General features: G+C 34.5%; 10 protein-coding genes across 14 annotated transcripts; 4 read left to right on the forward strand and 6 right to left on the reverse strand.

The window, feature by feature from the left end:
- The first annotated feature begins 236 nt into the window (after positions 1 to 236).
- On the forward strand, positions 237 to 13,399 carry LOC123924603 (basic helix-loop-helix protein A-like). The gene is made up of 7 exons (XM_045977550.1): positions 237 to 372; positions 1,369 to 1,623; positions 8,952 to 9,048; positions 9,186 to 9,200; positions 9,302 to 9,358; positions 9,669 to 10,182; positions 12,063 to 13,399. Exons 1-7 carry the CDS (start codon positions 248 to 250, stop codon positions 12,983 to 12,985), a joined length of 1,986 nt encoding a protein of 661 aa, XP_045833506.1. The 5' UTR covers positions 237 to 247; the 3' UTR covers positions 12,986 to 13,399.
- Positions 13,400 to 13,441: 42 nt separating this feature from the next.
- LOC123896704 lies at positions 13,442 to 18,115 on the reverse strand. Of its 2 annotated transcripts, XM_045947070.1 has the most exons (7): positions 18,042 to 18,115; positions 17,709 to 17,827; positions 14,962 to 15,011; positions 14,668 to 14,757; positions 14,389 to 14,557; positions 14,118 to 14,207; positions 13,442 to 14,023 (listed from the first exon to the last, which is right to left on the reverse strand). In XM_045947070.1, exons 2-7 carry the CDS (start codon positions 17,824 to 17,826, stop codon positions 13,869 to 13,871), a joined length of 672 nt encoding a protein of 223 aa, XP_045803026.1. In that variant the 5' UTR covers position 17,827; positions 18,042 to 18,115; the 3' UTR covers positions 13,442 to 13,868. The 2 variants fall into 2 exon arrangements, with proteins under 2 accessions (XP_045803026.1, XP_045803020.1); XM_045947064.1 differs by having other exon boundaries at positions 17,709 to 18,072.
- Positions 18,116 to 18,736: 621 nt separating this feature from the next.
- LOC123896694 (pentatricopeptide repeat-containing protein At4g02820, mitochondrial-like) lies at positions 18,737 to 20,790 on the reverse strand. The gene is made up of 2 exons (XM_045947056.1): positions 20,394 to 20,790; positions 18,737 to 20,165 (listed from the first exon to the last, which is right to left on the reverse strand). The coding sequence occupies exons 1-2, from the start codon at positions 20,658 to 20,660 to the stop codon at positions 18,894 to 18,896; spliced, it is 1,539 nt and encodes a 512-aa protein (XP_045803012.1). The 5' UTR covers positions 20,661 to 20,790; the 3' UTR covers positions 18,737 to 18,893.
- Positions 20,791 to 24,693: 3,903 nt separating this feature from the next.
- LOC123901822 (mitochondrial Rho GTPase 2-like) lies at positions 24,694 to 31,436 on the forward strand. Of its 4 annotated transcripts, none has more exons than XM_045951704.1 (14): positions 24,694 to 24,948; positions 25,097 to 25,229; positions 25,456 to 25,605; positions 26,042 to 26,218; positions 26,307 to 26,558; positions 26,785 to 26,853; positions 26,998 to 27,053; positions 28,345 to 28,426; positions 28,775 to 28,986; positions 29,131 to 29,200; positions 29,608 to 29,720; positions 30,188 to 30,338; positions 30,463 to 30,643; positions 30,770 to 31,436. In XM_045951704.1, the coding sequence occupies exons 1-14, from the start codon at positions 24,758 to 24,760 to the stop codon at positions 30,838 to 30,840; spliced, it is 1,908 nt and encodes a 635-aa protein (XP_045807660.1). In that variant the 5' UTR covers positions 24,694 to 24,757; the 3' UTR covers positions 30,841 to 31,436. The 4 variants fall into 4 exon arrangements, 3 of the variants coding, with proteins under 3 accessions (XP_045807660.1, XP_045807661.1, XP_045807662.1); XM_045951705.1 differs by having other exon boundaries at positions 25,462 to 25,605; positions 30,770 to 31,169; XR_006807273.1 differs by lacking the exon at positions 30,770 to 31,436 and having other exon boundaries at positions 30,193 to 30,338; positions 30,463 to 30,603.
- A 1,936-nt stretch (positions 31,437 to 33,372) lies between these two features.
- LOC123903055 (probable transmembrane GTPase FZO-like, chloroplastic) lies at positions 33,373 to 40,489 on the reverse strand. The gene is made up of 11 exons (XM_045952918.1): positions 39,783 to 40,489; positions 38,508 to 39,064; positions 38,314 to 38,382; positions 37,570 to 37,764; positions 37,328 to 37,459; positions 37,140 to 37,226; positions 36,611 to 37,051; positions 36,356 to 36,520; positions 35,878 to 36,108; positions 34,876 to 34,991; positions 33,373 to 33,953 (listed from the first exon to the last, which is right to left on the reverse strand). The coding sequence occupies exons 1-11, from the start codon at positions 40,285 to 40,287 to the stop codon at positions 33,671 to 33,673; spliced, it is 2,781 nt and encodes a 926-aa protein (XP_045808874.1). The 5' UTR covers positions 40,288 to 40,489; the 3' UTR covers positions 33,373 to 33,670.
- A 2,268-nt stretch (positions 40,490 to 42,757) lies between these two features.
- LOC123903057 (chloroplast stem-loop binding protein of 41 kDa a, chloroplastic-like) lies at positions 42,758 to 45,463 on the forward strand. Its single transcript, XM_045952920.1, has 6 exons — positions 42,758 to 43,214; positions 43,729 to 43,850; positions 44,112 to 44,214; positions 44,309 to 44,447; positions 44,601 to 44,878; positions 45,179 to 45,463. The coding sequence occupies exons 1-6, from the start codon at positions 42,765 to 42,767 to the stop codon at positions 45,359 to 45,361; spliced, it is 1,275 nt and encodes a 424-aa protein (XP_045808876.1). The 5' UTR covers positions 42,758 to 42,764; the 3' UTR covers positions 45,362 to 45,463.
- Positions 45,464 to 46,237: 774 nt separating this feature from the next.
- LOC123903056 (RAN GTPase-activating protein 1-like) lies at positions 46,238 to 49,374 on the reverse strand. Its single transcript, XM_045952919.1, has 2 exons — positions 48,994 to 49,374; positions 46,238 to 48,163 (listed from the first exon to the last, which is right to left on the reverse strand). The coding sequence occupies exon 2, from the start codon at positions 48,150 to 48,152 to the stop codon at positions 46,554 to 46,556; it is 1,599 nt and encodes a 532-aa protein (XP_045808875.1). The 5' UTR covers positions 48,153 to 48,163; positions 48,994 to 49,374; the 3' UTR covers positions 46,238 to 46,553.
- A 14,859-nt stretch (positions 49,375 to 64,233) lies between these two features.
- Positions 64,234 to 65,923, reverse strand: LOC123884337 (probable inactive patatin-like protein 9). Its single transcript, XM_045933423.1, has 2 exons — positions 64,743 to 65,923; positions 64,234 to 64,596 (listed from the first exon to the last, which is right to left on the reverse strand). Exons 1-2 carry the CDS (start codon positions 65,664 to 65,666, stop codon positions 64,378 to 64,380), a joined length of 1,143 nt encoding a protein of 380 aa, XP_045789379.1. The 5' UTR covers positions 65,667 to 65,923; the 3' UTR covers positions 64,234 to 64,377.
- A 17,855-nt stretch (positions 65,924 to 83,778) lies between these two features.
- LOC123889969 lies at positions 83,779 to 87,309 on the reverse strand. The gene is made up of 3 exons (XM_045939506.1): positions 86,583 to 87,309; positions 84,632 to 86,339; positions 83,779 to 84,505 (listed from the first exon to the last, which is right to left on the reverse strand). Exons 1-3 carry the CDS (start codon positions 87,307 to 87,309, stop codon positions 83,779 to 83,781), a joined length of 3,162 nt encoding a protein of 1,053 aa, XP_045795462.1.
- Positions 87,310 to 107,089: 19,780 nt separating this feature from the next.
- LOC123901634 (ribosome-recycling factor, chloroplastic-like) lies at positions 107,090 to 114,228 on the forward strand. Its single transcript, XM_045951675.1, has 11 exons — positions 107,090 to 107,263; positions 107,340 to 107,439; positions 107,551 to 107,620; positions 108,007 to 108,102; positions 109,782 to 109,879; positions 110,220 to 110,331; positions 111,788 to 111,829; positions 112,047 to 112,103; positions 112,209 to 112,259; positions 112,685 to 112,741; positions 114,021 to 114,228. Exons 1-11 carry the CDS (start codon positions 107,173 to 107,175, stop codon positions 114,036 to 114,038), a joined length of 792 nt encoding a protein of 263 aa, XP_045807631.1. The 5' UTR covers positions 107,090 to 107,172; the 3' UTR covers positions 114,039 to 114,228.
- The last annotated feature ends 4,137 nt before the right edge of the window (positions 114,229 to 118,365 follow it).

The raw sequence follows: 118,365 nt of genomic DNA on the forward strand, positions 1-118,365 counted from the left end.
TCTTTCTCTTTCTCAATCTCTCAACTACAAGTCTACTATTTATTCTACTTCACTAGAACTTCATCTTTTCTCTCTTAGTTTGATTTTCAGCTCAGATTCATTTTCATTGTCTATTTACTTATCATCAAACAACATAATCCAATTTTTTCTGTTTCCAACTTTTTTCCTACTTTTGGAAGAAGGGTGTTTTGGATATGATTAATTAATTAATTAGAGAGAAATAAAAGAGAGTCTTGTTTGGGAATGAATGAACAATATGGCTTCTCATGAACCTCCAATAGGTAGTAGTAAGCTTCAAAATATGTTGCAAGCTGCAGTGCAATCTGTTCAATGGACTTATAGCCTCTTCTGGCAACTTTGTCCACAACAAATGTATGTTATAATTTGCTTTCATCATTTTAATTTCTTTCTTTTGAATTTTGATTAATCTAATCTACTTCTTCTATAATACTAATTCTTACTTTTTTACTTGATCTTGGCAACACACACACCCATTTTTTTTATCAATATAATCATCCGTCATGGTTCTAAATTGCGGTTTTGATCATGGTTGTGGTTACGCTCAAATCTTTATTGTTTCAAAATTTAAGCAAATTGATTGGCGCGGCTGCAATTGTGGTTGCGATGATGCTACAAATACATCTTAAACATTTTTATTTGCGGTCGTAATTGTAGTTGCACGTAGACGGCAATTTTAAGTGTGTATAAAATGTTTTAACTTATGGTTGTTGTTACGCTATGAATCTTTATATTTATCGAAAAAATGAACAAAACATGGCAAATGCACTTCAAATTGTGGTTATGATACTATTGCCTAAGTAGACTTGAAAATTCTTTATATTGCGTCTGCAATTTAAAACCATGTGGTGTATTGTCCAATAAACTATTTGTCTCGATTCCTCAATGTTTATATACTACCCTGTCTCTTATTATAAGACCCTCTCAAAGTTCAAGGGTGTTGAGAGAAATAAATTTATAAAAAATGTAGAATTTTGCAAAACATCTTATATTAAAGGGGTTTATACTTAAATGGTCTTGCTAACGAGTGCTCCCGGAGCACTCTTTAAGCATTACATTTAAAGAAATTTATTATTTAAAAATTTAAACACATATAATTTTCAATGCGTTGACTTTAAACACTCGTTAGCCTTTGCCATAATTAAATACGATGAAAGTATATTTTTTTAAAGTAACACTGATATCAATTTCACAATCAAGATTTGAACTTCATCTCTTGAAATTAAAATGTCAAACTCTTATCACCGAAAAATTGATCTCCGTCTCTTAAAGTTAAAAAGTCAAACTATTACCAATGAGCAGATACTTGTCGATATAAAATTTTCACCGACAATAATGACAATCATACAGGATTCTTGTATGGGGTGATGGATATTACAATGGAGCAATTAAGACAAGGAAGACAGTGCAACCAATGGAGGTAAGTGCAGAGGAAGCATCTCTACAAAGAAGCCAACAACTAAGAGAACTGTATGAATCATTATCTGCCGGAGAAACAAATCCGCCAACTCGTCGGCCTTGTGCTTCCTTGTCGCCAGAGGACCTAACAGAATCTGAATGGTTCTACTTGATGTGTGTCTCTTTCTCTTTTCCTCCTGGTGTCGGGTAATTCTTTCTTCCATTATTTTTCTTATAGCTACAGTTTAAATTTTCATATACTGCAGTATGAATTTTATTACGAAAACGAGGAAATCTTATTATATGGTCACTGACATTAATTGAGACACATTATTTGGGCGCGTACATATATATTATTTAATTATTTTAAAATATATATTATTGAATTTTTCTCTCTTTCTACTTCTTTCAATTGTGTGTATGATCGAATTGTCTGTTTAAATACTTATGAGAGTTAATTTATATTCGGTCTAAAATATAAGAAAAAAATTGATCAAATAAAATTTATGTAACTTTTACATAAATTTGAGACAAGTACTAAAGTAGTACTAATTCTCCTTTTTATTTTCCTTTTATTAAATCATGACATAACATGAGACTAATTTTTACATCTCTAGTAATCCAAAATAGTCTCTTTTCTTTTTTACAAATATAATATTACTCCATAAATAAACGAAAAATACAAGAAAAAGTTCAGAGAATATAAATGAGTATTAGAAGTACATATATAAAACCTAAAACTCAACACTTAAACAAGGTAAAAACAAAAGCAACCTAGGAAAAACACACCAAAAACTACACTAGCAAGAAAACAACCACGAGCACACATACACCGGTGAATAAAGGCCACCCAACATACCACAAGAAGAACCGACTCCGCACAAAGAGAACAAAGAGTCAACCACTGAGGTAAGACAGACATCAACGGGGGCTTCAATCAATCCAGACCACCGAGGTCCAGCTTTACACCCCCAACAAACTCTAATAGTTTAAGAACAAAATAGGAAGCATCATCCACTGATAGAAAGAACATGGGGTGTCAAAATTTTTACCCGAAAACCATTTTCAAGAAGTAAGTTTCATCTTATCTAGAGCTGTAAAAAGGGCCTTAAAGGGCCGGCCCTTTAAGGGGCGGACCCACTTATTCCTGATTATTAATTTTATTTAAATTTTAAACACAGTTTTTTTAGGGTGCCGATCGTGGACAGTGCTGATTGAAGAAAAAGAGAATAAGTTCACGACACTAGAAAAATTGTTTAAAATTTAAATAAAATTAATAATCAGGAATAAGTGGGTCCGCCCCTTAAAGGGCCGGCCCCTTAAGGCCCTTTTTACAGCTCTAATCTTATCCATTAGATACTTGCAAAAAAAAAAAAAAAAACTTCCCTCCAAAAAGATTACATCATTTCGGAAATTCCAAACAGTCCATCCAAAATAGTCCTTGTATATATATATAATCTCCATCTCCATGAAGCATAATAACATTGAAATAACTTTGGTACGATATGTACCAAAAAAAAAAATTTGGTACGATTGAGTTTTTAATCCATAACTTTATCTTGATCGTTTAATTAGTTGGATTAGTGTACTAATAGATACTATATATGTACTAAAGTTAGTAGAATAGAGAAATTATAGTCTTTTTTGGTGAGAGACTATAGCTATTGTGAGATGAATTATATGCAAAGAAAACATGCAGCTGGAAAAATTTAATAACATACCAATTATGTTAACTTAGCTTTTGAAATGAAAATCTTTTTTTTTCTTTTGTTAGAAAAAATTTGAAGATGTTAAATCATTTTCTCATAAAAGAGCTTTGGCTTTAAGTTATCAATGTTGTAGTACGTAGTAGTAGTATCGATGCAGTTGTTTCCACCGGTATGATACGCATTTTGGTGAAGCATGCAGAGTACTGTCACAGAGGCCCCTTGAGTATTGCTTCAATGCAATATCATATCTTCGAATTTATGAATATGTCAGCAATGATTTAATTATATACAAAAATGAACATCTTTTCATAAAAAAAATATATACAAAAATGAACATCTGTTATGTTATTTTATATCATGTTTTTTAAAATACAAAAAATAGTCTACAATGTGCATATTAATATTTTTAGTGAATAGTCAAATTTGTATATTAAACCGTTACAATCGATCAAATTAGTCCTTAATTTTTATAACTTAATTAGCAATTTGTATTTGATATTGTAACACGTTAATAAAAAATGTAATTCTATTAAGTTTAACCGTATAAGAAACATGGCATAACATGTTTGATGAAGACGTGGCAACTCATGGGAACTCCACGTCATTGCCACGTCTTCATGGATGAAATTTTTTATTATAATTTGTATGAAAAATATTATGAATTACTTTCCCAAATTTATTTTTCCCAACCAAAATCCAATGGAAAAATAACATAGATGCGTAATATTTTAGTGATATGAAATCCAATGTTATATACTTATTTAACATGTCAGGTCAAAGACGAGTTTACCAGAAACTTACACTCTTTTTCTCTGTTAAAAAGTCTCACTTTGATTTGCGAAATTATCTGAATTTGTGTTTATAAAGTAGAGACAATCATCATCTTTCAAGTCAGTTTTATAGGGATTAGTTGGGCCAAGTACGTATCAGAGCCTCCTCCATGATCAGCTGAGCCGCCTGCTATCAGGTTTCTGATCGGATCATCTTCCATGTATATTCCCGCTCCAAGCCCGTAGCGTTGGGCATGATAGAGTGTGTTAAGAAGTCTCGCATCGGTTGCGAGATGACATGAATATATGTTTATAAACTAAAGACAATTCTTACCTTACAAGTCAGTTTTGTAGGATTGAATTCGGTCCGATACTCCAAAATTTTCAAATTTATAATTTTGATTGGAAATTCTTGGCTCACGTAATAAATTGTCTATATGCAAATAAAAGGTAGCTAAAAAACTTTATGACACGATCCTATAGACTTAGATTGAATATGTTTCAGAAAGTATAGTAAATGAAGAGTACTTTGATCATATGTAAAGTTATGAATCTGACAAAGATTGATATTGAAAGTTTGTGTTAGAATGTATTGAGGAATTCTTTGGAGTAAGGCTTAGCTGGTCAATTTATTTAGTTGAGCATTATATGCTTGAAGAGGACGGCTATATAGTTCCATATTTCGAGAAATCAGACAAATTTCAATGCATTTTCAGAATGCAAAATAAATAACAACTTAGCTGCAACAAATAACTCACATTACTTACTATACTATCTGTATATAGAAATTTTCACTATCACATTTCACTCTCTATGTCACTATCAAACTTCAAATTTTTCATATATCATTAGCATTTGATGATTCCTATTTTTTTATATAGCTTCATAGTTTATTATATATTGCTAATACAAACATTTTGTAACAACCATCATCAAAAGGAACATAACATCAATTGGTCACGGTATATGATGATGTGTGCATATTCCTACCAAATAAGAGGTAGCTATAGATAGGCTATAAATAGTGTGAGCATGGTCTAGCTATAATAATATATGCATAAACAAAGCTACAAGTAATAAGAATAATTTTGTTGTATGTATTATTATGTAATATAGAGGTATCAATCAATACTATATAAGATTTGATGACAAATAAAAAGCATATATATAATAGAGTTTATGCATATATTATTATAGAGAAAGAAAAAAAAAAGCATAATAGAGTTGAGAGCAGAGTAGGATTCGATTAGGGTGTAGTACTAATAATAATGCACTAATAATTTAATGGAATTGTAACCTAAAGGAAGCAACTAGTATTTGTTGGCTCTATTTTTAGGTTCTATACTCTTTTTTTTTTTTCACCACCAGTTTAATCTGGTTCGGAGGTCAGTTCTGACATCAAGTGGTTATAGTCCCCTCCTGATTGCAGTTGCGGGGGATCGAACCGTAGTCCTTCCTACCAAGTTCAGCGCCGATCACCACTGAACCAACTAACGATTGGTTAGGTTGTATACTCTTATGTGTCGTTATGAGTGTTAACACATTAATTAATTTTTTACTATAGTTTTTGAATAAAAATAGTGTTTATATTTATTTGCTGATTTAGTATTGTTTTGTCATGCAGAAATATGAAGTGAAATGAGATAAATTAAGAATAGATAAGAATATTATACGTAAAAGTCTAAAACACAATTAATTTCATTAATTAAAAGTAATAAAATTTAGGTGAGACACTAATCTCTGTTGGGGAACTTGTGAGGCACACAAGGTGATTTTTCCCTTTCTAACTGAATTTTCTTCATATGTATGAGTCAGAAGTCGAACCCCTGACCACATTTTTAAAGAGACCAAAATTCTTACTATTTGAACCAATTCATTATTAGTAGGTAAGACTTACTCTATCCTTGATAATCTTACTAAACTCTTATATTTGTTCTCTATTATTCATTATTATAAAATAATTTTATGGGATCCTTAAACTATATAACAACAAAAGTTCAAGAGCATATATACAACAAGATATCTCTTGTACTAAATTAATGTTCCTCTTTCGCTTTTATTATCCTAATTTTGCTGTTTCAGAAGAAAAAAAAACATACAACAAGAGATGCCATGCAAGATGTAATAAACAACACTTAAATAATTTTTTCAAATTAAATTAACTTTATTAATCATTCATGTATTCATCATTATTATAAATATATATAAAATATATTTTTAAGAAATAAAATAAAGTGAGTGATAGTAATTATAAAAAAAAAAATCACTATAAAATTTGTACAAAAAAATATTAATTACAAGATGGCATGCTAGTACTAGAATAGTTAACCATTCATACAAAAGATAAAATACGGAGTAGTAACATTTATTCATGGTACTGAGTGAGTATTTTTATGATAAGCTTTTTTATGTTTGAGGAATTATTTTAAGATAAGCTACCACCGATAGGATTTCATTATTCTGATTCTTGTTAGTAGGATAAATTATTTAGCTAGTATTAAATACAAGGAGCATATGTAACAACCAACACCGATTTTGGTTCTATATAATTAATTTTGATGTCGGTTCGCAATACTAAGATTCATTCATTCAGAAACACTTTGAAATTTGATGAGTCATTTGTCAAACTGTTGTACTCCTATGAATGGTGTTTTTTCTTTGGTCAATTTATAATGATTTTTTTGTTGATGAAAAAATACTGTGATAATATTTTGACGAGTCGTTTGTCAAAAAACTGTATTGTCATTGATATTGTGTGAGGTGATATTTTGATGAGTCATTTGTCAAACTATAGTATTTTTACTAAAATTGTGCCGATGTTGCAATAGTGGCATTATTTGTTAGATTATTCGGTTAGATAGTTGGACATTGCATTTTTATTATTTAAAACTAGACAATTACCCGTGCGATGCACGGGTTTTATGCGTTGTTTTATACTATAACATAAAAAATTATCGCACGGGTTTTATGCGTTGTTTTATACTATAACATAAAAAAATTATTTGTATAGGTAGTAAATCTAAAATTGAAAAATAAGTATTATCAAAATAATAGTAACAATATAGAAGTTATCTAAATATGATATAGATATAAAATATGTGTTTATACATTTAAAAACAATTATTTATACACTACATTTGAAGTCATCTTGGTATATTCTTCATTAACATTGGTTAGCAATATTTTAATTCATTCTTTAAAATATCTCTAGAAATACCAACATATAATTGACCATTGAAAAACAATTGATGTTGGAACATAAAAAGTTTTTTTTTTTTTATTATAAATTTCATTGGAGGATTCTGAGTTGGATAAACTACTTCATTATCAAATCGGTCATTTATATTTATTTGAAACATATTGAGGCAAAGATAAACCAACTTAACCGCGTACTCAAAACTGAATATGATAAAAATCATGAACAGCATACAAACCATCAGTAAATTTTATTTTATCTATTTTTTTTATTAACACTTCAAATTGATTTTTATTTGGATCAATCAAAAGAATGTGACGATGAATTTGCGTACCAAAATCATCAGTAAATAGTCTTGACAATCGACCAACTAATTATATACACAAAGATTGAACAAAAGATTATTAGCAAAAGCATTACCTATTATGAACCAAAAATAATAAAATACACAAAATAATAAAATGAAGAAAAAAAATTAAAATGAATAGTAACCCAAAAGAATAATAATAATAATAATAATAATAATAAAATAAAATAAAATAAAATAATAACATTTAGTACCACACATTAAATGAATGTAAGTGGGTGATATGGCTAAATGAAAGGTTTTCATTGGTTTAAGTGGGTGATGTGGATTAGGGTTTAGATAGTCAATTGGACAACTATCTAGGATTTATATATATAGATTTAAAAGTATTAAATTTATAGGTATTTCATTGTGTTCAATTTTTTTCCTTTCTATTTCATGTGAAATTTAACTGATCTCCTTAGCCCTTTTCTATTCAATATGAGACTTAACTAATCTTACACTTGCACAATAACTTCACCATCATAAATCATCAATTCATTATATTCCCTTCAAGTAGAAGTTATATTTTGTATCCATGCATTTGTACAATCATCGTTGGCTATCTGACCACCATTTTCATAAAGACTTTCGACACAAGAATTCAGTCGAATCTTTCATCGAATTATCGGCTCTACCATTATTGGGTCATGATTGGAGCTAGAGAAGCATTCAAATTAGGTTAAGAGCAAAACTACATAAGTGATTTGAACACCACATCTCCGTCCAAAACATTATAATACATTCAGATTTATAGGTGTTCCTGCAAGGATTTTAGGTCGTATATATTTAGTGAGACCTAACCGGCGATGCGTTTAATAGAGCAGGGAGGGTCCTGGTCCTATGTATCCCTAAACGATTAGGGAATCAGAGTCACGTAGTTCTCTTGGTGACCGGCGGTATGAGTGTGTATTTTATGAGTATCAGGCTAGCAGGGTGTTAGGTATTGATATTGGTTTTTCTCTGTGTTTGGCGAAAAAAGGAACATGATCTTTTATGATGTTTATGATGTCTTACATACAGGCGTGTCATGGGAGATAACGGGGGGAGTAGTTGAGCGATTATAGAGAATAATAAGGTGGTGGTGGAGTAAACATAAGGAGTAGTGAGCGAGTTCAACTTCCACTCTCCTCAACCTCTTCATAGTTGGTTGCTATTCGGTCAGACGATAATTGTACCCCCATTATATGGGACGAGTTAGAACAGTTATGAATAAGGTCTAAAAGGGTCATGACGGTCCAGGCGCCTTGACCAAATAGTACCCGAAAATTTTGCCGGGAACAATAAATCTTCTAACTTATAAAATATTCAACTTTCACTTTTCTATTCAATGTAGAACTTAACTTATCTAACACTTATCACAATTTTATTATTACATTTTTATTTTATTACTGGATTATGATTTTTTTTATTGTTTTTTGACAAGTATGATTTTTTTTGGTAGAAGTATGATTTTTTATCTAAATTGTGTGTTTGACACATATTGTATGTCGCATTATTATAATTATAATAAGGTTGCCGGGAAAGGCATACACGAGAAGGCAGCATGTGTGGCTCACGGGTGCAAACGAAGTGGACAGCAAAACATTTTCAAGAGCTATTTTAGCCAAGGTAATCACCAATTAGCACATAATTAATATTTAATTTTTGTGCTTAGCTTGATTATCATGATTCATGAAAGTTGAATTTACTAACTAGCTTGTCTTCTCTATGGTGTCTCAATAATGACAATTTTTTTCACCTATTAGAGTGCTAATATACAGGTAAAAATTCTTCCAACTAGTTTTATTCAATTTAAATTTGTAATTTTGTACTCCGTTTAATTCTAATAGAAAGCATAAAAATGGTGCATTTTTTTTATCAGACTGTGGTATGCATTCCTGTATTAGACGGCGTTGTTGAGTTCGGCACTGTAGAAAAGGTAACATACTCACTTCATCTAATTGTCGCACTCTTTTTTGTCAAGCCAGTAGTAGTTAGAAATTTTATTTTGAAAGTGAATAAATAGTGTATCACAGGAACAATTGTCGCACTTTTTAAGCGGATTATTGAGTATACTAATTTCTATGATATTATTAAAAAATATAACTAATATTTTAAAATGGAAAAATAACATATAAAACAAACAAATATTTTAAATGGACACTTAATTTGAAACAAATGGAGAGTTGAACTTGAATAAATGCATATACACTCATTTCACTTTATATTTATGTTTGTTAATTTATTAGATTCAAGAAGACCTTAATTTCATCAAACACGTGAAGAGCTTCTTTGTAGACAATCATTCTATGCCGCCAAAGCCAGCATTATCAGAACACTCAACCTCTAACCCAACTTCTTCAACTGATCACATTCCCATCATCATGTACACCGTGGCAGACCCACCCATGACAAATCCTAACCAAGATGACATGGATGAAGACGAGGAAGAGGAAGAAGAAGATGATGAAGAAGAAGATGAAGTTGAATCAGGATCCGACAATGAAATAGGAGGTCGTAATCGACGTGCAACTTCAATGACACCGATTGTGGAGCCGAGTGAGCTTATGCAGATTGAAATGCCCGACGATATTCGAGTCGGATCACCAAACGATGGTTCGAATAATTTGGACTCAGATTTTCATTTGCTAGCAGTGAGTAACCAAGGAAACCCATCAGGTCAAGTTGACTCTTACAAAACTATGTCGACACGGAGGTGGGGTCCAATTGAAGACTCGGTACAAGTTCAACCGCCATCTTCAGGTAATTGGTAATTTATTAGTAATTAGTGAAATCAAACATGTACACATGCTTACATGACACAACATTATATAACAAGTGGCACTTCAATCTATCACAAAATAAAAACATCTAAAAAGTTTGATAGCAAAGTGATCGACTTCTTCAAATTTGGGGCCTCATCAAATCAAAAAATTAATTAAGCATATAATTGTATCATATTCATGGAGATATCCGCGTCTCTGTCGCAAGACTCATTTTTAGTTTTTGGTTTATTGTTGGATCTTTCGTATTACTATTCAATTAAGATCGAACGATTTACCGATATTTCAGTATAGTATGATCACAATTAGCATAGAATCCAATTTAGAATAAGATGTTGATGGAAGAGAATTGGACCACATAAAGAGAAGGTAGAGTTTGGGGGGCTAAGCTAGTCCTGGTCATTAGATTCAAACATAGAGATCTATCTATGTGGTCCATCCTAATTAATTCCATTGTCTACCACGTTACTAATTAACATGGGGTCCCTGCAAAATCAGAATCATCTTACTTGCTCACTGCTCAGCCACTAAAGATATTAACTCCCACGGTACATGTATTATTATACGTAATAATACAACATATCCATGCTTCCCCGTGCAATATATATAATTGTTTCTGGATAAAAGCACATAAATTATATAGAGCGATTTCTAGCTCATGCATATGGAGAAAATTCGATTAGTAAAAAAAAATTATCTTATGTATTTCACAAGTTTCCTGACGGAGTTCAATCATCACTAACGACAATGAAATCTTCATATCAATATCATGGTAACCAAAAATCATTGTAACAGGAAAAAAAAAATTATATAGGAGCACTATAAATTTATATTGCGGGTCTAGCCACTAAAATTGAACTATTCGAAAAGAAAAAAAAAGTTCACAAACTTATTTTACCAATTAGTTAAAAAAAAAAATACTTTATCAAAAATAAAAAATTGATATAGAAGCACATAGATTTATATAGGAGCACTATAGTCCGAGTTTGTTTATAGCGAGGCCTAATTAAAATTCGAGAAATGATAAATAATGTTTCGGAACATTAATTAAACATATTAATAAGAAAACTATATTTTAAAATTTGTGTATTTAACACCTCAAAAATGTAATCAGTGACTTTTATTTTATTTTCTACACTAATTTTGTCTGTGAATTTTTTTTTTCTTTTTTTTGTATATTTAATACTTAACGGGTGCTTCGGAGAGACCCTTAAAATTTACCATAGCTAGAGAATCTGACATTGGCAAGAGGTAGCCACAGCAAGATAATTGATTAAATTGAAATGAAAGCTATGGCTTATTATGGCATTTTCTTGTTTGCAACCAAATAGGAAAACAAGAACATTAATTGCATCGGAATTTGTTTGCAACTAGGCATGACAACCGGGCGGGGACGAATTTTGTCTTTTCCATCCTTAATCTAATCCGATGGGATTCCGATGGAGTGAAAAAATAATGTTATGTCATGAACTTGAAACATTTTAGTATTTGCTCAAAATAATCTCATCGACAATTTCATTTTTTAAACAGAAATTAGAGGATACGAATAGTTTAAATCTCAACTTAAAAATAAAAATTAACACACAAAGTACCTTAAAGATCCCTATAAGGATTTTTAATTTAATATAAATAAAAATATAATTTTGATACAAGTGAAGTGCATTTGGGGACGGATTCACGGTAAGCATCAGTGTTCCCATTACCGATCTCGTAGTTATCAATCTTGACATATTAGTTAACTATTCATTAAACAGCATAACATATGTTTGAACTGAATTAACTGTTTAAAAAGTTGTTAATTTAAATGTCACATTGATGTTGAAATAACATTGACATGTTCATGTGTTATATTTGTTGCAGTGCTTCATCATCCATTAGAAGACTTAACACAAGAAGACACACACTACTCTCAAACAGTATCAACCATTCTCCAAAACCAATCAACAAGATGGATCAATTCACCTTCTATCAACTACATTACTTACTCAACCCAATCATCTTTCACCAACTGGACCAATCACAACTTCCACGCGCTGCCGCCGGACTCCAACACCTCGCAATGGCTCCTCAAATACATCCTCTTCACAGTCCCATTCCTTCACACCAAAAACCACGACGAAACCTCCCCCCAAACCAATGACACTTCCGGAGGACTCAACAATGATCCCTCCGCTCGGCTACGCGGTAAAGGAGGACCGCAAGACGAGCTCAGCGCGAACCATGTTCTCGCTGAGCGAAGACGGAGAGAGAAACTCAATGAGAGGTTCATTATTTTACGATCATTGGTTCCCTTCGTTACGAAGATGGATAAAGCTTCTATATTAGGTGATACGATCGAGTACTTGAAACAGCTCCGGAGAAAGATTCAAGATCTCGAGACGCGTAACCGTCAGATAGAATCTGAGAGGAGTGGCGGAACCGTTTTGGTTGGTCCCACTGAGAAGAAAAAAGTGAGGATTGTGGAAGGGTGTAGTGGGGCTAATAGAGCGAAAGCGGTTGAGGTTGTTGAGAAGGAGGTTGTTGCGTCGGTTCAAGTTTCGATTATTGAGAGTGATGCTTTGTTGGAGATAGAATGTTTACACAGAGAAGGTTTGTTGTTGGATGTTATGCAGATGTTGAGGGAGTTGAGGATTGAGGTTATTGGGGTTCAGTCTTCGCTTAACAATGGTGTTTTTGTCGCGGAATTGAGGGCTAAGGTGAAGGAAAATGAAGCAAATGGGAAGAAAGTTAGTATTGTGGAAGTTAAGAGAGCACTTAACCAACTTATACCTCATAACATTTAGTATATGTTTGGAATTCACACGAGTTCGGCAAAATAATGATGGTACAATGTGATTCTGTCAAACTCGATGTCAATCCAAACATATACTTCATAGCTATGATTTTGGCATATGTTATACACTGGCTTAATTATATGTACATAAAAATCTCAACTCAAGCCAAATATGAAGTAAAGCCTAGTAATAAACAACATTTGGAGATTTGAACTTTCTACTGCTGCTGCACTGATTAGAAGATGATGATTAAGAGAAATTAGGAATATGTATTGTATTTAGAATCTTAATTAGTGAATTAAACTAGGTGGAGTTCTATTTAGTGCATGCTGCTTAATTTATGATGTTGAAGAATAATTTGAAATTGATTTAGAAAATGTTTGTACAATTACTTTCTGATTAGTATATATGAAGCTTACTTATGAAATAATTTCTAAATAAGTGTATGCTTAGGAGGGTCTTTTGATAAATTCATACATAAAATTATTTATACATATCATTAGATCGTGCTCCTTTGTGGGAGTTGAACTGCTATTATTATAAATATGAAGCATGGCACAGACACGGACATCGGACACTGACACGTTGACACCGATAATAATTTGAAAACATGACATAATTCAATGTAATCATCAGTGTCGATGTCGTGTTTGGTGTTCGACAGCAAGGCATGTCCGGACACCGGGACATGCCTAATCCGAGGAGTGTCTATGCTTCATTTACATGATCAAAGACTCTTTTATGGCACAACAAATCAGCAATTGAATAAAACTATGCATACTATATATGCATCAGAAATGATTGTTTTATTTATTTACATTTAGTTACATAATCTTTTAATTTGTGTCCCTCACAAATTTAATTGCTCTCTTATTTCCAAATGAAGAGATAGCTAGTAAGTCCATTCTTTAGGGAGAAATATCCCTTGAGAAGAACATTGTTTCTGAGATATAAAACTACATTGCTTAGATGCATCTTTCCCATCATTTTTCTTTTCTGTTGAATTATTATTGTACACTTCGCCGCATCTTGGTTTGTATTTTTGAGCTGCAACCAGATGAAAGGCCATGTTGAGGGCATTTGCTACCCACAAAAAAAATGCTAAATTTTATGATTCTAAATTAAAACTCTGCTTTGATACCTTTTGGGGGTGATATCTGCACACCTAATGCATGCACATTAATGTTTAGAGCTTGAACAACTCGAGCGGGAAGTAAGACCGGTGCACAAGCTGCAAAATAATTATAACCATAAATAACGTGCATATATAAATCAAAAATCAGCATATTATATTCGGTATATAACACCAATTGACGAGCTTTTAACAAAGACTTTGACATATATTTGGATAGATTGAGTACTCATAATAGATTGAGTACTCAACACACGTGCACATTGTATATATGACCAACCTGGCTTTTTTCTTGGCTGGAACTTTGTATCTGCTCTTTGAGGTAAGAATACGCCGGTACCACACGATCCATGACTTGGTTCTAAAAAAATAGCTCGCATTCCATTTCCAACGCCACAATTTGCAAGTTTCAGCCTTTGGTGCGACAATCTTGAGGTGGATTTTGAATACTGAAACAGACATTTTGATAAAATATTAACAAGAAGAAAAAACCATAAGGTATATGAAAATAAATTGTAGATAGAAGATAGTGAAATACGTTCATCCAATAAAACAGTACCTGTGACTGTGATTCTCCAAATGATTTGTGATCAACCAATTTTTGTTGGTTTAGGACCTTTTGATTTTGGTCTCGGTTACTCATACATACCTGAAGAAACGAAATTATGTATAGAAATTATTATAAGATAAAATAAAAAGCCGCAAACATTTAATCCAACAGTTCATTCTAGTATAACCCAGGTTCAAATCATGATTGAAAGTCTGAAACAATCTTTGATAAGAGGTTTAAAGACAAAAAAATAAAATAAATTAAGCGATAGATATCATAGAGTAGTAATCTAGAAAAGCTTGCCTCGTCGAGAACATAAGAGGGTAACCAAAGCATTCCTTCTTCAAAACCAACTTCACAATCATCATGAACAGTATTAGTTGTCATGGCTAAAAATAGATAAGACAACAGAACAGCTTAATGTTGTTTTGTTATTGTTTCAGATTTTGAAGACAATTGGTATCTTAATTTGTAACGGTAGAGATTATAGACAAGCTTTTAAAGCTCTAATAAAGTGTAAACTTAGGTACACTATTAGTGTTGTAGTTGTATAATAGAAAATAATACTAAAATAGAAAGTAACTTTGGTGGGTATGGTTGAAGGATATGAAGGAGTATGTGGGTTGGGTAAACCCCTATTTCTCTACTTCTTGGCTTGGCTTGTAATTATATAATAAGAAATTTTTTGAATTTTTAATTTGTTCCTAACCTTGTTATGTGTCTTTTTTGGTCTTACTACCTGTTGACTTTTTTTCTTTCATATATTTGTTTTTTGAAAGTCAACAGCTTGTTAGTTTGGTGATCAGTTTAAAAATATGTAGCTTATCATACTACCAACTTGTCAAAAGGAGAAAAGCAGAAAAGTAATTAATATTTAATGATTTAAGGGGAAAAATAGAAAAGGTGTTTGTTATCTAGGTCTTATGTTATGTACCAATAAGTGGAAGCTCAAAACTAAAATTTTCTAACCCACCACACCAAATCCTCCCATCATCTTTGAAATAATTGCATGAAACAATTATCTTCTAAACTTGAGGATTTAATTTGTTTAAAGGGAATACTAATACATCAATAAATCTACCATTATAATATATTAAATTCAAATTCCCATTCGTAAATTCTACTAAGTCATGCTCTAATTTTCATGAAATCACTTGTCATCATTACTCTACTACAACACATTTAAAATTTTATATCAAGTCAAATAAATATTAATGTCTTCTTACTTATTTATTTAACAATCAAAAATTTTGTTAATCATTCTCATAAATCACCGGTTATCAAACTAAGTGATCGAACTCAAGTGGTTACTTAGTTCCACCAAACAAACGAATTGTTCGAGAAAATTCAAATTTAATTTATGGATGAAATTTCCTTTTTTGAACAAACATTATGTTTGCTGCTATTAAAACCTTTAAATCTTGTTTCTTTTATTTACCAAATTATCCGTCCATTCATTAAACAAGTTACATGCTAATATAAAATACATTAACATATATGAACTGTAATCTGTGAATTTAGGGAATACCTCTAATCTTGGTCACCAACAGAAGACATATTAGAATCTTTCAGAAACATATTCACAAAACATATAAACTATTAGCCCTGTGAATATGTAGTGACCTTACATTTAAATTAAAAAACAATGATGTATTGGTCCAAATTTTTTCGAATTTTAATTCCATGAAATGTATTCAGTTTGTATTAGATTCACTACTTCAAAAAACTATATACTATTGATGACAATTCAAATGAATTGCTTGAAAAGTTCAAACACTGTTATATTTGTCAAAGTTGGCTGCAAGAGACCCAATGAAGAGTTACTTGAACCTGGATATAGGTGATTCAATCAAGTAATTTGAACCTGGATATGCAATGAGGAAGGTGCAAGGCCGGACAGGAATCGTAAACACAATGAATGACTAGGATCTCACTGCAGAAAAAATGTCACTGCAGAGGATCCCAACCCGTGCAAGGCCACATTTGGTTCACAGCAATCTTTTTAGATGTTGACATATATCAAGTTTTCTGTTCTGACTCTTTACTTTGGTGGGTATGAGTTATTGCTCTGTCTAGCTATTGCCTGAAGAAATCTTGCAAAGCTTAGAGTTCTTCATCTGGTGTACCCCTTATGCTCCATTTTATACATTTTATTTGTTGAGCAAAAGGAAGACGTAAATGGAACCAGAGACATATGTCAAGTAAAATAACCTTTGTTCAACAGCACTTGACTTTTCACATTACAATCCATCGAAAATTGATAAACTTGAAAGGATTTCACAAACCATGATCGTAAAAAATTACAGTGTATCATATATTTAACTAAACTAACAAGAAAAAACAAGCATGATAAGAATTAACACGACCCAACAAACAGCCAAGTACCTTCAGGTCTAAATCTATCAAATAAAACACAAAAAAGGTAAGTTTTATCAATTTTACCAATAGAAAACTAGCCTTTTCACTCACATAAACAACAAGTGGGTCACACCACATATCAAAATTATAAATGAGGGGAAAACTTTGATTACACAGATGGATCTTTTCATGTTGAGCAAAGGTATATGTATGTTATCCCACAAAATGCCAGCAGAACTGACTTACAGTCAAATCCTTGTCACAAAATGCAACATCATAACAAACTACTTCATGCACTGGATTTCAAGAACAAAATGAAAATAAATAAAAATGGTTTAACTACACATTTGGTCCCTTACGTTTATTTTAGGTTTCAATTTGGTCCCTTACGTTTAAAAAGTATCAATTTGGTCCCTTACGTTTATTTTAGGTTTCAAGTTAGTCCTTTCCGTCAATTTTGTCACATGTGGCAGTCAATTTGCATATGTGGACTGACACGTGGCACTTGGACACAGTGACACGTGTACTGTTCAAACGTTGAAAGTGACAAAACTAACGGAAAGGACTAACTTGAAACCTAAAATAAACGTAAGGGACCGAATTGATACTTTTTAAACGTAAGGGACCAAATTGAAACCTAAAATAAATGTAAGGGACCAAATATGTAGTTAAGCCAATAAAAATAAACTCACAAGGGTTCACGGTGGCAATGACTGTGAACTTGTATGTTGGGGAAGAACTTGGCGGAGGAAAAGGGTCTTCAAAAGAGTACCAACAATTATGTCCCAAATCGTCATTATCAATCATCATGCTACCAGAACAAATGAGAGAATTATTGTGACTGAAGTGAACAGAACTGCCAATCTAAATGTTTCAATTTTTCTCGGCAATTGTACTTCAACAGGTGAATCCAACCTCACTGATGAAATAATAATAATAATAATAATAATAATAGTAATAATAATAATAATAATGATTCTTCAACAATAATTGAAGAATTTTGTGGCTTTGGCAGAACTGCTTACCACACAGCTAGAAAAACCGATGTGCAACAGATCTTATCATTCTTCAATGTATTTCGTGATGACTAGGGTTCTTGATTGTGAATGTATACCATTCACAATCTGACTTTGATGTTTGAGTGAAATAAACTTCTTTGCAAATCTCTCATCACAAGAATTGGGTAAACTGCTTAGAATGTATAATTTATTATTATTATTATCATCTAATGGCTGTATATCGTAATTCACATGTGAGGGACTTCTATCCACTCTCACCCTAGATAGCACCACACATCCAGACTCGAGATTTACATCAACAGCACTCCCATCTTAGAGGGTTGGTCGGTCATTCCAGTACTTACAACACTACTGGTTCTCTAAACAAAAATCTACAGTTACAAAAGAAAATGAAATGGAAAATCAACGAAAATCGATTGGGAAATGCATTTCCTCCACTGTGTTTGAAAATTAACGAAAACTAGAAAATTAACAAAATTTCCATAAATATCTGAAACTCCCTGATTGATAGCAAGATTAGCAGTAGCTTGTCCGTAAGTAGATCAAACTAGGGCAGTAAAAGTGTGCATTGGTAGACCAATATTGTACTAAGTTGGGAAGAAACAAAATCATAACAAGCCAGCAACATGTCATCATGAATAGATTGAAGTATAAACCCAGAGAGTTCAACTGATTCTGCCTCTAATGTCCAGGTTTGGTACTTGATTTCAAAATTGGTATCATTGCAAATTTGTATTACATTCATAAATACTAACAATCCAATTATTATATTCAGAAATGGGATCGATACTGCAAAACAAGTGCAGCCAAACACATTTGAGCTTTCCTACTTTACCTTAAGACCCCTTCAATGTGTGCTTAGGACAGAATCCCCGAAACATCACTTACACACATTTTACTGGTTAGATCCAAGAGCCTATGTGTCTCTTCATCCAACTGAATGTTGTCCTTTTTCATCCTCTCAGCAACAATGAGAGGCATTTTACCAGCTGCAGCATAAGTTTTCAGAAACATGTTATATATATTTGTATTCACATGTTCAGCATCCCGAAGGATAACTAACAATTGTTCTGCTCCTTCAATATGAGCTTGCTCCTGGATGACTGTGAATGCTTCTTGGACTAACATGGGATCTGGAATCCATTTGTTCACACTAGAAATAGCTTTCATAAAATAATACAGAAATTTTTTTACATCCTTCTTTTTCAAATACCCCCGTGTAAGTAGCTCCCATGTAGGGTACAAAAGACAGACACCCTTTTCCACTAACTGATTAGAAAAACTTTCAGCCATTTCCATCTGGCCTTGGTCAACATATGAAGTAAGAAGTAAATTTGAAATTCTGACATCATTGGTACCAGAAACAGATTCCCACTCTCTATACAGATTCTCAACTCCGGCAAAGTCCCCAAGCTTCAGAAGTGACGATATCATGCAAAAATACTCATTATCACTCATTTTGCGAAAGCAACCCTGCATTTTCTTCCATACCCGATTAACTTCATCCACATTCCCCATGTTTGCATGCAAACTCAAGAGAGAGGAATATGCAACTCGAGTATCCCGTGAGGTTCTGTTCTCCATCTCTTTCAAAGTAGATGCTGCCTTTTCAAGGCAATCATCCTTTACGCTAGCATTGCGTATGTACAAATTGGTCAATGTACTAAACGTTACCCAATCTGGCTCTACTTTTGCCTTCTTTAACTGAAGCAATACTCTTTCTGCAGTTTCAATATCATTTTCCGAGGCACAAGCAGCTAACAATAAATTGAAGGTTGTTACATCCGGAGAAGTGTTCACCTTTAGCTCCTCGAAAATTTTAGGAACCTTATCCAACTTCCCCTTCGAAATGTAAAGAGACATCATCCGATTATAAGGCAGAGGACTTCGCAAAAAACCACATTCTGACATTTTCAACATTAGCGCCTCAGCTTTGTCAGCCAAATTATTTTGGACATAGGCATGAAGAAGGGCGGTGCACGTTGGTTGGCCTCTCATGTTATCAGGTAGATCCTCGAAGAATTTTTCCGCACTATTTAAACCGCGAACTTTGGTTATCAAATCCAACTGAACAGCATAGTCTCCTTCCACTAGCTTGATATCATTTTGTAATTTCATCCATTCGCAAACCTACATTTGCAATAACAAAATAATATATAAAAATTTATAATTCTCCCAGCAGCAACATTGTTTTCACAAAATATACCAAAATCTGAACCTTTTATAAAATGTTAAATTCAAATTAACAGATATAAGGAATAAAATTCAAATTAATCGATACTGCAAATTTGAATGAATAATCAAGACCTAATTTTATGCATAGATGAAGATGAGAAAACGCGCGTACACAGAACGAACCTCGAGCGCGTGTTTGTAACGTTTGTTCTTGCGGAGCTCGCGAATCATGCGATTGAGCTGGTACTTGCGAGGGAGAGTGTGACCCTCTTCCTTCCATTTGTTGATAGCAATGACGGCGCTGCGTTTTGGATACACAAGGCTCAGAAGCCTACGCCCTAGCGTGTCTCCGCCGCCGACGGAATTAGTGGCGGCGGTGCCTCTTCGTGCTGCTTCTGTAGAGAAGAGGCGAGCGACGGTGAGATGTTTTCCGACGGAACGAAGCAACATTTAGCTTTTAGTAAAGTGTCAAGTTAACTCTAGCAAAAAAAAAGTGTCAAGTAAACTGCGTGATAATCATTGGTGCGCCCTTTACATTTTGGGTTGAGTTCTTAAAACCCCATGTAAATAGGAAATGAGATGAAATGCCCCTAAACCCTAATTATTTTCATATCTGTGACAGTTTTTTTTTTTTTTTCCTAATGCTAAGTTTCGAACTAAATATCTCTAAGTTGTAAAGTGACTCCTCAACTAAGGAACTACTTGAAAAACAGACTCATATTAGTTTAGGGACTAAATTGAAGGATGTGAATATAGTTTAGGGACCTTTTAGTTGGTTTTAATAGTTTAGGGATTAAGTTGGTAAGAGAGTGATAATTTATGGACTAACTTGACTAATTACTCTTTTTTTTCCTAATGTCAAGTTTCGAACTAAATATCTCTAAGTTGTAAAGTGACTCCTCAACTAAGGGACTACTTGAAAAACAGACTCATATTAGTGACGGTGATTGTGTATGAGTATATGACAATGGGGCAGATGAGTAAACATCATTTCTAGTTTTTCTATTATTATCAAAGATTTTTAATATTTTGAAGGGCATAAAATAGATTTTAACTCATTTAATATCACATTTTTTCATTTATATTTTTAAAACTATATAATAATAGGAAAAAATGACATTTTATTAAGTTTTTACCGACAAATTTTCAATGGACTGATGATTTTTCTTTTTCTTTTTTATGAAAACTAAAATCAATGCATTTTATTTATCGAAATAGTAACAATATATGTAGAAATCAAAGAGGATGAACTTTGTAAAACTAAATTAAAGTGGTTTAGAGTAAGAGATACATGAACATCCAAATAAAGTCTTTTTGATTAAGTGGTGCTCGGGGCTTATTCAATGTGACATATCTTTACCAAAGGCACCTATCTAGGGAAGAATTTTAATCCAAAGTGTTTGAGAAAGATCGCAACTCACGAACAAGTGATTGGAAGTTTTAGCAACTCCACAACCACTTGTTCTGTGCACACTAATTGATCTAATAATAACAATTCATACTGAGCCAAATTCTCTTTTAATGGTAACTTATTATTTAGTAATCTCCAAACAGAAAGATAAACCTTCAGAGGGGCAATCTTGTTCCAAATAATCTCTACAGAGTTGTCATCACGTTTGGAACAACTTGAGAAAACATTTGATAAGCTCCTTTCATTGAATACTCAGAATCTAAATCATGTTGTCACGTCCATTTGTGTGACTTATTTATTTGTAATAAAAAGTTATCCATAGCAGCACAACATTCTCTCAACAATTCCTCCTCCAAGCTAAAAAATTTCTTCGCCACCTCCACCCATCCTCTCCAACACCCCACCCTCTCATATGCATATCAGTCACCGATATATATATATATATATATATATATATATATATATATATATATATATATATATATCAAATAACCTACTGATGTCAGTTTTATTTTATAGGCAAAATTACACAAGAGGTCCTTTATCTTATTTATTTGTAACACTTTAATATCACTATTTTTTTATTAATTTTCTTTACATAAACATTTTATATAAAAATTTAATTATTAAAAATAAAAAAAATAAAAACCTAAGAATGTTCATCTTCTATCTTGTTCATCTTCATTTTCAACAACCAGAAAAACTCACATCCACAACCCAAAAACCAAAAAAATTAAAAAACAGATCTGAGAAATCAAACAAAAATTAAACAATATGAAATTGACGTTGCCCTTGCCCTGTGTGAATTGCATTCTTTCCCCAAACAAATTTGTTTTCCATGATGAGTCTAGAAGTAACTTCTGAGCCTTACATTGGAATTGTTGTTTGGTGGTGTGTTGAACAACAAACCTTCAAACATGCCTCGTTCCCAATCCAATTTTGGATCTGCCAATCTCAATTGCCTTACCCAAAATCAGGACAAGTTTTGCAACTAGACTTGAACGATTTCTTCCTCGCTGTTAATTTCTCGGTGGTGGTGATACCAACTGCGTGTTAATTTCTGAAACTAGATTTCTCGGTGGTGTAGGTTTGGGGTTTTAATTTTTTTAGTTTAGATGGAGATTAAGGAGAACATAACATTGAGATTGATACTATTTGTATGTGTATTTTAGTAAAAATTAATTTTGGGTTAAGGATGAAGATGATGATGAATGTATGAAGATCATGATGAACACATCAATTTTTTGGGTTTTTTTTATAATTTTTATAAAAGAAAAATATTTTAAAATAAATATAATCCCATTTTAAAAATAAATTATTATTTAAAATCCTACATGGCCATGCCATCTCAGCATTTTAAATAAAATATGAAAATAAGGACATGATTGTGCATATTTTAAAAGATAAAGGACCTATATGTTACAAATAAAAGATAAAGGACTAAAGTGTTACAAATAAATAAGATAAAGAACCACCTATGTAATTTTGCCTATTTTATAATTTCATCTATAATCAAAATAAGTTAGTTTTTTCTTTTTATTTTTGTGAATAAAATTTTACTTTTAAAGTAAATAAGTGAAATGTTCGGAGTTTGAGCTCACAACTCTACATATATAATAATAATAGATGTTTCTGTCAACTAAGTTATATTTCCTCCCTCCGTGATACTTTATATAATATAGACCATATACATGAAATATAAAATGAACCTAAAAAATATAATTTTGATTATATAAAGTGCACTCGGTAGTAATTTTTTATTTTTTGACGGATAGAATAATGTTAGCTTACTTGTCTATGTTTCTAGAAAATAATAAAATCCACTGATTTTTGGTTGGTTCAGTGGTGATTGACGCTGAACTTTATATGGAGGACCACAATTCGATTCCCACAGCTATGATTGGACAAGAAGGTTGAAACCATTGAACTGATCCTTGAATGAGATTAAACAGATGATCAAAAAAATAATACTCCCTTCGGTCCTTTTTATAAGGAACACTTTGAAAAAATCACACAGGCCAATGAAGCACATTTAACATAGTTATTTTCATTTAATACTCTTATAAATTTAAATTTATTCCATGTATACCCTTATTTAATTACTCTTTATTCAACCAACTTACTTATTTTTAAATTCTCTATCATAATAAATAAGGCATAAGTGAAATTGAACATTTAAAACATTTGAAAATTGGTCAAAGTTTCTTATAAAAAGAACCAAATTGGCTTAAGTGTTCTTTATAAAAAGGATCGGAAGGAGTAATAATAAAATCTACACAAAATCCATGTCCCACAGGCATGTCCATTTTCTAGATACATATGAAACAACTTCGGTTCTGTTTGGTAACACAAATAAGCTAGCTTATAGCTTATTATATGAGCTTATAAGCTTGTTTCAAAAAATTAGAGGTGTTTGGTAACAAGCTTTTTGTACTAGCTTATAGCTTTTTTTCAGATGCTATTTCAAGTAGCATTTGAGCTTATAGCTTATAGCTTTTTACACTTTATTCCATTTTTACCCTTTAATTTAATAACTACCCACTCTAAAAAATAAACTACTCACTATCAATTATGTAATTTTATATTTAATAACCACTTTAAAAGCTAATTTTACCAAACACTTTAATTTCAATAAGCTAGTTTTTCAGCTATCAGCTATAAGCTAGCTTTTCAGCTATCAGCTAGCTTATCAGCTATCAGCTAGCTTAGAGCATCCACAATGGAGCTCCCCATTTTTTGGTACTTAATCGGGCCCCACGTGCACACATCACTCTTTTATAATTTTTTAATAATAGTACCTAATAAGTACTTAATCCCTCCGACCCAACAATTCTTAAAAAGTTTTAAATAGGTCCCACCAATAACACATTTAACCAATAACTCTACATCATTATAAATGGGTCCCACAAAAAATGATATAGGTACCAAGTCTTATTTTAGAACTAGTACCTATTAGGTACTATTTTGATTTTGCTCCAATGGGAGTACCTATTAGGTACTAGTACTTAAAAAAAATAAGAACCACCATTGGAGATGATCTTATAGCTTATTTTTACCGTACAGACCCTTCATCGAAATAAAACACAAAACCCCTTCTTCCCTCCGTTACCCTTTGTTCCTTCGTTGCAACATTTCAATGGCGTATTTTCCCAAGGTAGTTAGAATCGTCGTCGTTGGCGACAAATCCACCGGAAAATCCACTCTCATTTCTGCCATGGCTTCCGATTCATTCCCCGCCACTGTTCCTCCATTACTTCCACCCACTCGTTTGCCTAGTAATTCCTTCAATGATTCTGTTCCTCTCCTCCTCATTGACACACCTTCAAGGTCCTCATTTTCTTCCCTCTACTCTACCATCATCATTACTAGTTAAAAATCAAATTAAATTAAAAAAATGTTGATTATTGATTATTTATTGATTAATTATAGTGTGTTTATATGATATGGATTGTTTTTTTTTTTTTTTTAATTATAGTGTGGGACAACAAGGTAAAGTTATTGAAGAATTGAAGCGTGCTGATTCAGTTGTTGTAACCTATGCTTGTGATGATAGTCTGAGTTTTGAGCGTGTGAGTACTCATTGGTTGCCTCAACTGCAGAAGTTTGAGGTTGGTGATTGGTTCATTGATTTGGATTCTTTTGCTTTTATTTTCAATATGGAAAATTATTTGAGAAAATGAAAGGCGGTGGTTGGGTAGTAATTGTATTTGTATTTTTATGATTAAGAGTCCACATTGGTTGAGAGATGACCTGAAAATATGTTTATAAGCGGTTTTGTAGGGTTGAGTTAGTCCCAACTCAAAATTCTAAGATTGTCTGACAGTATGTTTATAGGTGAAGGTACCGGTGCTTGTGGTTGGTTGTAAGTTTGATCTTCGCGATGAAAGTAGGCAAGTTAGCTTAGAGAGTCTGACAACAAGTATCATGAACCAATTCAAAGAAGTTGTTACATGTATTGAATGCTCTGCAGCTACACTTTATCAGGTATGTTTTTTAGTTTCATTTTTGTGTTAATTGGTCATGCTAATCTATCATTTAACCTTCAAGTTTAAATTTTTATTGTTAGTTTAGTGTGTAATTAGAAAACAACATCAAGATTTAAGAGTGGTTTGTGTATGGTGCCATTTGTTGCAGTGGTGTAGTTGATTTGTTTTAGTCTTTTAGGTATATGAGGAGGTTTTGAGTTGCTGTTTTTGTTGCATCGAGACTCAAGAGTCAAGACCTTGATGCTGTGTAAAATTCCATTCAAATTAGGCTGCAATTGCCATTGTGATGCGGTAGCGGAGACATTAAAACCTTTGACTGTTTTTTAAAACCTTGATAAAGATATCTTCTTGATGATATTAGAGTTAATATTTGTTTCCTTAGTTTGTAAATCTCAACTGTAGTATATGGAATCACTAATTTTGGTTATTTATAGGTCCCTGAAGTTTTTTATTTTGCACAAAAAGCAGTACTTCATCCGGTGGATCCTTTGTTTGATTATGATACAAACTCTTTAACAGATCGGTGTGTAAGGGCATTAAGAAGAATTTTTAATCTTTTTGATTACAACATGGATGGCACCCTCACTGATCAAGAAGTAAACGAGTTTCAGGTATTCGGTAGATTTGGTTCACTCCCCCTCTCCTTTTGAATTTCATATGATTTACCCCCTTTATTTATGAAAATTTGTATATCAACAGATTAGCAGCTTCGGTGCATCATTGCAGCGGTCTGACGTAACTCAAATAAAAACATTGGTAGAGCAGAATGTTCCTGAAGGAGTCAATTCTCTTGGTATTACTTTTCCTGGCTTCATTGGAATCCATAATATGTTTCTAAAGAAAGGGCGAACGGAGACATTCTGGGCAGTTCTAAGAAAGTTTGGATATGGTGACGATTTAAAACTGCGCGATGATTTTCTTCCAGTTCCATCTAAGCAGGCTTCTGATCAGGTCATACTTAGGCTATTATGAAGCTCCATTTTTGTCTTCCTGTTTGGTTTATTTGGAATAGTTTAGAGTATTGGCTCAGTTATTTAATTATTGTAAATTTAATTACTTATGAACCATTGGAACACTTTTTTTTCCACGGCCGAACTAGGAAAACTTAAATGTTAAATATGGGCTGTACTAGCAATATTGACAATTAGATATTAAATATGTTTTCTCAACTTTTCAGAGTGTGGAGCTGAGTGGTGCAACCATAGAGTTTTTGAAGGGTGTCTTTAGATTGTTAGATACGGATAAGGTATGTAATAATCTTTTTTTTTTTTTTTTTTTGTATTATCTTGAACACTGCTATGCTCTTTGAACACCTTACCTTAGGTGGCTTTCCATTTGAAATATTGATATACTTTCTGACTTTCTCTCTGGAAACATGATGCCTTTCTAGGATCAATTACTACGACCTGCAGAAGTTGATAAGCTATTTGATGCTGCTCCAGAAAGGTGAACTTTCTCTTTAATGGCCACGTTAAAAAAGTTTTCACTTTCCTGCTAGCGTTATATATCTAATCCATATCGTTAGCTTACCCTTTCTTAACATTGATGATTTAGTCTCAGACTTGTTAATTGCCTCCAACAGCTTGAGCTATTACTTAAGTAGCAAAAGGAATGCTTTTAGACAATTCCCAGGTTCAAAACTCAATAACACATTGAGAGGACCTAAGAGGATCAGACTTAGTAAGGCAGGAGAATGAGTCTGAGTGTCTGACCCTTCCCTGGAGTCTTCAATAACTTATCAGTACTAAGTTGTCCTGTTAGTGAGGAAGGAGAATAAAAGTACGTGACTAAGAGTAGTTATCGAATAGGTTAGGAATTGATAGGAATTAACTTAAGTTACTTAACTATAGTGGAGGAAATGGAAGGGGGCAAATATCTTAATCTCTTGAAGTGGTTTTTTAGGATAGTGGCAATTCATGTTATGTCTAAGTAGTAGTGATACAATTGAGCTCTTAAATAACTGTTGGACTGTTGCTGTTCATGACATCTTCATAATGCTCATATAATTGTGATGAGAGCTTATTAGGTTTGGTAAGTACCTTTAATTAGTCCATCAACTTCATTTATGAAGGCTTATTTCGTAATTTAATCCGGTCCTGTGGGCTTGTAAAATGTAAATGTTTTTTTCACTGATTGTGGGTACTTTGTAGCAGTTCGTAGCAATATTATTATAACTGCCTAACATTTCTCTTATTTTGGGGGAATGAATCATTTCAGTTCTATGAGAAATCTAAACCTTCAAAAATGTGATGTGCTGATTACTCGTTTTGGTTGTGACTCCTTGTAACCAATATGTGAGCCTGTGACTATGTGCAAGTGTTTGTGTGTTTTTTGTTTCTTGGCATGTACCATTGCCCTTGATAATTACACATGTAACAGAAGGGATGTTGCACTCTACTTTTTTTAGTAGATATATAACCTGACCACAATCAACATTTACTACTTGTACCTCTAAATATGCTACATTTCTTTCCAATAAATTTTTCATCGCTTTCTTTTTATGAAATTGAGGGAGTCGATTGTTTTCTTTTAGGGTATAGTGCTCACCAAACTATTTCACACTACAAGAGTTTGCTTGTTTCAGTCATTATGTACAATTTTGACCCCTCAAGTTTTTCTGGGAGCCAATTGATTTCCTCTATTAATTGGATGCTGCTTAATAATTCTGTAGCAGTCTTAGTTTCACTTTCTCCACCTGTAGTTGTACCTCTCAGATTTTCTATGTTTTTCATTTTAGTCCGTGGAAGGATGCTCCATATAAGGATGCAGCTGAGACAACTGACATGGGTTATATATCTCTAAATGGATTTCTTTCTCAGGTGATTATTTATTACTTTTTGTTTTATTCTTAAACCTGTCTTTGTTGGATAATTTTCCGAAAAGGTTTTTTATTTCCTGATTATATGTATTATTATTGTTTATATTGTTTACAATGGCTAATCTCATGCCATCTTTTCCCATGAAGAAATTATTGTTTTGTGGTTTGGTTGCGGGAGTACCTCCCTCCCTTTCATTGAATGAGACGGGTTACTACTATTTACTCTAGCAGCATAACTCTGCTTCATTTGTTTTTAGTATTGTAGATAGATTGAAAATAATGTTGTTTTCTTACCATCTCCACATTTAGTTGGTAATTGAGTTTATTATTGATGTCTTTTATGGTGCAGTGGGCCCTTATGACATCACTGGATCCAAGATATAGTTTGGCCAATTTAATTTACATCGGTTATAGAGCTAAGCCTTCTGCAGCACTCCGTGTCACTTGTAGAAGATCAGAAGATCGCAAAAAGCAAAAAACAGAAAGAAATGTGTTCCAATGCTACATTTTTGGCTCTAAAAATGCTGGGAAATCTGCTTTGTTGTATTCATTATTGGGAAGGTGTGCTTGTGAACCAATCGCCATAATCCATGTGCCCGAGCTTGTCTCGTTATCTTTTAGTCTATCAGCATGTGAAGTCTAATACGTTCATACTGTTTATTTCAGTTTCCTTCAAAGCAATAGTTAACCCTGTCAATTTCGTAGGTCTTTCTCAAATAACTATACTCCAACAACTGTTGAGCGGTATGCAGCAAACATCATTGAATTAATAGAGGTATTTATTTATTTATTTTTAAAAAAAAATTGGGGAAGGGGAAATTTTATTAGTTCAAGTGGCACTAATGACCATTTTACAACTGTCCCTAGCGGGGATTTGAACTCGGCGCCTTGAGGTAACAAGGCTAAGCTCTTACCACTGAGCTAGCACCTCAAGTGATTTGAATTAACAGAGGTAAGGATGGGTTTTATGATGAGAAAATTTTATTACCATTTAAATGATTCTAAAAAATGATTTTGTCTTCCTCCCTTGTTTTCCCTCAATCTAATACACCCTATTGCTGATAACTAGTAATTAAAGTTGCTCAAGTATTGTACCAAAAAAAAAGTTGCACAAGTATAGTGGATATTAAATTCGTACAAGTTGCATTCTAAATACTGACAATCTTGATGTTTACCATATAGGGAACTAAGAAAACTCTCATATTGCGTGAGATTCCGGAGGATGAAGTATCGGCTTTTTTGTCAAATAAGGATTTTCTGGCTGCATGTGATATAGCTGCTTTTGTACATGACAGGTGTGGTGCAAAATGACTTTAGGCGGTAATGCTTTGCTAAATTTTAGCTATAGAAAAGTGGTATGACATTATTGTTTCATTTTAATCACCATTATTATCAGTGGTTTGGAAACACCAAAATAAGATCTTCTGGATCTGTTTATGATTTTTTTTATTGGTTGGGTGGAAACATAACTGAAATATCTTCTAGAATCGTTTATGATCCTTTAAAATGCCTACCTTACATGTCGAGTTTCCCTATGAGCTGGTTAATTATTTAGTATGATGAAATTTGCTGAATTGGAAGCTAATACTAAAGTTTTAAATGTAACAAATCAATTTAAAATCTAATTTTGCTTGCATTTTTATGGCTCCTGCCTTTCTTGAAGAGTATGATGCAATAAAATTTCATCCCATACAGTACTTTATACTGAAAATTGAGAAGGGTGCAGGATTTATGCCTTAGAACTTCGTTTCTTATTTTCCAGTTCAGATGGATATTCATGGAAAAAATCCATAGATTTGCTTGAGAAGGTTGTTAACCAAGGAGAGCTAACTGGTCACAAATTTCCTTGCCTCCTCATTGCTGCTAAGGATGATTTAACTCCATTCCCAAGGGCAGTACTAGATTCAGTTAAGGTAATGCATTTTCAGCTTATGATTACCATATCATTTCATACATGATGGTAATCTAAAATATCATAGGCTCATAGTTATACTTCCGAGTTCAGCATTTCATTTTCTATTTTCCGTTATAATGTAGGTTGCTCAGGAATTGAAAATTGATGCTCCTATTCGCGTGAGTATGAAATCAGGTGATTCAAACGTGTATGTTAAGATTATCAATGCTGCAGAACACCCTCATTTGAGTATTCCAGAAACTGAGTTTATGAGGAAAAGAAAGCAACACCAGCAGCTTCTTCACACATTTATCTTTGCCCTAGGTGAGTTTATTTTTTCTACCTCTCACCAGAATTTGGCAACTTAACATGCACGAAACAAATCCTCATAATACTAGTACCATTTCTCTGTGTTCGAGTTTTAAATATTTTTCTTTCTCGAATTCACAGCTGGGGCTGCTATGGCACTTGTGGGTTTGACGGCCCGTCGTGCACGTGCGAATAAGAATTCTTCTTCTTAGCCACATATCAAGCAACACTTAGTGTACTTAATGTCCAATATTTTGCATTGGAAATTTGCTAATAGGGTTGGATCGGTTTTGAAATGAGACAATTTAATCCAATCCTAATGGTTTTTATTCTTATCCAATTGTAATAGTTTTAGACTTAAGTTTGATTTGATTCAATTCAATCTTAAGTGCTTGAGTTGGATCAGTTTTGCTATTTATGAAACATTTAGTAAAAAAGAAATACAAAGTAAATTGTCTATAGAATTACCATCCGGATCTAGCACAAAAGGTTAGCGCACAACATGTGTTGTAAACTTTGTAGGTATGACAGTGTGATGTAGGAGGATTTCTTCTGTATATTATTATTTTAGTTAGATTTAGTTTTATTATATTTTAGGTTGATTTCTTATTTTTATATTTCACCTAGGTTAGTTATTTTTTTATATTTAGGTAGATTTGTAATTTTTATTTAGCTAGGTTTGTTGTTTTTATTTTTACAATCTTTTAGGAGATTTGTTATTTTTATTTTTCACTACTATTTAAGCTAAATTATTGTAGCCTTGAAGGCAACCTTTTGATTCAATAAAAATTCAGAGATTTTTCTCAAATTTGGTGGATTCCAAATTACTCTTTCGGTGGACTCCGAAACCCTATTTTGACAAGTTTGTGTTTGCGGCTTGTCTTTATCCATTAGGTTTAGCGTTTTGCTAACCTAGCGCTTCCGTACTGCGTCAGTTGGTATCAGAGCAGGTTTCTCCTGTTCTTTTCCTAACGTGATCAGATGGGAGATCAACCGGTGACGAAAGCAGAGTTTTATGGTGCCATGACGGCTTTAACCGCGGCCATCACCGCTCTGACAACACAGGTGACAACGTTATCTAACAACAACCGAAACTACAATAACAATAGAAACAATAACAACAACAGAAACGGCGACAACAACCGCAACAACCCATCTACTAATGACTCGAGTTCTGAGGATGAGGAAGTTGTGTCCGAAAAGGAAGGTGAAGAGAATCCAACTAGGATAAAAAAAATTGTCTTGTGCAAGTCTGGCGATCCACAACTTGATGTCGACCTACCTGTGGCGGCTCCATTTAAGCCAGATGTATTTGTGCGAAATCCGGCAACAACCTCACCGCCACTAGAACCTCCGGACACTAGGATGCAGGCGACGACTTCCATCTCAGCAAAACCGCCGCATCACAGCCGTCACATTGAACTCAAAGGTTTGCTTGTAGATCGGGTTCAATTCGGGTTTTACCTTAAATCTTATGGTTTAGGCACTAGCTCAAGCATGTTAACTGAGTTGAGTCAAATACCCTTTTGTGATAAATTTCCAATTCGGTGTGCCATCTTTGAGCAATGGAACCCCGGTGGTCATTTGGATGTGTTGACACGAGACAGGTCCTCTCACTTCATTCAATGGGATCCAGGAGGGTGGTCTCTTGTTCATTGGAGGAGTCAACCTGCAAAGGAAGCTCTTTATCAAAACGAGAACTCGGGGTCGAGTTCTTTTGAGGTAGAGGAGACTGATGTAGGAGGATTTCTTCTGTATATTATTATTTTAGTTAGATTTAGTTTTATTATATTTTAGGTTGATTTCTTATTTTTATATTTCACCTAGGTTAGTTATTTTTTTATATTTAGGTAGATTTGTAATTTTTATTTAGCTAGGTTTGTTGTTTTTATTTTTACAATCTTTTAGGAGATTTGTTATTTTTATTTTTCACTACTATTTAAGCTAAATTATTGTAGCCTTGAAGGCAACCTTTTGATTCAATAAAAATTCAGAGATTTTTCTCAAATTTGGTGGATTCCAAATTACTCTTTCGGTGGACTCCGAAACCCTATTTTGACAAGTTTGTGTTTGCGGCTTGTCTTTATCCATTAGGTTTAGCGTTTTGCTAACCTAGCGCTTCCGTTCTGCGTCACAGTGGTGGATTGAAGATCTTGGGTTGGGGGTGTAAACTATATAAGTATATATTTGTTTTGTAAATTGGATAACACCTCTTCGCAAATGTAGAGAATAATCCCCGAAACTGGATAAAATCATAATAGGTGACAAAACTATATCTCAAGAGTGTTAATAACTTAATATTGCTCCATTTTGTAGGACTAAATACGAACTCATGACCATTAAACTGAAAGAAGCTATTAATTATGAGACATATATTATCCCTTGAAGAATAACATTGTATCGCATCACATCATTATGCATGCATCACATCATTATAACGGTAGAAAAAAACTAGCAACACTATTTTTTTTGGATACATAGACGAATGGTAAGCTATTGAAAACATACACATAAAATGGAAGTTTTTTGGATACATAGATGAATGGTAAGCTATTGAAAACATACACATAAAATGGAAGGACCAGGATTCGAACCCCGGTCACGAGGTCCAACCTAGCAATTTCAATATTTTTGCCTGTTGAGCTAGGATGGACTCAACAAGTTTCATTTAGTGCAAATAAAATATTACCTAAAATTGGATCAAACATATATGCATGTTTAGGGACAAAAGCTTGCAATAGGGATTTACTTATAACAAGAAGTTGCATGTTTAGGGATTTGCTTAATGGGGAGAAAAGAATGTGTTCTCATCATTTAGAATAATGTTTAATATATTTATTACAAACAGAATACTTTGATTTTTCTAATGACCCGACTTTTCTTGTTACTTATACCATACATATATCTCATTTGTTATTTGATGGATAATTTTCCTAGAATAGGTTCAAGGAAATTATCTTATAAAATAGTGCGCTTTCTTGCTTTAAGAGAGACCATGGCAAACTAAAATACTTTATTACAGTATGAAATAGCCGGAATAATTCATGACACATGAAGATTTTGGATCTCAGTTTGTAGTGTTCTAAGTTTCTTTTCAATATTTGATATTTCTCCTTGAATCTCTACTAGCTTGTTTAGTCTATTCTGCGCCTGATCTTGGTAAGGTTTGCCGATAACTCTGACAAAGGTATCCAAATTCTCTACGGCTTCAGTCAAATCTCTCTTCATGGCTTCTTCAAGTTCATATGCTAAGGTATCTGCTTTCCTTTTCACCTTATCTATCACACGCCGCCTACGACTTGGGAAATTTGAAATAGCTACATACCTGAAAAGAATACATATGTGATACATATATTAGCAGTAATTGAGCTGCCCAATCATTATAATACTAATCAATTAGAGTTTCTACAAACCATTATACAGCATTTTATAAAAAATAACAGGGCGTGGTAGTCTTCGTAGTTATGAGCGAGGACAACAGGGCATGGTCATAGAAATTTAAATGTTCTTTCAGCAAGAACAGTAATATGATATAAAAATATTCCGTCACTTGCACTTCATAGTCACTCTCTAGCATGAACCTAACAATCCGATCAGTCTTTCATGGTTGGTCAAATTAAAAGAGAAGGCAATTCACTGATCTCGACTCAAAATACTACAAAATCATTACATCCCAAACTCCAAACCTAGATAACAACAAAATCCAATAAAAAAAATTTGAACAAGGTGAGTGTAATTCACCCTAAATGTATTTGCAACGAGGCTTATATTTACAGACAATTTTTTTTCAAAGAGAGCTTATTATAATAGGGACAAGTTATATAGGTGCAAATAAGTTTAAGTGTGTTAAGATAAATGATCCTGAAACAGGTACCGTAAGAGTTGGAAGATATTTAGAGGTGAATCCTGGGTGTCCATGTAACCATGTTATTGTTATTTTTTTCATTGTGATTATTATTATTATTATTATTATTATTATTATTATTATTATTATTATTATTATTATTATTATTATTATTATTATTATTATTATTATTATTATTATATAGGATAGTGCAGCTGAATTTATTTTTTTTTTGTTTACAATGAGCTGGGGATCGAACTCAGGACCTATAGCGTACTCTGAAATATGTTTTACTTGTATGAAGAATTTAAGACCAAAGGCCTCGTCAACTATCATGCATGCACACATTTTCAAATACAACCTGGCCAATCATAAAGGAGCTCCGATGAATATAATACATTACCCGCCAACAGAACAAATTCCAAGAGCCAGAAGATCTTCCAATGTGGTTTGCAGTACAGATGTCAATAGTGAAGCAGAAAAACCAGCCACTCCTAGTTGACCTAAAGTCCCTAAAAGCTACACAAAAGAAAGATATTTTATATCAGATTTGTTCAGTGACAGTAGTGGCGCTTGCGGTATGCTAAAACATATTTATAGAAAACAAATCAAAAATATTATATTTACCACTGAGGAAGACTCGGACAATATTAATTCATATATGAGTAATCAAGTTCAACAAAGACTAAACAGGGAAATTTTGCAGATATCAAAAATTAATTGTTGATGAGAAAAAGACATCATTTATTTGTATATTGCTTCCAGTGGTACCACAAAAATTATTATAGGGAACACATGAATGCAAATTACATATTTACAATAAATTGCAAGAGAAAGAAGCAACCTGAATAAATCACACTTGTTATAATTATTTCTCAACTTTTAAACAAGCCTATTAATCACTCATCTAACTTTGACGCTTCTACACACCTCTAGACTCTAGAGCACCATAGTTAACCATAAATCATTCTGAATATTAACTTTAGACATCTTTCAAACTCGTTGTTTACAGCTTAGTCAGCTTTTATGCTATTTTATATTTTGGGCTGTCATGAATTGCAAAAACTTCCATTTAAAATGTCCAAGAAGTTTGTTGCACATATAGACCCTAGTTTTATTCAAGTTTGTTTTTGGTCCCCAAGTCACAATAGCATTATTTCCCATGTCCAGTGTAGTTATCAAATTGATGCAATAATATCCTTCCATCAGTTAGTTGTTCAACTGAAGTGACTTGGCCTTGCTTATATGGCACAAATTCACATCAGCAAATTTGCCTTAGATTTCAAATCACTAAAAATGAACTAAAGAGACGAAAAAATTAACTTCTCTAAAACAGGAACCAAAGAAAACGTAAGGCCCAAATGAAAATAGTTTTAAATTATTTTACAAGGAATTCTAAACTTACCATCTCTCGAACTTCTTGCTCAAATGACTTTGAAACTGCACTGCTGCTGAAATTTTGAATCACCTGATAGCCAGCTTGATCCCCTTTCTTTAGCAATTCATATGTCTCAAAATTCATCTGAATATCTTCATGAATCAACGAGGACCATCGTTTCTCAAAAGATTCCTTGTATATTTTCCCTTGTTGGGTATTTTTGGAGCTTAACCAATTTTCGTAATCTCCGAGTATTTGCTACAATCCAATCAACCAAAAAGATTTTAGCAAAACATACCCACCTAACTGCTAAAATAACACACCATTTCAATTTAATCTTGCATTAAAATTTCGATGTATTAGCCATCTTGTATTCTTGGGGGTATCCGAAGCTAAAGCGGAGTCCAGTTTATGGTTTGAATGAATCATTTATTCTTTCGGATAAACAATAGTAAACACAACTGAAATACAGTCTGGATTCACTAGTTTACTGCCAAAAACTAACCTGAACAGATGACACAGAAGGATCAATTATGTCATTCTGAATTCTCGAGGTAGAAGGCATTGCATGTTTCTCTCCTTTGAAAACATATGAAGCAATAGTATCAAGATTTGACAATTTCATTGTAGCTTCTACAAGCTCCACAACACGTGATTTAGTGGACTCAATCTGATAATGTAAACCATTGCAATTTAAGAACATACCGATTAAGACGGAAACAAATTGTCCTGAAATTCAAAATTTATGTTTGTAACATACCATAGATAAAGTTTGTCCCCTCCAAGAAAGGCTCTCAGTTTCCATATTCAACGCAAATTCATTTACACTATTGACAATATCATTTATTGCAGTCAAATCCTGCTTGGCACATCGATACTCTTGTGTCACAAGAGTTTCACACGCAGAAATCAGTCTGTCTGCAATTCCAACAGGTGTTTCAAGTTTAAGCCTCATTCTATCCATTCCTGCGATCGTTGACCCGTCTAGAAAGCTATATAAGAATTTCTCAAGCTCAAAAAAGCTATTGGGAGCATATTGAGAACCAGAGACTGATAATTCTTCATTAAGTTTCCCAAAACTAGAGGTAGCCATAAGTTTTGCTTCAAGAGCAGATCGAGCAGAAACAGGATATAATATCACATCTTCCGTATTCAGCAATCTCTTTATGTTGTCCTTAATGAAGGACATTGCTTCCTCAAGCTGCATTGATTTGTAAATATTGAACGTAAGCCTAAAAGATAATACCACTGTGGTAATAGCCAATATGAATCATGAAACATAAATATACCTCATGATTATTCTGATATATGTCAGCTTTGTTCAAAACAAAGACCACTTTCTTTTTCCATTGCTGTGAATAACGAAGAAAAGCAACCTGAAAATAACAGAAGCACGTCATACCCCTGACTGGGTAACTACACTATACAAAAGTGAACAAGATAGCACGCCCCATACAAAAATATTGACTAGCCATACCTCACTTCCAGTTAAAGGACGATCGGCTGAAATAACAAAAAGAAGTAAGTCTGCACGAGGCACAAATTCCTCTGTAAGACGCTGCTGTCTCTGAAGAATTACATTAGTTCCAGGTGTATCAACAATTGTCATCTGTTTTCATAAAGATGAGAAAAATGCTGAGAGGCCATTAATTGCAAACATAAATTGTGACCAGGAGAGAAACAAAATTATAGGAGAAAACTAAAAGTTAATCGACTTACTTCTCTAAGAATTGGAGCAGGAAGGTAGCAAATATATTGACCATCTGGATACCTTTCACAGTGTTGTTTTTCAATATCTAGGTCTTCAAACCGTAAAAACGTGATCTCATTCGTTGTTGGAACAACCCCCTCTTTGAGATATCTTTCTCCAAGAAGCGCATTAATCACAGTAGATTTACCAGAGTTGAATTCCCCCTGGTAATATAGTGTCAAATAACTTCAGCTCTTTGTAGCATTTCTATGAAGTCTATATAAAAACTAATTGCTTTTGTATCTCGCCCAATTGCTTTTTGAGTAAGAAAAGTTATAATAAATAGTGATGTGCAGCTAGTGAATCAAATAACTACTCAAACTAAGGTGAAAGTTGATCAGTTCCTTTGATGAGTATTGTATTGTTTAGAGTAGAATGACAAGTACAGGGTATAATAATGACCATGAACTATATGTCAAAACATTCTCCTAAGAGCAAGAAAGCTTCTATCTTTTGTACCAATAGAAAACCAACTACTCGCTGTAAGTAAACCACTAACCAACACTCTAGTAAATGCTTATATATGGTAATAATCAATTAAAAGCAGAAGAACAGTGAACAACAACGGTGAAAAAAGTCCACAACAAATAGCACTTATTTGTTAACTAGTTCTAAACTATACGTAGTAACGGAATATTTTCTTTTTGAAATTTAGAGCTAATACCAATGTCTATCCAGGAACCAGAATTTGTTGAGATTCAGCACACAATTACCACTATAACCAATAAGAACGGCTCATCGATCTGAGAAACTGCATCTTCAAGAAGCGAAACTTCCTCCATCTGTCATTTGAAACCAATCCCAATTCAACACAAAGTAAACAATATACTGGTCAAAATACATAATAATGAAAAGAAGATAAAAAATATATCATTTCAAATACCAACTGTTTTAATTAAATGATCACCAGAGGTGCAGCTTTCTTTATAACTTCAATAGCTTCATTCAACACCGACCTCTCCATTTCAATTAACTGTTTCTCCCTGTCCTCCAGTTTAACAAACCCACCTACAACCTCTGTTTTGCTCTGCAATCCGTTACTCTTATTTATTAATTTATCCTCATCAATTTTACTACCACGATTATCTAGCATTCTCTCGTCATTTGCAATTCCACCATCAAATAGTTTGTAAAGAAAATCATCATCAAACAGCCCAAAACTTTCCAAATCAGTAACAAAACCACTAGCACCAGAAGCAAGTAAACTCGAAGCTTCAGCATATGACATGTTTTCCCCCACACAAGAGGCAAAAATAGGTATCTTCACATTCTCAACTACATTACCAATTTCCTGATTTAAACGTTTCAAATCACCAGCACCATATATAAGAAAATCAGCACCTTCGGATTTCGATGCATTTACAGCAGCATCTACAGTTTGTACAAATCTAGCCACCAATGGAAGAACCACCAATTCACTATTAGAACCTAACATTGTATTTCTAGCAACAACAGTAGGAAGACCTGAAACAGATGCATGGAATTTCATTTCATTATTACAAATGAGTCAAAAGGTAAGAAATTATAATCAATTTTAGATGCAAAATCAATTCTACCGGAAAAACACATCCATACATGTCCAAATCAATCAATGTTGACACCTACAAAAGTGGAACCAAACTTGCACTTAAAGGACTGTTTGGATCGGCTTATTTGAGCTTATTTGGCATAAGTTTTGTGACTTATGAAAACAGCTTATGACAATTAAGTTTTTTCCAGCTTAGTTTTATAAGTTCTCCAATACAGTATAGCTTACAAAAATAACTCGCAGCCTATATAAAAACAAAAAGGAAAATGCTAAACAATGACCCGAACACTAGTTAAGCATATTTTAATAAGAAAACTTTATCTCAAAATTTGTGCATCCAATACCCTTAAAAATGTAAAACGTTAGTTACTTTTCTATTATTAATTTTGTCATTCATTTTCATTTTTAGTATGTTTTAACAAGTGTCCGGGGTATTTGTTTAGCATGACCCTAAAAAAAAATTATCTTTATTTTATCTTTTACTATGAAAATAGCTTATCCAAGCTTATAAGTGATTGTGCTATAAGCTGCAATTTTATCCAAACAGAGCCTAAATGGAACACAAGTGTTTGAAGAAATGCTTAAAAGAGGAAAAATAAAATAAAAACTATTTATTTATTGAAAGCAATGGTGATATGGTAAATTAAAAAGAACCTTGATCGGAGAGCAAAACACCACTGGTAACAGCGGCGGCAGCAATATCAACGCGTTCAGCTACCAACAAATAAGCGCGCTCACGAACAAGTGACTTCAACAAACAAGCAGCTTCATAAAGCTTACCACCGCTTTGTTCATTACTAGTAAGAATTACAATTCCAACCGATTGAGAAACTGCTTTATCAATCAAATCTAAAGAGGCTTCGCCACGTGTAAGAATCTGGTCGGGGTTGAGTTGGAGAATTAGAGTGGGGACTTTGAGTTCAGGTCTTTTGTAACCGCCAGGGAAGAGTGTTCTAGGTTGGGCTTGGGCCTGAGGAAATAGTTGGCGACGAGAGACATTGAAGTTGATGGGAGAGGAATGGGGATGGCGAGGAAAGGGGAGGTGTGAAGAGCGAGAGAAGGAGGTGTGAAGGTGGAAAGGGAGGATTGAAGGAGTGATGAGGAGGGAAGTGGAAGAAAAAGAAGAAGAAGAAGGGGTTGTTATGGAACAGAGTACCATGGATTTGAATCGAAGGAAGAAGGAAGAAGAGAAAGGAGATTAGTGTGTTTTGTTATCGTGGAGAGAGATGGATGTATCTCCGTCACTGAAATCTGAGTTGTTATCTACTTCTATTCTATCTATCGGCTCGTACATCAAGGACTGCATGTGCACCCAATTCAAATGGTAGTCAACTTCAAATACTACTCCATAATTAATCGGTGTAAGTGTAATAATAGCCATTAGTGCGTATCCACACACAAAATGACCATTAGTGCACACTTTTTCTTTTTTAAATTCCCACCCATTTAAAAAATAAAAAAAAAATGCTAATCTTTTTTTATAGGATGACAATGGATAGGGTATGAGTAGAGTACAATAATCCTCGTACACGTAGTTTGAAAAAATATTCGTATCTTTTCTCATATTCGCGTGGATAATAACCTTTGTATTCGTGTCCATACATACCCTATGGGTACTACTAAGTATTCATATCTTATAGGTAGGGTACTATAATCCTCATACCCGCAATTTGAAAAATTATTACTAACATCATGTTAAAGTTCATATATATGTTGACATATTCATATTGAATATATAAATAAATATTTTTATTAAAAATGTGTAATAGTTTAATAATGTTGTATTTTTTAAAATTAATATACATATATTATTACATAATAATATAAACAAAATAAATAAATATATATTATATGAGTATGGGGTGGGTTGAGTACTAAGATACACGTACCTGCACCCATACCCGTTCTTTTTTGCGGGTAACTACTCATACTCATGTCCGTACCCAAAATGCGGGTTTTTACCCTATCATTGTGGATATTTTTTGTGGGTACCCATTGAGTATGGGTCAAATTGTCATTCCTACTTTGGAGAAAGCTAATATGTGTTTTTTTTTTACCGCCAGTTTAATCTAATTCGAGGGTCGGTTCCCACATCAAATGATTTAAGTCCCTCTCGGTCGCAGTTGCGAGGAATCAAACAATAATCATTCCTATTAAATTTAGCACTAATCACGACTGAACTAACTAACAATTGGTCTAACATATGCTCTAATGACACGTGTAAGAAATTCAATAAAGAAATAATAGTTTTAAAAGTTGTGTATTCAATTTTTTATAAGCTAAAATAATATTTTTTTTTTTCAATGTAAAACTTCCACTTTTTAATTACTTAACACATGCATGACAGAATGTGTGGGACCAATAAATAGTAATTTAAGCATAGAAGTGATTAAAACTATGAATTTTATACTTTTATATTTTTTAACATGTGTTCTTAAAATTTACAAAAAAATTCTTGTCTCGAAGCTCTCTTTGTTCATCATAGAGGGGTGATTTTGGGTCACTTTTGGCCTAGAATCACCCCCTCTACACCTTTTTTTCTTTTCTTTTAATTTAAATAAGTGATTTTCACATAGATTAAGTTTTTCTTTTGTGTTTTTTTGTGATTTCGTCGTCTAAGTGCGGCGTTGTGCTGATCGTCGTCTTGTGCGGCGTTATTTAATTTCCCGTTTTGTTGCGGTGTTCTTTGATTCTTCTCGAAAGATTATCTTCGGTCAATTACAGATTCAATCAATGATTTGGGCATCAACGTTGCAGATCCGGAAGCATGGATATTCCGGTGATTTTAATTTTATCATATTATTTGTTGTAGGCATTATGCCGTTGTATGCTATTAACTCGGATGCTGTGAGTTTGTTCGCAGATTCATCCTTTACGTTTTTAGCGAAGTTGAATATGTGGTTGTATTTGATGTATCTGTCGATTTGAATGAATGAATATCATTTTGTTTGTGTCAAAAAAAAAAAAAAAAAAAAAAAAAAACATGTGTTCTTAAGTCACATGATCGAAAAAATTCATCTATAAAATAGTAAAAATAGAAGGACCATGAATTAAATTTAAGCCTTAAAATATTACCATTGATTTTTTTACTGTAAAAAAAAAATTACCATTAATTTTTTCTGGATTACCTCTTGATAATTTAGAAATGGTTATCCAACCATCAATAAAAATAAACCACATGCATAAGTTGATTAAAATTTAAAAGTTAATTGTGAGTACCAGACAAATATATATTTATTTATATGACTTATTATTATTGATAGTTAAATAAATATCTTCAAATTATCGAATAGTATATCCCACCATATTTTTTTTTCATTTTACTAACCAAGGAGCTAAATTTATCAAACATTGATAAGATTTATCATTACGTTGTTTTAATTCAAAATCACTTTTAAAACTTATAAATTCTTTATTATATTTTTTTATCAAATATTACTTAAAATCAAAACTCTTGGTTAAACAAAGTAAAAACACTCAAATCAAACACAAAAAAAACAAAGAAAAAACTTTTGAATTAAACAGAAACCTAAACCATAATTTTTTGTAGAATTCAAGTTAATATTAATTTACCCTTTTTGTAAAAATACAGTACTTTTTGTAACGTTTATAAACCAACCATACAAACTGTTATAAATGAGAAAGAAAGGAAATAAAGAGGTTAGCTCTATCTGGAACTGCTGGTTCTCATACTCTTTAGGACTAATGGCCATGCTTGCTTCTTCTCCATCTACCTTGCTCTTCTCTGCATCCTCTTCCAAGCTCCTCCCTCTTTCAAATTCTTCTACTTTGCGCCTTTCTTTCTCTTCTTCTCTTCACTCCTCATCTCTATCAATTTCCTCTACCATTCTATCACAATCTTCTATAACTTCTAAACGTTTTTCCAATCATGCTACCTTCAGCATCAATGCCAGTGCTGCAGTGAAGAAGAAGGTGCTAATCATAAATACCAACAGTGGTGGACATGCCGTGATCGGTTTCTATTTTGCAAAAGAGCTTCTTGGTGCTGGCCACTCTGTTACCATTCTCACTGTTGGTGATGAAAGCTCAGACAAGATGAAGAAGCCTCCTTTTAACAGATTTTCGGTTAATGATCTTTTACCTCATTTTTACAGTTATTCTGATAGACATGTTATTTTCAAGCTCAACAATGTCTTTTTTGTATTTGTCTATGCCTTTTCTGCATTTTTGTTAGTGCTACACTGCTACTTCGTCTAGTCTTTATTTTAACTTTTTTTTTTGCTTATTAGATTCATTGAATGATTTATGTATCTAGACCATATCATAAACCAAATACATCATATCATTCAATGAATCTATGAAGCAAATTTTTCTTATAATAAGGACTAGAGGGAGTATTTGTATCACTTAAGATTAAAGCCAAGCATGGTGTCTCACGTTTGTCAATTTCCTACACGGAAACAATACTGACATATGTGGTTGCATTTAATCTCTTTAATTTGGTCAAAATCATTAGTGGTATATATGTGTCAATGTAAGTGTTGTGTTTGGTGTCGGTGTTAGTGCTTCGTAGGTATTGTCAAATACAATCATTAGTACATCAAAGTTTAATTTATTCTGGGATTTGAAAAATATTCAGGAAATTGTGAGTGCTGGAGGCAGCACAGTATGGGGAAATCCTGCAGATGTAGGGAGTATTGTAGGAGGGGAAGCATTTGATGTTGTTTTGGACAACAATGGCAAAGATCTCGAGGCTGTGAGGTTTGTTGTATAAATTCTTGTTAGCGTTTTGTTCGACACATACAAAGCATCGACACTTTAGATTGAATAAGCATCCAGTGTCTGATAATGTGTGAATGTCTGACACTAACACGACACCAACATTCTGTCAATGTTTCATATTGCTAACAGCATACTGCAATGTTTTTAGAATTCTGTTAAAGAAACAGAAACTTCTCAGACATATTCGGTACTATCTCTATTCTCTAAGACAGACATCTTAATCTCAATCTTCACTTGTAGGCCGGTGATCGATTGGGCCAAGAGTTCTGGTGCCAAGCAATTCTTGTTCATCAGTAGTGCTGGAATCTACAAAACGACCGATGAACCTCCCCATGTTGAAGGAGTATGTTGAATATTCCTAAAATAGCATTTCGAAAACCACTTTACCTACTGATAACACTTGCTTTATTCTAATTTTGAAAACCATTGTGCAACAGGATGCTGTCAAAGCAGATGCTGGTCATGTTGGAGTTGAAAAATACATTGAAGAAACTTTTGACAGTTGGGCAATATTCAGGCCACAGTATATGTTAGGGTCTGGAAACAACAAAGATTGTGAAGAGTGGTTCTTTGACAGTAAGTGGAAAAATTCTTAAACATGTTTTATTAAATTAGTTTAAACCTTTAATCCATATGAAGCTTTCTTTTTCATCCTATAGCTAGTCTTATCTCTGAAATTTTTTGCTAATTTAGATCTTATTAAAGAAATGTGTATATTTCCATTTGTAGGGATTGTTCGGGACAGACCTGTGCTAATTCCTGGCTCAGGATTACAACTCACCAACATAGCTCATGTTAGAGACTTGTCTGCAATTCTAACTCTAGCTGTTGAGAACCCAGATGCTGCAAGTCATAGCATTTTCAACTTAGTTAGTGACCGCGCAGTGACTCTAAATGGAATCGCCAAATTATGTGCACAAGCTGCAGGGCGCCCAGTTAACATTGTGCATTACGATCCAAAAGCTATTGGAATTGATGCAAAGAAAGCTTTCCCTTTCCGTGCTGTGGTAGTTACTAGTACCTATCTTCTAATCTACATTATAATCTTATTGCATAATGCACGAATACACCTATAGACTATATAGAGTATAGAATAAGGTAGTAACTAATAGTAATACCCCCTTGCTGTCACTGAAAATTTAAGGAACTGCTTATACTTCCACAAATCACTGAACAGATCAAACACATCAGTTATAACTTATATCTCAACTGAAGGAACTGTGTTTTTGGGTATTTTTCAAGTTTGAAATATACAATACTCATAGTTATTATAGTTTAACAATTTATATGAACTATGTATGATGCAGCACTTCTATGCTGAACCTAGAGCAGCCAAAACTAAGTTGGGATGGAGTTCAACAACAAACCTCCCTGAAGACCTAAAGGAACGATTTGAGGAGTACGTAAAGATCGGGAGAGACAAGAAGGACATTAAATTTGAGCTAGATGATAAGATATTAGAGGCATTGAAAGTTCCTGTGCCTGTTTGATCCATCCATGTCCTAAATGTAAAATGATCAAAAAAGATTGTATGATTTCCTGTTACATGAATTGAATGATGTGGTATTAAAGAGTTACTTCTTATTTTCTCATTAACATGAACAAAAAAGTAACCTGTTGGGCAGCTCAATTACAACATCATAACTAAAGTACTTTAGAAATTCATTCGCAGATATAATTAAACAATAACGAAAGAAACACTGATCTTTAATACTATTAGTAATAAACAGCCAACGTGTGAAATCACAAACCAACAGAATGGCATCGAAAAATATCAAATAAACTTTGCAGAGGAAATTAGATACAGATTATATACACAACCCATGGAGGAAATATCAAGTAAACTTTGCAGAAGAAAATATCTGAAAAATGAAATGAATAGAATACGGGCAACAATGTTTTTTTTCTTGACAAGGTAGTTGACAGTGTTATTTTATAGCAAATGAACAAAAATTTTAACATCTAAACTTTGTTTTGCGACTTATGGTGCCACAATGGCATGTGGCACTTCACAAGTTGCTACAATTGGCACAAAATCTGTCACGTCATTCCATTATGGCTGTCAAAATATAGTTTGGGCCAAGTTTATGACAGAAAAATTGAAAAACAATTCCTTCAAACAGATTCATGCAAAATATTACCACTATTTCAATTCCGCTCATGATCGTGAAAATCAAAATCCATGTGCTCAACAAGCTCTATATTTGTTGATTTCAAAAAAAATCTGTGACAGTAGATTTTGAATAAAATGTCATTGCAATTGGTTTATGTTGTTTGTAGCCTGAGCATAATTATGCTGCAATCCTTAAGTAATAATCTGCATATAGAATCAATTGCAACTATATAAGCATGACCAAGCAATCAAATGTAGTAATCTGCTTATGGAATCAATTGCAAATATTTAAGCATGACCTAGCAATCAAAGGTAATAAATTGCCAGCAAATGGCACAATAAAGCCCAAAAAAATCTACAGCTAATACCATTTGCCCATTTCTAGTCTTGCCAGATATTAAGAGCATATAACTGGTAAACATCAAAAAAGCAAGTTTCGGATAGAAGATCTAAAATACAAAAGATTAAAGCTCTAGCTGCTTAGTATGAAACAAGTATGTCTATCGCAAATATTAATTGGCCTACAAATTAATCTGAAGGAAACGCATGCCAAAGTCCGATGAATCTTCTTAAATTTCAAGGCCTTTCAGTTTTGATTCCAATTCATCATTATCAAAATCTTCAGCTTCTTCATCAATGTCCTCTCCTTCAGGATCATTCTCATCCAAAGGACCCAGCATGTCAGGTGAGTTTTTAAATATTTTCTTCAACTCATCAATCCCTTCATCAGAAATGAAGTTAGCATTAATATTTAGCAACTTAAATCCAGGTTTCTGAACAACAGCTTCAGCCAACAGCTTGGCTCCCGACCATGTGATCAAATTTGTACTCAGATCAACTTCATTTAATTGCCCATGACCTCCTTCCAATGCCTTACTGATTAAGGCTGCACCTTCATCCTTCAATTCATTCTCAGATAAATTTAACTTGGTGAGGAACTGCTTCGATGATACACAGGCAGCCACAGAAACAGCAGCTGTTGCAGAAATGTCATTCCCAGCCATATCCAAAATTTCCAGTGATGGGGCAGATTCCTTCAGAGCATTAGCAAGTGCTTCTGCACCCTCATCCTCTAAGTTCAAATAACTGAGATATATCTCTCTAAGATCAGCAAATAAGGGTATAACTTTACTTAGAGCAACTCCAGCTTCCACACCAAACATGTTGTCCCGCAAATCAAGCTTCTTCAAGTGCGTGCAAGCCCCAAGCGCTTCAGCAAGAGCAACTCCGCCTTCAGAGCCTACTCTGGTAGATGAACACCGAAAATCTTCCAAAGCTGGGGAACGTTTCACAACTTCAGCTATTGCAAATGCTCCTTCATCTCCAGTCATGTTATTATGGAAATGAAGAACCTTAAGCTTCTCAGTGGAAGGAATCAATTCAGCAACTGCTTTTGCAGCTTCCTCTGATATACCATCATTCATCAAATAAAGCTCTTCCAAGTCATTTTGTGATTTTAGGAGTGACCGGAATGCTCTAACCCCCTTTTCACCCATGGCATTATTTGACAGGTTAAGATATCTCAAAACAGAACCTTCTAGTGCAGAAGAAAATATATTCATCACATCAAGAGCCTCTGCTTCTGGTCTCCCGGCAATAAAATCTGATAGATCCACCTCTTTCAGTTGATCTTTAATTGATATTAGGATGGGTCCAGCAACATTAGCAGCATCAAAACCAAAACTTCTATTGCTGAAACATATCTTTGTAAAAGAGCTTGGTGCCATCAATGGTTTCAGAAGTTCTGAAGCTTCCTCCTTGTCAATAAAAGCTCTGCGACCCCCAGATATGTCAAAAACAGTTTCAACAATAGCACCAGCCTTTTCAGATGCCAATTCCCCATTCTCCTTGCTTCTTGGTCCTCTTTTCAAAACCTCCAACATAAGCTTACTCGATTCCTTGGCATAGATTTGCACAGCAGAACTCCCATCACCATCAGACTCCTTTTCAAAGTGTTGGGTTGCAGTCACAAAAGCTGCATCCTCAATTTCCTTTGCATCCACCTCAGCCTCTTCTTTGCTAAGAAGTCCATACTTTCTAGAGAAAATTGATGGAGTTATGAGGTTCTTGGTCATTCGTTCAACCAACATCAACCTAGTACTCTGGGTTGGAGGCCATAATTTGATCGAAAGTGATCGATGTTGGTATGACTGCGCTGTAGAATCCATATCAAGAGACCCTGAAACCAAGTATGCCAACAAAATTTTCATTTAAAGTTTTCCGAATCATGATCTTCACTATTGTTTATAAAACAATAGAAGACAAAACTGCTTGTGAAAATTCATTAATTTGCACATTTTAATAATAACTGTACAGTATAAAATCAAAATCAAAGAACTTCGATATACATCTACAATCTACTATAGGCATACATCTTTGCAACACTAGGGTAATAAAGACTAACTACAAATTTCATATAAAAACACTAAAAAAGCATCCACAATATAAACATTATCGAGCAGACCAGAGACCTTGGGCCATTTAAAAACAAGGAGACAGTTAAAATCAACTCTATATGATATCCGGAACTTTAAAAATTAAATTAACGGATCGATTATCTCAGATCGAAGTTCAAGCGATCGATTCACAGCCACAATTTGAACATTGAATATCAAGATTTTTTATATCTAAGCGGCCGGCATCACCCTATTTGACTACAATCCTAAGCAATAAAACAATAGTGTGACACAATCACAATTTAAAACATTCATTTCAGAAATAAATGTAATTTCAACATTTAAAGTGAACAAACAGTACTAGGGTGAGTGTGCGCTCTGAGTATTCAGAAATGTAATTCAAACTTGAGAAGAATTGAACTAAAGATGAAAAATCCATGAATCGAAACATTGTTAAATTTTCTGAAAAATTACAGAAAACTACACAAATAAACTATGACAATACAAAAACCCTAAAATTGGAGACAGAAATAAAATTAAATAAAAACAAAAAGTAATCGAGAACAAACACAGTGGAGAAAGAATCAAAGAAACACAGAAATGGATCTAGTACCTGAGTGAGAAATTGAGGATGCAGTGATGAAGAGGAAAATGAAACCCTAGAAAAAGATAAAGTCTGCAGCAGAGAGAAGATTTTTGAAATGATGATAATGATAATTAGTTGGAGCCTTTTATGGTTTTTGCTGGAGCGGGGAAAAATAAAAATTAAATTAATGTTTTCTTTTTTTGAAATGAAAATTTAAAATGAAAATAAAAATAAAATATGGTAAAGCGTGCGCGTGGAAAAACTGGAGGGAAATGATTGAAAAAAAAAATGCGATGGATCAAAATCAAATCATATCCAGCTTTTTTTAAACGCCACCATTGAATTGAATTGAAACACCAAGCGTGGATTTTCCGCTTCCTCCATTTATACTTTATTATTGTGTATGGTAAAATGACGAATATAGCCTCATGTCCCTTACTATGTTTCTTCATCATGAATGGATGACGTCACTCAAACCTTAATTGTTGTTCAGCCAATTTATTTGGACTTTTAACTGGGCTTTGAAAATCTTTGCTTGCACCAGCTTATTGGGCCTACAAAATCCGAATTTTTTTAGAGTTGTTCTTTTCGCACCTGTTACACTTGTGCGCCCCATGGCGTTTCCAATTTACCCCTCGCTACCTAAGATGCGAGTGTGTAAAATTGGAAAAACTGAAAAATTGCAGTTCACATCATACATCACGAGCAGTGTTCGCAATCGCAAGCTACGTAGAGAACCTATCAGCAGTAAACAAAACACAACCCCCCATGGAGTCAAAAATGATTGTCACGTGGCAAAATCTAATTGACCACGTGGGAGACCATGATGTGGCTCCAGCCAATCACATTTCATCAAGATTTCTATAAAAGGGGAGGACCGAAAAAATCACACCATAGCTCTATTTCTCTCCCATTTTCATATTATGGTAGTTTTTTTTAAAACTTTTTTTTTGTTGTTTTTATTTTAGTTAGTTTCGTGTAAAAGGTCGCATAGTCCATCATCGATTACTCATATCACTCCTACCGATGTTATTTAGTCATCTTGGTTGGGAGGGATATGTTGTTATTCATTGAGATTTCTAATTACTTTTATAATGTCTATTAGTATTCAAAGGTCTATAGATTTTAATGTTTTATTGTGGAAATGATTTTGAGATACTTTTTAGTTAAAAATACATATAAAACACTTATCCAATAATCTCGCTCAAACCTTGAGATTTTTTATAATCTTCCCTAATTTTTTTTTTCTTCTGCCGTTTTCTGCTGGCAGGACTATTATCAGGTTCATCGATTTTATGCTGCAGAACCTATCGTTGATTGTTCATAGTATATATGTCCACGCATATCAAAAGAAAAATACTATCCGTCAGAACAACAAGATTCAATCATCATTAAATTATCAATCTCCCTTCAATTTATTCATGAACTATCAAAATATATTAAATAGTCTTTAAAATATTATTTAATATTAATACATCAATTTAGTCCCTCAATTATTTTTAAAACATGAGAGAAAATTATATTTTAAGGACCAAATTAATAAATTATTAAATAGTTTATGGACTATTTAGTATATTTCTATAGTTTATGGATCAAGTTGAAGAGAGATTAATAGTTCACGTACACGGACCAAATTAAAGGTTTATCCCAAACTTGTTAAGAATCATATTATATTATACTCCCTCCGTCCCAAATTATAAGAATTCATTGATCATTGCATGTATGCCAATACATAATTTTGACTACAAATATCTTTAATTGTCTATCAGTAAAAATTATAGAAATTTGATATTTTGAAAATACTCATCGAAATAAATCAAAGAAGATCTTATATGATAATATTTACATTTATATAAGTTACTCCCTTTTTAGGTTCATTGAAAAACTAATGTATTTGGACTATAATATAATTTAGATACATTAACATTCCAATGTACCTAAAAAGTAAATTTTTTCTTGTAATTAGGACTAGAGGGAGTAGCTTATAGCGGATGGGATTATAGCGAATAAGCTAGCTGATTGAATTTGTAGTGTTTAGTAAAATTAGCAATTGAACTAGCTTATAAGTGTGAAATGACATAAAAAATTAACATTTAATTTTTTTTTCAAGTAAAATGATAGGGGTAAAATTGAAAGAAAAGATGATAAACTATAAGCTCATAAGCTACTTGAAATAACGTTTGAAAAATAAGCTATAAGCTCTTTTTAAAAACTGTTATCGAACAGGACTTTTAGCTTATAAGTTAAAAGCTATAAACTATAAGATAGCTTATTAACCTTTCCAAACATAGTCTTAATCAAATTAGATCTTGTAAAATGGGACGGGATGATATAGGATTCAAAACTTTAATCATTATATATATATATATATATATATATATATATATATATATATATATATATGGGGACACTTCAAGTGAGAGGAGTGTCTTATTGTGAGAGATGAGAGGATGGATTTCTGACCATCGGATTCAAATCAACGGTTGGATTTAATTAATCACCAAAAGATGCACATGTTGTTTGTTTGTATCACAGTTTGTGACCTTCCTTTACTTCTTGATTTCTGCACAGTGAAATGAAAACCAAAAACCCAGCAACAGTGCCAAATCAGCAGTATCTTTCTGTTAATCATAAACCATGGGTATAACAAATTGGGTATTGAAGTTTTTCGATTAGAAGAGCGGAAGATCCCCTTTTGAAGGCCATCACCGCCATCTAATAGGGTCGTATTAGTCTGTTGTCATCAACCATATTTCGCCGTTGCCGAAGCTTTTACTATGGTTACCAGTTAGTTTTCACCAAAGATTCTTAAGACTTTTTGCTCGTAACCATGGGGAATGAAGACAGGTATTTCAAATTGAAATAAAAGATTAGAATGGGAAAGATGATTTCCACACAGATCCAAAACTTATCCATTAAATAATAGTAATAAAAGTGATCAATTCGTCTTAATTTTACAGCAAGAACTGGATGTGGATTTGTATGATACAGGAAGATGATAGAACGGAGGAAGATGATGCGCGTATAAACTACAGAGGGAGGATTTTATTTTTTAATTAACAATTAAATCAGAACCATTTAATTTAATCCAAGGGTCTTTATTCAATCCTCTCATCTCTCACAATAAAACACTCCTCTCACTTGAAGTATTTATATATATATATATATATATATATATATATATATATATATATATATATATATATATATATATATATATATATATATATATATATAACAACAACACCACATTATTTTTGTTGTTTTTTCTTCCATTGTCTTTTTGTTAAAACGTTGACTTTTTATGTTATTTTTTTGTTCATCTTTGTTACTAAATTACGAAAATACTGACCCATCATTAAAAGGTTAAAATTTACTTCTTCTTTTTTCTTTAATTCAAACATTATAATTTGTTTATCAACTATGCATGTTTGTAACTTCTATTGCCTTATTCACTCAATCACGACTCTAGAGAATTTTTTGTTTCACCAGATTTTATACGTGATTTGTCCGCAATTACGATACTCTCACTGGTTCTCTCATTGATTTATTACATTCCACTAAGTTTACATGGAATACAACTGTCGATGTGGCATTTACGACAATATTAGAAAACAAAATAACATATACTTCAGTGTGTTGGTATTTCCATTATTTATCTAAGATCTTCATTCTAAACACAGATCACACTTCTTTCATTGCCATCGGAGCGGTAGTTTCACATGAGGGGAACCCCATCACCTTCTTTAGCAAAACGAGGTGCAGCCGTATGCAAGCCTCTCCAGTCTATTTTCGAGTGATTCTCGCCATCACTGAAGTAGTAAAAAAATATCGTCAATATCTCATTGGAAGATATCTTTATAAATTAGAAAAATTTGAAAAGTTTACTAGTTTAGATTATACAAACATCAAATCAACAAAAATAGACTTCAAAATTACAAGGTTCAATTTTGACATATTTTATAAATTGGTAAAACTAACCTTGTTGCAAATGTGCTCGGTAGAAAATACACAACCAATGTCTATTTTATCGACTATCTCTTCAACTATTTATGTAATCCTCTCTACACTCCAACCGAAAACAATGATAAGAAAGGTCATGATTTGGTGTCCAAAATTCTCAATGAAACTGTATGATTTCGATATTTTACTATATTATATTATAACATTATCTTATAAATATTTTTATTATATATGTGGTTAAATTCTTATTTATTTTATTATAACATCATTTTGATTTATTTTATGATTATAGTGAGTACCAAATTATTCAATTAAAATGACCAATTATTTTAGATCGAAGGCATGAATGTGGTACATATATATCCAATTGCAAAATTAATACAGGTCATGTATAGAAGTAGAAAGCAGACATAGGACATATCTTGTTACTATAATGAAAGGTAGTGGGAGAATTACTATAAGAAAAAATAAGTTAGGGAGACTAAAGTAGTACTATTTGCATGAATTGCAAGTCCATCATAATTTATCATCTATTTATTTTTTATTATTATTATTTATATTATTATTATTATTAACTATTATATTATTGTTATTAGCGTTTTTTTTGCGTTATCCGTATTAGATTTATAAAGTTCATTATACATATAAAATTGAATAAAATAAATAATTTAGGAATAAAAAAATATTCATATGGTGGCCGTGATTGTGGATAAAATTCATCATAGGCACGAGACAAATAACTTAATAATTATATGAAAATAAAATAAATTTATATAGTAAACACACGTAAATAATGACGGCCTTGGGCATTGAGGATGGTTTGTGATAGAAAACTATCTAGGATCTCATATTTAAAGAGGCACAAAATGTTTTTTAGAAATACATATAAATAATAATATGTATAAATATTAGATTAATATAGATTTATTTTAGTAGTATTGTAAATAGTTAGAGGATAGTATATATTTTGTTTTTCTTGTAGCAATGTACTCCGTAAGTTTGTACAAAAAATAATGATGCATTTTAGTCAAAAATAAAATAAAATAATGATGCATGTAGTATTACATTGAAAATTAAGGAGAAAATGAATTCTAATATATTTATGGTGTTATACATATAATAATTAGTTGTGAATATTTTTTGTGATTGGTATGCATGACTCTAAGGGTCATATTTAATACATGTGAATCAGGGAATATATATGATTTATTAATATTAAAATCTTAATTTTTTAATTTAAACTTTATAATTTGATGGTGGTGTCATGCATTTAATTGGTCGGTGGTGTTCATGGTGGTTGATATGCATGACTTCAAGAAAATGAGGAAAAACAAAGTGTGTGATATTTATCTATTTTTTTAAAAAAATGTTATGGTATATTATTCATATTTTCTTTATAAAAAATATATTATTTGTATTTTCTTCATTTATTTAATTAAAATTTACAATATTTCAAGCCACTAGGTTTGGTCTAGTGGTGAGGGGTTTGGGTAGTACGTTATGGGTTATGAGTTCGATCCCCAGCTCATTGTAAACCAAAAAAAAATTACAATATTTCAATTTTTAAATTAAAAGTAAATTCTCAATATCAAGTTCAAAATTTAATTCTAAATCAAGAATATTCAAGTTTGGTGTCTTTTTTGGTTTACAGTAGAGCTGATGATTAAACTTGGGACCTCTAGCATACTACTTAAATTCTTCATCACTAGACCAAACTTAGTGGCTTTTCAAGTTTGGTTTCTAATAAGTTTAAAAAAGAAAAGTTAATTTGAGCAATACTTGAGTTTTTTTTTTTTGCAAAATTTGTTCTCATTCACGTCGAAATATTTAATTTCCACACAATCGAAATTGTTCTATTGTTTGATCTAGATCTAAAATTTTATATTAAGATATCGATATTTTGAATTATATAAAACAAAATTAAAATCTTCATCGTCTAATCTTAATTAAAAGATTCAATGATGTCTCAAATGCGTGAATAAATGATTCTTTAAATGTCGAAATCAAAATTTATAACCAAATTATCAAAGCACTTAAGCACCTCGTTGTTCTGCCTGTAGTTATCGATGGAGGGCCCTTTGACATAGTCATTCTTGCATGGTAGCTGCAAATAGCAATAAAATGTTTTACTTTGATCGAGAATGGATTCCCTCTCGTACTGGAGGTGGTCCAGTTGCATCACAACCATCTATATTATTTTAAAAAAAATAATAAAATTACAAATGTAATCAAAATGAAAGGTCCAGATTGCATTGGACATAAAGTCCACGGGAGAGGATCAGCTCTCACTTTGCTGCACACTTCTATCATTTTCATGCATGATTTTTCATATTATATTTGTGAGAGAATTTAGTGATATGTTAACGGTGGATTCAATACGGGCTAAGCTAACCCCCTCTTAAGTGTGATTTTAGAGTTGAACTACTCTAATAAATTTGAAAATGTGGTGCAATATAATTGTCGTTAATTTCTCCAACACAATAGTCAATTTGTGAGTTTAATTAAGATATGACATAGGACAAACCATCTCATCAAAAACTCGGACAAATTTGACTTAGACTTGTCTTTTACAACTAATAAACATTGACATTGGATACTCCAACTTTTTAGTCTAATCTTAGATTGCACAATTGAAAATATGTGTTGTATCATGCATACATTTGTTTTTACGATTGAATAATAATAATAATAATAATAATAATAATAATAATAATAATAATAATAATAATAATAATAGATTTACTTCATCTAACGGTAAAAAAAAAAATTTGCCCATGATTATGGGAAGCAAAAGAGTCGGAAAATGTCACGACACTCTTCAAATAAATAGATATTCTTTGCTACCTAAAGTTTTGCAAGGTACCGATACCATGCAGGTAAAATTAATTCAAAATTTAGGTTTATTTTAAAATAATTAATATCAAAATTGCCTGTTTCCGTGAGGTCACTTGATTGAGGAAATGTTCTTCAACCTTATGTTACTTGGTTCGAAACCCAGCACCGTCAGAAAACTCAAGTACGGAGGTATTTCAAAATACCTCTTTTATAAATCTCTACCAAAAAAAATTAATTCAAAATTTAGGTTTATTTTAAAATAATTAATATTAAAATATCATCGGTGGTTAATTTAATTGAGAAAATGGAGAACAACGTGATCATTTCTTTCTTGTCAAAAAAACAAAAACGAGATCATTGCTTTAATTTATTTTATTGAATATGCATCTAACATCTAATCATTAAAAAAATTAATCACTCATAATTTTTTTATTATTTTTATTTTATAATCACTCATAATTTATTATGTTATGTATAATATTATCTTACTATCCAAAGTGAATGGTTCACTTTGGAGTACACTTTGTCCTCTATTAATAAGTACTGGAAGAGAAGAGGGACTATATATCAAGATTTTACATAAAGATGGCATTAACACCAAAACTTTAATCCATTAAGTAGTCACAGTACTGATGAACAACCAAAAAAGGATCTTTTCAGTGGTCTCAGAAAGAAATGCATGCAGTCATGGTCAGAAGAAAAGTTAGTATATGAAAAAAGCAATGAATTGATAGCTACTAATAACTGCTAAGGGTATTGAAATTTGTCACGCAGAGAAAATCCCTTGAAGAAATTCCCATTCCACAGGTAATAAAAAAAGTCATCTACCACCGATCGTTAGTTGATCCAGTAATAATTGACGTTAAATTTGGTAGGGGGTCAATGTTTGATCCCCGCAACTGCGATTTGATGAAGGGGGTTGAAACCACTCTTTGTCAGCTGACCTCCAAATCAAATTAGATGGTCCAGTGGGCCGGATGTAAAAAAAAAAGGTCATCCGGCATCACAAAAATTAGCTGAGAATAGTTGGGGTCCCCTCTTTCATCTCACCCTTCAAGAAACCCTGACTACTATTTCGGTGAAACCTATAACTTAATACTCTGAATGTCGTAGAATCCTATATCCAAATTCTACTGACATTAAAAAAAAGTGTGTTGAAAAACAAGGTAGTATAGTATTGGTTAATGATAATAAAAAGTGTGTTGAAAAAATGAAGAAATATGACAGAAGGAAAAACAAGGTAGAAAGTGACATGTATGTATATATTATTATGACATGCAGGAGGCTATTTAATGCCGTTTGCATCAGCCACCAGCAGTGGGTGGCTGTGTCATGGTAAGAGTGGGAGAAAAGTACTGTACTGCAACCACCAAACTCAACCACCAATGACTTACAAGTGAACTTAGAGGAGTGTATACTATAGACAAAATGATGGCTGAAATGGAAATAAAGAGTTGTTTTCATTTCTTATACATATGTAATATATCAATGTAACTATGGTGGCTGATTTGGGGGCTATCTATACTCTTTAGTCCCCACAATATGCATTGTACTGTCAAAATATTTTAAGTCTAATTGAAGATTTTTTGTATCATGTTAGAACGGCTTAGTATGGCTAATTGGTTTCTTAGAGAAGGAAACTAAATTGGACAAACATAGGGTTAGTACCACCCCATGGAAGTGGCTAGTAACACAAGGCTAGTACCACGAGGAAGTGGCCGGTAACTTATCAGGGCTAGTAACTATCAAAGCGCGTGATTGACTGAGCTACTAGAACTGGGCGAGTATCAAGTAATTGACTGGCTAGTAGTACAATGGCTGTCTGAGCTAGTAACATTGGGCGAGTATCACGGGCTAATCGTACGTGGCTCCACTATTTGCCTCCGCTACTTCCACTTTTGCCTCTACTATTTTCACTTTTTCCTCAACTACCTCCCCACACTTTGGGTATAGATAGAGGGAGATTAACCATATTATAGAGACGTTTTATTCTCTAAAAAAACACAAAAACAATGTAACTATATGGTGGCTAATATCTATGTAACTATGGTGGCTGAATTGGGGGCTATACTCTATAGTCTCCACAATATGCATGCTAAGTGAAATTATATTTTGTATCATTTGTGGAAAAAGAAAATTAGTTTATATAGTGTATTATTAACTTTGAACTCATTGTCAATTTCATCCCAATAAATCAGTGACCACTTTAGATGGAGATGTTTAAAATTAGTTCATCAGTCTCTTTTTTAAAGCAAGAGTACTATGCATACAAATTGGGATGAAAATAGGTTAGACTAATCGGCATGGATCTATTGGATTGTTAACTTTTTTTTTTAATTTAATTAAGAGTACTTACCTGCAACAACTTTTGACGTACTCGTTCCGTCCCAATTTGATTGATACAATTGACTGTTTCACGCATGTCGATGCATAACTTTGACGATTAATATTTTTAAATGTATAATAGTAAAAATTATAAAAATTTGATATTTTGAAAATACTCATCGAGACGAATCAAACAACATCTTTTATACTAATATTTATTTTTGTTTATTAGTAGAAAAATAAAGTTAAAACAACATATGTGAATAGTGCACAACAGTCAACTGTGTCAATTAAATTTGGACGGAGGGAGTATAATATATAAATAGTCTTATAAATCAATATTCTCTACAAAATACATGTTAAATCTCATTATACAACTTAATTTCAATGGCCTATTAATTCGTCAGAAAGGTGTGTTACGATACTTATTTAAAATTGTTACGTAATATGAAACAAATTTTTAAATACACTACTTACAAACAAAGCATAACTTTCATAAATGTCAACATCATGCCTAAATTAAGTTTGTATATGATATAAGTAACACACCATACTTGACCCTATTTTTTTTCTATCTTTTTCTTCTCTTTAAAAGTAGTAAAGAGGTAAAATTTTGGGTGAATTCTAGGGTGATGACTCAATTAAGTCCCTCACCGGTGTACCAGTCATCTTAACCATTGAATTAAAGAAGCCTGCATTATTTCATTTTACATTGGCACACTGGATACAAATTCTTCCTCAAAATATTCAGTTTTTTTTTTTTTGATAATGTAAATATTCAGATTTTAAACCGCTGCCTTTTCACCATGTTCATCTGACGCCTAGAAACCAAGTAATCTTGCATTTAATGTCATGTTTCAATTCCATGGCGGTCTGCAAGGCCCCAAAAGCATATCACCATTCAAGTACTAGAATGGAAAAGTACTCTACTACATTGCAAGGTTTTTTGAAATACCCATATTATTATTGTGAGAGAAAAAAAAATCACTCCTATTTATTATAATAACTTAGAATTTTCCAGTTGTATATATAGTTATTGTGGTTTTCTCAAATAAACTTTTCCGGATGTGTTTGATTTTGAAATGAAAATACATTTTCTCAATGTCCAACTGTATCATGGTTAGACGTGTGATGGGTCAAAAAGGGAATGAACAGTTGTGATACTTGAATTCTTTGGAGAACATATCTTAGTGCTGCCATGGAACAATTAGAACCGTCCCGATGTTTCTTCCTGGGAGTTATTGTTGTTGTCGTAGTGGCCTAGTGGGATGAAACTAAGAATAAGTAGAGAAGATAAAAGAAGGCAAAAAGATTCAGTGCAATGTGTTGTATACTCAAATCTGTGAATTTATTTAATCCAACGGTTATAATTTGTTATTTAGAGTGGTACACCAGTGAGGGACTTAATTGAGCCCTCATCCTAGAATCCACCAAAATTTTGTGTTTGAGCCAACTTCTCTTTATTTTCTACTTCTTTACTTTATTTTTCTAATTTTTTTAAGAAGAAATAGAGTCAAATACAATTATCTACCTCTCTATTTCTTTTAAGGAGAAGTAGAAAAATAGAAAATAAGTAGGGTCAAACAGGGCTTAATCCTTGATTTTTTTTTATTCGAAAACCGAGTTCTTTTATTTTTTTTTATTTTTTTTTATCAAAAGCGGGTTTATTTTTTATTGTTAAGTAGTCTAATGGATAAGTGGATTACCGGCTTTAGGGGCCTCCGACTTATTGTAGGTCTTGTGGAATTATTAAAAATAGACTCTAATTAAAAAAATACAAAAAAAATAAAAATAAAAATAAAATTGTCATCGATTTAAATTACAAATAACATGAATATCATTAAAAAATAATCATTTTGTCACTAAAATAAAAAGTTTGATAAACAAGTCAATATCAATCACACGTCTCTCCATTTGATAAAATTCTAATATAACAATCAGTTATAAAGCGTAAAAAAAAATATTCACAATAGAACAATATTTTTTGAGGCCCCCATTTTTATGAGGCCATATGTCATAGCCCATGTGACACATGCATAGGAGCCGCCGCTGATTGGGTTTCAAGTCCCCTGCTTTTATATATATATATATATATATATATATATATATATATATATATATATATTTAAGTATTTTATAAATTATTTTTAATTATATTTTCACTTTGTTTATATATGATGTTTATTACTATTACAAGACTCACAATAATATTTTAATTTTTTTTATTTGTTTTATAATTAAACTTTACTGTTTCTTTTTACAACTAGTTTGATTCAAAATAATAGAAATTTGATACTTTTTTTTTAAGATTATGGATCTCCGCATGAACTGTGAGGATCCGCAAGGATGAGGATGTAGGAATAATACTCTCCGAAGTGGGATGTTCGAATTTGATCGAACTTATCAAATGTGATATCCTACCAACTGGGATCACGGGGAGACTGTTAACAAGTTATTTTATACTCTCTCCGTCCCAAAATATAAGGATTCATTCACCACTGCACGTACACCAATACATAATTTTGATTATGAATATTTTTAATTGTTTATTAAGTAAAAAATTATAGAAATTTGATATTTTGAAAATATTTATCGAAACAAATCAAACAAGATTTTATATGATAATATTTACATTTATATAATTTTAAAAAAAGTACGGTCAAAACAAGATATATGAATAATGTATTTAATCAAAATATGTCTTATAAAATGGGACGATGAGAGTAATCCTATTACTATTTTTTTTAATAATAACATACTCTATTACTATTCTGGTGCCAGAACAGTTACATAACATTTATAGTGTGTGTAGAATCCATGGACAATGAAGCATTGTAATATTAATAAACCCAAACATTATGAATTTATGATTTTTCCCTTCCCTTCACTTTCGGCCATGGCATGCGCTAATATTATTATTGATCACTTCCGAATGCCATCGTTGCGTTGGTCCCAACCGTGTCCACACACACCATAACTCCCTGGCCCCAATGGTGGCACTCAGCTCAAGAGAAAGGAATTAACGACAAGACAAAAAACTTTATTTCTAAATTGTAATGGAATCAAGTTTTGAGACATACACACACACTGACTGCATCTATTTTTCTTTTTTTAAATATTCTTCTGAACATAACTTAGAGTTAATCTATAGAAAGTAAAAGGACTCACAATGATGGTGTGATCATGAGTAAATGGAAGGAATTCTCCTTGAATGGAGGCGGAGGGCAGAATACTAGGTGGAGATGACAACAATAGAGGGATGTGCTTACAAATACTCTAACGCTGAAATCGGTATTAATTTTATGTGGGTACGAGAGGTTAGAAATGAGACATACTTTGTAAAGTTGTAGTTTGGTGTTTATATAGGTCGGTTGTTGCCGTAATATGAGCTTAGCCTAACTCAAAAGTCTAATCTAGAAAAAGAACTTTTATATTTGGATACTTCTACATCTCAAATAGATCTCAATTTCTGGTATTTAGTAAATTGACACATTTATACATCGTTTGTCATTTGATCAAGATCGGACTGTGTCTATATTTAATGTCGCAATTCTTTAAGTTATATGATAAAAAAGAAATATGCACTTTTTTGAACCATAATATTGAGATTGGAACATGTCTCTGTGATTGTTAAAAGCCGGGACGACATGAAATCTTATTTCCTCTCTAAAACTCATTCAACACCATTTTTTTTTTTGGTCAAGACCATGTTGTTTTTCTATCTTTCTCTTCAAATCACAACATTGACTAATTATCACATCAATCACACAACATTGTATTCGTTTTCTTCTTTCTAAATGTATTGATCTGATGTAAGAATTTTCAAAGATGATTTTTCTTTAAAGAGTGTCCCAAAAAAACTCATTAACAGGACCATTTTTCTTATAAAAAATAGCATATCATAAATTATGTTTAAAATAACATTTTCAAAAGGTTTAAAATATCATTGGCCTCTCTTGACATTCTTGGTTTAGAGGTTTAATAAAAATTTTCCTGTTTAAAAAAAAAAAAAATCATTGGCTTCTCTAGACCAAAAAAAAATATCATAGGCCTCTAGGTTGTTCTTCCTAAACCTCATAAAAATTGTCACATTTTCATTTTTCCGACTAAATATTCTTATTTGAATTTCACTTAACAACTCCAATAACTACAATTATTATAGATTTGTTCATAAATAAAACTAATTTAAGTATTAAAATCAACCCAATTAATTATTGAAAAAAACTAATGTATGCTCTAAGAGTACATATTAAAAAAATTAAATGTAAGAATTTTATCTTAAAAATTGTGCATTTAAAATCTTCAAAAGTTTAAATAGTATTCTCTAGGTCATTTTTATAAGAAACAATTCACTTTTTAGATTTATTAAATAATTAATGTATCTAACATATAATATAGATCAAATGCACTAATTATTCAATGAACTTAAAAAGTTAATTATTTTTTATAAAAAAGATCGAAGATGATATTAACTTTTACGACACAAAATTACTATTTGGGTATACCCTTATAAGGTTTTGTTTATGACACATGTTAGGTATACAAATAAAAAAAACTTTAATTTGAACTAAATAATTCTAAAAATTAAGTACAACTCAAACTTTACATCTAATCTGAAATGAAGGAGCATTGTGGAGCCTATAATAAGCTTATACTTGACAAAAGATATTTGTATAAAAAACGACGGATAAAATGTGCAACTATGTACTACTACTACTACTAAGTAATAAAACTGTACTGCATATATACTTGACAGAATATGTGGTAGTTTGTTGGTTACAGCTTTACAATTTATTGTTGGAAATTGAATTGAATGCATTCGTTTCTATTTTGTGTACAATAGTAGATAGATAGATAGCAACCAGAATTTGGCAAAACCTCTTAAATTATCCTAGAGTTAAAAAGTAGGCCTCATGTATCTTACTCCACAAATCAAGCAGTCGTTTATGGATTTCACAATAAAAAAATAAAATACTACTGCAATTGAAAATGGTGAATAACTGAATACAGTATTAACACTAATCTTTGTTTCTTGTGTTCACTAAAACATAGTAATCTAATAGTCTATCATATTCATGCAACTACTTCCTTAGTTCCGACAAATCATAATCAGAACCAAGTGAGGAAAACTAGAACAGAAAAAAAAAATGTTAACAACACACTTACACACACTAACTACTCCAATACACATTTTTTTACAAGTACATTACTACCCCGCCAATTCTATTGTACCAAATAAATTTATGTGAAAAGTTTGTCTCCGGAGAGAAAGTTTATGTGGCTTCCAAGAATTTTAGATATGCAACCATTAAAACTTTTACAAAGAATTTGCCGTTTGTTTTAATTTCATAAAATTAGAGATTAATTTTTATAATTGAACTTACGCATACAAAATTTAATTTATCTATCTATGAAATTGCATTGATGCCCTCTAAGGGGAAAAACCAAAATATTGATAACAAAAGAAAGGAATCGGATCCTTTCAATATTTTATTTTTCAATCGCTCTCGACAATAAAATTCACCCTTTAAATTAATTTAGTAACAGAAAATTTAAAAGTCCACTATGTACATTCTCTCATCAAATCATCATCTTCTCCTCACTGCCGGTCCGTCTTTTTGTTGTTTATTCAATTTCTTAGAAGTTCAGTTCCATAAACCACAACCCATCGACAAATTATCTTGGCGAAAATTGGTCAAATTGGAAGGATAACCTCCGCATAAAGTGTGAAAATAAAATCCAATTTAAACTTCATCTCATCGACCACAATTTGATAACAATGCCACACTCCTAACAAATTCCACACACTCAAAATCAAAAATTAAGCTCAATAATGAAAGTGTAAAGATTTGAGCTTTGGAATCCCATTAAGCAAAGAAATACATCAGGCTCAAAGAGCAATAACACCGGCAAAATCCAATCATGGATCGATATAGATATGAATTTTGAAATCGCCGGCATATCATAGATCACTTGCTCCATATTGCACCATTCATATTATAGATCATATGTGCACTGTCTATTTTGTAGTGTATTTAGTTTCATCTCTTAAACTTTAGGTTTTCCAACGTCAAATTAATCTAAGAGTTGAGTTTTAATGTCAAAATAAACAGATTGGAGAGGATCCGAGTCCAAAATGAAAAAAAAAAAAAATAATGACTACAAGCTAAAATACTACTAGTACTAATAGTAACTCTAACAGCTGGCATTGCATGGTAGTAAAAAACATTGGTTACAGTTTTACAGCGTTAAGAAAGCTAGTTAAAAAAGCTAGTAAAAAAACAAAAACTAGCGTCCGTTAGCAAGAGAAGTAACGGTTGAATCCTTGCAAGGACTGAACGGTGGGCTGGGTTTTCCGGTAGCAACAAGACGTTGGACAAAGCTATCAATTCTGTTTCCGTTAGTCTCCGTCATTAACCGCTTCCCGCCAAACGGTAACGACTCCAATCCTCTTTCATTCAGCACCTCCTCCTCCTCCGTCCCTCCTTCGCTTCCCAAACCAAACGCCTGTTACAAAATAAACGCCGTTAAATTTATTTTCCTTCATTTTCTGGGAAACATTTTCTAGGAAAATAAACAGTAACTGGATTCTGACTTTAATGCAGAGATCAGAGAAAACAGTACAAAGAAAAAGTGAAAAACCATTAACATACCTGAATTCTGACGTAATCCGTACGATTCCAACAGAAAGCGTTTCCAAGCATTTGGTCAATAGTCTCGGAAACACCGTCGAGAACAATGTCAACCACCGACGGCGTTGAGCACGTGCGGTTCTCGCATGTCTTCGAGTTCGACGATCCGTTTCCCAATGAAAGTACCAAAAGATCCTCCACGCCGTTTACCGTTGGAAAATCGCGCTTGTTATGGAGAACATGCGTCACTGCAGCAGCCGTTGGATTGTTCATGACTAAACCGCCGTCTACGGCGGAGCAGGAGGTTTTTCCGTCGACGGATGTGAAGTTAAACGGCTTAAAATGGCTCGGTGTTGCTGACGTGGCGCGGCACACTTTCCAGAGTTCGAAGTTGAAACTCGGAGATTCTAACGCATCGGCTCGTGAAAAAACGAATGGAGCCGAACTCTTGAGGTCAAAGCAAGGTATAAGCAACGGTTTACACGTGTCCTTCAAGGTCAACAACTTTTGATCCTCTTTTCTAAGGAACACTTGCTTCAACACGTTATCCATGTTCTTCGAAGAGAATCTCCGGCGACGGCGAAAAACTCCGGCGGATTTGTGCTTGTACAGTTCAGAGTTTCTCTCAGTGATGATACGGACGGCTTCTCTTGCAGTATACAGAGGCCTACCTAATGAATCTGCAGCAGTTATCATTGCAGCAAGAATAGCGCCAATGCCGGTACCAGCGACAATGTCGAAGAAATCTGATACCTGAGCATGGAGATCGGAGGTCTGGAGACGGATCTGATCCTCGAGATGGATTAATGAAGCACCGGCTACAATGGGGGTGGTTCCTCCGCCATCAATGCTGAGAATGCGAGTTTTGGTGGTGTCTTTGCAATGAGAAAGCCATTTGTGTTCAAGTTTGGAGAAGATCTCAAGTGTGGCTTGAGTGAGATCCATTGATGAATTGAGAGAATATGAAATTATGAAATGAATGATGATTCAGTTAAATTGGTGAATTTGAATGTTTGTACAGTTGCAGTAATGTAGAAAAAGGAGTAGTGGAAGGTAAATAAGAGAGTGTCACGGTTTTGTGGTGAGAGGAATAAATGGGTGAAGTGAAGAGATGTGTACGGTAGCTTTTGATTCTCTTTTCTCTCTGAAGAGAGTTGGTGAGAGTTAAAATTACAAGACTGAAAGGTGCGTTTGGGAATGGGTGTAGTTATATACGCAACCCTTTCATTTCGTCCTTCTTCCTTCTTTTATTATGGTGCATTACAGCCTACTATTTAGGGTGTTCACGGTGCGGGTTAGTTCGGTTTTGACAATAAATGTCATTTAAATCGCAAGACAAAGATATATGTGGTTCGGTTTGGTCTAGTTGGTTTTAAAAAAGTCATTCAAACCAAATCAATGTGGTTATGGTTGGTTTGATTTGTGCGGTTTACGCGATATAAAAAATATTACCAATTTAGTACAAATAAGCGTAGGAAATTTAAATTTATTTTATTGTGCATATACATAAATTATAAATACATAAGTACTTATTTTTAATACAAATAATATCGTTCTGAATTGCGTGAAATGATATATTTTGACAGCCTATTATTTTATGGATTCAATTTGGGTGGGGCTTGTTAGTTGATAGAGTTAAGTTAAGTATGTCCTCGTGGGCTTAGCTCAGCTAGTAGGGATATTGCATATATTATGCAGGAGTCAGGGTTCGAACCCCGGACACTCCACTTATTCACCCTTGTTTACACTGATTTTTGGTAAACAACCGCTAGTTTAAATTAATTACTTGAGAGATCAACTAGTAAATCTCGGGACAATTGTTCATGCATTTTGTTAAAGGAAACTTGGAAGTTTATCTTTAAAGACATCCCTATTTTATAAAAGAACAATATGTTTAATTTCTGAAACATATGTTAAATGTAATTAAAGCAAGTTCACTCGAACGAGGGAACTAATGAAAAGCAGAATTCGTAAATACTTTAAAAAGTAAAGACTTATGAAAAGTAAATTTGCATTTAGAATGTAAAAGTTACAAAGAAAATGTAAAGGTTCACCGATTCATACATCTTTCTCGAGTAACTCGTTTCTCGCCTTAACATGGATACTTTGAGTGTTTGAGATTTTGTGTAAATGAATTGTGACCCCTACTTCGACTATACATACTTCTATTTATAGAAAACTAAGCAACGTCTACCCTAACGTTAAACTACTACACTTCAGCCACGCGTCCTTTTGCATTTGAAATGAACCAAGGCCTTTAAACCGTTGTAACCGTCGAAGTCGAATCACACTTAAATGATAAAGAATGCTCTAAGTCCACAATTCCTGACTACTTCGATTTATTGACTTCTATCGAAAGATTCTTCAGTCTCGAGCTATGAAGCTTTTCCATTAGAATTCTCTTGTTCTTGAAGACATTACCCTTAACCTTCATTTAAACGATAAGAGAAAGAATCTCTCTTGTTTTTGAAGACATTAAAAACTAAGGCTACTTAAAGCCATTTCAACAGGTTTTTATAGCAATAAATGTCTTTGGAACTGGAGATTATAACATATTTTACCTTGAGCTAAAATATGGGATAACAAATTGCCCCCAAAAATGCCTATTTCGATTTGAATGATTCGAATGAAATAAGAGATGGGCATTTTTCAAAGTACCTCTTGAAGGTGTGAAAACACAAGAAGGGGGGGGGTTGAATTGTGTTTTAGCTAAGTTAAAACTTTTTCAAGTTCTTAACTCAACTACGTTAGCAGCGGAAAAGTAACACAATAAATAACAAGTTAAGGAGATAGAGAGAGAGATCACACAAGCAATTTATACTGGTTCCTCTCACAAAACGAGAGTAGTCCAGTCCCCTTGCACTTCCAAGGGAGTTCACTATAATCACACAAGATTACACCTGCTCAAGCACACAAGCAAGAGACTTCACAACTATGCTCAAGCACACAAGCTTAAGACTTCACACTTAAACACACAAGTTTAAGTCTCACACTTAAGCACACAAGCTTAAGTTACACACGTAACAATAAAGTATATAAAAATATACAAGTGCTCTTAGATGAACCTAAAGAGAGCAAATACAAGTATTACAGAGTATTTGGCTAAAGTGCAAAAACACTTGAGAGAGGTTCAGAGCTTGTATATCAGAGAGTTCAGAGTTTGTTCAGCGCACGTTCAATTCTTGATTAATGTATATCTGTTGTAGCTGAATCTTCTAGTATATATACCACTAGAAAAGAGTCGTTGCAAGAGAACCGTTGGAGTTGATAAACTTTTGTCTTCAAGCAGTTTGTCTTGATGCAGTTGGTTGTATCCAAAACTAAGAAAGAGTTTCAGGTACTTTGACTACTGCAGAGTGGACTTTCCTTATTCAGCTAACAAAACTGAAGACCCACGTTCTCAAGACAGGACAGACAAAACAGAGGTAGCTGAACTGATCAGGCTTGAAAGGTCCTTTTCTCCATTGGTAGAAGAGTTGACTGGTGAAAGGAATCTTCACAGCTTTCAAAGAGATCTTCAGAGTTTGATGAAGCTCGTAGACAGACAGAAGTACTGAAGTCTTCATCCTCTGAACGTTGTAACCTCTGAAGTCCAACATCTTCTGAGCGCTTGTGAACTTCTGAGTTCACATCCTCTGAACTCCACTCAGGACTTAAATGATGCTTATATCTGCGCACTCAAAATAAATTTTTAGTCCTTCCAATTGTTAATTAATACTTTGTTATCATCAAAACCTTTATAGATTTAGGGGCAAACATTTTTAAATCAATTTTGTTCCAACAATCTCCCCCTTTTTGATGATGACAAACATAAGTATTAATTGACAATTGTTGTTAAATTAACTTATCATGTTTCTCTTAGGTTTCTGAGGTTTGCAAGCTCCCCCTAAGATTGATACTCCATAAAGTCTGAACTTTATGTTTTATCCATGATATTTTAATTTAGTATAAGATTAAGATGTTTGAAATAGAACAAATTTCATATCTTTCTTCAGAGTGAGAGGTTTGCAAGCTCTCCCCCTAAGTCTCATAAGGCTAAGTTAAAATTGCACTCTTAACTTATCCTTACTTATGAAATTTATTTTAGTTTCAACTAACTTAGTCTCCTCCTTGAAATACGTAAAACAACTTAAAAGTAACAACTTTTAACATAACAGATAAAAGCGAGATAAAAGGCGTGGTTTCAGTTTTGGAACATATCAATTAATGCGTAACTACTCCCCCTTTTGTCATTATCAAAAAGTAAGACAAAGTTATAAAACCAAGACAGTCAAAGAAGAAAGAGTGGTTGTTACAAAGGTGAATTAATTTTAAAAACAAAAACCAACGCGCTCAAGGGTTTATAAAAAGGAGCGATTTAGCATGCCTGCTTCACGTAAAATCAAGAAGAAACAAGTGAAGCAAGAGAAAGTAGGAATAATGAAAAGATTTAGTTTACGCATCGCAGAGTTTAAGAGAAAGAAGAACGAAGAGAAACGCGAGGACGAAGAGAAAGATAAAAAAGACAACAAGAAACCAGAAGATGCTGAGATAATAATCATCTCATCAGACTCTGAAGCTGAAGAGAATGAAGATGATGCTGACTATGTGGAGTTCTTGGCTAGCTATGTTCCAGAAGAGGAACAGGAAGAAGAAGAACAAGAGCAAAACCCAGATCCCATTGAAATTTCATCAGAGGATGCTGAGGAGAAATCAGAGATTTCTTCTGAGTTTTATCCATCTGATTAGGATTAGGTTGTCTTTTTCTTTTTCTTTTTACCAAAGTACTCGACATTATCAGATCATTAATAAAAATTTTCGTTTTAAAAAGCATCTTGTGTTCTTGTGTTCTTATTTATCAAAAAAATTAGCACAAGCAAAACAAACAAAACATAAACCAAACCACATAACAAATAGCTTAAAAAAAATTGTTCAGAGGATAAACAGAGAATAAAAAGAAAGCATAAAACATGTGCATAGAATCCTAGGGTTTCTTAAGAAGGGCTAAGAGTTGGTCAAATTTGTCATTCAAGGATCCCACATTGGAAACTAAACCATCCACCTTGGTTTCCAATGTCTCTTGAGCAGCTCTTTGACGTTCTAGACCTTCTTGCTGTTCCCTCAGTGCTTCTTGAAAAATCTGCAACTGATCAGCCATAGCAGGAGCTTGATCTTCAATCACAGGTTCTGGTTCTTCAATCATAGGTGCCTTGCCTTTATCAGAGGGTTCTCCTTCCTCTGGATAGTCTATCATCAGCACATCCTCTTGATTCTGAGAGGCAAGCACATCCAGTACATCCTCTTCTGTGGCATCCTCAGTAGGTAGCTCATTTGCCAACTCAGCAACTCTAGCAGCAGCTTCTTCCAGACGTTCAGTCTCAATCCTTTGATCCTCAAGACGTTGCAGAAGAGTAGAATCAACCCAGAAATCTTGAAATTCAGACAAACGCCTCACAGCAGCAGCTATAGCAACAAGCTTAGCACGCTCATGCTCTTCATGATTGAATGGCGTTAACCTTTTCAACTCAGCCCTAGCTAGATTGTTCCTCATGAAGCTTATACCTTCCAGATCCCGTTTACCAATAACAGCCTTAACCTTTGCAGCAGCAACATCCAAAGCATTGCAAAGCCTTGCCTTAATGCTTGATACTTCAAGATCCACATCAGAAGGACAAACTAAGAACCTGTCCTTTATTGTAGATAATCTAAGCAAGTCTTCATGAAATTGAGTGGATAGATTTCTAAAAGTGTTGGATGATGATGGTGAAGGATTGGGAATGGTAGAGAGAGTAGGTATTTCAGGAGTTGGCTTGGGAGCACAAGTGTGAATACGCTCAGGAGAAGCATGTTCAGCACTTGGGTTAGGATGGGGTTCAGGGGTTGGTTCAGGTGATGAGATGTCAGAAGTTGATTCAGGGTGAATATGTTCAGGAGATGGTTCAGGGGATTTATGTTCAGGAGATGGTTCAGGAGCAGTTTGTTCAGGGGTTGGTTCAGGAGATTTGTGTGGAGAAGGTTGTTTTGTGGGAGAGGTTGGTTTAATGACAGAAATATCTGGTTGAGGTTCAGATTGTGGAATGTCAGGTTGAGGTTCAGGTTGAGGTGATGAAGGTTTAGGAGGTGAGCTAGATTTGTGTTGAGTTTCATGAGAAAGAGGGTGATTATTAAGAGGGTCAGGGCTCAAATGTTTTTCCAGTTCAGATAGGGGGTTATCAGAGGTTGGATTATCAGTGGTTGGTAAAACAGTTCTGAGAGGTTTGGTGTAACCTAATCCAATCTCATTTTCATTAAAAACATACTTAGAAGATTTACCTTTATCTTTAGGAGTAGGAGCAGGTCTTTTCCTCAAACTAGCAGCAATAGTTTCCTGATCAGAGTCAGTCTCATCTTCTGATGTAGATCCTTCAGATGAACTGTCAACTTCAACAGCCAAAGGCTTTTTAGAAGATCCTTCAGCAGCCTTGACAGCAGATTCTTCATGCTTCCTCTTAGTTCTTTGCTCAGCCATAGATTGCTCAACTTTAACTTTCTTCTGAGCCAGAAGATCTGGCTTTGATAGATCATCTTGAGCTTCAGCCTTTCTTTTAGGTTTCCTCTTAGGATTATACTGACTTACAGGAGCAGGAGGAATCATACTTCTATCAACAACAAATCCTTCTTGTCTGAGCACCTCCAAATAGTCCTGAATAATGTGCTCAGCATCAGCTTCAGATATAAGTGGATAGCCTGCGACATACAGACGATCCTCAAGCCTAATAGTGAACTCTTGTGGGGGAGCAACAGGCTTAGATGCAATCAAACGCATCTTGGACAGAAAGTTAGCATTCAGAATTTCTGGATAGAACCTCTTCTCAACCAATTCAGGGTGGAACTTCCTCAAGTTCTGAACAACATGACCTTGATGCAGAAGGTCAGACAACAGCCTAGGATAAACTATAGTAGTTTTCCTCTGAGATTTACTGGCAAAAATGGCTTCACAGATACGTTCAAAAAAGTAATCTCCAAGATTAACCTTCTTTTCAGTCAGAAGAAAGTACAGCAGATGACGATGCGTCCAGGAGATTGTATCAGTCCCACCAACCCTTGGACTGATAGCAGCTAGGATGATCTTGAAGAGAACTCTACATTCATCAGTCAAACCCTTGACCTTCCCTTTCAAAGAGAAATCTGTGCAGATGAGATGCAGAAGATCATCCCTGTATCTTGTATCCTTTTCAAACACATCTAACTCTATCCCAGAGTTAGGTAGACCAAGAAGAGCATTGAGATGGATAGGCGAGATTGCCATGTTCATCCCACAGATATTTGACCTAATCTGTACACCTGTATAATCCAGCAAACCCATTTCCTTCCTAGTTTTACCCTTCAGACTAGGATTCCTCTCAATAGCAGCAAGCTCTTCCTTCTTAGCTTCATGCTTATCAAAAACCTTTGCTTTCATCCAAAATTTCTTCAACAAATCTGGATAAATGGGACCATTAAGCATGTCGAAGTACTTATCCCATCCCTGAGTGATAAAGTACTTTTTAACATCAAACCCATTAGCTTGTAGACCATCAAAATCAACCATCTTCTCTGAGAGAAAAGTAAGTTCAGATTCTGGAAACTCCATCTCGTTCCCAACGATCTGAAGGTTCTTGAATATGAACGGTGGAATCCTTTTTGACGAAGAAGACGAAGTACCAGCCATTGTTGGAGATTAGGGTAAGGTTTGGAAGACTAACGAGAGAGAAAGAAAGTTTGTTGGAGGTTTAGAGAGAATATGAAAGTGTAGGTTGTGAAAGTGAATAGTGTGCAAGTGTATTGTGTAAGTTTTATTTAAATGCACACAGTTAACACGAAAATAGCAAATTTGGGAAGTTACGCTGATTGACAGAAAGTTGAATACCAAAAATCATCATTAACCACCCACTACCTGACACACGTAGACCACGTGCAGAAATTTACTCGGTAACTGCTATTTTAATGGACAACTGTTCAGCAGTGAATACTGAACGTTTCCCACTTAAATAGTTCAGAGCCTCTGAGTTATTTAAAATTCTCTATCAGAGTCAAGTACTTCAGAGCTTGTGTTTCAGATGTTCTGAATCATAAGTTCTGATATACATAACCTCTTACACTTTAATTGCCAAAAACAATTTTCATTCAGAGATTGAAAACATGTTCAGATGTTTCTTTATAAAATCAAATCTTTCAACAGATAAGGCTTTAGTAAATATGTCAGCCCATTGATTTTCAGTATCAACAAACTTAATATCTATAATGCCTCTCTGAACATAATCTCTGATAAAATGGTGTTTAATTTCAATATGTTTGGCTCTAGAGTGTAGGATAGGATTTTTAGATAAATGAATGGCTGCAGTATTATCACAATATAAAGGAATATTGTTACTGCTTACCTGATAATCTTCTAACTGATATTTTAACCAGAGTAGTTGTGTGCAACACTTAGCTGCTGAAATGTATTCTGCTTCTGCTGTAGACAAAGCTATAGTAGTTTGTCTTTTACTAGCCCAGGAGATAAGGTTTTCACCAACAAATTGACAATTGCCACTTGTGGATTTTCTTTCAATTTTATCTCCAGCATAGTCAGCATCACAGAATCCATTTAGCACATAATTATTGGATTTCTTATAGAGAAGTCCAAGATTAGTTGTTCCTTTCAGATACCTAAAGATTCTCTTTACAGCTGTAAGATGAGATTCTCTAGGATCTGACTGGAATCTTGCACATAAGCAAACACTGAATAAAATATCTGGTCTAGAGGCTGTCAGATAGAGTAAGGAGCCAATCATACCTCTGTAGACCTTTTGATCTACCTTTCCTTCATCATCTGACTTGCCCATGTTGGTAGTTGGATGCATAGGAGTGTTCATTATCTTGCAGTCATCTAGATTGAATTTCTTCAGAAGTTCTTTAGTGTATTTTGATTGATGAACATAAGTTCCTTCCTTCTTCTGATTGATTTGAATTCCAAGAAAGAACTTCAACTCTCCCATCATGCTCATTTCAAATTCATCCTGCATTATCTTAGAAAAATTCTTGCACAAAGCAGCATTAGTAGAACCAAAAATAATATCATCAACATAAATTTGAATAATTAAAATGTCTTCTTTGGTTGTTTTTCTAAAGAGTGTGCAGTCAACCTTTCCTTTTTCAAAACCTTTTTCAAGAAGGAAATTACTGAGTCTATCATACCAAGCTCTTGGAGCTTGTTTCAGACCATACAGTGATTTCTTCAGTTTAAAAACATGTTCAGGGTTTGAGATATCTTCAAAACCAGGAGGTTGCTTAACATACACTTCTTCAGAAATAAAACCATTTAAGAAGGCACTTTTAACATCCATCTGATATAAGGTTATTCCATGATTAACAGCATAAGATAGAAGTAACCTGATTGCTTCAAGTCTAGCAACTGGTGCAAAGGTTTCAGTATAGTCAATCCCCTCTTGTTGACTATAACCTTGTGCAACCAATCTAGCCTTGTTCCTTACCACTTCACCTTGTTCATTCAGCTTGTTTCTGAATACCCATTTTGTTCCAATAATGTTCTTGTGTGAAGGTTTAGGCACTAGAGTCCATACATCATTCCTTTGGAATTGATTCAGCTCTTCTTGCATTGCTACAATCCAAGCATCATCCTTCAGAGCTTCATCAATCTTTGAAGGTTCCATCATTGAGATAAGACCAACTAATGATTCCTCATTTCTCAGTTGAGATCTTGTCTTTCTTGGACTATCTTTGTTGCCTAAGATCAGTTCCTCTGGATGTGATGACTTGTATTTGAAAGTATTTCTTGGGGGCTCATCATCTTCAGACTCATCAACTTCAGGTTCAGCAGATGCTTCAGTTCTTGGTTGTTCAGAGTCTGTAGGAACTATTGTGTTCAGAGGTACTTCAGAGAATGGATGTTCTGAGTAGTTTGGAATATCTGAATATTGATCCTCTGATACCTGAAATCTAGACAATCCTTCCACAAGCTCTGACACTTGGTCAGGCTCTTTGTCATCAAATTTGACATGCATACTTTCTTCCACAGTATGTGTTTCAGAAATATACAGTCTGTATGCTTTTGAGCGTTCAGAGTATCCTATAAAGATACCCTTATAACCTCTAGCATCAAATTTCTTTAGATGGACTTTGTTGTTTAAGATGTAACATGTACATCCAAACTGATGAAAATAAGAAATATCAGGTTTTCTTCCTTTGAACAATTCATAAGCAGTTTTGTTCAACTTAGATCTGATATAGATTCTATTTTGAACATAACATGCTGTGTTTACAGCTTCTGCCCATAAAAACTTTGCTACATTTGTTTCATGCATCATGGTTCTGGCCATTTCTTGCAGAGTTCTATTCTTCCTTTCTACAACCCCATTTTGTTGAGGAGTTCTAGGAGAAGAGAATTCATGCAGAATGCCAAATTTTTCACAAAAGTTTTCAAAAGGTTCATTTTCAAATTCTCCACCATGATCACTTCTAACTTTTAAAATAGTGTAGCCTTTTTCATTTTGAATTTGTTTGCAGAAGATGCTAAACTCATCATAAGCTTCATCTTTTGTTCTTAGGAATTTTACCCAAGTCCATCTACTGTAGTCATCAACAATCACTAATCCATACTTCTTTCCATTGATTGAAGCAGTATTAACTGGTCCAAAAAGATCAATGTGAAGAAGTTCCAATGGTCTTGAGGTAGAGACAATGTTCTTAGGTTTAAAAGAAGATTTTGTAATCTTTCCTTTTTGACATGAACCACAAAGTGTGTTTGAGTGATATTTGATTTTAGGTAAACCTCTGACAAGGTCAAGCTTGCTAAGCTTGGAGATTAACCTCCAGTTAGCATGGCCTAACCTCTTATGCCAGATCCATTTTTCTTCACTCAAGGTCAAAAGACACATCACTTTTTGTTCATTCAAATCAGAAAGATTAATTTTATAAACATTGTTCTTTCTCAGACCTTTGAAAATCATGGTGTTATCAGATTGTTTAGACACAGTACATGATTCCTTATTAAAGACAACTACATAACCATTGTCGCAAAATTGACTTATGCTCAATAAATTATGCTTAAGTCCATCAACTAACCAAACATCATTAATAGATAGGGAGGAATTACCTACTGTACCTGTACCTATTATCTTTCCTTTCTGATTTCCTCCAAAACCAACAGAACCTCCTTCTTTCATAGTCAGCTTAGAGAATAGTTGTTTATCACCAGTCATGTGCCTTGAACACCCACTATCCAGATACCATGAATGATTCATGATACTTCTTTGAGTGACAGGCTGTATGAGAAACAACTTTAATCACTACGGTGGAACTCTTTATCACAGTTAATGATAAGGTCATCCCAGTATTCTTCCTCTTCATTTATCAAGTTCTGATTGTTATCTTGAGAACTTGTCAGCCATTGGTCAAGGACATAAGCCCTTCTTCCTTTGCATAGAACTTGTTTCCAAACTCTAGGTAGGACATATCCTTTCCTAGTTGGTAAATCTGAATGATACATAATTTCAGCTTTTGGTACCCATCTTCTGGGTCCACGCTTGTTAGTCCAAACATGCTTATTATGTTGTCTAGTGTTAGAGAAAGACCTTGGTTTGGAATAATAACCTTTTTGAAATCTTTTCTTTGTTTGAAATCTGTTATTGTTCCAAGATTTGGATTGTTTATGATTCCAGGGTTTGTATCTATTATCAATCCTATTTTCTGATTGATTATATCTACTGACTCTAGAATCATAAATAATCTGAGTCTTGTACTTCATCTGAGATTTAGAATTTTTCCTTTTAAAAACTTCTGATGTTTTAGGTTGACTAACTTCAGGTACTGAAGTTCCTTTGAATCCAGAATTTGAAGTCTCAGATGTTGAAGCTTTCAGAACTTCTGAACTAATGTTCTCAGGTTCTGAACAACTTCTATCTTCTGAACTTTTCTTTCCAGATCCTGAGGGACTAGGTTCCTCTGAGCTGTCAGCTTCTAAATCACTCAGATCATCATTGTCATTTTCACAAATGCCAGGATTCTTTCCCTCTTCACTTGGTGGAACAACATAATAAACCCAAGATTTTCCAACCTTTTTGGCAAAGGTCTTCAGCTTTGAATATGTTCTACCATATTCATAGCCAAGTCCTTCTCCTCTATGTCTCAAGACATTATAAATTCTATTAGCAGCTTTGCTCTTCCCAAGGTTGAGATGCACAAACTGTTGAAGAGCTATTTCCTGCTCATCAATAGGTTTGTGACAAACAGCACAACCCTTTTCAAAGTCATCTACTCTATTCAGAGTTTCTTGATATAGACCTTGAAAATGTTCTGCTTGCTCAGTCAGAGTGTTAAGCTTTTCTTGTAAAACTTTTTGTTTACTTAACACTCTGAGATGTTTCTCAATGACCTTGTTAAGTGCAGTTATAAGTTGAGATTTAGAGCAGTCAGAAAATACCTCATCAGTTACTTCTGAATCTGATTCTGATTCATCGTCTGAGTCTACATCTGAGTCAGCTGAAGCCATCAGGGCTAGATTTGCCTCTTCTTCTTCCTCAACTTCTTCCTCAGATGATAGCTCTTCAAAAGTAGCCATCAGACTCTTTTTCAATTTGCTCTTGAATTGTTGCTTCTTTGAGCTGTATCTTTTGCTTTTGTCTTTAGCAGACATTTCTGGACAATCAGCAATAAAGTGTCCAGGCTTCTTACAGTTGAAGCAATTCTTCTGATCATCCTTTTTGCTGACAAAATTTCTGGAGCTGTTACCTCCTCTGAAATTTCTTTTGTTAAATCTGTTCCATTGCTGAAACTTGGTGAATAAAGCAAACTCATCCTCATTCATCTCATCCTCTTGACCATCAGCAGAAGATTCTTCTTCAATATCAAGAAGCTGAGTCTTAAGAGCCTTAGAAGTAGTCTTAGTTGACTGTAAAGCCACTGACTTAGACTTCTTCTTAGTTTCTGAGTCAGCATCCAGAACCATCTCATGGCTTCTGAGATTGCTTATCAGAGCTTCAAGACTCAGAGTCTTGAGATTTTGAGCTTCCTCTATTGCAGTGACCTTAGGTCTCCAAGCAATAGGAAGACTTCTCAGAATCTTCTGAATATGGTCATAGGTTGAATAACTTCTCTTAAGAGCTTTAAGCCCAGATACAAGGATTTGAAACCTTGTAAACATAGTCTCAATGTTTTCATCTTGTTGCATAGTGAAAAGTTCATATTGCCTTATCAAAAGACTAGCTTTAGCCTCTTGAACCTTTTCATTACCATCATAGGTAGCACACATAGAGTCAAAGATAGATTTAGCAGTAGACTTGTTCTCTATTCTGACATAATCCTCATGTCTAATAGCTCCAACAACAATATCCTTTACTCTATGATGTTTTGTGTAGATTTTTAGGTTAGCTGGTGTGAGTAACTTTCTATTCTCCATGGACAACCTACCATGTTCATTCAAGTTTTCAAAAGTTACTCCCAACTCAACCAAATCCCACAACTCATGATCAATAGCAGTAATATTGCTATACAGTCTCTCTTTCCACCATTCAAATAATGAAGCATCACCATTGAATATAGGGGCTTTTCTATTGCCACTATGTTCATGTGATTCATTACTTAAGTAGTCATAACCAAAAGCATTTCTAGGACCAACACCAGCACCACTGGCCTCACCTTCACCAGTAGTTCTAGTACTACTATCATCTCCTCCAGACATAGTGTTCTCACAAGATCTTTACTGTCTCACTGTTAAGTGAAAGTAACAGACCAGGCGCTCTGATGCCAATTGAAGGTGTGAAAACACAAGAAGGGGGGGGGTTGAATTGTGTTTTAGCTAAGTTAAAACTTTTTCAAGTTCTTAACTCAACTACGTTAGCAGCGGAAAAGTAACACAATAAATAACAAGTTAAGGAGATAGAGAGAGAGATCACACAAGCAATTTATACTGGTTCCTCTCACAAAACGAGAGTAGTCCAGTCCCCTTGCACTTCCAAGGGAGTTCACTATAATCACACAAGATTACACCTGCTCAAGCACACAAGCAAGAGACTTCACAACTATGCTCAAGCACACAAGCTTAAGACTTCACACTTAAACACACAAGTTTAAGTCTCACACTTAAGCACACAAGCTTAAGTTACACACGTAACAATAAAGTATATAAAAATATACAAGTGCTCTTAGATGAACCTAAAGAGAGCAAATACAAGTATTACAGAGTATTTGGCTAAAGTGCAAAAACACTTGAGAGAGGTTCAGAGCTTGTATATCAGAGAGTTCAGAGTTTGTTCAGCGCACGTTCAATTCTTGATTAATGTATATCTGTTGTAGCTGAATCTTCTAGTATATATACCACTAGAAAAGAGTCGTTGCAAGAGAACCGTTGGAGTTGATAAACTTTTGTCTTCAAGCAGTTTGTCTTGATGCAGTTGGTTGTATCCAAAACTAAGAAAGAGTTTCAGGTACTTTGACTACTGCAGAGTGGACTTTCCTTATTCAGCTAACAAAACTGAAGACCCACGTTCTCAAGACAGGACAGACAAAACAGAGGTAGCTGAACTGATCAGGCTTGAAAGGTCCTTTTCTCCATTGGTAGAAGAGTTGACTGGTGAAAGGAATCTTCACAGCTTTCAAAGAGATCTTCAGAGTTTGATGAAGCTCGTAGACAGACAGAAGTACTGAAGTCTTCATCCTCTGAACGTTGTAACCTCTGAAGTCCAACATCTTCTGAGCGCTTGTGAACTTCTGAGTTCACATCCTCTGAACTCCACTCAGGACTTAAATGATGCTTATATCTGCGCACTCAAAATAAATTTTTAGTCCTTCCAATTGTTAATTAATACTTTGTTATCATCAAAACCTTTATAGATTTAGGGGCAAACATTTTTAAATCAATTTTGTTCCAACACCTCTATTCCCAAACGCCATCCCTTTATTTCGATTTGATGATGTCATGGCATTTAAGAAGATAACCGTTTCACTTCTTACAAAACTGTCACGTTCTGCGCTATTTCTGAGTAGTGGGACACGCGTCAGTTTGAGAAGTTGAATCGGAATAGACAAAAAGCGCTTTTTTAGCATTTATCCCTTTTTTAATTAAATTTTGTCTTAATCCAAGAATGCCTATAAATAGAGCTTTGTCACTTCAGTTGAAACTTTTCCAACTTCTTCCATAGCTTCTCACGCTCCAGAAATCTCTCAAAATCTTTCTCCCAATCTTGAAACAACAAAGATCCAAAACGATTCTCAACTCACCGGATCTTTGATTACCTTCTTCAGTTCGTATCTTTCAAGATCTCAGATCTACATCTTTTTCATCCGTTTTCCCAAGAACTTTCATGGCGTCTTCATCCAACAAGTTTCAAGTCCCTTTCGCTGGAAAATGGAGTGACTTCTCCATTGCTGATGATGGAACGAAGTACGTTCCGGAACCCAAAGGTAGCAAAGAACATCGAGAAATCTGGGAAAGTCAGGTAATGATTCCCTTTGCTATTGATAAAAATGTTTATGCTTTTGGTGGTCCGATTCCAGATGATATGAACTTGACTAGGGAAGTAGATGAGATATTTCCATGTCTCGAAACTTGCGAACCCAGAATCTTTGACAGCAAACCCTATAACTTTGAATATATGCTGACAAATTATAAACCCTTTCGATCCCATCCTTATTACGGAAATAGCCTTTACCTTACTTGGCTTGATCGAATAGAACAATCCTTTGGCAAATTCTGGAAAGATTATGGAATCTTCGAGTTAATACAATTTTCTAGGATAGGGCCCAAATACCAACCTGAAATGCTCATTGCTGCGATGCATTTCTTTGAAAAATCTACCAACACCTTTCACTTCAAAAGTGGTATGATGACACCCACCCTGTTCGATGTGTCAGCTATCACAGGGTTAAGACCCACTGGCAAAACTTACAGCCCTGATGATGTTAGTGATAACATCACTTTAAACTACAAAGAAAACGCCTTCTCTGCCTATATCCTCAAACATTCCGGACCTGAGAATGAAGAAGTCTCAGATGAGGAACATGTGGCCTTTCTTACTCTATGGCTATCCCATTATGTATTTTGCTCTCGATCTCTCCAAATTGCTAGGAAATTTATACCCATGGCTGTGCAAATACATGAAGGATGCCATTTTGCCTTAGGACGCCTTCTGCTGGCAACCTTGTATGAGTCGATTGGGGAAGTTTGTGACAACCTGAAAGGTTTAGTTCCTGCTAAGTCAAAATCGAAAAAAGCCGCCACAGATGGATGCTTTCAAGCTGCTGGGCCAATGTGGCTATTACAATTGTGGTTAAATGCCACCTTTGAAAAAGAGCTTGGTTTGTTCATTCCCACTGAACATCATGCTTCGATAGCTAAAAGGAAAGTCGAAGGCACCCGCTTGATAAGGCTCCAACCTAATCCCCTTGAACAAAACTCTCAACAGCTTTTCATGAAGTACATGAAAATTTTCTTAGCTATCGACCAATTCAAGCCTGAACACGCTCCATTTGTGAAGAGAACTATTGGTCCCTCCTGGTTCGTCAAAGAGATACCAGTGTTGAATCCTAATGCTGAGGAGGAAATAAATGAAACCTGGACAGCATACTTAGATCCTACCATTCTGTCTATTCGAATTGGTACCTTATCTTCTGAATATGCATTAATTGGGTATCAACCGAATTTGGTCTCTAGACAGTTTGGCTTTTCGCAGCTTCGACCAAAGAGCATGTATATAAGAAAGAAGAACATCGTGCTTGGGACTACTGTGACTTCCACTTTGTATGAAAGGTACATGAAGATTAGTCGTGATAACGTTTATGGCTTCGAGCCATTTGACTTCAACCTTTCCTACTACTGTACACAAGAGTTTGCCAACTGGTGGAGGCGCTATTTCGACAGCAAACACCTAGGAGATGCAGTGCTTATCTCAAGGTTGGAGAGTGGGTTTATTCGACCTCAGATAAAGAGAATCGAACAGCAAGTTAAGACCACAGGTAACTTGTCTTTGTATATGCACTTTCTTTTGCCAAATATTCTCATATTATTTCGATTTAACCTTTTGCTTATGTTTCCTAGTAACCAAGAAACAAGCTGCAGAAACTGTTAAGACAGTTAAAGAAAAACCAACACCAAAGGCAGTTGAGTCTGAAGAGCCTTCTAAGGTACATACTGAATCGAACTTGTTTTTCCTTTGAAAATTCTAAGTTAAATCTTTATTTTTCCAACCTACTTCTTTTAGGCACGTAAAAGACCAACCAACACCCCTTCTACTGAGACTGGCCCATCGAAGAAGCCAAAACCTAACACAATAGTCGTTAGTGACGAAGAAGAGGTATAAGTTTTTCTAATTTATCTTCAAAGTTCCTCCCAACTCAAATCCATTAATTCAAATGTTTCTTATCTCGACTTCTATTCGCAGGAAGAAGAAGAAGAACAAAGTTTCCAGAGAAAGAGGAGCCAGCCTCCTGTGATTATTGAAACAAATCTCCCAGAAACTACTTCTGATGATTTTTTTACTGAAGAGAAGGAAAAGAAGATGAAAGAAAAGAAAGAAAAGAAGGAAAGGAAAGAAAAGAGGAAAGAGGAAAAGAAGAAAGAAGGAAAGAAAAGTTCAGAGGATCGAACCCGGGATAAAAAAAATAAAAAGTCCAAGTCCTCAAGCGATCCCTCTGCAACCAACCTTAAAACTCCTTCGATCTCGAGTGAACAACAAGAGCCTACCCCTGAAGCTGAAGTTCAAGAAGATGTTGCTATGCCTGATGCTACACTCAATGAATCGGACAACATGCCCCAGCAAGACATCAATCCAGAGGTACTTGTACTACTTTACTTACATTATCTTACTTATAATAAGTAAAGTTATATTCCCTCATATTTGATTCTGTTTTTTAGGACATCCTATCGAACAAGTCTAGTGGTGATACTCTCAAAGATAGTGAGACCACTATTTCTGAAAAGATCATACCAGAGCCTAGTCAAGATCAACCAGAGCATCCTACATCTGCAGAGACTGATAACAAGACTTCTCCTTTCAAGGAATGGAACGAGGCTGCAACAGTCGAAGTCGATGCTAATGAGACTTCCTCAGAAGAAGATTTTGTCTCTGAAGCCATGAAGGAAGCAGAAGCTGGTGGATCAGAATTGTTGCCTGAAACTTCGACATCGAAACTGTCAGCCAGCCTAGGGCTTGCTGAAGAAGAATTCATTTCCTTGCAAATCCATGATCCTGAGGCTGCTTTGAAACTTCTGATTTCTAAAACAACTACTGATCCCGTAAGTTCGAGTGGACCCAGTAATTCAACTGCTTCAGACTCAGAAATCAATTCTTATGTTCGACAAGACTCTCTGATTTCAAAGCTATATACTGATTTCATCAATGGAGACATCTTGGCATCAGTTGAGGAGCACCCTGCTAATGCTTTTAAGCATAAATCCTTTTTGAACAAGTTGCACAATCCTCAAACTGATCTCGAAACCTTGGGGAAAGTCATCCAGCTCGAATCGATTTTGGACCAATTTGCTACTACGGTGCAAAGCCTAAAACGCAACTCTCAGAAACTTGTTGGTCAGCAGGCTGCTTATGATGCATTATGCGAGAAGGCCATGGCTGCTCAATCGAAAGTTGACCAAATGAAGGCACAAGTTCAGCAACCAGGCCTTGGGATTCAAGAATGTACCAACAATATTTCTACGTGGGAGGCAGAGATAGAGTCTCTTCGAGCCGAGATTGCTGATCGAGAGAAAAAGATTCTCGAAGAGAAAGCAAAGCGTACAAAGATTGAAGAAGCTGTTGCTGCTACCACTCAAGAATCTATCCGCGAAGCAGCAAAGGAAGGTATTTCTCACTTCAGTGCTGCCACTGTGATCAAAGAAGAGATTAAGTCTCTCGAAGATGCAATCAAGATCCAGACTGTCGAAGTTGGCCTTATTAAGGACCATTATGCTGATTTCAAATCCAAGTGTTTGTCTTAGATTTTCTTTTGATGTTTTTAAATTCTCGAACAATTATCTGGTTTTATTTCTATTTGGTTTGTACCTTTGACAATTGCCTTTTATGGCACTTTTACTTCGTTTATGCCATTTCAATTTCATTTCGAATATTTATTCTGTGCTAATATTAACTTCTAAAAGCGTTGGTTTATATTTTTTCAAATACTTACCATTTATATTCAATGTTCGCTTTTCTGAAGTCAATTCTTCTATTTCATATGCACCATTCGAAAATACTTGTATTATTTTAAAAGGTCCTTCCCAATTTGGAGACCATTTGCCTAACATTCTATCTTTTTTGTCCATAGGCAAAATAACTTTCCAAACTAAATTCCCCACTTCAAAGGTTTTTGATTTAACCTTCTTATTATAGGCCTTTGCTACTCTTTCTTTTTGTCTACTTAAAGTATCAAGCGCTCTTAGCCTTTCTTCGTCTAAATCAACCAATTCATCAAACATCATACTCCAATAGTGATCAGTTGGTATCTCCATTTGCCTTTGAATTCTGATAGATTGCAAATAAATTTCCACTGGTAACACGGCATCATGACCATATGTTAATCGAAATGGAGTAGAATTTGTTGATTCTTTAGGGGAATTTCTACATGCCCATAAGACTTGATTTAAAGTCTTGTTCCAATTTCTTGGCTTTTGAGCAATATGTTTTCTGATTAATCCAATAATAATTTTATTGGCAGCTTCTACTTGACCATTTGCTTGTGCATAATAAGGTGTCGAAGTCAAAAGTTTAAACCCTGTTTGCCTGGCGAATTCTTGCATCTTTCGACCAGTAAACACTGAACCTTGATCAGTTGTGATGGTTTCAGGAATTCCAAACCTATAAATAATGTGGTTTTGGATAAAGCTTATAACTTCTTCTTGGTCAACATTGGGCAGGGGTATAGCTTCGATCCATTTGGTAAAATAATCAACACCAACTATTATGTATTTTTGATTTTTTGACGATGTTGGTTTTATTTCACCAATTAAATCCAATGCCCAACCTCTAAATGGCCAAGGTTTTATTATCGAATGTAATTCACTTGCAGGTACATGTTGGATTCCTGCATGTTTTTGACATTCTTGACAACCTTTAGCAAAATCTATGCAATCTTTTAACATAGATGGCCAGTACATGCCTTGTCGAATTAAAAGCCATTTCATCTTATGGCCGGATTGGTGAGAACCGCAAGCCCCACTATGAACATCAGATATTGCTATGTAGGCCTCATTCTCACTAAGGCATTTCAACAGTACTCCTTCGAGGGTCTTTTTAAACAATTCATTACCAATGATCACATAATTTGATGCCCTATATTTGATCTTTCGAGGAGCACTCCCGATTGGATTTTCCAAATATTCTACAATTGGTTTTCTCCAATCACCATCTACTAAATTGTCAATGACAAAAATTTGGAATTCGTCATAATTCATTTCTTTGTCAGTGCTATTTATGTCATTTGGTGACATCTCTGCCCCCACAAGTTTTGGCATTGACAATTCCAATTGCATTGGCTCATTAGAAATCAATTTTTCTTTGATTTCTATTAATTGTTCTAGCTTTTCTTTGGACACTTTGTATCCTGAAGCAATCTGGGCTAGGTCATTTGCTTCTTGATTTTCTATTCGAGGAACATGTTCTATGTCAATCGAATCGAAACGTTTTAGTAACGCATTTGCTATGACAAAATAACGAATCAAATGCTCTTTGATACATTTGTATTCTTTTGTCAGTTGTTTCAAAACTAGTTCTGAATCACCTTTTATTTTAATGTCTTTTGCCCCCAGGCTTAATAATATTTCTAATCCTGCTATCAAAGCCTCATATTCAGCTTCATTGTTCGAACAAATACCATTAATCCTGTATTTGAACTTAGTAGGAATTTTTTGTGGGGAAATTAGCAAAATACTTATTCCAGTACCATGTTGATGTTTAGACCCATCAAAATACAAAATCCATGGTTCTAGAGCAATGTAATTTTGAGGTGATTCGATTGCTGAATGATCAACAATAAAGTCAGCCACTATTTGGCCTTTAATTACTTTCAAAGGTTTGTATGAAAGTGAATATTCAGAAAGAGCCAAGGCCCATCGCCCAATTCGACTATGTAAAATTGGTTTTAGCAACATATGTTTAACAACATCATAATGAGAATAAACATAAACATCAATAGGCTTTATATAATGCTTCAATTTCATACAACAAAAGTATAAACAAAGACAAAGCTTTTCAATACTACTATATCTAGTTTCAACATCATTAAGGACTCTACTTAGATAATAAATGGCCTTTTCTTCGCCATTTTCGTCCTCTTGGGCTAACATACTACCTAATGTGGTATCAGATGCTGAAATATACAACTTCATAAACTTATTTCTAATTGGTGGCATCAGAGTTGGAGGATTAGACAAGTATCTTTTGATTGCATCGAATGCTTCTTGCTGATCCTGCCCCCAAGTAAAAATATCCTCTTTCTTGAGTCGAAGCAATGGTGAAAAAGCTTGAGCTTTACCACTTAGATTCGAAATGAATCTTCTCAGAAAGTTGATCTTTCCTAACAAGGATTGAAGTTGCTTCTTGTTTGTTGGAGGGTTAGTCTCCAAAATCGCTTTTGTCTTGTTTTGGTTTATCTCAATGCCTTTTTTATGCACTACAAACCCAAGGAAATCTCCTGCATGTACACAAAAAGCACATTTCAATGGATTCATTTTCAATCCATATTTCCTCATTCTTTCGAATGACTTTTTTAAACAAACCAGATGATCATTTTGTGATGATGATTTAACAATAATATCATCAATATATACTTGCATAAAAGTATCTATAAAATCATGGAAAATTGAGTTCATTGCTCTTTGGTATGTGGCTCCAGCATTTTTCAATCCAAATGGCATTACGACCCATTCATAGGTACCCAAAGCCCCTGGGCATCGAAAAGCTGTTTTTGCCACATCTTCCTCAGCGATAAAAATTTGGTTATATCCAGAATACCCATCTAACATGCTAAGATATTCGAAACCTGCTGCTGAATCTATTAACATTTCTGCTACAGGCATCGAATATTCATCTTTAGGGGTAGCATTATTTAAGTCCCTAAAATCTATACATATTCTAAGAGAACCATTTTTCTTAATGACAGGAACTATATTTGCTAACCATTCGACATACCTGGCAGTCCGGATGAACTTGCTTCTCAGCAGCCTTTCAATTTCCTCCTTGATCTTAGATAGGATTTCTGGTGCAAATCTTCTTGGTGATTGTTTAACTGGTTTCTTGTCTGGTCGAATGGGTAATCTATGTTCGACCAAATTTCTGTCTAGACCTGGCATTTCATTGTAATCCCAAGCAAAACAATCTTTGAACTCTTTAAGGAGTTCGACCAGTTTATCACGCAAGTCCTTTGGGATATTGGCACTTATGTACGTTGGCCTTTTGATAGAGCCATCTCCAATATCTATTTCTTCCAAAGGATCTTGGGCCTGCATCTTTTGATTGGAACTGGAAGGATCTTTCTCAAATCCTAATGGTTCTTCATCATAGATGCAGTCCAATTTTTGAGTCATTGGCAATAATTTGCCATTTTCACAGTTGTTGGCTTCGACAGCCATATTTTCTTGCAGCATTGTGGCTTCTAAAGCCATCTTTATCTTGTTTTCGGCCATATAAGCCGAAATCTTGGCCCAAGCATTGGGCTTAGTCATCGTAGTATTCTTCAAGGTCCCACCCAGTTGGGCGGACTTTGCCTTCATCCACATGTGGACCTTCATCTATCTCTTCTCTCTCCCAAATGAATCCATGAGTTGGATCCAATTTGACAGAATGGTAAACATTATCAGCAGGGGCATAGGCATATCCCTGTTCAGTACATGGCGATATGTTCGCCAATTTTTTATCAAATGAATGCTTAGTTATGTGGTGTGTCTCAGCCCTAAAATAACTTTGATCGGCTTCTATATTCTCTACCACACCATCATCTCTCCAAATACTTACCCTCTGATGGAGAGTCGAAGGTACTGCCCCAACGCCATGTATCCACTCTCTTCCCAGAAGCAGATTATAATTGGCCTTCGATGCTACAACCAAAAACAGAGTTGGCCTAACAGTGCTGCCAACTGCCACATCGACTTGAATTGCCCCCAGCGAGAAACCAGTCTCACCTTCGTAATTCGAAAGAACGATGTTGTGAGGGTGCAAGTCAGTAGAAAATTTACCAATCTTGGTAATCATAAATTCTGGCATTAGGTTTACTGCTGCTCCTCCATCAATCAACACTTTGTTGACCCCCACATTGTTTACTTTGGCCTGAATAAAGAGGGGTTTCAAATGATTCTTCATTCCCTCAGTTGGCCTCTCAAAATTGGCCATCTGTTCCTCTAAACAGCCATTATTCATTACATAATAACACATTGGCTTGTGCAAAGCCAATTCAGACTCATCGAACTCATCCTCCCCTTCAGTCACTTCTGACCACACGTCATATTCAGCAGGGAGGATCGAAACTACGTTCACCAGCACATCAAACTCGGGATCTGAATCAAGGAGATCCTCATCTTCCATGTTCTCTCCTTCAAACTCATCTTCAACCTTTCGAACATCCTCTGGTTGAGTCAATCTTTCTTTCAGAGGCCTTCTAGTCGCTTCGACAACCTGTTTTCCTTTGTTGTCTTCAGTCTTTTGAGCCTCTTGAAGGGAGAGCCTTTGTTGGCGCTGATGCCTACGCCATTGTGTGCGGGTCATGGGATTCTTTCCCTTGTAATTGTTTCTGTAAGCATACTTCTTCGAATCAACAGAATGACTCGAACTTCCCTTGTCAACAGAATTTCTGACAAAGTTTGATGCATGACCATGAACCCATTTGTTCATTGGTGATTTGCTGGATGGCACAAAAGTATTTGGGTTGCCCAACCTTTGATGTATTGGTTTAGCATGCGCCATGTTCTGTTTTTTCATTGGCCTTGAGTTTGGCCAATTCTCTTTGTTTCTTCTGAATGGTATAAACTTGTTAAGGCCCTCAGTAGCCTTCTTGTCGAATACAGCACTGCACCTTGGGCAAAGCATCACCTCAGACTTGTTAAGTTTACACCTTTGTAGAAAATCAATCAGTTCCTCTTCAGCCCCAGGATATACTACTTTCATTTTTTCATAGTACTCATTCTCTGGAATAGAAACTAATTGAGCGCCTCCTGATAAGTCCATGGCATCGATCATCAAGCATTCGACCGGTTCCACATAAGAGGCATCCGATATTTGTAGTGGATCTTCGTCAATTTTCATATGTTGTCTGGGTTTCTCTCCAAACTTCAGCCTTCCATCTTTCAAAGCCTTTTGAACCAGATCCCTGAAAAGAACACATTGTGAGGTTTTATGACCCAAAAAATTATGAAATTTGCAAAAACCTCTTTTCTTTTGCTGTTCAAGGGGAGGCACTTTCAATCCCTTTGGAACAACAATTTGGCCATCAGTAACCAACAAATCAAATATTTCATCACATTTAGTTATATCAAACGAATAAGTTTTAGCGACAAATTTATCATTCTTGGGTTCGACAGGATTTTTTCCATTCGAAGGTTTTAGTAATTTGCAGACATAAGGGGGACCAGGTTTTAATTCGGCCACATTAATTTCATTATCCTCTATGTCTCCATAGTTTATTACATATTCCTCATCATCATCATCTATAGTTTCAACATAAGCAATCTTTTCCCTTTTTTGAAACTTCGATGATCTGGCCTTCTCAGCCTTAAGGCGTTCGACCTGTCTTACCCTATCTGCTAATTGTGCCATGTCTCTTAGATGTTGTGTATCTAATTTCTTTCGAATTGAATAATCTAGGCCTCCAGCAGCCATTTCGACTAACTCGTGTTCAGGCACTTGAGTAAAGCATCTAGCCTTAAGTAGCCTAAATCGATTCAAATAGTCATCTATGGACTCTGGTGTCTTTCTCCTGACACTGGCCAATTCCTTCAAACTAATCTTAGATTGGCCCATATAAAACTGTTCATGGAAAGCCCTCTCCAATTGAGTCCAATGCTGAATCGAACGGGGGGGAAGAGTTGATCGCTGTCGTTTCGCGATCAAAATAAATTTTAATTAAGAAAAGTAGTAACAAGGTAGTTAACCTTGGTCGTCTCACAAGGACCTCTAATTTAATAATTAGTAAAAATAAGAACAATGAATAACACAATTAAATATGGGGTTTTGGGTTTGTTTAGATCGAAAGAGTATTAGAAATTCAATTGATAAAAAGACGATCAATCCATTGGTTTTAGGAAAACTTCGTTATGATTCTATCCTCGGTTCACATAAAATATTGTTTATATATTCATGCCTTGGTTGGTTTATAAGACCGATTATACAAGCGATAAACAGTTTATACGAATTCATTCGATTAAGCAAAGAATGTGTTCAACTAACCATGAGTAGTGAACAAGCGTCACTTAGAACACGGTTTGTATCATGACAGATTTCGACCAACCCTTTTTTGCTAAGCGCGAAAAAAACCTATATCAATTCCTATTCGAACTAGTCATACAAGCGATGAATCAATCCGAAAAGTCTCACAATATATAACTCAAAATAGAGATTAAGCATCACTATATTCGAGTTTCATAAATAAATAAAGAGCATGAATTGATAAGAGAAGACAATAAATAAATAAACTGAATTACTATTAAGAATTGAACCTCAAGAAGTCATGAACGATGTTCCCGTATACCAATGGATCAACCTAGGGTTGCTAGTTCTCCATGAGAATGTAGCAGCCTTTCTTTTCTATTTTTTTGCGTGAAATCAGAATTCCCCTGAAACCCTAGCTGTGTTTTTGCTTAAGTACTCAGAGAAAATTGGGCTTAAAAAGCTACGGGTCGAAAAACATAAGTTTGACCCGAAATTACATTATTTTCATAAAGTCTGGAACATAAACGTAAATATTTGACACACTTGCGCTCCGAACTGGGTTTTGGCCTCAACATGAAAGTTGTAGCTCTTTCTCTTGTCTTTCCAACGCATATTCGCACACCTCAATCCAATACTCGTAGCTCAAGTTATGACCTGCAGACTGAGAAGGATCAATATGTCATTAAATACGAAAATTGGTCAAATAAATTCATTAAGGCTCAATTATGACCCAAAACTTAGAAACATAATAAAAACTCGATATTATTGTAGAAAGATTACTAATATGCTAAATTATAATACTAGAAAATATGTGCCAAAATGCACTGATCAAATTCCCCCACACTTATTCTTTTGCTCTCCTGAGCAAAACTCTAGAACAAAGCATGCTACAATCATCACAAGCAATCAACAAATTCTAGGATTCAAGCTTCCAACCGTGGACTGTATTTCAAAGATTGACATAACTCTTGTATATCAGCTGTCAACGATAACCCTGCGTGTGTGTGTGTGTACTGCCTATTACTTTTCAACCAGAGTCATGACATGATCCTTCTCGAAAATACACAGTCATGATACTAAGCTACCTTTTCTTTCCTACAACTCAGAGTTTGAGTTTAGATTTCAGCTTGAGGGGAAGCTATTCTTTTCTTGTTCTCACAGGCTTTTTGACTTTTATACGCAAGGATACTACTTAAGTTCATTTTAGTTATGCTTTAGGTGCTACTCTACCTTTTCACCTGACGGGATCTCACTTGTAATGAGTCCAACCTGTTACTCCGAATAGAGCACCCTACACAGCATTTGTTCCTCCAGTTTCGGGCACAGGAACTCAACATATTCATTATTGTTCCTCCAGTTTCGGGTACAGGAACTTATTCTATAATTAATTTTTTTAATTTTTTTTTATTGTGTAGTATCCCATCATTTAATCTAGCCATGATCCTACAATCAAGTAATCCAGCTTTCCCTCAAACTTAGTCCTAATCATACCTCTTTATCATATTCTATACTCAGACAACTTAGGATAATGACTGTGTATTTTAAAGATTTATCAAGCCACTACTAAGTTTGCATGTTTTTCAGCAGTTGTGCATTAAGGTGCAAAGATTATCATATCCAACATGAAAACAAGAATTTCCAAAAAAAATATCACCAATCCTACAACTATACTACTCTAGCCCTAGAACATGTGACTACTCATAACAATTGCAAGCATGCCAGAACTGTTTTTATTCTATTTTTGTTTTTTTATTAAATAACTAAATGTAAAATGTCCCCCCCACACTTAAATCAGACATTGTCCGCAATGTAACAATAAGCATAAAGTGATAAAAGGAAGGAACACACCCGAGGGATCAAGGTCGAATTGTAGTTGTAGCTTCCATGTCTGGTGGTTTTGGTGGAGGCCTTTCCGTACTACGAATGCACGAGACAAGAAAAAACAAATAGCAAGTGAACTTGGATATCAACAAAAAATCTGGTGGCTTAGGAGGAATAGCCAGCACATATGGTAAACTTGCACTAACAAAAACATGAATATCAGAAAATCCACATTTAGCTTGTGAGTCAGATAAATTGGGTGGAAGAGATGCACAAATGATGAAGGATGGATGCTTGTTGTGCGGCTTAATAAGAGGTTCCACCAACAATCTTTTTGCTATAGACAATGGTTGCTTCCGACTAAAATCCACACTTTTTGTGTTAACTTCAAGAGTTATTGAATTTGTTGGGATTTCTGCACAACTGGTTGCCGGAATCAAAATGTCTTCACCTAAAATAGCTGCATTGATCTCATGACAAATATTACAAACACCACATTCACAAGCAAAAATTTCAAAAGATTTATCTACTTCAAGAGAAGTATATAATTCATCCAAATCAAAATTTTGTGGTGTAATATTCTCTTTCATGCATTCACTTGAGTTTGTGTTATTTATTTTATGTTCATCAACAGAAACAAGTATTGTTTCAATGGGCTCACCTGGAGTTTCATCAACACTTGTATCACATTGCATTACCTCTAAGAGTGCAGCAGGTTGTACATCATCATGCAACATCTTCTTCTCTTGAATTAGATGGGCATTGGAGACTATTTGCTCAACTTGGACTGCTAAACTTTGAAGAGAGGATTGCATCCATTCATCCATTTGCTTTATCAATTCTTCCAAACTAGGTTGTGGCTCAACCACCAATGAATCAATTTGCTGAAACTGTGGATGTGACCAAATAGGCTGCTCAGCAGGATATGAATTTTGTTCTTGATAGTATTGTCCTTGAAAATTGCCTACAAATTGCGTCTCACCACAAAAAGTATCTAAAAATATAGGACAATCATCACTAATATGAAAACTCGAAGAACAAATATTACACATCACAGTTGGAAAATAATTTTGATAGCAAAATTGTTGTTTTCTTGCATCCAAGCAATTTATGATATAAGCCAACTGATCCGATGAATCTCCCATTTTTTTTATTGGTTTTTTTTTTTTTTGTCTAAATAAAATGAAGAGAAAAATAAAAAAACGAATCAAAAAAATCTAAAAAAAAATTTAAAAATAACACCTAAAATTTCTAAAAATCAAACAAATCTAAATATAATTTTTTGGGATTTTTTTTAAATGTATGGAAAATTCAAAAAAAATAAAAAGTGATCTAAACGAAGGAATTTCGCAATTTCATCCTCAATTTTCGTATCAAAGATACGAAAGTTTTGTTCCTTGATTTTTTTCGGATTTGTGGACCAAATTTCGGATCAATCTGAGATATCAACCGAAAATTAATTATTTTTCAGCTTCACAGCAAAATTCAACGTCAGAACCTGAAACACAATCAAAAACTCACAAAACAAAAAGTGTTAGTAACGTTAGTTAGTTCTAAATTTTACTTATCCTAATCAGAGATCCCCGGCAACGGCGCCAATTTAATCGCTGTCGTTTAGCGATCAAAATAAATTTTAATTAAGAAAAGTAGTAACAAGGTAGTTAACCTTGGTCGTCTCACAAGGACCTCTAATTTAATAATTAGTAAAAATAAGAACAATGAATAACACAATTAAATATGGGGTTTTGGGTTTGTTTAGATCGAAAGAGTATTAGAAATTCAATTGATAAAAAGACGATCAATCCATTGGTTTTAGGAAAACTTCGTTATGATTCTATCCTCGGTTCACATAAAATATTGTTTATATATTCATGCCTTGGTTGGTTTATAAGACCGATTATACAAGCGATAAACAGTTTATACGAATTCATTCGATTAAGCAAAGAATGTGTTCAACTAACCATGAGTAGTGAACAAGCGTCACTTAGAACACGGTTTGTATCATGACAGATTTCGACCAACCCTTTTTTGCTAAGCGCGAAAAAAACCTATATCAATTCCTATTCGAACTAGTCATACAAGCGATGAATCAATCCGAAAAGTCTCACAATATATAACTCAAAATAGAGATTAAGCATCACTATATTCGAGTTTCATAAATAAATAAAGAGCATGAATTGATAAGAGAAGACAATAAATAAATAAACTGAATTACTATTAAGAATTGAACCTCAAGAAGTCATGAACGATGTTCCCGTATACCAATGGATCAACCTAGGGTTGCTAGTTCTCCATGAGAATGTAGCAGCCTTTCTTTTCTATTTTTTTGCGTGAAATCAGAATTCCCCTGAAACCCTAGCTGTGTTTTTGCTTAAGTACTCAGAGAAAATTGGGCTTAAAAAGCTACGGGTCGAAAAACATAAGTTTGACCCGAAATTACATTATTTTCATAAAGTCTGGAACATAAACGTAAATATTTGACACACTTGCGCTCCGAACTGGGTTTTAGCCTCAACATGAAAGTTGTAGCTCTTTCTCTTGTCTTTCCAACGCATATTCGCACACCTCAATCCAATACTCGTAGCTCAAGTTATGACCTGCAGACTGAGAAGGATCAATATGTCATTAAATACGAAAATTGGTCAAATAAATTCATTAAGGCTCAATTATGACCCAAAACTTAGAAACATAATAAAAACTCGATATTATTGTAGAAAGATTACTAATATGCTAAATTATAATACTAGAAAATATGTGCCAAAATGCACTGATCAAGAGTTGTGAACCAAGTGAAAGCATTTTTTGTAAGGGAATTTGGGAAATATTTCAACTTTAAATTTTCGTTATCTGCCAAATTTCCTGCTTCGGCAAAAAATCTTGCCACATGTTCCACTGTTGACTCAGTTGTGTCCCCAGCAAACTTCGTGAATTTGGGGATCTTCCATCCCCTTGGCAATTCAGTTTGTAACACGTATTCAGATAATGGGGAAATGAAGTTAGGCCTATGTAGGCCAACATTAAAACCGTTTTGAGTTAAAATAGTTTCGACTAAATTTGCCAAGTTATCTTGTTGCGCAAAATTATTTCTTTGCACATTTCTAATTACTTCGTCAGCATTCTGATTTCGATTAACCAAAATTACTTCAGGCTCTGGCACATGGTGCACTACTGGAGCCGGTGGTTCCTCTTGTACCACTTGTGGTACTTGATCGTTTGGAACTTCATTGTTCACACGAAACCCTTGGTTCTGAACCTGTGTTTGGTTTCGAATGGGCTGAAGGTTTTGGTTAGGCATTGTAGGAGTACCAAAGAAATCTGCAATCCGCCCCATCTGATGGGCTAGCAACTGATAATTATTATTTGTATTGTTGATTAAAGGGTTCAAAATAGTCCCCAATTGTGAAGTCAGAGTATTAACCATTTCATGATTACTCTCGTCCATTTGTTGTCGAAAGGACATCATAGTTACATTGGTTAAATTTTGTAAGGCGATGTCTCTGGTCCTATTTCCCACAACAGAGGCTGCTGGGGAAGGCATGGTACTCCTGTCAGGATTTGGATTAGAATTATGTAAGCCTGCCATTAAAGAGTCTGGCATTCCTAACCCTGATTGGTTCAACAAACACGATCGAATGGGGCTCCTTACATCTTCAGCACTAGGCTGACTGCCCCCCATACCATGTGATATTAACGAGGATATCGACCCAGATACAGTCGAACTTGTTGAGGGCATTGTTACCCCTATATTCCCAAAACTGACTGCAGGAACGCTCGAAGCAGATGTTCCTGAGCCTTGGGCTATGACAGTAGCGTTACTAATTGACGCTTGTGTTGGCTGTCCTTCAGGATTTAGGACATTGTTGCTATTGTTTTGATTGTTATTTGGTGGTCTAACCATTTTTGATCTAGATTTAACACTAGTTGAATTTGGTAAAGATTTACCACTTCTCAAATGCATACAAAATCAAAACACAAAACTGTAAACACTAACTGTCTTAGTATTTGTAAAAGGATTTTTAGAAAATAAACTTCTTTTAACAATGTAAATTGCACAAAACAACCCGTCCCACTGGGCGTGCCAATTTGTTTACACTGATTTTTGGTAAACAACCGCTAGTTTAAATTAATTACTTGAGAGATCAACTAGTAAATCTCGGGACAATTGTTCATGCATTTTGTTAAAGGAAACTTGGAAGTTTATCTTTAAAGACATCCCTATTTTATAAAAGAACAATATGTTTAATTTCTGAAACATATGTTAAATGTAATTAAAGCAAGTTCACTCGAACGAGGGAACTAATGAAAAGCAGAATTCGTAAATACTTTAAAAAGTAAAGACTTATGAAAAGTAAATTTGCATTTAGAATGTAAAAGTTACAAAGAAAATGTAAAGGTTCACCGATTCATACATCTTTCTCGAGTAACTCGTTTCTCGCCTTAACATGGATACTTTGAGTGTTTGAGATTTTGTGTAAATGAATTGTGACCCCTACTTCGACTATACATACTTCTATTTATAGAAAACTAAGCAACGTCTACCCTAACGTTAAACTACTACACTTCAGCCACGCGTCCTTTTGCATTTGAAATGAACCAAGGCCTTTAAACCGTTGTAACCGTCGAAGTCGAATCACACTTAAATGATAAAGAATGCTCTAAGTCCACAATTCCTGACTACTTCGATTTATTGACTTCTATCGAAAGATTCTTCAGTCTCGAGCTATGAAGCTTTTCCATTAGAATTCTCTTGTTCTTGAAGACATTACCCTTAACCTTCATTTAAACGATAAGAGAAAGAATCTCTCTTGTTTTTGAAGACATTAAAAACTAAGGCTACTTAAAGCCATTTCAACAGGTTTTTATAGCAATAAATGTCTTTGGAACTGGAGATTATAACATATTTTACCTTGAGCTAAAATATGGGATAACAACCCTTAAGGTGAAATTTCTAGCCATTGGGCTAATAGACAAAAAAAAAAGTTAAGTATTGCGGTTTGATTTTGTTCGGTTTTTTGAAATAAAAACCGCAAACCAAGCTGCGCGGTTTAGAAGCAAAATGATTCGTGCGGCTCAAACTAAATGAGGTCTTTTGCGGTTTGCAGTTTTACTGTTTGATTGGTTCGGATATGAACACCCCTACTAGTATTGTTAATAGGTGTTTACCCATGTAATGTGTCCGAATTTTGGTTTATTACAACTGCAATTCTTTTGTTTTTTTTTTTTTTTTGGATTATCCCTTTGTAGTGTAAATATTATGTCCTATGCCTCGTCATTAAATACGTGGACTTAAGATTCGGTCATTTTACTTTATGTAATGTTAGCGAATTTTGGTTTATCCCACGTCATTATTTATGTAAAATTTTAAGTCAACATATTTCATGAAAATAGATAAAAGAGAGAATAAATTAAAATTCGTCCACATTTCAGGGGCAAACACATGTTTTTCTTTGTTTATTTATTTGAATAAACTATCAAATTTTATTTATTTATTTTGCATATGTTTTTAAATACGTCATTGACTTAAGATATTTTAAAAATATCTATGATTCTGATAAATTTTATTCATATTGATCTTGATATTGAGTTCAAATGATTAACAAGTTTTTCCTAAAATGAATCATTTGAGAAAACACAAGTTTCATTCTTGTGTTAAGTAATTTTTATTATAAAAAAAAAAAAAAGAAGTGTGTTAAGTAAGCCTATGTTTCATCCCATGAGAATATTGTTAAGTGTAAGAGGAGTGTCCATGCACGTGCAACCGTGCGTGCTGTTGTTGGGTTGCGGGTAGCGTGAACATGGGCCTTTTGACCGGCCGGCCTATGCTTGCTCAATAAGTCAATACAGTACCACACTATTACCATAGTAGCATCTTCCCCAGCACAATCTATATTTAATATTCTATCCTCATTCCCCTCGTTTATCTATTTCATTGTTTTTTCAGTTTCATTTTATTTTCTTGATTTTGTTTTTCATATATTTTTTCCTTATTTAACTGCAGAAAATGCTACTAACGGGAATTCTCTTGCATTGGGCCTAAATTGATCAAAATTTAAATTTTAGAGACTATAACTCATTACTTATCTAAATCATAAAAAAAAAATGAGTTTGGCTAAAACAAAATGCATTTGGAAAACTCTTTCCCTTAGGAAGTTGCTAAGGCGGTGACGAAAGTTGAGATGAATGTTGTGTGTAGAGAGTATGAAGAGAAATCAATTATTTCACTTAGAATTTTTTTTAACGGCTAAATTTTATTAATAATGTAACTGAGCGCAAGATGAGCACAGTTCGTAAAATCACCTCGTACAAAAAACTCTTCACAAAGGAAGAATTTCAACAACACCAATGGTAAGTCCTAAAAAATCTCTTAAAATCACAAATCCGAACAAATAAATCCAAAACTAACAACAAAAAAGCGGCGTAAAGGGCTAAAGTCGCAATTGCGAAATTTTTTGGAGAGTTATCAATGCTTTAGTGATTAATCAGGACCAACCGCATAGCAACATCAAAACACCAGAGGAAGGAAGTTCCTCATAGCAACATCAATCACCAAACATCCAACCACAGGACATCGAGGCAGAGGCCGCCTGAAGCTGGTACGAAAATTGACCAAGAGGAGTTGAAAATCAACACAAGTGACATTCAAAGGGAAGTTAATGGCGTGGGGACTGTTTGGAATCCTCATCAAGGGCTGAGTTTAATTACTTGGTTATTTTAAGCATTTTCATCAATTAAGACAAATAAAATTCAGCCATTTAAAGCCTTTCCAAGATGGTTACAAAAGAAGCATAAATGGGACACTCAAGGCCTTAAATAGGCGTGTGACTAATCATGGAAAAGGAGTATCATGAGCTGATTGCATTAAGTCATTTTATTTCTAGTTAATTGCATTTTTATTACTAGTTTTATTGTGTTTAATTAGGCCTTACTGTTTTTTCGGCTATATATGCATGTAATTTGATCATTTGCGATTATTCAATAAACAAGAACATTTCAGTCCAATTAGAAATTGTGTCTACAATTTTCGCCTGATTATTTGCAAGCGTCGCCTTGAAAATAGTCCGATTAGCTCAATTGGTGTTGAGTGCTAATCTCGTGTTAGGCTATTGGTGTAGTTTAACATTGCTTATTTCCTTGTTGTTTTCGCTAAAACCCAACAAACAAACACCTAAAACACTTAATAGAATTCGACTAATAAGGGTGGTACCTAGTACCTTCGTTATTGGTTGTTTGCTTCCGTTACCACACCCTGATTCGTATCATTAGTGGCATCAGAGCACGGTTCTGATTCCGTGTTACGTGACAACAATGGATTTCAACAGTGATGATTTCATGGACAAATTGCGTGAAGCCTTAAGGAACGTTGACATGAGAGATGAACGATGGAGGCCTAGAAGGGGTGAACCACGTCCAAACGTGGATGAGTTCAAAATCACCGAACTACCTGAATTTAATGGTAGTGCAGACCCGGAGGTTTATTTAGAATGGGAGCGCAAGATTGATAGAATGTTTGATTTCAAGGATCTTGATGATGAGAAACGTTGCAAATATGCGATTCTGAAACTTAGCAAAAGTGCATCGTTGTGGTATGAGGGTTTGAAGGCTAGAAGGACACGAGATGGGAAGGAGAAAATCCACTCTTGGGAGTCCTTGAAGAGGAAGTTGCGCAAAAGATATGTACCATCAAACCACCGACTGAATTTGTATAAAAAGATTGCAGATTTGGTGCAAGGCAAAATGAGTGTCACTGAATACATTGATGATTTTGAGAACCTATGCCTAATGGGTGAAGTGGAGGAAAATGAAGAGCAAAGAATGAGCCGTTTCCTTCGTGGGCTGAATAAGAACATAGCTTTTGCTGTTGAGCTATGTAATTACACAGATTTCACCACTTTGTGCACCTTGTGTTTGAAGATTGAAAATCAAAACAAGAGTAGATATAATGCTGGGAGTTCTAGTGGTTGGTCCAAGGGAGGTGTGTCGGGTAGTGCAAATCCAGCCCCTAACACTAAACCAATGGTGAATCAACCGAAACAAAGTGAGGCCGCTCCTAAACAACCCATTGCCACGGCCAAGGAGACTAATCTGTCAAAGGTTAGGTGTTTCAAGTGTCAAGGCTTTGGACACTTTGCTAGGGCTTGTCCTAATCAACGAGTTGTGACCCTCCGAGAAGCAATTAGCATGCGTGATGAGTTGATGAAGGAAGAAGAAGAAGAATCTGGTGGCAATATTGAAAGTGATGGAGTTGAAATTGTTGAAGATGATGATGATGAGGTAGAAGTATATGGACCTCCCATATATGATACCTTGATGCTAAGAACTTTGCAAGTCAAGGCTGTACCCGTGGAAGGAGATCAAAGAAATCAAATTTTCTACACTAAGGGTCAAGTGAAAGATAAGTGGTGTAGTATCATTGTGGATGGAGGTAGTTGTACCAATGCGGCTTCAACTGAAATGGTGTCTAAATTAGGATTGCTCACAACAAAACATCCTAAGCCTTATGCGCTACATTGGTTGGACAATGGAAGTAGCATAAATGTTACAAGGCAGACGCGTGTGGGACTAACCATGGGATCTTATGTTGATGAAATCTTGTGTGATGTGGTACCTATGGATGCAAGTCACATACTTTTGGGACGCCCTTGGCAATTTGATAGGGATGTCACACATAGAGGAAGGTCCAATGAGCATGAATTGAACTTCAATGGCAAGAGGATTGTGTTGAAACCAATGGCGTCAAATGAAGTCCGTTCCATGATTACAAAAAGAGGTAAAAGGCCTAGCCTCACTATGTTTGCTACTGAAAATGAAGTGAAGGATGCTATTGATAATGGTGAATTAGTCTACATGTTGGTTGCAAAGAATGCTAAGCAAGACGATGTAGAGACTCCTCTTAAGCAACAATTGGAGGCTGTTTTGGGTGAGTATGAAGATGTGTTTCCAAGTGAACTACCAAATGGTTTGCCACCTATCCGTGGGATTGAGCATCAAATTGATCTAATTCCGGGAGTTCCATTACCAAACAAGGCTGCATATAGGTGTAATCCAGAGGAGACAAAGGAGTTGCAACGACAAATTGAAGAATTGATAAGCATGGGTTATGTGCGTGAATCAATGAGCCCATGTGCTGTTCCGACATTGTTGGTTCCTAAGAAGGATGGATCATGGAGAATGTGTATTGATAGTAGGGCGGTGAACAACATAACCATCAAATATCGTTTTCCCATTCCAAGACTAGATGATATGCTTGATGAGTTACATGGATCGGTTATCTTCTCAAAAATTGATCTAAGGAGTGGATATCACCAAATCAGAATGCGTGAAGGTGATGAATGGAAGATGGCATTCAAGACTAAGCATGGTCTATATGAATGGCTAGTTATGCCATTTGGGCTCACAAATGCACCTAGCACCTTTATGAGGCTCATGAACGAAGTACTCAAGCCTTTTTTGGGTAAGTTTGTTGTTGTTTATCTTGATGACATATTGGTGTATAGCAAATCTATTGAGGAGCATTTCACTCATTTGAAACAAATCTTTGAGACCCTAAGAGCACAAAAACTATATGGGAAGAAGGAAAAGTGTGATTTCTTGGTTGAAAGTGTGGTGTTTCTTGGATATGTGGTGTCTAAAGATGGAGTATCCGTTGATCAAACAAAAGTGGATGCTATCAAGACTTGGCCGAGCCCTACAACAGTTTCGGAGGTGAGATCTTTCCTTGGTCTTGCATCATTTTATCGGCGCTTTATCCAGAATTTTAGCACTATAGCAAGTCCTATGACCGAATGTTTGAAGAAGGGTGCGTTTGGGTGGAATGAATAAGCACAAAAGGCTTTTGAATTGATCAAGTTAAAGCTTTGTGAAGCTCCTGTTTTAGCTTTACCCGATTTCACTCAACCATTTGAAGTTGAATGTGATGCTAGTGGAGTTGGCATTGGGGCTGTTTTGATACAAAACAAAAGGCCTATAGCTTATTTCTCGGAGAAATTAGGAGGAGCCAGATTGAACTATTGCACCTATGACAAAGAGTTCTATGCCATTGTGAGAGCTCTTGATCATTGGAATCATTATTTGCGTTCTAATCACTTTATATTACATTCAGATCATGAGTCTTTGAAGTATATCAATGGGCAACAAAAGTTGAGTCCAAGGCATGCTAAATGGGTTGAATTTCTTCAATCTTTTAATTTCTCTTCAAAATACAAAGATGGTAAGAGTAATGTGGTGGCTGATGCACTTTCAAGGAGGTATGCTTTAATTTCAATTCTTGAAACTCGCTTACTTGGTTTTGAGACTTTGAAAGATTATTATAAAGAAGATGTGGATTTTGGTGAAATATACTCTAATTGTGAGAATGGAGCATTTGGAAAGTACATAGTGCAGGATGGATTTTTATTCAAGGAGAATCGGCTTTGCATCCCAAGGCATTCAATTCGTGAGTTACTAGTTCGTGAAGCTCATGGTGGAGGTTTGGCTGGTCATTTTGGCATTACAAAGACCTTGGAGATTTTAAAAGAACACTTTCATTGGCCAAAGATGTTAGGAGATGTGCAAAAAGTCATTAGCAAGTGTGTTACTTGTCATATGGCAAAGAGTTCTTTCAAACCAGGGGCGTATACTCCCTTGCCAACGCCTAGTGGTCCTTGGATGGATGTGAGCATGGATTTCATTGTGGCTTTGCCCCGTACACAGCGAGGTAAAGATGCTATTATGGTTGTTGTTGTTGATAGGTTTTCAAAGATGGCACATTTTGTAGCTTGTCACAAAACAGATGATACTAGTAATGTTGCTGATTTGTACTTTCGTGAGATTGTGCGTTTACATGGAGTTCCTAAAACTATTGTTTCCGATCGTGATTCAAAGTTTTTGAGTTATTTTTGGAACACATTATGGAGGAAATTAGGTACTAAGTTGCTGTTTAGTACTTCCCATCACCCTCAAACCGATGGACAAACCGAGGTGACTAATAGAACTCTTGGTACTTTGCTGCGTGGTCTGGTTAGTAAAACTCAAAAGGATTGGGACTTGAAGCTAGCTCATGCTGAATTTGCCTACAACCGGTCCCCTACATATGCTACTAATCATTCTCCTTTTGAAGTTGTTTATGGTGTGAATCCTTACTTGCCATTGGATTTGATAGTTATGCCAAAAGAGGAGTTAGTTCATCCAGATGCCGAGGCCAAACTCAAAGCAATGATCAAGCTACATAAGCAAGTGCAAGAAAGAATCAAGGTCGTGAATGAAGTTTACAAGCAAAGGTCCAAGAATAAGAAGCCTAAGTTATTCAATGAAGGTGATCTTGTGTGGGTCCATTTGAGAAAAGAAAGATTCCCAAGCAAGAGAAAGAATAAGCTCATGCCTAGAGCTGATGGTCCTTTCAAAGTTATATCAAAGATCAATGACAATGCATACAAGATTGATTTGCCCGGAGAATATGGAGTACATGCTACTTTCAATGTTGGAGATCTCTCACCGTATTTAGATGATGATGGTATTCAAGAATTGAGGTCAATTCCTTTCAAAGGGGGAGGGGATGGTACGAAAATTGACCAAGAGGAGTTGAAAATCAACACAAGTGACATTCAAAGGGAAGTTAATGGCGTGGGGACTGTTTGGAATCCTCATCAAGGGCTGAGTTTAATTACTTGGTTATTTTAAGCATTTTCATCAATTAAGACAAATAAAATTCAGCCATTTAAAGCCTTTCCAAGATGGTTACAAAAGAAGCATAAATGGGACACTCAAGGCCTTAAATAGGCGTGTGACTAATCATGGAAAAGGAGTATCATGAGCTGATTGCATTAAGTCATTTTATTTCTAGTTAATTGCATTTTTATTACTAGTTTTATTGTGTTTAATTAGGCCTTACTGTTTTTTCGGCCATATATGCATGTAATTTGATCATTTGCGATTATTCAATAAACAAGAACATTTCAGTCCAATTAGAAATTGTGTCTACAATTTTCGCCTGATTATTTGCAAGCGTCGCCTTGAAAATAGTCCGATTAGCTCAATTGGTGTTGAGTGCTAATCTCGTGTTAGGCTATTGGTGTAGTTTAACATTGCTTATTTCCTTGCTGTTTTCGCTAAAACCCAACAAACAAACACCTAAAACACTTAATAGAATTCGACTAATAAGGGTGGTACCTAGTACCTTCGTTATTGGTTGTTTGCTTCCGTTACCACACCCTGATTCGTATCAGAAGCGCAACCCAGAACCCACCACCATAACAACACAATCGAGGCAGAAAATCCAAAACACCATAGCAGCATTTGTTTCGTTCAAACTCATTAAATGTGATTCTAAAATGTGATTTATTGAGTTATCAAAAAAAAAAAAGTGATTTATTGCAATTCAAACTCATTAATTTCGTTCAAATTTCTCATATGTTTTCCGCCTTTTGTAAATGTAGCCAACACATCGATTAGGTCAAATTTGAAGTTTGTTGGACGATGATATGATGTAACAAGAGAGGTTGTAATGAATGGGAGGGATGTTAGAACATCGTAAATAAAGGTTTTACATAGATTCAACGTTATTTAAAACATAAAAAGTGGCTACATGAGAGAGATAAGACAAGTTTTGATACTAGTAGAAAAAACACAAATTTGCTTTGTGAAATTGTGCTCTCATAAATTGTTAAAAAAATATATATATTCTAGAGTCTCAAATGCTTCATTAACCAAACAGAATGTGTCATGTGTTACCTATGCCACTATCACCCGTGTGTCACAAAATTCAAACTCATTATTACAACTATGGAGCCATATAGGACCATTTGAAGAGTAGTAAAGTTCACTCTTAAGAGTTCCAACGAATTTGAAGTTTTATGTTCGAACTCAATCTGTGGTTAAATTGAAAGAGACTATCTTATAGTGCTCGAGTTATTGCTTTAAATTAAAGAATAGTTTACTTCTAATAATAGTAATATGATACAATAATTAACTTATGATTATTAGATAATCATGTCTAGCTATAAACAAAAAGACTAAAAGGTGTATTTTTAGAGCCGGTAATTGTTTTTAACTCTGTTGAATTTAATTGAATCTTACTTTTTACTGAATGTGTTTGATTCATAGGAAATGATTAAGGTCATGCTTCTTTCTTAGAGTGAACTACTTGACCAAATAAAGTTTACCTTGTGAGTAGTGATATTTAGTCAACCTCTTTGAGCCAATTTTGAAAAATTGCATTCTTTCTGAAAAATTGAAAACCCTAAACCTAAAAAGGAAAACAAATTCATGTCATTTTGTCTTAGGATAACTTGATAAGAGAGAATTTAATTGAGATCATGGTTTTATGCAAGTTGAGGAAAAAGGACTAAATGAAAAAGAAACAAGAGTGATGAAAAGAAAAATAAAAGAGAGTTACATGACCACACAAAATTCAAAGAAAATCAAAAAGAAGAAAAGAAAAAAAATCAAAGAATGGAAAAAGTTGTAAAGAGTAACAAATCAAAAGAAAATAACCAAGGGAATGTATAAAGTGGGAAAAAGAAAGAAAGTTTAAATTATAAATAGTAGTATATAACAAATAAATGCTCTCTCTTATGCTTAGGCTTTTTGAATTTCTAGAAAAATAAATAATTCTTGTAGCCTAACCCTATTATAACTCCAAGAAAGACTTTAGTGATGATAACATGTTTTGTGATTACACTTACATGTATGTTTGAATTGATTTGTTGTGAACACATTGTTTGGATTGAGAGAAATACTATATCATTGAGTTTAAACACTTATGAGATTTGTGATTCTAGTTGATTATGTTGTTAATTTGAAAAGTTTAAAATCTTACTTTAGTTTTGAAACTATTTCAAATTCATGCTTTGATTCTTTGATGATTATGAAGTTTGATTTTGAACTTGCAATACATTGAATCATGCAAATTTAAAATGGTTTGAATCCAAAGTTTTTGGTTGACTACAAACCTTGATTAAATCATGCACTACCGGTGTTTGAACTATGTTTTCAGGATTTATTTAGGACTTTTGTTAGAGGACAAACAAAGTTCTAAGTTGGCCAAAGTTGATAAGTGCGAAAAAGTAGTGATTTTACATATCAAATTCAAGCACTTATTAACTTGTTTCACAAACAATTCAATAGAAGTTGGTATAGGTTCAAACGTAATTTCCGAATTAGTTTTACATAAGATTCTAAAATGGTTTTTATCGGTAAAAGTGAAAATTGGCAGGCTTGAGAGTTAGAAAAGAATCATTCGCTTTTTTCGAACTTTTTTTTCCCCGAAAATATTTTTTTGACCTTGTTAAAAAAGTTCAAAACATATTTTTTTAACTTTTTTGGCATTGAAAATAATATTTTACATTAGAAAAAGTTCAGAAAATATTTTTCGAACGTTTTATGCATGAAAAAAAAATTTGGGGGGAAAAAGTCTTAGGGGAGAAAAGAGAATTTTTCCATAGAAAATTTGTTGGGCTTAGGTCCAAACTTGTTAGGTATGCTTTGTCATGTTACGATTAAATTTTTCATTATTTTTTACGTTTACTCTTTTTTACCCCATATATTTTTGAAATTTCCTAAATAACTTTTTTCCGTTTCTTCCAACTTTTATCTTTTCAAGTTTTATAAAATATATTGTCGTCCGTAAAAATAAATAAATATATATTGTCGTTTTCATACGTTTAAGTCAGTTGATTGATTATGATACAAGTATTCTGAATGAAAATATCATTAGAATTTTTGTCCTAATTTTAAAGATGGAATTTCTTAGAATTCTTAGAATTTCTTAATTAAAGTTCAATAATGTTGAGGAAATCATTTGGAGATTTGCTTAAATTTTTAAATTTGTATCTAAAAAGTAAATCTTTTCTTATATTTAGGATGATGTGAAGTATATAGTTTTGAAAATATAAATATAAAAGTATGATATTAAATGAATCCGAAACCTTTTTACATCCCAAAATATTTAAATAATTTAGTAACGGAGGAAATAAAAATAATAAAAAATCAAAAGGATCCCAATTGATGATGCACTACCCTTCAACTAACATTTGTTGTGAATATGATATGATTTAGAGAGTGTTTCATATTTATTTATTTTTTTTAAGGAAAATATATTGATATTTATTTCTTGAATGTGTGAATAACATCCTGTGTTGACAAATAAACTAACTTGTAATTTTTTGTTACAACCAATTTTTTTAACTAAATTACCATGTAAAATTTAAATTTACACAAGCCATTGTTGTTATCCACAACACAACACAACACAACACAAGGCGTAGAGTGATCGTTTCGTGAATGTGACCGTTCTTCTCATCTCTCTCAACTCAATGGCAACCTCTTTCTCTCAAACAACACCACTCCGTTCCATTTTCCAACCACCCCAAAACATCTCCAAACCCATTCTTCTCTCTCTTTCAGGTATATATATATATGCTTCTTCATACCCATTTTCTCCATCTCTCACACATTTTCTTATTCTTCACTCTTTCTGCAGAATCCTCCTCTTACAGCTTCAAACGCTCTTCAACCTATGTTACTCTTAAGCTCCCTCGAAGCCTCACACTCTCTAAAGGCTTGTCCACTTTGCAAAGAAGGTACCAAAATCATCATCACTCTAGTAGTAGTGTCTGTTTTTTCAATTTTGGTTGAACTACTTCAATTGTTTGGTTTTTATTGTAATTTTTTTTTTTTTTTATAATTTCCAGAAAGAGAATTGTGAGGGCTGCTACTATTGAAGAAATTGAAGCTGAAAAATCAGCTATTGAGACAAATGTGGTAAGAATCTCTCCATAAAGTTTCCTGTTTCTGGGTCTTCTTATAAGAGACTACTGAGTCAACAAAAGTTAATGTATCTGGTTTAACTTTTTTCTAAGATGGTATCAGAGTCTCTCCAAGATCCGTTTGGCCACCTATCATTTATATCCACGCACCAAGCCCAATAGTGTTGGGCGTGAAGGTGTGTGTTAAGAAGCCCCACATCAGATGTGAGTTGGCCCGAGGCAATCCCCACCTTACAAACCAGTTTTGTAGGGTTGAGTTAGGTCCAATCCCCAATTCTAAGACTTTTGTTGACCTAGTGAAAGGAAGGAGTATTTTTTATGAAAGGGGGGTTTTGAAATTTTAATGTGTAATATGTTCTATTCTCCATTTTCCTTTCTCAGAAAAGCAGGATGGAAAGTACTCTTGAAAATGTTCGGACTAATTTCGGTTCCATAAGAACTGGGAGAGCAACCCCTTCTATGCTTGACAAAATTGAGGTATGTTTGCAATTGCATTGTTACTCTCTTTTTTAATCTGCTTCTGCTGCAAAATGAGTATGGCATTGAAATGGTTTTAATTCGTAGTTGCAAAGTTAAATCAGTTGGACTTATAACTTTTTTTTGAAACAAACAAACTTAACTCATATCATTGATTAAAAAATTCTGAATACAAGGAGGACTCAGATCATAAACATGAGGCCACCTTTGATAGACAATGAGCAACCTTATTTGCCTCAAAGTTATTATTTAAGTCTAGTAAATTACAAATATTGGAAACTATAATTCCAAACTCTGACACTCCTGATGAACGTGCTTTGATGGCATCCACCAACGTCTTTGAATCGGTCTCAAATTGGATGTTATGCAGTCCCATGCGATTAATCCAGACCATGGCATTCCATAAAGCAATAGCTTCTCCCTCATGTACTTCAAGCTGCGGCCATCTCCATCCTGTCAAAGCTGACATAAAGTTTCCTTCTGCATTTTGAAGGCAGCAGCCATAGCTGGTTTTGTTAAAGCCTCGACTAAATCCTGCATCGACATTACATTTAACCCATCCTTGTCTTGGTGAATTCCATTGCATGGTGTTGTCGTTACGAGTTTGTGCCTCTACCTCATGTGCTACGATACTTTTGAGCAACATTCCACTCCTCTAACATAGTGAAAACACCAACACAAATCTGATGCACACTAGTCTGCCTTTGATTCCATACTTCATTGTTTCTATTATTCCAAATTCCCCATATAATCATTAAAAACCTGCATACCACTATGTCAATTTCCTTTGAACAAACATCTAACAACACTTCTGCCACATCATGCAGCCTTTGAACACGCATATGAACTGCATGTTGCAGCCCTGCTACTTTTAAGTAGTGATTGCTACTTGTTTGTGTGTTAATCCTCCGATTCTCGGGGGAAGGGGCCCCTGATAATCCGGAGTTCTGCTGCGAGTTAAGTAATGTTTGGCCAAAAATTGTTCCTCCCAGGAATCGAATTCAGGTTCTCCCGAATTATTCATCCCAGGGGGAGCTCATTAACCACTTGAGTTCAATCACTAGTAATTGCTACTTGTTTGTCATGACTCATGATCACTTTTCATTGCATGACCTCCGTTTCTTATTATCAGCTTTTTCTTGCATTTACTTCCTTTTAGTTGATTTGGATTGGTTTTAGTGTTGCTAAACAGCGACTATAGCGCTACAACATAGCAGAATTCAAACAAATCATTATTGTTCCGTAATATGCTATTTAGTAGTTAGTACAAATTGTTGTCAAATAGCGGCACTATGAAATTATAGTGTAGCAGAATTTGAACAGATCACAATTTTTAGTGATTCACGATTGACAATACAACAATGATGTGTTTAGTATTTTTAACTATTACTACTATGTCTGATCATCCCATTGCTCTTTACTAGTATTACTAATATATAATGAAACTATGGGGCATCCTATTGTCATGATAAACTGCTCCGCGTAATTGATAAATTTTGCTTTTGTTTTGGCTCAACTCGTGTAGTTTGCATATACTTACACTGCACAATGGTAAAAACTGCGATATCAATGTCATCATCACCTTAAATATATGCTAAACTTAGGTGACCACATGCATTTAGTTTTATTTTTTTATTAGAGTTTTTTCCTGTAGTGAAATGTTTCATAACATGTTCTAGGTGGAATACTATGGATCACCAGTTGGTTTGAAGACCATTGCTCAAATAAGTACTCCTGATGCCAGTTCTCTTTTGGTACAGCCATATGACAAATCAAGGTATGTTATGCACTTATACATGATAAACCAGAAAGAATGAAATCGAGAAGCAAAATCAAAATGATCTTATTCAAACTTATTGTACATAGTTGTATTCTTTTTAATGTGTTGCATGCTCATAATGATCTGTACGACTTACTTCTTTTTCTCTCCATTGAATTGTGTATACTAGTCAATGATTGAGAGTAAAAGTGGCATGTATTATTGCATACAATCCCATTTGAGACATTTTTCAATAACACGAGACAAATAATTTTAGTTGTGATTAAATGTGTCAATATGGTATCTTGTGTGAAGAATAATTCTCAGTGAGCTCTTGGTTACTAATATTGATTTTCAGCTTGAAGGCAATTGAGAAAGCCATAGTTAACTCTGATGTTGGTATGACTCCAAATAATGATGGAGAAGTGATACGGTTGAGTATCCCTCAGTTGACATCTGACCGACGAAAGGTATTTTCAACTTCCTTTGATGGCGTAGTGTCTAAATTCTTTTAGGAGATTTCTTGTGTCGTTTTTTTTCTCTGTGAATTACAGTCTCACTTTCACTGATTCAGAGTAATATTCCTGATTGGTTTTAATTCTTTATTTAATTATTTTCGAAATGGCATAGCATCATCTCTTCTATATTATTCTTAACAAATGATTCTTTACAACTATGTACAGGGGATATATAATTGAAATCCCTCAAGATTAGTAGCAAAATCAATAACAATTAAACTATCTATCAAAACTATATAAAAAATTTAGGAAATAATAAATTATAATTATAATTACCATCAACACTTCTCCTCAAGTTGGAGCATATATATAAATTATCTGAGGTCCTTGTAACGATTTATTGAAGATATCGAACAACAGATCCTTGGAGCTCACAAAAGAAGCCTTGATGATGTCCCTTTTTCTCTATTGAAGTGACAGTCAACTTCTATGCATGTAGTCCTTGTTTTGAAAGAGGAAACAACACGAATTTTTTATTACAAGCAAGCTCTATAGGTGTGAAATGTGAGGAGCCAACTCTGTCAACTAGGATCTAAGAGTGAGAATTTTCAGCATGAGCTACAGTGGCCAAAGAAAAAGCCTATTGGGCTACCTTGAACTGAAGGTATTCCTTATATTCACTGGAAGAAAATAGGTGATATCCCCTTAAACTCGGTCTTCTGTCTTCGGTATTCCTTACATTGGTGGTTTTATTCGGAAACCTATGCAAGGAATTATGATGTTTTTAAGTGTACCAATCTAGCTTACAATAGAACAACGAAGGTTTTCTCTGCCACCCTTGTATCGATGATATTTGGTAGTGGCCGCAAATTAGTAAGTGCACCTCACGTGCCTTATAACAATGGACTGAAAACTTGTGCATGTGAGCGCATGAACCAAGCTTTGGTGATGGCACACGGAGGTGAGACGTGTTTGCAGCTTTTGAGATGGATTTGGGGGGTGGGGGGTGTATCAATTAGGTGAGCAGTCAAGTATTGACAATGGACCAGTGCTCACAACGGCTGAAACCTTAGACTGGAACTATGTCAGATGAAAAAATAGAGGTAGGTATCAACTAGAGAGCTTAACAATCCGAAATGATTCTATTATTCTTTACAATTGAATCTGTACAACACTACAACTATATATACAAGAGAGACAATACACACGAAAGAATAAATTATGGTTATAATCATAATTAATGACAAAGGGGATTTTATCAAGGACAAATATTTCAAGGTATTCCTGGTCATAATTCCAAGAGTATTGTTTCGGTTATTCATTTACCTTATTATGAAACTGTGCCATTTATAATGGTTATTTATATTTGCATTATATAGAAAGAATATTTTGAAGGTCTATTCGAATATGCAGATTTTGTGGTGTCAATTGAATAACTTAAGCTAGAACTTTTGTTTTCCCTTTTCAGGAACTAACAAAGATAGTGGCTAAACAAGCTGAAGAAGGGAAGGTGTGTTTACAAAATGAATTACACTTTTGTTGAGATAATGAATTGCCTGTTATTTATTGCCAATTTATGTAGACTTTTTTTTTTTTCTTTTTCCTTTTTCAATGTAAATCATATAGCTTTACATGCCATATGCTTCTAGAATATATATTTTGGCTTAAATTGCAGTTGTTTGTTACGATCTTTTAAATGATTTGGCATGTTCACTTCTTTTATATAGGTGGCGTTGAGGAACATAAGAAGAGATGCTTTGAAAGCTTATGAAAAACTTGAAAAGGTTTATTTCCTAGAATTGCTTACCTTTCTTTCTTAACTTCCTTAAGTAATTTCTTCCTTGTCTACCATCTACCTTTTGTTGATCACCATTGAAATTTTCTCATAGGATAAAAAGCTCTCGGAAGATAATGTGAAGGATTTGTCTAGCGACTTGCAGGTAACTTGATACACTCATATAGGGTACAATGTGCTTTTAGTCTATTTAAACTCTTGCTGCCATCTCTCTTTTCTGATTTTATTGGGGAATGATGCATTACTGTAAAATGGAACAATCACAAATACAACCTCAAGGTGCAAATATACAATAAACAATGCTATGCATTTTTGGTGTTGCAGAACACATGGTAATTTTTATAGTCTTCATAACTTGGAGGTGCTATTTAATTATGTTATATTGTAGCAACTATCAAGCAGATCAATTTTTGGCTATCTATCCGTTCAATGTCAGTGTGAATTTTTCCTGTTAGGAATTGGCTGTTTTATTTCATTATTGATGGATGATGGATTTATATGCATAACTTATTATTTAAAATTAAGAGTAATAATTGATTTTTTTCTCATGGTAATTGTGCTGTTTTGTAGAAGCTGACAGATGATTACATAAAGAAGGTTGATGCCATCTACAAACAGAAAGAAAAGGTATTATATGTTTCTACTTGTTTAGTCTATCTAGAGCTTATGATAGATTATAGATTAATGAGATGCTTAAACACGGATTACACTCGCAAAGCCATTTTTCAAATGAGATTGTAGATTAAAGGGAAAAAGAAGAATTTTCTCAGCTAAAATGAGTTAATAGTTCATCACTTACAAAAGTAGTTTTTATGTGTTCGTTGTTTATTCAGAGAAGTTAAATGAGAGCTTCTGAAATTTATTGAGAAACAGAAATTCATTTCAACTCTCAGAAACAACTATAATTTAAAGCAGCCGTTGTTACAAGATTCTTTTAGTTTTTTGGAAGTACGCTCAAATTGGGTCTAATACGGTTCTAGTAATTACTTCTATGATTTTCTTGATGTTCTCCCCGTCTCACTTTTACTGTATTATGTGCTGGGAATTAGCTATGTAAAGGTCGGCAAAAGATGTTTCATTTGAACATGGTATAATGGGTAAAAGGATTCCCTCAGTTCATGCACATTTAGAGTAAATTTGGTGCTTTTGACTTGATTGTGTTCAATATTAATAACTTAATGAAGATTTTAATGAATAGGCAAATTGGTCTTCAACATTGTGAGTATCGGTCAAAATAATCTTGGAATTTTACGAATTGACAGATACATTCATGAAATTGTAACACATCAGTCAAAAAGGTTCATCCGTTTACTTCTGCCATTAAAGGTGTTAAATGAATATCTGGTTTTCCACATGGATCCTACATCACTAGAAACATATGTGACATGTTAAATTCATGCATTTCATGCCAACTTCGGAGCTCTCACCTTGGTTTGGGATCCAAACACGTAAAAATAATTTTTACCTCGTAAACTTCATATGCAATATAGTCCTTAGTGATGCGAGATCCGAGCGGAAGGTCTCACATTTGTTTAACATGCCACGTTCTAGCCCTACTAACAGCAGAGGTTATCAGAGGGACCTTTTTGACCGATGCATTACAATTTCAGAAAAGTATTTGTCAGTTCGTAAAATTCAGTAATTTTGTTATGGAAGCTCACAACTTGGATGACTAATTTGCATATTCACTTATTTTTGTGTCTGGGAGAAAAAAAAGGATATCAACAAACAAGAAGTTATAGTTGATTAAATATTTATAATTACATCTCTCAAAATCAAATTATGCATGACTGTATTATAGTCATCGCTATGAGCTTTTTCCTAAACTTATTTTCTAGTGATTTATTTTTTTTGAGTGTGTATAGGGCTTGACAAGTAACTTCTTTCTTTCTTATATTTCTTTCAGGAGTTGCTGACTGTTTGATCCTTTGGTACAAAAAAGTAATCTTACTTGAGGTCTATCTAAAGGAGGTCAAATTGTGTTTACTTTGCGCAGTTTTTGTTGTTGATATAAGCTAAGTTTGATTATTGATGTATTTGTTTATTTGTTATACGGAAGACAGCTTTTTCTGTTAAATATATGCTTTTTCAAATAGAAAAGGTGAGTTCATGCATACAAATTTGGATTTCTTCACAATTGCATTATTGGCATTAGACTCTTAGACTAGTAAGAGTAGTACTCAATTTGGAACATATTGGTTCACCTTCTCTCACCCTAGGCCTAGTCCACCTTGAAAATCTAAAAATCCGCCACTCATGTTTTAGAGCTTGTAGCGGTTTAGCAAAGAGATTCTTAAGAAAAGTTTATCAAAGATTTCTATAGTAAAGTGAGATCTCTTTTATGATATAGTAGTCTTGGAATTAATGTGTTCACCTTAACTTGAGTCGATTACAAAGTCAAGTCAACTAAATAGACAAGTCTTGGGCCAAGCCAATTTATTTCTCAAGCAAAGAGTTCAGAGATCAAACCATCTCTCTAGATGGAGAATTGAACTTAGGCATATCGACCAACAAATGTTTGAATTTTACTTGCTCATTAGCAAGTAAAATTCAAACATCAATCGTGTTGATGTCATTTTCCTTTGCTTGATGGAAAACAGATCAGGGTTGCTAGTAAGGAGGGATGTGAAGCCTTAGCATAAGTGATGCCTTCCCAAGGTACGTTCACAATATATATATAAAATGCAATGGTATTTTTTAATCTTTATGGTGATTTTTTTTACCACCCTAGTCATTTTCTCGCGCGCCCTATGAATTTATAAAAATACTTCTGTCAGCTACTAAGGAAGCAGATACACCTCAAAAACATCCTACCAGATTTATTTTTTTATAACATCTGCTACTTAAGTAGAAGACGGCATAACGGCATTTTTATAACATCTGCTACTTAAATAGCGGAAAGGTAAAATTGAAAACGCGTAGGGCGCACGAGAAGTAGGTAGAGGGAAAAAAAATCTCTATTTTATACTTGGAAGAATATTCATGGCAATAAAATTCAAGCCCAGATAACTCTGACCATTCCGGTTGAGTTGTCGATACAATAAATAAATTTAGGTTTAAATGCAGTTTTACTCCCTATTTTGAATAAATCAGAATTTTACTTGCTTATTTCACTAAAATGGTAATTAATCTTTTTATGTAACTTCAAATTTTGTAGAGTTTGATTTTGTGGAAAGCTAGCTCGATTGCGATTATTTTAGTGTCAGTTTGGTGAATTATTGATCAAAATTGAGCTTTGTGCGAAGCTTTGAAGTTGAGGCTCAGAAGCAAACCGGTACCTCAATTTTGGTAACTCAATTTTAATCAATAATTCACCAAACTGGTACCAAAATGATCGTAATCGAGTTAACTTTCCACAGAATCAAACTTCACTAAATTTGGAGTTACAGAGAGATTAATTACCGTTTTAGTGAAATAGGAGGTAAAATTTCAATTTATTCAAAATAGGGGGTAAAACTGCATTTAACTCATAAATTTAATTAATAAAACAAATTTAGTGAGAAAAAAAAAATGAGATTATTCTTTCACATGAATACCTTGTTATAATATTTTATAAATGATTTAAGAGTTTAAAGTCATTCACCTAACGGTGTTTGAATATTGATATACTAGTAGAGACTAGAGTGTTCCATTGTACAGCTTGCGACAGAAATATTATTTAATTATTAAAAAATAGTTTCATCATACTAAACTCAACCTAAGAAAAACTTTTTTTTTTATAAGCCCTAAGAAAAATATTTAAAAAAGACAATCAGAACTCTTTTTTCTATAAACAAATGAGACTTTGAGTAGGTTTTTTTTTTTAAAGAACCTGAGTAGTTAATAATAATTTAATACTATTATATTATAGTACGACAACTACAATTGAAAATAATATTGGTAGCCTCGTATTCTCAGTCCAATTAAAATATTTTATTCCCACTAATAATGAACTACTATTATAGTAAAAGATCATTCGAACAAGTGGTTAAAAGCTCAGTCATGTTATGGAATTCACCTTATATATTTTATAGACTATAGACTATAGTATAACATATTAAAAAAAAAAAAATTTCATGCTCATGTCATGTCGATCTCCATCTCCATGATTAGCAAACAAACAAATTCACATTCCCGGAGTTCAGTATTCAAGGAATGCAACTCCAACGTGGAAAAACAAATGCTTGCCACTTCAAATGATATAGTCGAAAAAAACTTGTGTATATATATAGTCCAAATTAAATTAATATAATACTAATTTTTTAAAATTAATACAATGACAAATATCCAAATTTAAATTAAAAATACCCGAATGAAGATGAACTACAAAAATAATATATTTATTTTTTGACGCAAGTATACTATCACATTTCATTTATAACAATAGTGTTCTGGGCCGAGCTTAGAGCTCGAGCATCAGTGGGTGTCGAACACGCATACCATCCGAGCACGTCCTAACGGTCAGATACCCTTGCGTATTGTAACGGCCGTAAACCGGAATGATGAGCATTAACTGCACATCATGGCTCCTTAGCCGTTTTCCGGCAGCCACTTGATGACCATTAATGCCATCAAGGGCCTTAGCCCAGCGCTGGGGGCTATATATATGCATCTCCACTTCATTTGCAAGGTACGCATTCTATAGCTAAGAAAACCTTACACACATACTGACTTGAGCGTCGGAGTGCCTGCAGGTACACAACCCCCCTCCGCTCCAACAGGGGTCTCAAACGCTCTCAACCACCGCAAACGCCGGCGAAGTCGCATCATTCTGGTCAGCACGATCAGTGGCGCCGTCTGTGGGAATCATAGTTTCCCTGTTTAACCAAACCAAAAACTAAAAACTTCCTTCAAAACACCTCTTTTCACGACCAATGGCTGGCGTTAACAACCACCAAATCCCGGAGCACGTGGCGGAAAACCATGGATCGCCGATGGACTACGCAACGTACCACCCAGGGGACGGCCAATTCGCCTCCGTAACGGAAGATGGCCAAGGGCAAGACGCGCACTACGAGCCCTACAACCCGGAAGAACCGCAGATCCCTGTGGCTACCCCGCCACAGGCGACTCCGGCAGTGGCTATCCCTCCGGGAATCCCCATGCAAGAAATGATGGCTGCGCTGGTCAACGCAATCAACCGCCAGTCGGACTTATTACTGCAGCAGAACCAGCGTTACGAGCAGCAGAATCAAAGGCTCGAGCAGCAAAGCCGTCGCATCGACGCAATTGCCGAATCGAGGGTCACGGCGCAAGCTCGCCCAGCTCGCCGTTCGCCCACACCTGTGAGGAGCAGAACCTACTCCAGGTCACGCTCACCACCTCGCCACAGAAGCGAGAGGAGGTCGAGCCCAAGGAGAAACGAGGCAATATCTCGAAACTCCACCCCGCCGAGGAGACATTCCCCTAGAAGGGACAACCCTCCTCGCCGCCAAAGGAACCGATCCCCGGAAGAAAGGGACAGCCACCAAGGCCCTCTTTCCCGAAGGATACGAGAACTCCCCCTACCGGTCGGACTCGAGAAACCACCGGCAATGGATACCTACGATGGCTCGACAGATCCAGACGAGCACATCGAAAATCTTGAAGCTCTCCTCGAGTACAGAAATGTACGAGGCTCTATCAAGTGTAAGCTCTTTCCCACAACTCTGAGGAAAGGCGCTATGGCTTGGTACAAGAGCTTGGCGCCAGGATCCATAGACTCTTGGTCGGACCTGTGCGCCCGCTTTCGGGCTCACTTCACCTCCTCGAGGCGTCACCCAAAAACTGAAGCAACCCTCGAGGCCATTATCCAAGGCGAGAACGAGCCTCTAAGGGCCTACCTCGAACGGTTCAACAAAGCAGCCGTAGAAGTGAAGGTCGAGGAGGGCATGAAGCTGTATCTCCTCGACAGGGGATTACATCCGGACAGCGACTTTGCTAAAGCTGTCGGGATCGAAGAGCCGAAAACGCTGGATGCATTCTTCGAAAAGGCGAAGAATTACATTGCCTACGAGGAAAAACAGAGGGCCAAAGATCTAAGAAGGCCTAAAGGACAAGAAAAAACCAGGAACCATGAGAAAGATGAAGCTGGAACCTCGCGAAGAGGTAACGAAAAGCAAAAGGAGGAAAGGATTAAAGATTCCAAACCTCCTCGGGGAAAATTCACAACATACACTCCACTGAATGCGTCAAGAGATCGCATTTTCGCCGAAGTCTCCGCTGCGGACTTCAAAAAGGCTGGGATACACTTCCCAAGACAGCAGCCCATGAAGGCAAATACTGATAGGACG

Source organism: Trifolium pratense, linkage group LG1, assembly GCF_020283565.1.
Source record: "Trifolium pratense cultivar HEN17-A07 linkage group LG1, ARS_RC_1.1, whole genome shotgun sequence".
Taxonomy (NCBI): domain Eukaryota; kingdom Viridiplantae; phylum Streptophyta; class Magnoliopsida; order Fabales; family Fabaceae; genus Trifolium; species Trifolium pratense.

What these genes read in the sequence shown, in the direction of transcription:
- LOC123924603 (XM_045977550.1), top strand. Translation starts at nt 248, where the DNA reads ATGAACAATATGGCTTCTCATGAACCTCCAATAGGTAGTAGTAAGCTT. An exon ending in CAACTTTGTCCACAACAAAT is followed by an intron (nt 373 to 1,368) that starts GTATGTTATAAT and finishes ACAATCATACAG; the next exon opens with GATTCTTGTATGGGGTGATG. An exon ending in TCTTTTCCTCCTGGTGTCGG is followed by an intron (nt 1,624 to 8,951) that starts GTAATTCTTTCT and finishes AATTATAATAAG; the next exon opens with GTTGCCGGGAAAGGCATACA.
- LOC123896704 (XM_045947070.1), bottom strand. Translation starts at nt 17,826, where the DNA reads ATGATGATTGATAATGACGATTTGGGACATAATTGTTGGTACTCTTTT. An exon ending in CATTGCCACCGTGAACCCTT is followed by an intron (nt 15,012 to 17,708) that starts GTGAGTTTATTT and finishes ATGATTGTGAAG; the next exon opens with TTGGTTTTGAAGAAGGAATG. An exon ending in CCAGCCAAGAAAAAAGCCAG is followed by an intron (nt 14,208 to 14,388) that starts GTTGGTCATATA and finishes ATTATTTTGCAG; the next exon opens with CTTGTGCACCGGTCTTACTT.
- LOC123896694 (XM_045947056.1), bottom strand. Translation starts at nt 20,660, where the DNA reads ATGTTGCTTCGTTCCGTCGGAAAACATCTCACCGTCGCTCGCCTCTTC. An exon ending in GTTACAAACACGCGCTCGAG is followed by an intron (nt 20,166 to 20,393) that starts GTTCGTTCTGTG and finishes TTGCAAATGTAG; the next exon opens with GTTTGCGAATGGATGAAATT.
- LOC123901822 (XM_045951704.1), top strand. Translation starts at nt 24,758, where the DNA reads ATGGCGTATTTTCCCAAGGTAGTTAGAATCGTCGTCGTTGGCGACAAA. An exon ending in GCTGCTTTTGTACATGACAG is followed by an intron (nt 29,721 to 30,187) that starts GTGTGGTGCAAA and finishes CTTATTTTCCAG; the next exon opens with TTCAGATGGATATTCATGGA. An exon ending in CACATTTATCTTTGCCCTAG is followed by an intron (nt 30,644 to 30,769) that starts GTGAGTTTATTT and finishes TCGAATTCACAG; the next exon opens with CTGGGGCTGCTATGGCACTT.
- LOC123903055 (XM_045952918.1), bottom strand. Translation starts at nt 40,287, where the DNA reads ATGGTACTCTGTTCCATAACAACCCCTTCTTCTTCTTCTTTTTCTTCC. An exon ending in TGTTTTGCTCTCCGATCAAG is followed by an intron (nt 39,065 to 39,782) that starts GTTCTTTTTAAT and finishes CATCTGTTTCAG; the next exon opens with GTCTTCCTACTGTTGTTGCT. An exon ending in CTTCTGTGTCATCTGTTCAG is followed by an intron (nt 36,109 to 36,355) that starts GTTAGTTTTTGG and finishes ATTGGATTGTAG; the next exon opens with CAAATACTCGGAGATTACGA.
- LOC123903057 (XM_045952920.1), top strand. Translation starts at nt 42,765, where the DNA reads ATGAGAAAGAAAGGAAATAAAGAGGTTAGCTCTATCTGGAACTGCTGG. An exon ending in AAAGATCTCGAGGCTGTGAG is followed by an intron (nt 43,851 to 44,111) that starts GTTTGTTGTATA and finishes CTTCACTTGTAG; the next exon opens with GCCGGTGATCGATTGGGCCA. An exon ending in TGAAGAGTGGTTCTTTGACA is followed by an intron (nt 44,448 to 44,600) that starts GTAAGTGGAAAA and finishes TTCCATTTGTAG; the next exon opens with GGATTGTTCGGGACAGACCT.
- LOC123903056 (XM_045952919.1), bottom strand. Translation starts at nt 48,152, where the DNA reads ATGGATTCTACAGCGCAGTCATACCAACATCGATCACTTTCGATCAAA.
- LOC123884337 (XM_045933423.1), bottom strand. Translation starts at nt 65,666, where the DNA reads ATGGATCTCACTCAAGCCACACTTGAGATCTTCTCCAAACTTGAACAC. An exon ending in CGGATTACGTCAGAATTCAG is followed by an intron (nt 64,597 to 64,742) that starts GTATGTTAATGG and finishes ATTTTGTAACAG; the next exon opens with GCGTTTGGTTTGGGAAGCGA.
- LOC123889969 (XM_045939506.1), bottom strand. Translation starts at nt 87,309, where the DNA reads ATGGCTTTAGAAGCCACAATGCTGCAAGAAAATATGGCTGTCGAAGCC. An exon ending in TCGATGCCCAGGGGCTTTGG is followed by an intron (nt 86,340 to 86,582) that starts GTACCTATGAAT and finishes GTGTACATGCAG; the next exon opens with GAGATTTCCTTGGGTTTGTA. An exon ending in GGTGAAATAAAACCAACATC is followed by an intron (nt 84,506 to 84,631) that starts GTCAAAAAATCA and finishes CATTATTTATAG; the next exon opens with GTTTGGAATTCCTGAAACCA.
- LOC123901634 (XM_045951675.1), top strand. Translation starts at nt 107,173, where the DNA reads ATGGCAACCTCTTTCTCTCAAACAACACCACTCCGTTCCATTTTCCAA. An exon ending in CATTCTTCTCTCTCTTTCAG is followed by an intron (nt 107,264 to 107,339) that starts GTATATATATAT and finishes CTCTTTCTGCAG; the next exon opens with AATCCTCCTCTTACAGCTTC. An exon ending in AACAAGCTGAAGAAGGGAAG is followed by an intron (nt 111,830 to 112,046) that starts GTGTGTTTACAA and finishes TCTTTTATATAG; the next exon opens with GTGGCGTTGAGGAACATAAG.